We start from the raw sequence: 144179 nt of genomic DNA on the forward strand, positions 1-144179 counted from the left end.
CGGGTCGGTCCGCCGGCCCTGTCTGCACCTCGCCGGACCCTTGTCTGTCACGGCGACGCTGCAGCCTGCCACTGTGGAATGCCGCCTTTTATCCCGGCCCTGTTGACACACGGCCGGGGGAGCAGGGCCGATGGTGTCGCCTCATTTACCGCCTTCGCTCCATCTCTTTAACACTCCAGTCTCCTCCTCCAGAAGCTGCAGACCGTCCTGTAGCTTAAATCACACGAAACACTAAAATCAAAGGGGGTCACATGTGATTCCTCAAGACACGTTCAATCAACAGCCACCCTGAAAAGATACGAGGTCAACAGTTCTGGTGTGAAGTGATGAGACGTTACAAGAGTTTTCCATTTGCAAACACTGCATCACTGTTTCTTACAATCAGCGGTTTATATTGAGCAGATGAACTAAAGGTGACTCTGGATGGAAGATGACGCCAGTGCATGAAGAATTTTTAACAGATTTTAACTTAAGTGACTGAGGGATTCAGTGCGTACTTGCAGAAAACAAGCGTTAACAGTCGCTATTGTTATTGTTAACCATGTCTAAAAGTTTCAGGGTTTCTCTCTAAGCTTGGACCAAAGGATGTTGAAGTTATCTTGAACATCCTCTTCCTAATCATGCCAACGAGTAATGTTCATCAGTACTTACTTGAGCACATTCAGGGTACTAAACTGAGTCAAAAACATGATGAAGTGGCAAAAATATGTAAATGAACCCCTTGAAAATGACTGGTTTTCTGCGTGAATTGATCATAAAATGTCATCTGATCTGCATCAAAGTCAAACTTACACACAAATATAACGTTCTTAACCTAATATCACACAGATAATTACAATATTTCATGTTTTTATTCAACACCGCTATTAAACACTCACAGATCTGTCAGTGAAACAAAGTGAATCACTGGATTTAGTAATTGGTTGAAGCTCCTTTTGCAGCAATAACCTCATCCAAGTGTTTACAGTAGCTGCTGATCAGACCTGCACAACATTTAGGATGATTAGAACAGTTAAGAACATTGTTTTTGTGTGTACACTGGAAAAAATCAAAATCTTACCAAGTGTATTTTTCTCATTTCTAGTCAAAATATCTCATCACACTTAAAATAAGACATAATCACCTAAAGAGTAACTTTTCAGTGAGATATAAGAACTTATTTTTAGACAATATATCTGGAAAATCCTATTTCAAGTAATCTTATCAAGATAATTTTCATTTGTTCCATTGGCAGATTTTTTGGCTTAATTCAAGCAAAATCTTGAATTAGGGTTAGACCGTCGTGAGACAGGTTAGTTTCACCCCTCTGATGATGTGTTGTTGTAATAGGTGTGGAATGGGCAAGTACAATACAGATGAGTCTATTACAGGCTTTAGGCAACCCCTAATTCATGCCAATGGAACAAGTGAAAATTATCTTGGTAAGATTTCTTAAAATAACATTTTCAAAGTCCTTTGTATCTGACTTACAAGTTACTCTTTAGGTGATTATGTCTTATTTTAAGTGTGATGAGATATTTTGACTAGAAATGAGGAAAAATACACTTGGTAAGATTGAGATTTTTGCAGTGTATTTGTGACATAGATGCAGATCAAATCTCAGTTTATGACCAAATGGTGCAGAAAACTGAATTTTCAAGGGGTTCACATACTGTTTCTTGCCACTATAGAACAGCAAAACAAGATTGAAAGATTGTCATTTCACTAGATGCATAGAACAGAGAATTGAGATACTGTTTCTCACCTTGTTCAATGTCATACATTTAAAGAGGTGAAAAATAGAATAAGAATAATCGGTATAAAGATTAAAGTATAACAGGATATAAAGAATAATTTTTGCATACCTTCCATGAAGTAGAGGAGAAATAAGCATGATATAAAAATAAAAGAAATGATGGATATATATCTAAACATTTCTTTCAATAACAGAGTAAAAAGAAATGCATAATTATGATAATGCTATAATAGTACAGGGTGGGGAAGCAAAATTTACAATATTTTGAGGCAGGGATTGAAAGACAGTGTATGACCAATTAGTTTATTGAAAGTCATGAGAATTTATTTGCCACAAGAAAATGTACATAATAGAAAATGTTTTTATTCTGTGTCCTCCTTCTTTCTCAATAACTGCCTTCACACGCTTCCTGAAACTTGCGCAAGTGTTCCTCAAATATTCGGGTGACAACTTCTCCCATTCTTCTTTAATAGTATCTTCCAGACTTTCTCGTAATACTTTTGCTCATAGTCATTCTCTTCTTTACATTATAAACAGTCTTTATGGACACTCCAACTATTTTTGAAATCTCCTTTGGTGTGACGAGTGCATTCAGCAAATCACACACTCTTCGACGTTTGCTTTCCTGATTACTCATATGGGCAAAAGTTTCTGAGAAGATATGGATAATAGTGTTAGGTATGATTATGACATCAATATATGTTTGGTTTCAAAACAACTGACGTAGTGCCTGCTGAGAAAAAACAACTAAATGGTCATTGTAAATTTTGCTTCCCCACCCTGTAGTTGTAATAGAAACACTAAATGCATAGATAAATAAATAGACACAATATAAAGTGTATATATCAGTCTGTTTACAGTAGGAGCAGTAGTGCAATACTGTAATGTTTATGAAGTGAGAAGGTGCATGACTAATTCCAGTTTTCATAGTGAACTTACATTGTGCTCATAATACCTGTATCTTCTATACTTTAGCTAATGACAGTTTCCAGTGCACAACTGATGTTTACAGTGAATTAATGTAATTATTCTGCTAAGTCCTGTAACAAACAAGGGATCTTTGTGTTTTGACAATGGAAGTAAGTTTATTTCCACTGTCAAAACACAAAGATCCCACGACTGATGCAAAAAAAAAAAAAGTCGGAAAATGTCTTTTCAGGTTTTGCGGTCCAGAGGTGCAGATCCTCACTTTCCGTACTCTTTCTTTGTAGCAGTTTTCCTTGTGGGCAACAGGTGTGAGAGGGACATTCACCTCACAGTCTGTCTGTGTTGTACTGATTTAGTGACAACATCTGCCTCACAGCAGCGTGGACTCGGTCAGCAGCTGTCAGAGCTGATGGATGGCAGGCTTTGGTCGGCCGGAGCGTGGCGGCCCGACACCAGGCCTTGGCAAATAATGAAAAAAAGTGGGATTTTCTGTGGGGTGTGAGTGTAAATCAAACTGGCACACAGCAGGTTGAGTGTCTGAGCTGGAGAAGAAGGGGGGGAAGGATGAGGGTGGGGTGTTTATGGTGGAGCCGGTCCTGTCCGGTACCATCTGACATGATCCAAACAGATGACAGGTGGACGCACACACACTTTGCTGAGTCGCTGTTGTGGCTTGTTAAAGGCTTAGCTGCACTTCCTGACCCCGCAACACTTCGAATCGGGATAAATCATTCCGGTCTTTCACAGCCATCACATTATATCTGCCTGTGAGGTCTGACCCGGATCCAGCATGCACTGCAGCCAATCAGCATTCCATCTGATCTTCAGTGGCTTTTACTATGAGGAAACTACAGGTTTAACAGATCTGTTAGTGACGGACCGGTTCATACACACACTGATGTTCAGATTCAGAAAATCTATTATAGAAGGAAGATTCAGATCCTTTAAGTACAAGTAGTAATAACACAAAATGTGGATTCTATTCTATTCTGTTGTATTCTATTCTGTTCTGTTCTATTCTACTATTCTATTCAATTCTATTCTGTTCTATTCTATTCTACTATACTACTATACTCTTCTGTTCTATTCTATTCTACTATTTTATTCTATTCTGTTCTATTCTACTCTTCTGTTCTATTCTGTTCTATTCTATTCTTCTATTCTATTCTACTCTTCTGTTCTATTATGTTCTATTCTATTCTGTTCTATTCTACTCTTCTGTTCTATTCTACTATACTCTTCTGGTCTATTCTATTCTGTTCTATTCTGTTCTACTCTTCTGCTCTATTCTATCCTACTCTATTCTATTCTACTCTTCTGTTCTATTCTGTTCTGATCTATTCTATTCTACTCTACTCTTCTGTTCTATTCTATTCTATACTGTTCTGTTCTATTCTGTTCTACTCTTCTGTTCTATTCTATCCTACTCTATTCTATTCTGTTCTATTCTATTCTTCTGTTCTATTCTGTTCTATTCTACTCTATTCTGTTCTCTTCTCTACTCTTCTCTACTTTATACTCTTCTCTTCTCTTCTCTTCTCTACTCTACTCTACTCTACTCTACTCTACTCTACTCTACACCACTACAAGGTAAAGTTCCGCATTCAAAACCCTCTAAATATCACCATCTAAATCAGGGGTGTCAAACTCATTTTAGTTCAGGGGCCACATTCAGCCCAATATGACCCAAAGTGGGCCAGACCAGTAAAATAACAGTGAAAAAAATAAAATTACATTATAATAATGTTTTAGTCTACAAAGCTTCATTAAAAATGTGAATAACATTCATTCATTTTCTGAACCCACTTTATCCTCACTAGGCTCACGGGGGTCACTGGAGCCTATCCCAGCTACTTATGGGTGAAGGCGGGGTACACCCTGGACATGTCACCAGTTCATCACAGGGCTGAACATATAGAGACAAACAATCACTCTCACATTCACACCTATGGGCAATTTAGATTAACCGATTAACCTATCAGTGCATGTGTTTGGATGGTGGGAGGAAGCTGAAGTACCCGGAGAGAACCCACGCAGACACAGGGAGAACATGCAAACTCCACACAGAAAGGTCCCACCTCCATCGACTGGTGTTGGAATCGAAGTGCACTTTTAACAATATTATCCATCAATCAAATTTTATTTATATAGCACCAAATCATGACAAAAGTTATCTCATGACACTTTACATATCGAGCCGGTCGAAACCAGACTCTCAAGCCAATTTACAGAAACCCAACAGAACCCAACAGAATCCTCCAGGAGCAAACACTATGTCTCTGTTTATCATTTACACATGTAAATTACAACTTACAGACCATAGTGGATCTACAAATACACAAAACATTTACTAACAGGCAGAATACTGGTAAAATTGCCCTAGCTTCTCTTAAGACATTCCAGTTCATATTTGTACAGATTATTCCTTTTTTTTGAAAGGATAGTTTCTAAATGTAAACATTTTAATGTAATTTTACTTTTTTATACCAAAACAAAGATAAACATTTGAAATTGTAGTTATTTATAGGTTATTATGTTAGTATTTTACTGGTCTGATCCACTTTAGCTCAAATTGGTCTGTATGTGGAACCAGAACTAAAATGATTTTGTCGTCACTGTAATTTTTGCATTTCACATATTCATCCCATGGGTGGGATTGGATCCTTTGGTGGGCCTGGTTTGACCCACGGGCTGTATGTTTGACACCTGTGGTCTAAATGGTCATTGTGCAGTAAAATAATCTCCAGTGTTTTATTATTGGATACGTTTTCAGTTCATTTTACTGCTGCATTCATGTGTATGTTATGTTTTATTATGGTACATGTTTAATATTCTATAAGATCATCATATGTTTATCACGCTGTTTTATAAGAACTATGCATCCGTGAAAAAAGGCCTTTTTTCATCTTTGAAATGATTCATTTAGATCAGTGAGGTTAAAAACACCTCATTCTGTAGCCTTCATGACCAATAATTATTTTTGAAGTGACTTCTAAATGAATTTTTCCTCTATATTTAACCTTTTCTAAGTGATTTATCACCATTTGTTATAATGCTCCCCTCTGCATTTTGCATTTTTCATTGAACATCTGGCATTTCCCTATATTCAATTTACTGATTCAAAGATTAGTGTCTCAAAACAGAGGTCAGCTGAGGAAAAAGTGAGGTTTTTCAGCAAAGTATATCATTAATTGAACTGAAAAACGAGCATCTACAACCACTGTCAACACTAGAGTTTCCATGTTCACTACGGCATCTCTGAACATCCAAAAAAGACTAATCTGATGTTACTGAAAGGCTGAGAAACTGCATTTTACCCTGATTATGTAAATGTATCAATAGGATTTGTGGTTCTAAAGTCATTAACATTTTAGGTCAGTGCTTTGGGATGTAAAGATTTTTGAGGGTTAGTTTATGACAAACATTCAGAATAGGCATGAAAAACTGATCTGAAAAGCAACTAAAGCTACAAACAAATATAATGGAGTAAAAAAAAAACTCTGAGGTGTATTAGAATAGAAGTATAAAGGTGCAAGAATGTACATACACCTCTAAAAATATACAAGTATATAGACTTCCCCGCTGGCTCTGCATCAAACTTTCATCTCCCCAGTAGACGTTATTATTATAAGGACATGATGACAACACATGCATTTACATGTGGTCTATTTAAGAACCTGATGTTTACATGGGTCATTAGAAACCTGTTTACATTACAGTCACAGAATCCAGCTCTTTCTTATTTCTCAGCCAGTCTGTTTTGAAACCTGAATCAGGTGTTTACATGTCCCCGTATCCTGGATTCTATTGAACTACTCCGAAGAGCATATCCAGCTTTCTCAAAACCAGGGGAAAATATTTACACAAGCATGCAGCAAACTCCAAAACCCAATCATAACAACAATACCCGTGCACATGGAGAAGTGATTTTTGTCGGCGCTGACACTGTGTGTATGTGTGTGTGTGTGTGTGTGTGGGAGCTCAACTGTTTGTCAACCAAGCAGAAAGATATTTATTAAAGGGACTTTCACTGTTTGGGACTGAACTTAAATCCAGCTGCACACAGACATGACACATATTAGACTTTAACGCTGCAAAAATCAAAATCTTACCAAGTGTATTTTTCTTATTTCTAGTCAAAATATCTCATCACACTTAAAATAAGACTTAATCATCTAAAGCAGGGGTGTCAAACTCATTTTAGTTCAGGGGCCACATTCAGCTAAATTTGATCTGAAGTGGGCCGAACCAGTAAAATAATAACATAATAATATATAAATAATGTCAACTCCAAACTTCTCTCTGTGTTTTAGAGCGAAAAAAGTCAATTTACGTTATGAAAAGGTTTATATCTGCAAACTATCCTTTCAAAACGTGTGAGAAGCATGAACAAACTGAAAAAATAAGTGTAATTTTAACAGTGTTCTGCCTCAGTTTATCATTTACACATGTACATTTTAACTTATAGATCACAGTGGATCTACAAACACACAAAACATTTAATAACAGACAAAAGCCTGTTAAAATTGTACTTACTTCTCCTAAGATATTTCAGCTTGTTCATATTTATTCAGGTTATTCATATTTTTTTGTGAAATTATACTTTGTAAATACATGAAATACATTTACAAAAAGAAAAATTTGGAGTTGTCATTATTTATATGTTATTATGATTTTATTTTACTGGTCCTGCCCGCTTGAGATTGAATTGGTCTGAATGTGGAACCTGAACTGAAAGGATTGTTAATTTCTTAGCGTAATTTTTGCATTTCACATATTCATCCCAAGGGCCCGATTGAACCCTTTGGCGGGCCAGATTTGGCCCCCGGGCCGCATGTTTGACACCTGTGATCTAAAGAGTAACTTTTCAGTGAGATATAAGAACTTTTTTTTAGACAACAGATCTTGAAAATCTTATTTCAAGAAATCTTACCGAGATAATTTTCACTTGTTCCATTGAATTAAGCAAAAAAAATATATCTTCCAATGAAACAAGTGAAAATTATCTTGGTAAGATTTCTTGAAATAAGATTTTCAAGATTTGTTGTCAAAAAATAAGCTCTTATATCTCACTGAAAGTTACTCTTTAGGTGATTATGTCTTATTTTAAGTGTGATGAGATATTTTGACCAGAAATGACAAAAATACACTTTGTAAGATTTAGATTTTTGCAGTGTGTTTGTAACATAGATGCAGATCAAATCATGATTTATGACCAAATTGTGCAGAAAACTGAATTTTCAAAGGGTTTACATACTTTTTCATGCCACTACAGAACAGCAAAACAATTCAAAACTGAAAGATTCTTTATTGTTAGTTCACTATATGCATACAGAGCATACAGAACATACAGAGAATTGAGATACTGTTTCTCACCTTGTTCAATGTACATTTAAATTCATTTAATAAAAGGTTAAAAAAACAGAATAAATGGTGTAACGAATAAACTATAACAGGATATAGGGTCATTTTTGTATACCTTCCATGAAGTAGAGGATAAATAAAAATGACAAAAATAAAAAGAAATGATGGTTATATATCTATAAACTTCATTTCTTTCAATAACATAAATAGTAAAAAGAATAATAATGATAATGCAATAATAGTAGATGTAATTGAAACACTAAATAGACACAGAATATAGTGTACATATCAGTCTATTTACAATTAAGATTTTGATTTTTGCAGCGAACGCAGAAGGTGCACTAGATATTGTTCGTAAATTATGTTAAATACTCATGAGAAAACCATCTGACACCATAGTCACAGAAAAAATTATTAGATCACCCCATGTTTTCTTCAATTTCTTCTTCATTTTAATGCCTGGTATAACTAAAGGTACATTTGTTTGGACAAATATAATGATATCAACAAAAATAGCTCATAGGAGTTTAATTTCAGAGCTGATATCTATCAATTTTCCATGTTTTCTTGATAATAACCAAAATCACTTCAGTTTATTTGTTCATTGTCCTGACAAAAACAATGCTTTTAGACATTCCATGTTTTCTTTTCTGCCTGTTTTAGTCACATGATACACACAGAAGTTAGTACTTGATTGCATAACCATTGTTTCTGATGACTTTTGATGGTCTAATCATTTTTCAGCAACTGTATTTCTTAAAAAATAAGCAAAAACAAAACCCACTGTTATTATTTAAGGTGAGTTATGGTTCAGTCTGGATTGATTATCTGTCAAACATCACATGCTGCTCAGATCATTTACAGTTTAATGTGCCTAAAAAAACCAAAAACATTACAAATCCTGGAAAACGGAAAAAAAAAAAAAATCTACTTATGTAAAAGCACTCAAATATTAGAAGCAAAATGCAGATGTTGTCTTTTTTGGTAAATGTCCTGATTTGATTAGACGCTTAGATCTGTCATATTTGTATGAACAGTGAAGCATCAGTATTGTAGCAGCGTGTTATTGTTGTTTCTACTCAATGTGGACCAAGTTTAAACCAATTTATGTCCAGTTTTATATACAGATACACCAGATAAATACACATATTTTCAGTTTTTGTACTTTTTATCTGATCATTGATCATTAATCATTTTTGGTGAGATATTGGATGATTTGGACATGTATAGACATGAAAATTATGTCATTTTTTAAATGAAAGTGACTGAATTTTTCATCTTTTTGCAACATGCTGTGTTTCAAAAGGTTGTTGTATCATCATGTGGCAAATCTTCATCCATGAAGCAAACATAGACAAATAAAAGGACAATATTGGTGCAATGTAGGCTATATAAGTACAGTTTCTGAATAAAAAAGTAATATGTTAAGACTAAAATTACAAATATGTATGGGTTATATATTTTAATATGTTGACTCATGATTTGTAATGAATATAAAGCATGTTTACTTGGAAAGATGTATTAATATTTACCTGATATGACCTCATCTGGGTTGTTTTGTCATCCATTCACCTCTTGACATCCAGGACTAAGCATCTGTTTTTATAGTTTAGTCGAATTAAAGCCCTCTATCTCACTCCAGCTTCTCTGTAACTGATACATGTCCTTACAGTTACCGTATTCTTCCTGTCTAGCCTTGAAATTCTGTGGAAGCATGTTTTTATCTGAAAGTGACTGAATCTTTCATCTTTTTGCAACGTGCTGTGTTTCAGAAGGTTGTTGTATCATCATGTGCCTCTTCATCCATGAAGCAAACATAGATGAATAAAAGCATAATATCGGTGCAATGTAGGCTACGTAAGTACAGTTTCTGAATAAAGTAATATGTTAAGACTAAAAATGCTAATATGTATGGATTATATATTTAAATATGTTGAATCACGATTTGTAATGAATATAAAGCATGTTTACTTGGTGAGATATATTAACCCTTTCATGCATAGTGGTCATTACAGTGGACATCTATTTTACAGCTGTCCTTTTGTATATTCATGGGTTTGGTTGTTTTAGTTGCATGTTAGCCAATACAGTGGACGCTTATGCATCACCCAATTCACTTTAATTCACACCATTACTGTAACTTTGCTGTTCTGGATAAACCTGATCTGCAGGGGGTTTTTTTTGTTGTTTTTTTGCATATTATCTCCATGAAGTTAGTAATAACTAGTATCAGTATGTGTTAAAATGGGAGAAAACATCAGATTAGCTGAATGAAAACTTCTTTATTTCATAGTTTTCACATAGTCTATCACTTTCTGACGATCTTTGCGTCAAAAATTAAACGCTTGGTGTCCAGCTGAGTGGACCTTTCTGTAATTCCAGGAAAAATAGGTTCATAAAAAATTTCAATCACTTTGTTTTTTTCATGCCAAAAGAGGAATAAAAATACTCCAGCACAAATCTTGACTGAGGTTCTCATAATTCACAGGTGTCAAACATGTGGCCCGGGGGCCAAATCCGACCCGCCAAAGGGTCCAGTCCGGCCCTTGGGATGAATTTGTGAAATGCAAAAAATAATAATATATAAATAATGACAACTCAAAATTTTTCTCTTTGTAAATGTAAATATTTTCATGTATTTACACTAAAACAAAGTATAATTTTGCAAAAAATGTGAATACCATAAACAAATATAAACAACCTGAAATGTCTTAAGAGAAGTAAGTACAATTTTAACAAGATTCTGCCTGTTATTAAATGTTTTGTGTATTTGTAGATCCACTGTGATCTGAAAGTTCTAATGTACATGTGTAAATGATAAACTGAGGCAGAATATTAATAAAATTACACTTATTTTTTCAGTTTGTTCATGTTATTCACATCTTTTAAAAGGATAGTTTGTAGATATAAACCTTTTCATAATGTAAATTTACTTTTTTCGCTCTTAAACATAGAGAAAAGTTCGGAGTCGACATTATTTGCATATTATTATGTTATTATTTTACTAGTTTGGCCCACTTCAAATCAAATTTAGCTGAATGTGGCCCCTGAACTAAAATGAGTTTGACACCCCTGTCATAATTCATGCATGAAAGGGTTAATATTTACCTGATATTACCTCATCTGGGTTGTTTTGTTACCCATTCACCTCTTTACATCCAGGACTAAGCGTCTGTTTTTATAGTTTAGTCAAATTAAAGCCCTCTCTCTCACTCCAGCTTCTCTGTAACTGATACATGTCCTTACAGTTACCGTATTCTCCCTGTCTAGCCTTGAAATTCTGTGGAAGCATGACAACAGCATCTGAAATATCGCTCTGACAGGCGTTAGGACCCTGCGTCACGGCGCACCAGGGGCCAATGGGCCATTAGCCGTTGCAGCGCTGTCCCAATGGGCACAGCGAGCACTCCTATTTACAATAAATCGTCACGTTACGTGGAATTGAAGGGGTCCCCCTCTCCGAAAAGTGATGACCACAACCTCAGTTTGAAGCGGGCGGAGGGGGGAGCACGTGGTAACATTAGTCCCTTTATAAATCTCCTCCAAGCGGCCACTGCTGTCCGCTTGGCACGCGTAAAAGACGAGCCGTTCCCCAACTAGATGGGGTGAGGGAAGACGCGTAAAAGCAGAAGCGCTCCGAACTCTGTCGCACCAAGAGAAAACTCCCGAGTTGTTTTTCACCGAGTGGCTTTCAAGGGATTTTTTTTTTTATCGTGAAAGCCAGACGTGTAGATTTTTGTTTTCTCCTCAGCTTTTAAACTGGAAAAGATCCGCACCTTGCGTTATTCCCGCTGAAAGTTAGGACCGCGTTTGGCTCCTGCTGATTTTTTTTCTTCTTGTTTTTTTTTTTTTAACAAACAGCGTTTGTTTGGAGAATAAAACGCTATGAATCTCTCATCAAGACACTGAGGTTTCACATTCTTCAGACCTCAAAGCCTGGAAGCGGGTGAAGCGCGGTTGAAGCATTTGGAGAAGCTGCGAGCCAAAGCGCTCTGATGCGGTGGAGGTGTGCTCAGTCCCGCAGGCTATACGGCTGTGCGTCCCGCTGACGATAACCCCCCTCCCCCCCACCTCAGCTGTGTTTCTACCCTCCTGTTTTCATCCAGATCTTTTCAGATCCATTTGATGGCCACACGTCCAGCTTTGGCAACATTCAGCTGCACCTTTACGCACTCTCGGTGTGCGTTCGCCGTCAGCAGGGAATAGAGCCCTGTAACCTTCTGACTGACTGAATAACGGATTTCTTGAAAGTATCGAGACAGTTGAATGGATATTCAGATACACTTTAATGAAACTGGGGAATTGGAACCAAACTTTCAAGAAATAACTTTCCGGGACCACTTGGCTCGGGTGCGTAAATGCTTCCCAGTTTTCAACCGCTTTGATTTTTGCCCAAGAAATGCGTCTACCTGGTGAGATTTAAATCACTTTGGTAAACTGTTTTGTCAGTCTGATTTTTTTTTTTTTTAAATCAACATTTAGAGACTCCGTTGGAAAAGATGAACCTGTGTATCGTCAGTCTTCTCCTCACTTTGGATTTAGCCACCGTGGCGCTCAGTTTGTCCACATGCAGCACGCTGGACATGGATCAGTTCAAAAAGAAGCGCATAGAGGCTATCCGAGGGCAAATCCTGAGCAAACTGAAGCTCACCAGCCCTCCGGAGGACTTCCCCGAACCCGAGGAGGTGTCCCGGGACATTGTCGCCATTTATAACAGCACCCGGGACCTGCTGCTGGAGAAGGCGAACGAACGGGCAGCGACGTGCGAACGGCAGCGGAGCGAGGAGGAGTATTACGCCAAAGAGGTGCACAAGATCGACATGCAGCCCTTCTACCCTTCAGAGAGTAAGTGTTTCTGCGTTTGTGTGTGTGTGTGTGTGTGTGTGTGTGTGTGTGTGTGTGTGTGTGTGTGTGTGTGTGTGTGCAGGGCCCTAAGTGCCACCCCCTCCTCTCCATGGATGATACTTGAGTGTGAAGTTTTAAAGGCTTGAATACACACAGCTCCAAATAGCATTTTTGGGTGATCACGTGTGTTTGTGATTGTTTTGGAAATTCCATCCCATCATGCTCTGCTGGATGAGTGAAGGGGAAAACAGACCCGAAAGACTGAGCTGCGGATTATCAACAACTGTGAAGCCTGAGCTCAGTTTTTTTTTTTTTTTTGTTCTCCCTTCTTTCTTAGTAGTGCAGGGTCATCATCACTGTCACAAACCAAAACCTGACTCATAATATGTTTTCTTTTGCCGTCACACATGTTCAGTAAAGTTCATTTTTACCATCAACTCTATACTCCAATTCTGCTCTAGTACCTTGACCACCGTTCCTTCAGTTCCCTCATGGGGACCTAATGCGTAACCCCATAACGCAGGTCATTACGTCTGAGGGTTAAGAGCTGTTTTATGATGAGGGGTAGAGGAAGTTTTTGGAAATTCACATCATTTTACATGAAGTTCATTAACCCTCTGGTATCCCGTCCAGCACGGCCCTTACTCAGCACCAAGTGTGTCTTTTTGGCACACTTGTGGAATAATGTTAAAAAAAATTCATACAGTTTGTTTTTAATTCTTTTACACATTTTTTTATTTCATCAACTTGAGCCGTAAATAAAAACACCAAATACTCAATAACTGTCATATTTTTTAACCCTTTAAATGCTGCGTTTGTAATGTAAACAAACCATTTTTTTGGATTCAAAAAACACACAAAAAAATTTTTTTTCAATACACTATATAAATTACATATTATTTGATTTTTGCAGCCTGGCATATGTCAATGATTAACTCCAGCATTGGTTAATTTGCATTATTAGTTTTGGCACTAGGTCAAATGTACAAAAATACTTGCATCTGTCACCAAGTGTGCCAAAATTGCACACCTATAAATCAAACTATTAAATATTATATATCGATTTATTTTTCTTCTCTAATTTGATTTTATTTTTGTAAATTAACATCAGCCCTAATCATCATACATGTCAAATAATCATTCATTTTAGATTTTTTTAACCCTTTAAACGATCTTTTTTCATCATGATGTCACTACATTTTTTGATGCACAAACACAAAATATGCTTGTTTGGTTTTTTTTCAAAATACTACATAAAAAGTGGATTACATATTATTTGATTTTTGCAGCCTGGCATATGTCAATGATTAACTCCAACATCGGTTAATTTGCATCATTAGTTTTGGCGCCAGGTCAAATGTACAAAAATACTAGCATCTGTCACCAAGTGTGCCAAAACTGCACACCTATAAATCAAACTATTAAATATTATATATTGATTTATTTTTCTGCTCTAATTTGATTTTATTTTTGTAAATCAAGGTCAGCCCTAATCATACATATCAAATAATCATTCATTTTAGATTTTTTTTTTAACCCTTTAAATGATCTTTTTTTCACCATGATGTCACTACATTTTTTGATGCAAAAAACACAAAATATGTTTTTTGTTTTTTTTTTTCAAAATCCTACATAAAACTTGGATTACATATTATTTGATTTTTGCAGCCTGGCATATGTCAATGATTAACAGCAACATCAACAACGTTAATAAGTTAATTTAGACCCTCACCTCTCAAATGAAGCCCAGATATCAGTAAAAGCAGGATTTATGCCTTAATGGCTTTCGGATCAAAAACAGTGGTTATAATGGAAGAAATAGTGCATTTTAGGTACACTTGGGAGACAGATGCTAGTCTTGTAATTGTCTCTTGTTTACAATGTGCAAATTTTAGTTGGTGGCCAGAATTTTAAAGATCATGCACAAATGAACAACTTTTGAATTCTAACCTTATTTAAATTGTGAAAAATAATATGAAGTTTTAGCAAAGTGTGCCTAAAAAGCGCACCCGGATACTGGAGGGTTAAATGCATCCAGTGAATCTTGGACATCATTTGCATCTCTTATGATAACTCTTAATTAAGGATAGGGCTCCAGATTGTGCAGTCTATCAGAATCCTACGCCTCCAAGCTTATGGACCAACTTCAATCATGATATAAGACATTAAAACTTTGCATGGAATGATAATTTGATTATTCCCTAAAAAGTGAAATTCACTATTTGTGTAGTGTGTTGTTGAATGTATCTGCTGACTACTAGATGCTTCCTGCTTCACTTTCAGCTTCAGGTTTCCACATCACACTAGACTAGATCAAATGGCTCCAAAATTTTTGTGATTTCTGAAATCCTCCTGGTAGCTCCACCCCTCAAATTTAGAGAAAGTTCTTCCTTCTGCAGATGAATGTGAGAAAACCCTCCTAGGGGCAAAGTCTGTGATCACGTCATTCTGCACAGTGAAAGTTAAATATTACAGAGGGTGAACATTGGAGAGTACCATGTTAGTATGTCATTAAATGTTGTAAAAGAGAGATGTTAAACTGTCAACGAGAAGGTTTCACAGTGAAGAGGAAGATTTGGTCCAAACTGTGGGAAGTTGATAATAGTGCAATTTATGTGGACAAATGAGCAGAATCAATAGTCACTTTTACACAGAGATCCCAGAAAAAAGGTGACACGGTGATCCCACCTTTTTCCACCACTGACCATTTTCCCAGACTGATCTCATGAAATCGTGTTGTATGTCACGCCAGTTCTTATTGCATTAACCATGTTATATGTATGCATTTTCATTGTTTTTCATGTTATTCAATGCCATTTGATCACATGTCAATTACGTCAAGATACCCTAACCCTAAACTTAACCCCTACCCGCTAATCACGTGGCATGAACATATACGCGGAAAGCTTATAATGCGTACAGATAACACTCCAATTAAAAGTGGTGTTTTATCTGTATGCAGTTCATCGTATTACGTTGGATTTCCACAGCCAAGCCAAAGGAGTAACAGAGGTGAGACAGGCTGGACTTTTACACAGCGGACCTGCATTCCGGAATCAAAGGGGCGGTGACGGAACACAGCATATAGTGTGACGTATAACTTGTAGGTCAGAAACACCCAGAGCATAGCGGTGTTGCTAACCTCTCCAGAGTTCCACAAATGTTAGCATGGATAGAGTCCTCCCCTCAAAGTGACAACAGCTCGCGGATATCAGCGTCTCCCCAGTTCGACATCTCTGTGGTCGCGTTGATATATTTATTTACTGTACACAGTCAACGCTCATTTTTAAATCCCCCTGACGTGGGGGTCGCACATGCAGCACACCAGGGGTGTCAAACATGCAGCCCAGGGGCCAAATCCGGCCCACCAAAGGTTCCAGTCCAGCCTGCAGGATAAATTTGCTAAGCGCAAAAATTACACTTAAGATATTAACATTTAAGGATGTCGACCTTGTTTTAGTTCAGGTTCCACATACAGGACATTGTGATCGCAACTAAAATAATAGCATAATAACCTATAAATAACACTGGTCAACAACAAATTTATTGTTTAAGTTTTTTGAGCTGATTTAGGATCATTTTGGTGTGCTGAATCCAAAAATCACATTCATTTTGCTCAATCAGGTCAACTTTCTGAACTATGCTACATATTGGCTTTTTAACATTTTTGCTTACATTTATGGGCATTTTCACATCATATGATACAAAATTCTTTCATATTTCTTGCAATAAACAAGTTCTTAAGGTTTTACTTTTGCCAATTTATGATTAATGTATTTTTTAATATTACAGGTGAATGAAATGGCTTCGACCAGAAGATCTTGCAAAAATAAGCCTGACGTATTCTGCTACATCTGCGGTGAATACACCATTGTACCTAACAGGAATCCTGTTAGAAAATGATTTTTTTTTTCTTAAAACCTATTTTGGGTGAGAACTGTATAAAAAATCAACTGATAAAGTCACAAAAATGTAATCAATTTTGTGAGAAGATCAAATTTTTCAAAATCAAATTAGCAAAAAAACCTGACCTGATTGAGAAAAACAGATGTCATTTTTGGATTTAGCGGTGCAAAATGGTCCTAATTCAGTTGAAAAAACCTAGACAACTTGCAAAAAACATTTTTTTGTAACCCAGTGTAATGACTCCAAATGTTCTTAGTTTAATGTGATAAACATAATATTACATTACACCTATAAATTATGATAACTCCAAATTTTTCTCTTAGTTTTAGTGTAAAAACTTACATCAAATTATGAAAATATTAACTTTTACAAACTATCCTTTAATGATAAAATGTGAAAAACCTGAACTTTTGAAAGAGGAATTTTAACATTATTCTTCCTGTTATTAAATATTTTGTCCCTTTGTAGATCCAATCTGTAATATGCATGTATAAATGGTAAATTGAGGTGTAATATTGTTAAAATTACACTTATTTTTCCTCAAGAAATGTAAGTTTTTTTTAGGTTATTCATATCATTTTTGTTTGGATAGTTTGTAAATGTACATATTTTCATAATTTAATTTTGTTTGCAGTAAAACAAAAAGAAAAATTTGGAGTTGTCATTTACAGGTTATTATGCTACTGTTTTACTGGTCCAGCTCACTTGAGGTCAGTTTGGGCTTAATGTGGCCCCTGAACTAAAATGAGTTTGACACCCCTGCAGTACGCCATCAAAACGTCTCACCTTTGTTGCAGAACGAGAGGTGTTCCTTTTACATAGCATTCCGGAATCATGATCCCACCTTTATCATGGCTCTGTTACTTCCTCCAGAGGCATTACAGAGCCATGACTGAGGTGGGACCAAATGATCCACCATTTCATTTACACAGATGTCGTGATAAATTATTCCCGTAACAGAATTGCTGCGTAAAAGGGGCTTGTGATAGAAGTGATATCAGGGTACCAGGGCTGCATTTATCTCAGGTTTTAGGCCCTTTGTTAACACCCCCCCCATGCATCTACTCCATCTACTATTTCCATTATCATAAACAGGGTTCGTGCTTGAAATTCTTGAAAATACTTGAATTTCAATGTTGCGTTTTCAAGATCTGAAAGTGCTTGAATTTGAGTTTCAGTGCTTGTAATTTTAACCCCATGATGTGATTTATTTATTTTTAAAATTAACTCTGCAAGGTTAGATGGCAAGCCAAAGCTACTTACGTAGAGGTGATCCATTTTAAAAAATACAACATTATGTCAGAAAAGACAATTACCAGGTGTACTCAGGTTGACTCCAGGTTAATGTTTTATCTTAATCTTTGTCTTGGTGCAAGTGTGCCTGAAAAACACCAAGTGGCTTCCCTTTTTTTGGGGATTAAACTTTGTGTTCTCCTTTAATTTCTAAACTTTTTTGCTATTATGGAACATCATTTTAGTTGTTTATAGCATAATAAAATATGCATCATTGTGATAAAAAGTGGAAAAATAATCATAAGTACAGTATATGTTTTCCAGTAGATATGTATTTTATCCCAGTGATAAGGTGCTTTGCTGGAAAAATTTGAAAATGACCCTTAAAAGTGCTTGAAAAGTGCTTAAATTTGATCTTTGAAAATGTGTACGAACCCTACATATATTCTTTCCCTAAAACCTTTGATCCCTGTTTTTTCTTTTTATTTATTTCATTCATGTTTCCTTCAGGAATGTGCCCCATGGGATAAATATACAGAACACAAAAGGCATCAGATAGGATTAAAAAGACTCCTCCTCTTTGTCTTGTCAAAGATTCTTCAGTATTTAGTGTTATGCTTCAGCATCCTTGACTAACAAATCATTTCACTCCCTCTTAACTCCCCTTGTTCATATATTGAACATCATAGGTCATGACTGAAAACACCAGGTCCAACATTTCCCCAACACAACTGACAACTTTCATTAAACTCCCATTGCCTTTGAAGAGCATCCACATGTTTTGCAGCAGAGTTTCTGTTATAAATTAAAAGCTCTGAGGTGAATCTGATATAACACTGATGACACTATTAGAGTTATTTTTTCCAACATTCAACGTCAACTCTCCTGAACTTCAGGAGACATCATACAGCTGTTTTCTCAGGACAAGTTCTATTAGCAACGATGACTAAATGGCTATTCATGTGTAACATTGTTGGAGGAACTCTTTAATTATTCATATTACATTTTCTCTTTCTGAATACTTACAGTGATTCCTGGAACACTTTTCTGTAGCACAAATGTTTTAGTTTTCTTCCGAGGCCGGAAAAATAAATAACGTTTTTTTTCCCTCCTCATATTTTTTCTGATTGCTTGTCTTTGAAACTGTAGACTTCTTAAAAATACAAAATCTTACATCAAACCAGAAAAAACTTTATTCATCTTTCGCAGAAGCAAACAGTTCTTGCAGAATTCATCAGGATGTTTTGAAGTTTGTGTTTTTGCACAAACAGGCCATCAAACCAACTAAACACTGATAGGACAAATGGAAAACACTTGTGGATTTGTTTTTCCGTGTTTTTTCCCTGTGTTTTGTTGTACATGTAGTTCATATTCATACACACCTTTGGTATGTGTGAAGTATGGATGTATCTTCTGAGTATAACACATCAGTACAAATAAGTAAGAACACTTGGAATGGGAAAAAACTAGAAAAAATAGCCAAAACCTTTCGCTGCATTCACAATTTTGCAGGAAGTGTTTATTAAACTGCAAAGTGTGAAGATGAAAATGCACCTTATGTAAATATAATGACTCAAGTATCAATGGTTTCTGAGATAATAGTGTTTAAGCATTGAAATAACTGTATTATTCGGAATACACCATTATACCAGTGTTTCCCAAACTTAGGGTCGGGATCATAAATGGGTTGTGGATTCATTTTTATCGAGTCACCAGTTGATGGAGTTAAATACATGACAATCCTATGATATGGTATGTCACATCAGTTCTTATGGCATTTGTTGCGCCATTAAGTATGCATTTACATTCTTTCGCATGCTATTCAAATGCCATTAGATCGCGTGTCAATTTACACAAAGATCTTGGTTCACATAACCCTAACCCTAACTAGGGCTGAACGATATGGACAAAATTTCATATCTCCACATTCATGCCAGATATCTCGATATCGATACAATACGATATGACTACTGGTTCGATGAAAACCAAGCATTTTTCAGAAAAACATAAACATCATAATACAAAAGAATGTGGAAAGTGAGGTTTTATTTATAAGAACTCACTGCCAGTCATCAACATTAACATAAAGTACAAATAAATGAAATTTGTTGTGACTTCCAGAGCTGTACATGCAGGGCGAGTGGGGGGGAAATCTATATCGTTTATATCGTTGCTTTTTCGATATTAATATCTTGAATGTTCATATCTAGATATCGAGACGATAATGATACATCTTTCAAACCTAACCCTAACCCTAACCCTAGCCCTCAGTGTGTGGTATTTGACGCGGGGTGAATATACACACAGAAAGCTTATAATGCGTACAGATAACAGCAATTAAAAGTAGCCTGTATATTTACATGAGTCATGATATTATGTTGTAGCTGTTATTATTTTTTATAGCTGTGATTGGGATTTCAACATCCTGTCCCTGAGTTAATCGTTTATCCTTGATCAGGCAAGAAAAGGCATCTATTCAAGACTGTTTTGGCAGTAAAAGCAGGGTTCCTGTGGGGTTTTAAGAAGTCTTAAAAGTCTTGAATTTACAAATCTGCATTTAGTACCTTAAAAAAACTCTTTACATTTGAAAAAATCTAAATCTTACCAAGTGTATTTTTCTCATTTCTCGTCAAATATTTCCTCACACTTAAAATAGACATACTCACAATATTATATTCAAGATTTTTTTTTTTTTTTTGCTTAATTCAAGCAAAAAAATCTGCCCAATGGCAACAAGTGAAACATTATCTTCATAAGATTTCTTGAAATAAGATTTTCAAGATCTATTGGTCTAAAAATAAGTTCTTATATCTCACTGAAAAGTCACTCTTTAGGTGATTAGGTCTTGTTTTAAGTGTGATGAGATATTTTGAATAGAAACGAGAAAAATACACTTGGTAAGATTGAGATTTATTGCAGTGTAAAATGTGTTAAAGTTGATATGGTAGGTCATAAGTTATGTTCCCATACACTTATTGGCTGTATTGTGTTTAAATGTGTCCAAGCTGCAAAGAAAGTAACGTTAATGTTAGCCTACTCATTTTCACCCAATGATTTATATTGAAATTAGGAACTAGTTGTCGCTAACTTTGCAGCCTCTGGTGACTCGGGATAGTGGGAATCGAGGCGTAAATTCTAAATTCAAGGTGTCACAAATTTTTGCCAGTGAATAGGCTGTGAAATGGGCTTTAAATTCCATTCTAAGTAGTCTTAAAAAGGTCTTAAATTTAACTTGTAGAAACCTGTAGGAACCCTGTGAAAGTCAATTAAAGTATAGAATTCCACCAGATTATATTATGTACATACTTTTGTTTACCTGTGTGTGTCCTTGTGCAACATATGTAGAAGTTAAGTCAGGCATGTCCAAAGTCCGGCCCGGGGGCCAATCACGGCCCGCGGTCAGATTTTATACGGCCCACAGCTTCGGTTTTATAATGTATTATTTATGGCCCGCTTGGACTGTTGATCTGAGTACATGAATCATAAAAGGTTCAAAATGCAGTTTCTCCTTTCACCTCATGGTGGCAGCACCACTCTAACTCTATCTGGCTCTGTGACTTTGCCATGAACCATTTTCGCTGATTTCTAACCATGGCGCCTGTAAATAAAAAAAACAAACGGAAGTTGACAGTGAGGGCCGCCGCTTCCAGGAGAGATGGGAATTACAAACTTTTTTCACTGAAAATCGAGGTGATTGTGTTTGCCTAATTTGTCAAGAGACTGTTGTCTTGTTTAAGGAATTCAATGTAAAGACACACTAGCAGACAAAACATGCTAACGCATACGACAAGCTAGCAGGGAGTGAGCGTTCTGAAAAAGTGAAGCAAATTCAAGCTGCTTTAAACTCACAACAGTGACTCTTCATGTGAACCTGTGAGTTCAGTGAATTCACCACCAAGGCAGGCTACCAAGTTGCCAGGTTAGTTGCCTATAATTGCTGGTGTTATGTACTTGTAGATGTGACACAAATATTACTTTCTGAATGATTTTGTGAAAGACAAGAGTAAAAGTCATATGTTTTCATCTTAAACGTTTACAGACTTTACATTACTGAGTAATATATGAGTAATGATTACTGATTTAAGTCATGTTTAAAATGAATGTGGGGTTAAGATTTTTATCAACTTCTTGGACGTTTAAGATACTCCACACGGTTTGTTCTATGTTATCTGACTCCAGATGTGAAAGGAAAGCAGAAATGTTTTTTTTTTAATTTGTTCACACCTGAGTGGCTTAGATTTGGTTACATTGCCATTTAAAAAAAATGATATATTGACAATGAAATAAAGTTGTTTTTAAAATTATCGCTTTTATATGTAATTTTTACTGTTTAAAAAACGTCCGAAGGGACCACTGGCCCCTGTCAATCTCCACATTATCAGATCTGGCCCTCTTTAAAAAAAGTTTGGACACCCCTGAGTTAAGTCCTACTGAGACGTCTTCCCCAGGAGCAGCTACTGAACTGTACAATACTGATTTCTGTATTTTTGAGAGAAAAAGGCTGTTGGCAGGTTCCTCTGAGGCAGGTAAACAGCCATTTATTGCTTCAGATGTTCACACACACACACACACACACACACACACACACAACATCCACTACTTTGTTGAAAGCGATTGTTCACAACACACACACAGCTACATGCCAAACATTTCACCCACCACTGGGGGACACATAATGACATACAGGGGTTGGACAAAATAATGGAAACACCTTCACCTCAAGATGATAATGCCCCAATCCATACAGCTAGAATTGTTAAAGAATGGCATGAGGAACATTCTAATGAAGTTGAGCATCTCGTATGGCCGGCACAGTCCCCAGACCTCAACATTATTGAGCATTTATGGTCAGTTTTAGAGATTCAAGTAAGAAATCGATTTCCACCGCCATCATCTCTAAAAGAGTTGGAGGGTATTCTAACTGAAGAATGGCTTAAAATTCCTTTGGAAACAATTCACAAGTTGTATGAATCAATACCTCGGAGAATTGAGGCTGTAATTGCCGCAAAAGGTGGACCTACACCATATTAAATTATATTTTGTTGATTTTTTAAGGTGTTTCCATTATTTTGTCCAACCCCTGTAGGTGATACTTACCTGCCTTTATATCCAGACCCTCAAAACAAACTAGTAGTGATGGATTCAGATGATGTGTTGATGGTTTATGTGCAGTGTGTCTAAATATAGAGCTAAAGGTTAACTTACTTTATTAATCCCATAGGGATATTTGGTCTCTGTATTTTACCCATTTTAAAACATACTGCACCGAGCATTAGCATTAGAACATTAAGAGCAGTGAGCTGCCGTTGCAGGTCATCACGCACCAACTCCAGAAAAGAATTAACGTACATTTTGGATGGCTGGGAAACCCTAGGACCCCCAGATGGTGGTCTGACCATCTGGTCTGACTGTAGAATCAAGCACAAAACCTTCTAGATGTGAGACAGAAATGCTAACCACCACCCAAATTTGGTAGGTTTTGCATGATGTGATAAGAGATGCATAATGTTGTGTTGGTTTGGGGTAAGGTCTTGTGGTTAGCATGTTACAGAAAGACTAAGTGAGATGAAAAACAAGAGCGTCCTGGTCAAGATTAATAGCAACACATTTAACAAAGTGTCAGAAATAGTTGTGGTGAAGCATACACTAACATTAAATGAAAAGACAATCATAGCTAGTCCTAATTTTGTGTCAGTTCCCAAATGAATTTTTCTCTCTATTTAACATTTCTTAAGTGATTTATCACCAATTATCATAATATTATCCTATACAGGGTGGGGAAGCAAAATTTACAATGAACATTTAGTTGTTTTTTCTCAGCAGGCACTACGTCAATTGTTTTGAAACCAAACATATATTGATGTCATAATCATACCTAACACTATTATCCATACCTTTTCAGAAACTTTTGCCCATATGAGTAATCAGGAAAGCAAACGTCAAAGAGTGTGTGATTTGCTGAATGCACTCGTCACACCAAAGGAGATTTCAAAAATAATTGGAGTGTCCATAAAGACTGTTTATAATGTAAAGAAGAGAATGACTATGAGCAAAACTATTACGAGAAAGTCTGGAAGATACTATTAAAGAAGAATGGGAGAAGCTGTCACCCGAATATTTGAGGAACACTTGCGCAAGTTTCAGGAAGCGTGTGAAGGCAGTTATTGAGAAAGAAGGAGGACACATAGAATAAAAACATTTTCTATTATGTCAATTTTCTTGTGGCAAATAAATTCTCATGACTTTCAATAAACTAATTGGTCATACACTGTCTTTCAATCCCTGCCTCAAAATATTGTAAATTTTGCTTCCCCACCCTGTATATTTTTCACTTTTCACTGTAAATCATGTATTTTCCTTTATTTAATCTCCTATACTTAATTTAGATGCTCATGAAAACTCAGAGGAAATTCAAAGGTTATTATATCAAAACAGAGAAAAATGAAGGAAAAGTAACTTTTTCCACAAAATATATCATTAACTGAACATAAAAACAAGTGTGTCCATCCACTGTCATTGATCCAACTCCATGGGTTTTACTGGTGAATCAATGTTGTAGACCAGGGGTTCCCACACTTATAAATTTGCAACCCCCAAAATACTGGTGCCAGAGACTGGTGACCCCCACGATCCCCAAGTGACCAAAACATTAAAAAAAATGTGTGCACAGGACTCACGCAATGATACTGTGGCATATTTGCCACATTGCATTGTGAGTACTGGACATTTTACTGATTGTATCCTATTTTATGTGGGAGGGTTCAAGGGGGGTTTTGTGTTAATTTTTATTTAGGTCAATGTGTCTGTTTTACAATGTTTATTGGCCTTTTTATGCTTATTTTTTATTTTTATTAATGTGACACCATAAGTCAAACCTGTAGGCCGAACAATGCCTACTTATTTGTTGCTTTAAAGTTGTTGATCCAGTGCTGGTGCTAAAACCTCTGCCCTGTCAAAGTAAACATTCCCACTTTGGTACTTGAAACTCATACATCTAATGTCTCCTTTCAAATTGACAGAGCAACAAATATACCTTTAATTTGTTGCACTTAGTTCAGGGGTCATTTCAAGAGGTTTCTGAAAATTAACTCACGCCCCCCTATTGGTGTCCCGTGGCCTTCTGGAGGGTTGCAACCCCTACTTTGGAAACCCTTTTGTAGAAGATGAAAGTGTTTCCACGTTCACTACGGAGCCTCTGAACGTCCAAACGGGTCATATCTGATGACCATGAAAAGATGATAAACTGTATTTTACACCAATTATTTACATGGATTGATAGAATTAGTGGATCAACAGGTATTAAACGTTAAACAAACTGTTTGGGTTTTTATTGGTTAAATACAAAGAGGTTGTTCATGTTTGTATGTTAATAAATGAGGCCAAAAAATTAGCCTGAATGTTTTCCTTCCATGTCAGTTAAAATCACTTGCAGTCCTTGGGTTTCAGGTCAGTACATTTTTAAGCCTTATTTCCTACTTCAGTACTGCAGACAGTAGAAGCCTGTAACTACCTGTACTTTTCTGGCAGATGCAGAAAATAGGTAAAATGTCTAATAATTTCAAAGATATATGCCTTAAAAGGTGTTTCACCTGTGAGTTTGCCCTCCACTACTCAACCTTTACTCTATAAGGAATAGTATAAAATAATGCTCAGCTTCAGGGATTTCCCCACCTTCTCACAGATGCGTGCACCTCGATGTGACATGAATGATGTCTTCTGATCTGCTGCAGACATTTGTTCCATTTAAGTTGTAATCTGAACAATATGGAGTCTTTAACTTTTGCAGGGGATGCCATGTTTATGTAAAAATCCTTCACCCCTTTGACTGAATCCACCAGCTACAGTTTTGCTGTTCTGCAGCTGACCCTGACCTTTGACCCCCTTTGGAGAGAAGATGAATTTCTCCGTCGGCAGATCAAAAGAGCATCACAGAAACGGCATGGCTGTATAAACAAAATAATCATATTAAATGAAACGGCAGAGCCATTAACCCCAATATGGTTTTCTCTTCACATCAGAAATGTGAGTACATGAAGTGAAGAAAAAATAAATTAGCGTGACGTTTTGTATGCCCCGAGGTGTATTTTGCATTAAATGTTATCCTTGGCCCTCCCTCTTGTGTAAATACTACCTTAAATATGAATAGATCGGGCCTGATGCCAAGTGCAGTCAGGAAAGCATTTACAGGGTATAAATAATACTGAGTCAACAGACGGGGAGGAAAAACGGCCAGAATTGATTCCCATTCATGTGAACTGGTGACACTGGCCAGGTCCTCCTCACATCTGGAGACAGATGCTGACAGCAGAAAGATCAAGCAGTTAACCCTTCAAGCTGATAGGCCTTATTTATTTAGTCTCCTCCACTTGAAATGTGCATGAGGTGGTGTGAAAGAGAATATCACACACACACACACACACACACACACATACCCACACAGGGGTATCGGCCTTATTTGGTTTGGCGCCAGGAAGTCCTTGGAGGCAGCAATGTGGGGCACTGGAAGCCTTGCAGAAATGCCCTGCAGGAGTGGGGCTAGGAGGTGTGTGGAGGTGTATTATTGGGATGGGGTGGGGTGTGTGTGTGGGGAAACCGTTGGAGACACTGTCACCGCTCCCTCAGACGTCTGTTTAAACCCACTTGGCTGTGAGGCGTTGTGCGTATACCCGGCCTGCCACTCTGCTCTGCCACTCGCTCCATGGAAAATTCCAGTGGAGACACACTGTTGCAAAGCTCTGGACGAGATTTGGAAGGAAGACGCCCCCGCCAACCCCTCCCCCCATAATGCTCTGACAACCACCACCATAAACCCCCTCCTATTACTTTCCATCCCTTCCCTTGTATTAGAATTTATCTGAAGCAACCTATAGTTTGCTAATAACATGTTAGATCTCTTACTACATACTGAGACCACAACTTTAAGGGAAATTCCACCAGTTTTACACAGAAAGGTCACTTTAGACTTGCATGATACTAGTTTTTTCCAGTCCTGGGGGAGCTTTGCATGGAACGCCATTTACGCAAATAACGTCGTAGATGAAGACAATCAGGGATCGTAGCCCGTCGTCCCCTTAGATCATATCCACCACACTGAATAATCCTGCTATGTGGACCGCACTAAAAAAAAACAGTTCATGCATCATAAGAGGAAATTTCCAACATTCATGTTTTTATAATCACTTGTTTTGAAAATGGAGTTGATGTGATTTCACTGTTGATTCTGTCAGTGTTATTATCAAATTCAGTAAAAACAGGTTAGTCCTGCATACTCAGATCTGCACACTTTATTAGCACTCTGCCAGTGCTATAGCTACAACCACACCCTCCACTATTACTACTACTACTACTACTACTACTACTATTATCATTATTATTATTATTATTATTATTATTTTATATTGTGTTTTGCACTTCTTTTTTGCACTATCCTAATACGTGCATGCCTTGACAAGTGAATTTCCCTGTTGTTGGATCAGTAAAGTCTAATATGATCTAATCTAATCTAATCTAGTCTGATCTAGTCTGATCTAATCTAATATGATCTAATATAGTCTAGTCTGAACTAATCTAATCTAATATGATCTAATCTAGTCTCATCTAATCTAATCTAATATGATCTAATCTAGTCTGATCAAATCTGATATGATCTAATCTAATCTAGTCTGATCTAATCTAATCTAATATGATCTAATCTAATCTAGTCTGATCGAATTAAATCTAATCTAATATGATGTAATCTAATCTAATCTGATCTAATCTAATATGACCTAATCTGATCTAGTCTAGTCTGATCTAATCTAATATGATCTAATCTAGTCTAGTCTGATCTAATCTAATATGATCTAATCTAATCTAGTCTAGTCTGATCTAATCTAATATGATCTGATCTAATCTAGTCTGATCGAATTGAATCTAATCTAATATGGTCTAATCTAATCTAGTCTGATCTAATCTAATCTAATATGATCTAATCTAATCTAGTCTGATCTAGTCTGATCTAATCTAATCTAATCTAGTCTGATATAATCTAATCTAGTCTGATCTAATCTAATCTAATCTAATATGATCTAATCTAGTCTGATCTAGTCTGATCTAATATAATCTAATCTAGTCTGATATAATCTAATCTAGTCTGATCTAATCTAATCTAATCTAAGATATTATTCTGGAATGGGGGTCAAAATTCTCTAGGTTGAATCCCACATGTGTTGGGCAGCACTGAGTGTAGGGGACCTCAACTTCCATCTTTGCAGAAATCTGTTGAGAGAGAAGTTGTTTTGGTGGAACTTGAACACATGAGTTAGAACTGTATTAACATAACTATTTCCTGCAAAGAAAGTGATACATAAAAGAATGCGTTGCCATTTTCAGCAGGTAGTTGCAGCTCGGGGGTTACTGGGAGACAGATAGACAGAGACAGATGCAGAGTAAGAAGTTTAATAATCCTGTCACTTCACCTTTATTCCACCAGATAGAACAAGCATCAAATGTGGTGATTCACAGGTGAAAATACAGTATGTTCTCAGAAAAGATATCAATCATGTTCTTATATGTTGCATGTATGGGAGAAATATGCCCCCAAACATCCACTAATGACCAAAAACATTGACTGATGTAAACTGTTTAATACCTGTTAATCCACTAATTCTGTCAATACATGTAAATAATTGGTGTAAAATACATTTTGTCATCTTTTCATGGTTATCAGATATGACCCATTTGGACGTTCACAGGCTTCATAGTGAACGTGTAAACACCATCATCTCCTACAACATTGATTCACCAGTAAAACCCATGGAGTTCGATCAATGACAGAGGATGGACACACTTGTTTTATGTTCAGTTAATGATAGATTTGACTGGAAAAGTCACTTTGTCTTCAGTTTCCTCTGTTTCTGATATAGTAATCTTTGAATTTGCTCTTAGCATTTATGAACATCTATATGATCAGTAAATGAAATATAGGAAAATACCTGACTTTCACTTAAAAATACAAGATACAGAGGATAATATTATAATAAATGGTGATAAGTCACTTAAGAAAGGCTAAATAAACAGGAAAAGTACAGAGGCAAAACCTATGGTACTTTTTTGATTACAGTTTTTAGTCTAAAAGATGGAAATATGGTTCTACTGATACACACTGATTTTAACAATTACAAAAATGAGGTTTCACTTCTTATCAGTATGGACTGTTTACAGTAGAAAAGAGTATAGACACAGAGCGAAAAAGAAAAAGATGAAACAGTGGTGTTTTCTGAGAGCTGCTTTCTTTTCTATCTATTATGATAGAAAAGTAGTTCTGTCGTGGTGTAATTTTATAGCAACGTAACAATATTTGACCCTCAGTTCTGTGCAGTCGAAGTCATTTCTTTGAGACTTGAAGACTCCTGATTTCTACAAAGTTCTAGTACGAATGCGCTGTAGATTTTGATTCACAGACACAGACAAAACTGATTACATCATCACAGAGGGTATGTGTGGACACACCAGGAAACAAAATCATTTAATTTAGTACCGGATAGAGGGGTAACATATAATAATAATGAATATATCTATAAACCAACATGATATTTACATTTGGTGCCATGTTTATGGAATGACTTCTCATGTCATCTCACGATAATCAATAAACAAATCATCGCATTTGTGATTTAATGGAAAAACCGACATTAAAGACATTTAGTAAATATTGGTAAAGTTTTGCAGAAATGTCCAATGGAAAAACCCCTATGACAATAAATTTCTATTCTATTCTATTCTATTCTATTCTATTCTATTCTATTCTATTCTAGTCTACTCTAGTCTATTCTATTCTACAGGGAGCTACTGTATCTACACTGGAAAGGAAATGAAGTATATGTAAGGGAGAGTTGTAGGTTAGAAGAATGTATTTTAAAGTTTCAGTAAAAATGATGCATGTTGAAAGTGAATGGGATACAACGCATGATAAAATTAACTGCTCCCGTTAATGTGAACCATAGCTCAGTTTGATATTTTGGCTTGTGAGCAGTGAGCAACAGCCAAAAATTATGTCATAGACTTCTTCTATTAACACTCCTATTCAACAAGAATGGGACAACACATAGGGTAAAAGAGGTGTTTGTAAGTTAAGACATTAAAAATGTGTAGAAGATATACCTGCTAACACATCTGTAAGATTTTCCTCGTACAAATGATGTTTCCCAGCCTTTTGACTTTTGCAATATAACCTCTAGTGATCTCATAGTGATGTTGCAGAGGTTATCTCAGTTTGGAAATTTCAACAGCGTTTGCATTCACCAAGCAGAAAAGAGCTGATAAAAAGAGGAGTAGTCACTGGATTTTGGGAAGTGAAGGCTTTGGTATTTTTTGACCTTGAATTATCTTTAAAAGTGTAGCAAAGCTGTGGACTGAAGGAGGATTTGTACAGAATGTGACAAAACATACCACACTAATTGTTTCCAATCATCTCTTGATCTGAACATCTCTTGGTCTTGAACTCATACAGACCCACTGGTACTTTTGTGGCAGTTCTCAAGTGAATTTTTCTCTATATTTGATCTTTTTTTAACCCTTTATATTATAGCACAGGTGTCAAACATACGGCCCGGGGGCCAAAACCAGCCCGCCAAAGGGTCCAATCCGGCCCATGGGATGAATTTGTGAAATACAAAAATAACACTCAAGATATTAACAGTCAGACATTTGATTTTAGGGGCCATGTAAAGTCCTGCTTAAGTCTAAATTGGGTCAAATCAGTAAAATACTGTCATAATTACCTACAAATAATGACCACTCCAAATGTTTCCTCTTTGTTTTAGTTTAAAAAAAAAAAAAAAAAAGTGAAATTACATGAAAATGTGTATCTAGCCTTTCACAAAAAATATGAAAAACTAGAATTGTCGTAAGAGAAGTGCCTGTTACTAAGTGTTTTATGTATTTGCAGATCCATTGTGATCTGTAAGTTGTGATGCACATTTGTAAATAATAAGCAGAGGCAGAATATAGTTAAAATGGCACTCATTTTTCTTTATAAATGTCATTTTTTTCATGGTTGTCCATGTTATTCATGTTTTTGAAAGGATAGTTTATAGGTATAAATGTTTCCATAATGTCATTTTACTTTTTTCACTATAAAACACATTGAAAAGTTTAGAGTTGGCGTTATTTTTATATTATTATGGTATTAGTTTACTGGTCCGGCCCACTTCAGATCAAATTGGGAGGATGTGGCCCCTGAACTAAAATGAGTTTGACGGCCCTACTTTATAGGGCACTCATAGAAATACTCTGAAATTCAACATTTCAACCTTAGTGTGTTATTGGAGGACATAACAAGACTTTATTACTTTTGTGAATTAAAAAAAAAAAAAAAAAAAAAAAAAAATATATATATATATATATATAGATATATAGATATATATAGATAGATATAGATATAGATATAGATATAGATATATATTGTTATGTAAAAAAAATCCAGGTCAGTGAAGTTACCATATTTGGTTCTTTACCCATAAGTGGCAAAAAAACAACAACAAAAAAAAAAAAACAAGTACATATATATATATATATATATATATATATATATATATATATATATATATATATATATATAAAAACAAAACAAAACAATAAAAACACATGTAAGATGAAAGGAACATGTATTTTAGAACACTAGACCAATATAAATGCTGATCCAGACCCCTGTCCACATCCACATTATCCCTTTGAACATCATTCCTTACATTAGTACCATTACTTCATGGTACCTAACAAAGCAGGTCCACTCACTGTTCATGCAGAGGTGGACCTAACAGACCCTGTAGACCACATTGGACCTGAGATTGTTGCCTGCTACTTTCACTGTCTTGTAATGTATGTGGAAATGACCAAAAATAGTCACTTGCTGGATAAAGGGTTACGTAATTTGTCACTATTTATTGTAATATTATCCTTTTATTTTGAGTTTTTTTCAGTTTAAATCATCTATTTTCCTCTATTTAATTCACTGATCAGGTAGATATTCATAAAAGCTCACAGTAAATTTAAAGGTTATTATATTGAAACAGAAAACTGAAGAAAAAATGTTTTTTTTTGTAAAATATGTCATTAACTAAGCATAATCCAAGTGTCTTCATCCACTGTCATTGATCCAACTCCATGGGTTTTACTGGTGAATTAATGTTGTAGAAGATGACGGTGGTTCCATGTTCACTACGGAGCCTCTGAACGTCCAAATGGGTCATATCTGATGACCATGAAAAGATGACAAACTGTATTTTACACCAATTATTTACATGTATTGATAGGATTAGTGGATCAGCAGGTATTAAACAGTTTAGATCAGTAAATGGTTTTGGTTGCCAGTGGCTGTTTGGGTTTTTATGGGTTCAACATTAAGTGTATAATTGTGTTTTCTATTCTTAGTGTCCTGACTAATTATTCACCAGCTCAGCGGCCGTTTGCATCGCTTGAATCACCTTCATTTTTTCCACACTGAACATCTGCTGTTTTCACAAAACACTAATCATTAAGACAAGTGCACATTCTCAAGACATTCCAGGTCTTTTGACACAGTGGATCTTTTGATACAATGTGTGTAAAATTACAGACAGATACCATATACTTACATGTTTTTTTATGTCATGCTTTGCTTCCTGTTCTCTTTTCTTCTAATTCTCTGCATCTGTTGGCTGTTCTTTCTTGGATGATGGTTTGCCAGAGTTTGCTGTCCTTCAGTTCAGTTGCCAAATTGTTGATGCTGATACAGTTCTTCATGTTTTCTTTAACCTTCAAAGACCAGCAACCAAAAGCATTTACTGATGTAAAATGTTTTAATAACTTTTGAACCATTAAATCTTGTCAGTACAGTTCAATAATGTGTTTGGTTTCTGTTTTTATCTGCTGTATGTAAAGTAGTCTTTGAGTACCACAAAAAGCACTATAAAAATAAAATGTATAATTATTATTAAATGTATTAAGTAAAATGCTGATTCTCAGCTTTTCATCATCATCAGATATGATCATCAGACGTTCAGCAGCTCTGTAGTGAACATGGAAACACCATGATGTTCTGTAAAATGAAGTCACCATGTAGTTTGACTAATGACTGTGGTTGCAGACGATTGTTTTTATCTTAAGTTATTGATATATTTTGGTGAAAAAGTCACTTTTTCTTCAGTTTTCTCTGTTTTGATGTAATAACCTTCGAATTTACTCATGAACATCTGCGTGATCACTGAATTATATGTAGTAAAATATCTGATGTTCACTGAAAAACACGCAAAATGTGAGGAAAAATTCATTTGGAAGTCGGCACAAAAGTAGTTATAGAAGTAGAAAGCTCTGTATTAGTTGGTTCTTGATGACCTAATAGGCTTCAGTGACTGTTGTTTTTGCCAGCGTTTCTCAACCTTTTTTGAACAAACGCCCACTAATGCCATCATGAGCCTCCTGCCCCACCATCCCTGAAAAATTTTTGTATGGGGGGGCAATATTCTAGAAGTAGCATAAACTTGTATGTGGAGGACATGGTGGGTTATATAGGTCTGTAGATAAAACCCCCCTCAACTCATCACTTCCCACCCAAAAACATGGAGGTGGGGGGATTGTACCTCCATTACACGACGGACCTCAATTCATAAGTCGGGGGGTGTGGAGTATGTGCCTCTGCTATACGTTGGCGCTTACACAAGGTTTGCCCCCATTGACAAACACTGTAATAGTCCAACTGCTTGCATTTCAACATGGGGGGGGGGGGGCGGGATCTGCTGCATCTCCTTTGAACTAATGAAAAAAAAAAAAAATCCTCCTCCTGTCCTGTGCTCACGTCCCCCTGGGAGAGTGCTGCATTAGAATTTTCACAACTTGTTACCTTAATGCAGACAAAGCCTTACGCCCCCCCTGGGATCTGTGGTGTCCCTCTGAGGGAGGCGCGCCCCCCAGGTTAAGAACCACTGGTTTTAGTCCCTTTCAGCCAAAGTTGGTTCCTCATCTTTGCAGTTGTAATGGAAGATGTTTCAATGACAACATGAATTCAGCTTTTAAACTGTTTTCAGATGACATATAGATGTTGTCCTGGTGTCTGACACGTATAGGAACACTGGGATCACCACTGGTTTGTACAGAAACAGTTCTTATTTCTATGTATAGCTGAGTTTTGTGCCTGATCAGTAAGAAAACCATTTATGTGATGACAGCCTGCTATACATATACCATGTGTTATCAATCCTTATCATTTTATAATACTTTTCTTTGGGAGTATCCCACACTGTCCACATGTATAAACATCATCACTCTGTAAGTCTAGGTGCTTAAATGTAGGCAGCTGGACTGGTTAGAGTTTCTTAAGGATGTTTAATCCCTCATCTTAAAGGCTTCTTCAGTTCTGACTGGAACAAACATCCAGGTATTTAACCTCTATTACAGTTGTTCATATTTCAGAAGTGAAACATCTTCAGGAAACTCTTACTCAGGGTTATCATATTCATTTTAGTTCAGAGGCCACATTCAGAACAATATGACCTGAAGTGGGCCTGACCAGTAAAATAATAACAGCAGAAAAAAGTAAAATTACATTATAATAATGTTTACGTCTACAAAGTTTCATTAAAAATGTGAATAACATGAACAACCTGAAATGTCTTAAGAAATAAAAGTTGCAATTTTAACAATATTATGTCTCTGTTTATCATTTACACATGTATATTACAACTTACAGATCACAGTGGATCTACAAATGCACAAAACATTTACTAACAGGCAGAATACTGGTAGAATGGCACTGACTTCTCGCAAGACATTTCAGTTCATATTTGTTCAGATTATTCACATTTTTTATGAAAGGATTGTTTCTGAATGGTAACATTTTCATGAAATGTTACTTTTTTTTATACTAAAACAAAGAACATTTGAAATTGTCATTATTTAGAGGTTATTATGATAGTATTATACTGGTCTGATCCACTTTAGATCAAATTGGTCTGTATGTGGAACCAGAACTAAAAGGATTTTGACATCCTTGATTGTTACTGTCTTCAGTGTAATATTTGCCTTTCACATATTCATCCCATGGGTCAGATTGGATCCTTTGATGGGCTGGTTTTGGACTGCAGGCCGTATGTTTGACACCTGTGGTCTAAATTGTCATATTGTGCAGTAAAATAATACTGTATATGTTTTCAATTAATTTCACTGCTGCATTCGTGTGTATGTTACATTTTATTATGGTACATGTTTAATATTCTATAAGATCATTATATGTTTGTGATCACGCTGTTTTATGAGAACTATGCATCCCTGAAAAAAGGCCTGTTTCCAGTTTAATTGTGTAATTTTTGCATTTCACATATTCATCCCACGGGCCACATTGGATCCTTTGGTGGGCCCGGTTTTGGCCCGTGGGCCGTATGTTTGACACCGTACTAGTCCATGATGGGGATGACAGATCCTCAAAGCCTTCATCCTGTGAACAGCGGCTGTAAACTCCTCTGTCTTACAGTGGGCTCTGGTTGACTCAGTGTTTGCCTGTTTGCTGAGTGGACACAAATGCCTGTGTGTTGTGGCCTGTGAACCCCTGGGCTTATTGTGTGTGTCTGTGGTGCTGTTGAGCTTGTGTACACACAACAAACAGTAAAAAGCAAGACACACATTTGTGGATGAGCACTGTGAGACAAAGAGAAATGTTCACATGTTATTCTGTAATTTCACACTAGAATAAAGTAGCAAACAGGAAATATATATTGAAATAAAATGTTCAGATTTGTAAACTCTGAGTTTGGTGAATGTAAATGAATTACTTCAACATTTAACTCATAAAGACCCAAACCTCCACTGGCAAATAAAAGAAAATGTTTAATACCTTCTGATCTATTCTATTTAATTCTATCAATATATGTAAATAATTGGTGTAAAATACAGTTTGTCATCTTTTCATGGTCATCAGATATGGCCCATTTGGACATTCAGAGGCTCTGTAGTGAACGTGGAAACACCGTCATCTTCTACAACACTGATTCACCAGTAAAAACCACAGAGTTTGATAAATGGCCGTGGTTGGAGACACTTGTTTTTATGTTCAGTTACTGTTACTGTTGCAGAAAAAGTCACTTTTCCCCCGTTTTTTTTTTCTGTTTTGATATAATAACCTTTGAATTAGCTCTGAGTTTTCATGAACATCTAAATTAATATAGTAAAATGAGACTTAGAGCCTTAGACTTAGACTTTGTCTGTCATTCCAGATTTTACATCAAAAATGAAATTTCAATGCGGTTGGCTTAGCAGGCAGCAGCAATAAATATAAACAGGCACGATATTTACAGGATACTACATACAAAATAGAATAAATATGCATATAAAAACTATACAATATAGAAAATAGAATAAATATGCATATAAAAAGAACTATGTGAGTATAAAAACTATGATTCTCTGATAAAAAAAAAATTTAAAAAAATACATAATTTACTGTGAAAATTCCAAAATATGAGCGATAATATTATAATAAATGATGATAAATCACTTAATAAAGAGAGAGAAATTCATTTGGAAACTGCCACAAAAGTAGAAATGGGTCTTTATGGATTAATTTCACAGTGATGTAGCACATCTATGATGATGTTTATCAGTACCTTTGTCCCGTCACAGACCTGATACCTGGATATGCCTTAAGAGGATTGATTGATTGATTGATTGGTTGGTTGATTCAACTTTATTGTCATTGCACATGTCACAAGTACAAAGTAACGAAATGCAGTTTGCATCTTACCAGAAGTGCTTAAGGAGTGATTAAATATTATATGTTACAAATTAAAATAGCATGTATCGTATTTTACATATTATACAGATATAGTGCCCCATGACTCCCCAACCCACCCTACACACATACACCCACATACCCACCAACCACTTTCTCTGTGGATATGTATTCTGTGTATAAATATACATTCTATATATATATTCTGTACATATATATTCTGTATATACTGTAATCATCCCATTTGCACTACTGTACATAATAGACATTCTGGACCTCCCTCTGTACAAGAGCTATGAGCAGCTGAATGAGAAGCTCATGTTTGCTAAAGAGGATGCTAAATTGTGTGTTATATTGGATTAAACAAGTTACAAACTAAAAGAGTTGCACAAACGGCTCTGGTCATCTTTGTGAATTGGAACAGAAGGATATTGCACATGATGATTATGATAAGACAAGTATGATCGTATGGGTGGGATATGAGGATGATTAACAAAACCGGTGCTATGTGTGATGTGAAAATTGCATTAAAAAAAAAAAAAGCATAGAATAAATGGCAATTAGTCATGTAGAAAAAATTACATTTAGAGAAATTCATTTTAAGGTTAGTCAAAATAAGTGAGGGTCTTTAAGGGTTAAAGTGTGATAAAAAGTCATTGCAGAGTCTAATCCATCTTATCCATGATGACATTTCCCTCTCCCTGTGTGCTGTCCTTATCCTATTTCCATATATTATCCCTCTCTTTGTCATCATTCACTTCAGTTACACTATCTGACCTGTGAAAGAAAGCCATACGACTCATGAAATGACACTGTTTTCCTCCTCTAAGCATCATTGCCATTTCTGGATATGTTAATGTACCTTTTCTTTGTCATGGGAGATTCCAAGAAGGACACCGCTTACATATATTTCCATGTCTTTGTCTCGCTGGACCCACTCCATTTCTGCTCTGTTCCTCTCTTTTGTTGCAGACATATGTTTTCCGAAGGTTACGCCACATTTTCTTCACCGCTTCATCTAATATCATACCAAACAATCCGAATGGAAAATGCATCCAAGAAGGGATGCAAACCCTGTGCGTGGACAAAAGACCCATCTGTAATCAATGTTACAGTCACAAAGCCACATGAACACAAACACACGCCTTCAATTTCTCAGTTGTTTTAACAGACTTCCACAACAAACTTAAAATGTTCATCTGACCTGTATGAGAGGGAAGTGTACAGGCTCTCAATGCATGTTTAGAAATTTATTTTCTGAAGTATCATACACAGTAAAGATGAGGAAAGAGTGATAGTCAACACAAATCCAGGCTCAGAGAGATTAACCCTTTATAGGGCACTCATTGAAATACTGTGAAATTCAAATTTTCAACCATAGTGTGTTACTGAGCATTGTCATGTACCTCCTCTTGTCATAAAACGTCCAAACACCACTTGCTAAAAAGTAAATATATGCAATAAAACAACAGTTATATGATCATAAACCAACAAAAATCACTCATATTCACTATTTGCAGCTACAAAATGTCTATTAAATCTCTCTGAATCACAGTATAATGTTATAAAAACCAACATGCTTCTGGACCTCACTGAGGCATGGGATTGACCCCATATTTAATGTTTGAAGAAATTACCAAAAATAGTCACTTGCCCGATAAAGGGTTAATATTATTATTATTTTTTTAATTTAACCTTTATTTAACCAGGAAATGTCCCATTGAGATTAAGAACCTCTTTTACAAGGGTGTCCTGGCCAAGATAGGCAGCAGCAATGCAACACATAGTTATAAGAATACATACAACATACACACACACTCGACAAAAACAGATGATTGAACTTAAGGCATGACAATCAGAACAGAATATCCTATTATTTGAGGTAGAATCACAATCTACAATCGGAATCCCAATTTTCTTACCTCTTCTCATCTTAATGAAAAATTGCATGTTACTTTGCACATTCTAGTTTATTTTTAATTTAATATTTTATTTATTTTTTTAACTGTTTGATCCTGTTTGTCCAGATTTTCTACATTTTTTTTTTTATTATTATTATTTTATGGTATGGTGTGTTTGCTCTTTTTGTATTGTTATTCTGTCTGTATGTCCATCCGTTCGTCCGTCTATCTATCTATCTATCTATCTATCTATCTATCTATCTATCTATCTATCTATCTATCTATCTATCTATCTATCTATCTATCTATCTATCTATACCTCTCTCTCTCTCTCTCTCTCTCTCTCTCTCTCTCTCTCTCTCTCTCAGTACTGTCAGTATCTAGATAAAGTAAACACAAGTCCACATTTTACCAGCTACAGTGTTTCCGTTACTTTTCTTGGAGCTGTGATAGTTTCCTCTCATGTTGTGACAGCGTTACTTCCGTTTTCTACCATGTTGTTTTCTCCACATATCCAGATGGAAAACAACTATATAAATCAGATTAATAGATATACATGCATGAAGACATAGGAGTATTGGGGAGGACTCTAGCTATAAATCTGTTTCTCATAATTTGATCAAGTGTGCCACATTACGCTGTTTATACGATCACTTGAATAATCTGATAACTTCAAAAATCTGATAATATTACTGTACATGTAAATGAGCTCATTGATAACTGTGCCATTAAGATGATAAAAGTTATGTCTTTTAGTACTTTTTCACCTCCATCATGAAGAACGAGGTGAAAAAGGCCAAGGTAACAAGGTATATCATGTATCACAATAGATGCAGTCCACTGAGCCATGTCACAAAACTAGATGATAGTTTATTGTCTTTGCTGCAAATTGCAATCTTCTTTGTGCATAAAATGATCATATGTGTAAATGATGACACAACTGGATGTAAAAAATTGTTCACATCTTGCATTTTGTTGACTAGCGTTCATCTTTGTTCCTCCGACCTTGGTTCTCTATTTGCACTGGTTACATAAAGTGTCATTTATAATAAGAGCAACAGTTTAGATTTATACTGTAACAGTTGATTTTCCGATGACAATTTGTTCATTCTTAACCCATAAAGATCCAAACAGCCACTGATGACCAAAACCATCTACTGATCTAAACAGTTTAATACCTGTTGATCCATTAATCCTATCAATACATGTAAATAATTGGAGTAAAATGCAGTTTTTCATCTTTTCATGGTCATCAGATATGACCCATGTGGATGTTCAGAAGCTCCCTAGTTACTGTGGAAACACCATCATCTTCTACAGCATTGATTCACCAGTAAAATCCATGGAGTTGGATCAATGACAGTGGATGGACACACTTTTTTTATGTTCACTTAATGGTAGATTTCACAGAAGAAGTCAGTTTTCTCTGTTTTCAATATAATAACCATCAACTTTAATCTGAGCTTTTATGAACACCTGCATGATCAGTGAATTAAATATAGAAAAATACATGATGTTCACTGAAAAAACTCAGAATATGGAGGATATTGTCATAATAAATGATGATAAATCACTTGAGAAAAGTTAAATATAGAGAAAAAAAAAATTTGGAATGGCCATAAAAATAACACTGGGTCTTTATGGGTTAAGCGAGATGAACCAAAATATGGTCACATATTCCCTCTGACAATATTCAGCCTGAGATTTCTAACGATTGATGTATCTGTTACTGTCTTCTTTTTCTCACACATGGACTTGAGTGAAAACAACACAGTGTTTGCCTTCAGCGTGCAGAGTACATACCTGACAGAAAGTGAAAAAATGCAGAAAATCAAAGACAGTCTGAAGCTTAATAATGGGTGAAAGTTTCATAGATGGTGTGTAAACATGACTGACACAATGTGAGGTCTTTTCTGTGTCTTTCTCTACCTTTTTCTTGAGTATTTGTTCTTTGTTTGCCTTTTTATATTAACTCTGTATCTGTTTTTACCCTGTTTGTTATGTGTTTGTCCCTTGGCTGCTTATTGTAAAGCGTCTTTGAGTACTTAGAAAAGAGCTGTATAAAACTGATGTATTATTATTATTATTATTATTATTATTATTATTATTATTATTATTAATTTATTTTTGAACCCTCACCAGTTTCAGAGTTTGTGCGCAACAGCCTTCACCGTATATTCCCATAACTGTTAAAATACAGCAGCAGTTGGAGATGAGCAGTGTTTTCCAAATATTGTGGAAAACTATGAAAGCTCCTGATAAAGGTGATCTGTTCCTGAAGGCACCACGGCTGCACAGACCGCCTCCTGTTTCCATCAGTCGGTGATAAAAGGCGGTCTTTCAGGGTGAATGTTTGTCTTTAATGATATGTGGCATCTGATTTACTTTACTTTGGAAGTGCCCTGGAAACACACACACGGCAGAAATCCCACATCAGTGTATGCAACACTGACACCGAGTGCCCACTGCTGTAAATCCGCTGTCAAAACATTAACAAGCCTGGCGAACTTTTCAAACAGCATTTAAAGAAAGGCTGTTTGTTACAAGGAGTGAACATGGTGAGCTGAAGATTTGCTGCTTATTTACAGTGAAAATGTGGCCCACATGCACTCATGCACTGTTTTTATTTAGTGTGCTGCATTCAAAGGCACTAATTAGCTCCCCATCAGGTAACAATTCCCTACATCACACTTTAAATCTGTTTTACATGCAGCATTGGTTCTGGCAAAGTCACATGAAAAACACTAATTCATGTGGTTACTAACATTCTGATTTCCAGCCCAAGTTTAGTGAAAAGAGTAACACTTGAAAGAATCATGATAACAACATAATAAGACATGTTGTCCAATCAGGTGTGAGCGCTGTGATGTGGCATTCCTGTGGTGTGTGAAATGGGTGTAACATAGAAAGTGTTGTTGAAGTTTCAGGGCCAGATCAGCGTCTAATCAGGCCTTTAAAGAGTCTGCAGGAAGGATGTGTCACTTTTTAATAGGAAGCAGAGCAGCTGAAAGGAGCAGCCTAGTTAAACAGAAACTTAATGGCATGTGTTTGCAAGTGTGCACACTACAACGGTCGACCCCCTCCAGGGACTTGGGGATTCAGATGAGTACAGATCCATATTATCTGTACTTTCAAAACAGGGCTCATTACATGAGCTTGATGCGTTTGAGATGAATAATCAATTATTTTCACTTTGTATCATCCAAACCGATTTCAACGGTTTTCAATGAATGAATAGTAACACAGAAAGGATACTCCTTTGGTGCATCCATTGGTGCAAATGAAGCACGACAAGCAGAACGAGACAAAAGACGTAACAAAACAGAGTGATGAGTTCCGTTCTTTGACACAGTTTTGCAAATTGGAGTAGACGTGTATGTTGACTATTTTCACTGTATTGTTTTTTTGTTTTTTTTTTATTTGATTTGATGTTACAATGGTTTAATAGTCTTCACATGCATGACCTGAGGGAAACTTAGACTGAAACAGCTTGTAGAAATGTCCTCCAGAGGCTGACCTTTTACTTTTCTTGCTTCAAATACATTTCAGAGTCTGTAATAGTGCAGGAAAGAGTTTTTATTTTGGCAATAGCTACTGCTACAGTACTGTGGCATGAAATATAGGTTTGTCTATTGCCACAGAGCCAATCAAATGTTAGCATTTGTACTAGAGCCAATCATGGATACTGTTACATGAACTCATTAACCTCTTGTTGCCACAGTACTGTGGTGATATATGGCGTATACTTCATTCTTTTGTGCATTTTGCTACCACAGTACTGTGGCGAGTGATGAAAGAAATGACAAATTAGTGATAGTATATGGTATAGAATAGGAATTATTGTTCTAAATATTCTATATGTTGTTGTTTTATGGTGTTCTTTGCTCTGTACAGTCAGTGAGATTGAGGCTAAAGAAGGTGGGTGGAGCTACATGTTAGATGCGGCAGTGTGCTGAGTTACTTCTCAGTTCTGTGTCAGTTAAGTGTATTGAGTGCTGTGGTCTGAATTCTGCACTCTGAACATTGTCCCAGTGGTTGATTTATATCATTGTTGGATTTACCTACCGGCACCGTCACCCCTGTTTGAAAATCTGCAGAAATAAATGTTGCTTTGACAGGGAATTGAACCCATGTTGCAGTACAAAGCATTACCGTTTGAGCTAAATCTCTGCTGTCTTTAGGGCCAACCTATTTGCAATCTGATTGCCTTGGTACTTTTTGGGATGTAATATTTCAGGATGTGACAAGTCCCCAGTCTACACATGATATAACGAGGGTGCTGATTGGGTCTGTGGTAATAGCCAAACCAGTATTTATGCCACAGTACTGTGTCACTTCGATTTTTTTTTTTTTTACTCTGGTATCAGACGTGCAATTTTAAAAAATATTTTACCTCAGCATATCATTTATTTACACACGCATTTTACACAACTTACAGATCACAGTGGATCCATGAAGACAGAAAACATTTACAGGCAGAATATTGTTAAAATTGTAGTAGTAGTAATAGTGTTTAAATGGAGACAATTTAAAGTACTCATTAAAGGATCAGCCCATAAGTGTTCAGGGCAAACCCACTTTCAGTAACTGACATGTGAAGGAACTGTAATAAAAGTAACATTATTAAATAGGAGGGACATTTTAAGTGACATTCTGAAATTTAATAAGACTTTGGAAAAAGTACAAAGACATGGGGATATACAATTATCCATGTGTTTTCATATACTTATTTATTTCAAAAAGTCCTTGATTTATTTAATTCTGAACACTCCGGAGTTCCATAAACACAGCTCTTTGTTCGTTTGGATTGCTAACACTTGTGTTTGTGTGTTGTGGAGAGGCCAGCGTGCAGGTTGTTGAGCCTGTGTGTGATGGATCGTGTTTAGTTAATCTCAGTGAAACCTCTGGCCTATCTCCCCTGCACTTCTCTAAATAAACCCAGTCGTGTGGCCGCTGTTGGTTTGTGAAGGGAGGCTTGTAAAAACAGCCAAACACAAACACACATGGAGATCAGACACTGTTCAGAGCTGCAAGGAGCTGCAGACCTGACCGACACACCAGGACTTAACCCATAAGGACCCAGTGTTACTTTTGTGTCAGTTCCCAAATGAATTTTTCTCTATATTTAACTTTCCTTAAATGACTTGACACCATTTATTGTAATATTGTCTTGTGTATTTTGTTTTTTTTTCAGTGACAATCAGGTATTTTCCTACATTTAATTTACTGATCATGTCAGTGTTCATAAAAGCTGAGAGTAAAGTTGAGGATTATTATATAAAAAAACGAGAAAACTGAAGTAAATTTATCATTAACTAAAAATATACCAAGTGTGTCCATTCACTGTTTTTGATCCAACTCCATGGGTTTTACTGGTGGATCAATGTTGTAGAAGATGACGGTGTTTCCACGTTCACCACAGAGCCTCTGAACGTCCAAATGGGTCATATCTGATGACCATGACAAGATGACAAACTTTATTTTACACCAATTATTTACATGTATTAATAGGATTAGTGGATGAACAGGTATTAAACAGTTTACATCAGTATATGGTTTTGGTCACCAGTGGATGTTTGGGTCTTTATGGGTTAAAAGAACATTATTGATTATGTACATTTGATCATTTGACTGATCCTTTTTGCTGTTTATTTGGTAATTTTGACCCAGACTGAAAAATGTAAAAGTCATTTTATTTTCAAACCTGTTACTGAATTATTCCTTGATAACCTGTCGTTGCTATTGACTTTACTGACCATATAGTTATGCTTTTACTCATATTGTCTCTAAAATGACACATATATTAATAATAAAGGGCTTAAATGATGACTTAAACAAATATTATGGACATCCATATTGTTGTTTTGTTGTTTATTCACTCTTTTGTAGACTAGTGCATCTTTTTACCTCACTTTTTCAGAGGAACAAAGCCCCACATTTAGAGCTGACTTGCAAAATATGCAGAAATGTGGAGTAAAAGTAATGATTATTTGTTTCAGGTAAAAGCAGTTGCACTTGACAGTTTTACTTATAGCTTATGAAAATATTAGTGTTCACCTAGAAATAAGTACAGTAAATAAAACTTGATGCTTGTACATTTTTCTAGATAATCTTTTAAAAGACATTATTGCCTACACTACAATATTTTATCCATCCATCCATCCATTATCTTCCGCTTATCCGGGGCCGGGTCGCGGGGGTAACAGTCTAAGCAGGGATGCCCAGACTTCCCTCTCCCCAGACACCTCCTCCAGCTCTTCTGGGGGGACCCCGAGGCGTTCCCAGGCCAGCCGAGAGACATAGTCTCTCCAGCGTGTCCTGGGTCTTCCCCGAGGTCTCCTCCCGGTGGGACATGCCCGGAACACCTCCCCAGGGAGGCGTCCAGGAGGCATCCGAAACAGATGCCCGAGCCACCTCAGCTGGCCCCTCTCGACGCAGAGGAGCAGCGGCTCTACTCTGAGCTCCTCCCTGGTGACTGAGCTTCTCACCCTATCCCTAAGGGTGCGCCCAGCCACCCTGCGGAGGAAACTCATTTCGACCGCTTGTATCTGGGATCTTGTCCTTTCGGTCATGACCCAAAGCTCATGACCATAGGTGAGGGTAGGAATGTAGATTGACCGGTAAATCGAGAGCTTCTAGAGAGATATCGAGAGATATTTTATGTGTATTTTAATTTCTTGCCAACAGTAGGTAGTCTATGTGCTTGAAGTTGAATGGAAACACTATATTTATCATTTTTATCTCTGACTAATTGAGAAATATATAAAAATCCACCCATTATTCCTGCTCATATAAATTTCTCTTAGTCTCGCTTGATCCCAAATGAATCCATGACCCACAATATTCCCAAAAACCTCTACTCTACATCCTTAAAGACTTCCACTCTACAAGTATGTACATTCTCACCTTCCAAAAATTACTATAAATCATCTGACACCCGTTTCAGGACATGTTTTGTTTTTTTTTTCCTCTGTTCATTGAACTATATTTCTGAAATATTTTCCTGCTTACACATAAACACAAATGAGTCAACATAGTATTTGGACTGGTCCTGAAACAGTTAAAGCTGTAGAACATTAAAAAGAAGCATGAAAGCCAGCACAGCAAGGCTTAAATTAGAGTAATAGCATTCTTTTTCTAGTTTTTTTTTTTTTTTTTTTCTCAGGAGTCTAGCAGTAGAATTTGGTTTCAGTCGTGTGTGGATGTGTTAATGAAGACCAGTCAAAAACGTATTACTAAAATAAATGCATGATTCTGCAGTAATGGCTGATCCCTGCCAGTATTTCTGGGATGGAAAATGCTGTTTGGCCCTTGTGTTGATTTCTGATTTATGTTTAAGAGTTAAAAATATCTGCTGTATTAACATCTTGTGGTAGTACCATAAAAATATAGCAGACAACAGCGCACTTCTGGACTTATGTGTGAGTGTGAATAAGTCGCTGACTGCATGGACAGGTTTTCCAAAGAGAACTGGGAATTTTGATGTATGCCATGATAATACTTATTTAAGATTTGAAGTTATGAGATCATTGAAAGTGACATAATCATCCATCTCACGTTCTTTGATCAGTTGTTTTAAAGTACTAAGTCCACGTCAACAGAAACCACTACTTATGGAGTGAAGTGCGCAAAACCCAGAGGTGTCGTTCGGTTGAGGGATAGCCTGCATATGCACAAACAGATGGCAATTTTATTTAACCTATAAAGGCCCAAACATCCACTGGTGACCAAAACCAACTACTGATGTAAAATGTTTAATACCTGCTGATCCACTAATCCAATCAATACATGTAAGTAATTGGTGTAAAATGCAGTTTGTCATCATTTCATGGTTCATTTGGGCGTTCAGAGGCTCCATTGTTACCTTGGAAACACCGTCATCTTCTACAACATTGTTTCACCAGTAAAACCCGTGGAGTTGGATCAATGACAGTGGATGGACACACTTGATTAATGATAAATTTGATGAAAAAGTCACTTTTTTTTTTCCTGTTTTCCCTGTTTTTCATTTAATAACCTTTGAATTTACTCTGAGCTTTTATGAACAGGGAATTAAATACAGGAAAATACATGATTTATACTGAAAAAACTCAAACTAAAGAGGATGATATTACAATAAAGGGTGATAAATCACTCAAGAAAGGTTAAATATAGAAGAAAAAATTATTTGGGAACTCCCGCAAAAGTAGCACTGGGTCTTTATGGGTTAAAGTCTTTAAGAACTGATTGGGGTCCACAACTGAGATGGTAAAGAACTAAAAACAGCAGATTAAACTTACAAATTTACACTTGAAAACAATCTGTTTGATACAAAATCAGAAGTGATCCTGATATCCTGAATAAAAGCGATGCACATCCCAAGGCACTGGAATGATTTCTTATTGTTTGTTGATGAGACACACTAACAATTTTCGTTACGTTTCCAATGCAAAAGGTTTTACCTGCAACGATCTTGTGTCAGGTTCATGCTGACTATTTTCTCAGTGGGAATAGCCTATACTGTATATTATTAGCTGCAGAGTTACAGTTTCATCCTCATTCATCATCCCTTATGATATATACACTGTTCGGGGAAAAAAGTGTTTTATACTGAAAAGATCACCACTTGGCTTGAAAGAAATGCAAACAGGAAATACAGGGTGGGGAAGCAAAATTTACAATGAACATTTACTTGTTTTTTCTCAGCAGCAATTGTTTTGAAACCAAACATATATTTTTGTCATAATCATACCTAACACTATTATCCATACCTTTTCAGAAACTTTTGCCCATATGAGTAATCAGGAAAGCAAACGTCAGAGAGTGTGTGATTTGCTGAATGCACTCGTCACACCAAAGGAGATTTCAAAAATAGTTGGAGTGTCCATAAAGACTGTTTATAATGGAAAGAAGAGAATGACTATGAGCAAAACTATTACGAGAAAGTCTGGAAGATACTATTAAAGAAGAATGGGAGAAGTTGTTACCCGAATATTTGAGGAACACTTGCGCAACTTTCAGGAAGCGTGTGAAGGCAGTTATAGAGAAAGAAGGAGGACACATAGAATAAAAACATTTTCTATTATGTACATTTTCTTGTGGCAAATAAATTCTCATGACTTTCAATAAACTAATTGGTCATACACTGTCTTTCAATCCCTGCCTCAAAATATTGTAAATTTTGCTTCCCCACCCTGTATGGTTACATTCAGACTGCAGACAAATGTGGCCTATATCAGATTTTTTTGCTCATATTGTGACCTTTATCCAATCTGTTAAAGACAGTTTGAACAGCACAAATCTGACCCAGGCCACTTTCATATGTGGTCCTAAATCCGATACATAGCTGATATTTTGCAATGCGACTTCAGTTTGAATGGCTAGGTCGCATTTATACAACATTTACGTCATTTAAATGTGACAAACATCACAATTCTACATCCCAGTTAGAGGAGCGGCATAAAAAACACATACTTCCGTAAACATAGTGCATGTCTGTGTGGTATTACGTCAGGACCTCTTTTGCGCATGCAGGTCACTTAAGGGGCGCACTCAGTTCATACACAAAACTGATAGAAGTTGCATGTAATGTGTAATATGAACAAGCACAGAAAAAGCTGATTTCACCAAAAAATCCGAATTGTGCATTAAGACCTGCTGTCTGAATGTAGCCTGTGTTGCTCACTTTTACACACTTCTTATCAAGATGTTACCTATTGTAACATTTCCACATATGTGACCAATCACTGTGTGAATGGGTCATGTTTGCAGTTTGTTTTTTGAAAGAAAGCTACTAAAGTAACTGCCTGTCGAATTAAAACTACAATCCATAACACCTTCCCCCAGACCTTTCTATGACACTCTGAAACTGACAGTCTGACAGTTGCACCCCCCACCATGCAGTGTTGTTGAGCTGCGTGGAGGTGAGTGGGTTTAAACTACTCTCTCAACACTTATTTCACTCTTTGCTTGACTCTAGCCCCCTTCCCACCACATGAACTAAACCCAGAAACTCAAGACCCTTGGAGGAACCTCTATCGCAGGGATAATGGTCTAAAATAAGTTTTGTGGACTTTATTTTACCCCCAGAAAGTCCCGTCTTGGCCAGTAATACTTTCTGATAGTTCAAGAACGTTGGCAGAAGGATAATGAAACAGTAAACATTTCTGATTGGTAACAGCATGTTGTATTAGCCACCATTTTTAAAGACCTCTAGTTGTATGTGTAGTTTTTTATGGTGCATTGACCATAAAAAAAAAAGCATGTGACGGATGATGAAATCCAGATCTTACTGAGCATTTATGCTATGGATATGTGCAAAATGACAATAGTTTATAACGTCTAGGCCTTTGCAGAAACCTTTTAGGTGAAATTGCAGTTATAAAAGTTATGGGCACTACACTTGGGAAGGGCTAGATATGAAAATATATGTAATATAGATGATGATAAACCGACATTCAGCAGAATAACCCTTGCTCTGTTGTAGAGGTTTTGAAGGTTATTACCTCCGCCAAGGAGGTTATGTTTTTGCCAGGGTTTGTTTGTCTGTCTGTCTGTTTGTCTGTCTGTTAGTGTGCAACATAACTCAAAAAGTTATGGACAGATTTTGATGAAATTTTCAGGGTTTGTTGGAAATGGGATAAGGAAGAAATGATTAAATTTTGGTGGTGATCGGGGGAGGGGGGGCCCACGGGGGGGGCCACTGATCAGCCTTGGCGGAGGTCTGCGCTCTCCGAGTGCTTCTAGTTAATAAATAGATGGAAAAAAATTTGGGATAATTCTTATAAATGGAGACGTTAGACAGCAATGAAACACAACCATGTATGAAGAGCTGTGGAAACAAATTTTAGACAAAGCAACACTGTGATCTAGACCAGTGGGTCAGTTTCATGGTCAAACCACTCAATTCCGCACTCTTACATCCTTCTCACTTTTAATAGTGTTTTTAATATTTGCATTACAGTATTGGATGTAATCACACATGAAGTTACATTTTCTTTTGTAGATTTTTTGAAAATGTGGTCAAAAATTGGATAGAAACCTATTGTCAGCACCAGTTCTTTTCAAACATAACCTGGACTTAAACTTGTCAACACCACAATTTTGCTGTTGAAAGGTGGCATCAAATGCTGTTAGATGTTTCGAGCACAGTTCAAAAGCAGGCTTAGGCCTCCAGAACTCCATTCATAACAGAAACGTCTGGTACACAACCAAGGTTCTATGTGTTATTCCAACTTGTTCTTTTTTCATCTTCTGTCCTAATTCCATCATATCTTAGCAGACTGGAACTGAGCGTACTGTGCTCCTTAGGCGTTGAAACACTGTGTTTTCTTCAGCTTATGTCATTGTCACTATGATGGATTTTGTAGTTTTCAGATTAGTAATAGAACTCGCAGTCGCTGTGTTATTGCTGCGTTGCTGCAAACAGACTGCATGGTAACTGACCATCATTTTTCATTTCTGCAAAGTGCCAGCCTTCAGCTGCGACGGCAGCGGCCCAACGCTGTTGTTTTTGTCTCAGATTCTTAATCAGGATTCTCCACATTCAGCCGCAATCCTCTTTTCTGTGATGGAGCGATCAGAGAGAGAGAGAAGGCAGCTGCAGGGAGAACTGAAAAGTTTAAGACCTCTGGGTATTTGCCTGAGTGACGGACCGCACCACAGGGTTGTTGTTGAGAGCCCGCTTTCTGTTCACTTACGCAAGACCTGGACGCTGCTGCCATTTGAACTACTCAGCCGCTGTGGCCAAGCGGTATTGCGTAACAGAAGGGAGAAAAAGAGAGCGACTGAACGAGAGAGTTAAAAGAATAACAAGTTCTCCTCCTGCACTTTCTGTATTGTTTACAGCAACGGCACAAGTCCTGTGTAAGATGATAGTCTTAACAGGAGTGCAGGAGGAAGGGGAGGAGGATGTTTGGTGCTCTGGCGGGTTCACTTGCTGGATGGGAGTTTGGACAGTGTTTCTGGCTGCACCGGTGCTCAGCCTGGGGTTATGCAACAGCTCTGGTCGAGCAGAGCCGGCCGGAGCTGTGGTCACGACGGTGTGTGTCATTCACTGAGTAATGAGGCAAGGTTTGTCTGCGCCGCTGCCACTCTGCATGTGCACACACCATTCATGTGGTTGAGGCACAGTGTGTGTGTGTCTGCTGTGCTTATAATTGCCTTGTTGCCATACAGCAACAGTGGAAGTGAGCCATCCCAGCAGGCATTTGACAGCCTTCATCATGCAGGAGGTGGCCAAGTTAAACGTCAGCCCAAGTGAGGACCAAATTTTCACACTGTGCTTTTATGGTGCAGTCATATCCATACTAAAAAAGACAATTCTGAATATAGAATATGAGAAGTAAAGCTGCTGAATTTAGAAAAATCCTGCAAAGATTGTTATAGGTAGACTTAAGAGTTAATCTGCAATCATCATAATTATCAAAAATCATTTTGTGAATATTGAGACAGATATATAATTTTGCAAAACGGTGTTGCAAATTCATCAGCCAAATCTTATTTTATTTATTCTACAGGAAATACTTTCAAATTATGTGCATTTATTGTATTTTTTCATCAACCCCAAGACAGTGGAGGTGAAAGTCTTGTGGTTTTCATGGCATTTGTAAAACTGTTTGAAAAATTCAAATCCACAAAACACAATATTATCAGTTTTCCCAGAAACTTTTTTTCTTGGTAGTAGTGGTTCCAATGAAAATATTTTCAGTGTTACTGGAGAGACACAGACTGCTGGTGAGTTCCTTAGTAGCAGGTCTTAATTCTGTATTCTATCAACAGAATTACACCGTTAAACAAGATAAAATAATGATCAAAATCAAAACTACGAATGAGTACTGAAACTGTCAAATTGTGCATACAATATTTTAGTGCATGTGTATGAAAATGTATTAAATATTCTTTTTAAACTTTATCATTGTAGAGTGAATCCCATCGAGGTGACGTGGTATTTTAAAGGTCCACTGATTTGACTGAAGTACTTTCCCATAGTATTATCTGCTGCAGGGGTTCCCAAACTTTTAAACTCGCAACCCCCAAAATAACAGTGCCAGAGACTGGTGACCCCCACTATCACCAAAGTGACTGAAACATTAAAAAAATGTGTGCACAGCAGTCATGTAATGATACTGTGGCATATTTGCTGCATTGCATTGTGGGTACTTGACATTCTACTCATTGTGTTCTGTTTTATGTGCAAGGGTTTGGGCGGGGGGGGGTATGTTAATGTTTATTTAGGTTAATGTGTCTTTTTTACATCATTTATTGGCCTTTGTATGTTTATTTATATTTTTATTAATGTGACAAACCTGTAGGCCGAACAATGCTTTACCTTTTTGTCGCTATTGAGCTCATGCCATATCAAATAAACCTTTGCTCTTTCAAAGTAAAAGCAGTTTTATGCACCTTAAAACTCACAATATTAATATCCTTCCTTCAAAGTACAGATGCAATAATACTGCCCTCTGTCAGTCATAAACACCTCAGGGAGCACATCAAAAGTTTTCTGAAAATTGTCTTGCGATCCTCCGCTGGTACCCCACCACCACTTTGGGAAACCCTGATCTACTGTACATAGTGCTCAGCAGGTCCCATTTTGGTGAAGCAAACAGGAGTAACACAACGCAAATGCTTTTATTTCTTTGTAGTGTATTTATTGTTTGCATCACTCAGGAGCAGCACCCCTAATTGTGTTGCCTTATCTTGCAAAATGCAATGAAAATAAAGGCATTCGATTCAGTTCAGTGAATTGGCTTCTATCTATAATGTCAGGTTGACGCTAAAGACCCTTCAAATCGGATTTCATTGGCCGGACAGCGATGCATCTGTAGAATCTTGCTTGGATTTGCATTTAAAACCACCTGCAAATATGGTTTAGAACATATTTGCATAAATCACACTTGTGGTTTTTTTTTGCAGTCCAACCTTTCTAAAATCAATTTGGATATTCCAAAAACCAGATTTGAGCTGGCAGTCTGAAGGCCTCAGAGGCCTTTTGTGTTGCAATTCCTGCAGTGGTCATATTACAACAATTTAGAATACTGTTATAGAACATAGACACCATGATGCGGTTGAAGAATTTGCTGCATGTGTGCCCTTTTAAATCAGGTTTCAGAGTTGGTGCAGGTTGTAATATGAGTGACTTCCTAAATGTCTTTCTATAGCTGGTAGCCAAATGTCTGAACCCTGTACCTCCATCATATCTTATGCTTCGTGTGTGTCCATAGAAGATGTGAATAGCTGTGCTTCTGCCTCGGTGTCAAACGGTCCATACAGACCATGTGTCTTTGTGCTCACACGTGGGTCTACATTGTGTATGTGTGTTTATCTGTTGCTGGGAATTGGGCCTGTGGAGACTGACAGGCCATGGTGGATGGGCCTTCAAAGCACTGAGTATTTTTAGTTCCCAGGGATTATGTGCAGAGTTGTTTTCAATTTGCTATTGGCAGGTGAGCGGCTGGGCGGAGGCGTCTGCAGGGAACCAGACAGGCGGGAGCTCACATTCCCTCACTGTAGATCCTTTTCTTTTCCTCTCTTTCCTCTCAGACTTATTCTCAGACTTGTCTTTTATTCTTTTCACTCCAGACACCTCCCTCCCTTTTGCATGTCCCCCCCATCCTCTCGCTGTTTCCTTCATTTCCTTCTTGGCTGTTGTATGTCTGTGTGCTCCTATCTTTTTCACTCTTAATATTTATTTCATTCCTCCTCTGGTTTGTCACCATCACTCTCTCAATTTGTTCGGTTTCTTTTCCCATAAATCACCTCCAATAGCTGGAAAGTTATCTTGATTGAAATATTCCCATTAGTCCAATATTCAGATTGCATTTGATGATTTTTATCTTCTCATTAGTGCAGCTGTTTTGTGTACATTTCCTCATGCCAGGAGAGAGGTTCATGACCATCACTTAAAAATTGTCTTCATGGTGTAAATAGAATATAGTTTCTAATCTCTCTTTCCTCTACAAATATTGGAAATAGACTTTTTGGCAAGTCTATTAAAACTCCTCTATTGACACAGTTCCTGTCACAAATCCTCTTGCACCATCTTTGAGTTAATGTTGGCATCAGTAGAGTTTCATTCCTGATTTTATTCATACTTGCTTAGCTGTACACACACACACACACACATTTATATCTTTCCCCGGGGTTACCCCAGGGCTTTGTATCAGGACCATTTTTTTTTTTTTTTTTCTCATTTTACATCCTGCCATTTAACCCTCAAAGAACTAAAGAGCCGCTGGCAACCAAAACTATGTAGTGATACTGATACTCATACTCTACTAATCCCTTTTCAACTTCTTCTTGGCATCAGATATGACCCATTTGGACATTTAAAGGTTCCCTAGTGAACATGGAAACACCATCATCTTCTGCAACATTGATTCACCAGTAAAACCCATGTAGTTTGACAAATGGCATTGGTTGCTGATTGTTTTTATTATGTTCAATTAAAGATATATTTTATAGAAAATGTCACTTTTTCTTGTCTTTATATAACACCAAATTTTAAAATAGGATGGATAATACCATAATAAATGGTGATAAATCACATAGGAGAAGTTAAATGTATACAAATAAAAGTCATTTGTAAGTCACCATAAAAATAGTCCTTGGTCTTTAAGAGTTAACAGTAATGTCAAGATTTATTTGTATGCTGATGATACTGAGATTTATATACCTAACCTGTCTCACAGCTAGCGACCATGGTATCAACCATAGTCTGTATATGAGAAGTGGATGGCATTACCTTCATGTCTCCCATTGATTTTTGGACTGCTGTTTTGAAGCCCAGAGTTTTATTACAGCTGAAAGTGACAACAACAATGAGCAAGCTGTCAATTGTCAAAGTCGGACACAGCAAACATTGAAGTTTTCTATTCACCCTAAGAAGATGGATGACGACAACACTTTTTAGAAGATACAAATATAATAGGCCAGAATCGATCCTGGATAAATGATTGAAAAATTTGCTTAATTATTTCACTTTATGTTAGGCCTTATTGGAGGCAACAACTAGTGGCCGTCAGTGCTCTTACACTTCTGAGCCATCGTCCTTGCCCCTTGGTATCAACTTAGTAACTATGAGACTGTCGTACTGCTGTAAACATGCGCATGAGCCCTTTGAAAAGCAAATTTATTATGACCCATAGTTGCAATCAGTTATTTAGCAGCATCTAGTGGACAAAGTGGCCATATAGTGGATGAATCTGATTAAACTTATGGTTCTTGTTTTAAAATGCCAAAAGATTGTGATCCGGTTTGCAAAAGCTTGCTTCAACTTTAAGGAGATGTGTGTATTGGTGTTAACACTTCCACAACTATTTTGAAGCAAGACTGAAAAAAAGAGTATTTAGTTGTATGCATAAACAATAACAAACATAAAATAAGTACCAGATATTTATTTGGATGAGACATAAGTTTATTTAGCAACTTAAATAAAATGGAATGAATGATGTATTATGTTTACAATGGATCTTATATTTATGGGGTTTTTTTGTATTGAAGTAACATTGAGTCTCTTGCAAGTTTTTTATTTATTAATTTTTAAAAAATATATATTTCACATATCTTCTATGTTATTACTTTCTTTGCTTTTGTAAATTACAATAAACCAGTTAGTAATTTTACACTCATCTTACTTCCTAAAATTAGTCAGCCTTCTCTCTTGTCCTTCTCTTCCCCTGTGCATGTCTTACAGAAGTGAGAAATAAAAAGTAGGTCAAATAGTTTTCCCTCAAGTCAGTCCGAGCGTTTCAGCCCCGCAGAGCAATATTTAGTCCTTGTTTCCATTCTCAAATGGTAAATGTGATTCCGATGTAGTAAACAGTTGCATCCGGTAATAAATCTGAGCTTTGGGGGAATTTGAATAAACAAAAACACTCAGTGCACCGTGCTTATGAAGGAAAAGAATACCTTCTGGAAAATATATCCTGCTCAATGTTATTAATGATACATGTTTTGCTGTAAAAGACTCCACAGTAAGTGAAGTGTTTAAAATATTGCACCAAACACCTAATAATATCACCATATGTGTGTGCGGAGAAAGAGATGATAATGATGATGATGTTGCTGCCAGAAGCCACTACCAGCGCTGAAGAGACACATGTGCACATGTGGATTTCTTCATGCCAGTACATCTGCAAAAGCAGTCACAGCTGAATTCCTAACAGCTCCAGATCACAGTGTAATTATTTCATAGCAAATGTTTTCATTTATGTATTCCCACACTTTCAATCTGTTATTGTTCTGCACATGGTTAGAGCTGAATAATGTGGCTGTCACCTGTTCTGGTCATGAAAGAGAACTGAGAGTTGGAAAATGAAATTAGAAATGGCAAAAAAAAAAAAAAAAAAGAAAGAAAGAAAAAACCCTTTGATGAACTAGAAAGAGCTGAGTATTGGGGCTGCTGAAATCCTCCAAAAGCAACTCCAAATGAAACAGTTTTAGCTCAAATTGTTTCTTCCTGCCTTGGAAGTCAGATGTTTGCCCACTGCAGGTGTCCAGCTCAGCTTCAGCCAAGACTATAATGACCCTTTCATGTTGCAAACTCCAACTCCCTGACAGTGCGTAAAGTAGCCCCGTAAAGCTGAGGTCGGCCACAGCTGAATCATTACATCTTTTCCTCAGTAACTGTGGGGTCGTTTTTGTGGAAAGACAGCAAAAGAGTTTGGTCAGCTGCAACCAGTAACCAGCACATCCATCCACAACTCAGGAAGTGTAGCTGTGGTCAGCTGAGGTCAGGAGGAGGCTGGGAGGGGCCGGCCTGCAGCTCTCCGAGAATCTGTAGTAGCTTTCATTACTTTATGACCCTATTTTTACAAACCAGCTGCATTAGATCATTTCTGGATAATAATCTTAAGATGAAAAGTGTTTATCCACAACTGGCAGAAGTTAAATACAGTTTAGTCGATCATTTTTATTTTTTGAGCTTCAGTTTCCCCTTCTGTTGTATGGGCTTAGCTGCAGCAACTAAACTCTTTCTAAGCCAAAATACTGTTAAATCAATGTGGGGAGCATCAAAACTAATGCAATGACTTGTCCCTTGTGAAGCTCTTTAGTACGTTTTAATGTGTTTATTTTTTGTGGTAGCTTATCCAGTTTTTGTACACACAGTAGACGTTCCAATAATGGACCCAAATGACACAAAATCCAGTTTTATAATATATTCTCATCTATCTATCTATCTATCTATCTATCTATCTATCTATCTATCTATCTATCTATCTATCTATCTATCTATCTATCTATCTATCTATCCATCCATCCATCCATCCATCCATCCATCCATCCATCCATCCATCCATCCATCCATCCATCCATCCATCCATCCATCCATCCATCTATCTATCTATCTATCTATCTATCTATCTATCTATCTATCTATCTATCTATCTATCTGTCTCATTGAAAACTGGTAATAAAATCCATATTCCTATGACAAATTTATTGGAACAAATGATACATGATCTTCATTACATGGGAAAATGAAAGTCAATTTTCATATTTCAACATAAGCACCGGCGGCATCTAACAGTTTCCTCAAATGGCCAGGGATGGACTGAAGAACCTTCTGAAGGACGTCCTCTGGGATATGATTGAGAACCTCCTGAATCTGTGAATAAGAAATAAGAAAATAAGAAATCCTCATTAGTGTTGTCTGTTTAAAAAAATGTTTTTGTCATGACTTCAGTGATTCTATAAGCAATTTGTAATGCCTAGTTACTTTTCACCCACGCTATACATATATATATATAAATATATATATATATATATATATATATATATATATATATATATATATATATATATATATAAATATAAATATAAATATATATATATATATATATATATATATAGATAGATATATATATATATATATAGATATAGATATAGATATATATATGTACAGGAAGACCCTTTGAGAGCTTGGTTAATACTAGGAGCTCTGACAGCACCTATTAGAGCAAAAAAATGTATTTGAGAAAATATAAATGCTAGGTGAATTTAGTCAATAAAAAGCAATAATCAATTGATTATTGGGGCTTGGATCAATGTCATCTGTTAAAACGCATTGAAAGCTGCAGTATTTGATCATTTTTTGCATCACTGGGCAAAACTTTAACAATATTTTGATGTGTGTGTATTGTAATACAAGTCATCTGAGAGGAAACAAGAATTTAACATGTCTCTTTGGGCCTTATGTTGGCAAATCTTAAGTGAATTCAGGCAAAAATGTAATAATAATACATCACACTTATATTGCGCTTTTTTGGACACTCAAAGACACTTCACAAACAAACAAAACAAAAAAGAACAGAGAGAAAAAAAGAGCCTCAAGAAAAGGCAAGTTTGAACAAGTGAGTTTTGAGTAGTGATTTGAAGTTTTGTATTGAGTCTGAGTTCCTGATGTTTTGTGGGAGTGAGTTCTATTGGGTGGGGGCGGCTACAGCGAACGCTCAGTAATGTTATTGATAGTTGTAATTTCAGATTGATGATCAGATTCAGTCAAATGTGACGCCACTGCTCTATTCCATTGCTCCACAGTGGTGTCAAACACTGTTATGTCCTCTCTCTTTATATTTTGTCTTTGAATTTGGACACAGAGGGGCGTTTTCCACCTGATTTCAGCTCGTGCAGCTTTACCTCTCAGAGGGCCAGTACATCAGACATGTAAACACACTATCAATAGACAGACAGGTGACAGATTAAAGGGAAAAACCTGATGGGAACAGTCTCATCTATAGGACACAAGGGCTCACTGAAAGGTTATGTGAATCATATGCTAAGGTCTTCACAGTCACCAGATGTGAACGTTGTTTTACGTCATATGGGAGAAATTTGGACGGACATGTTGGACAGCGCTCCGCACCTGCATCATCAAAACCCTGAGTTTTCTTAGAATAATGTCCATCCTTGCAGTAATAGTTCATAGACTGCAGGAACATAGGTTTTGGTTAAACTTTGGGTGGTGACTCATTCTGCATTAAACAGCTGATTTAGTCCATTCTGGTGAACCTACAACACATACTCCCCATAAAAGATTAAAACAATGGTCAAACCTGTTATGACTGTTGAAGCTGTTCTGGATGAGTTCTTTGGGTGTTGTCTTTGACCTTCATTTTCAAGGTCAAACCAGGGTCGACATGACAAATTTAGCATTCTTGGCAGCAGTGTTAACATGATTACTCTTCACCATATTGCCTGATCTCCTTTATATTTGGAATTTTGGTGCAACTTATGAAACTTTTGTCGAAGTTCTTTGACCGTCAACCTTGACCTTCATTTTCAAGATCGGGGTTGACGTGTCAAAGCTGGATGGCAGTGGTGACCTACATTTTTCAGGTCTTTTGGGGTCAGCACATGGTCATGGGGGCACATAGAACAGTATATACATATGTGTGTGACTATCAGAGAGGCAATCTAACTGAAGCAACTGAAGAATGATACAATTCATATGTTTATCATTTGATTTAATGTCATCTGTTTCACAAATACAATGTTCTGGAACAATTTCACCTACTTCAAAGGTGCGTGGAGAAGAAGCTAGGTAATCAGACAATCCCTTGGTACAACTTTCAGTGATTATTCCCACTACAGTGGATTATACTGAGCCATGAGAACACGTCTTTATCAAATTAAAAATCAGTGGCTATCTCTGGCCAATTAATGCAAAGTTCCCTTTAAGCTGTGTGGAATAAGTAACTTAAATAAATGAGAAGGGTAATATGCAGCTTGGACAAAACACAGTCCCCATCTGGATTTAACAAAGAAAATACCTAGTAATTACTGCAGTGACTGATGTATTTCAGCTGCAACAAGTTCTTCTAATCTACCTGATGCAGTGAGTAGCTTCTCATTTCACTGAAACAACCATCCGTTTGCTAGAGAGCATAAAGATTGGACAATGCCAGGATTCATCAGGCTCACTGGGATTTTTATGGGTTCAGGGAGCATGAGATATCAGTTTCACACATGGATTGAACCCCATTGAGAATCTTAAGGAAGTGCTGGAGAAGACTTTACGCAGTGGTCCAACTTTCCTATCATCAATGCAAGATGTTGGTGAAAAATTGATGCAACCCAAGGTGAATGTGTCCTAATCAAAGCTAAAGTATTCCAATGAAATCATGCATGAGAAAGTCAGAGACTGTCTATATTAGTGTGTCTGAACAATGACATAAAAACTCTGCTCAATGGCTACGACAAGTCATGCTGCGTTCAGATGCTCCTTGTAACTAGAAAAGCACTCGGAGAGCGCAGACCTCCCCCAAGGCTGATCCCCCACCCCCCCACCCCGATCACCACCAAAATTTAATCATTTGTTCCTTGTGTCAGTATAAACATTTCCTGAAAATTTCATCCAAATCCATCAGGGTTTGTCTGTCTGTTTGTTTGTCTGTTAGCAAGATAACTCAAAAAGTTATGGATGGATTTTCATGAAATTTTCAGGAAATGTTGATACTGGCACAAGGAACAAATGATTAAATTTTGGTGGTGATCGGGGGGGGGGCTGATCTACCTTGGCAGAGGTCTGAGTGATTTTCTTGTTTTTTTACAATATCCTCTGTATTTTGCATTTTCGGGTGTAAATCATGTATTTTCTTATATGTAATTCACAGATCATGTAGATGTTCATGGAAACTCAGAGTAAATTCAAAATTAACTAGAAAAGCACTCGGAGAGCGCAGACCCCTGCCAAGGCAGATCAGTCCCCCCCCCCATCACCATCAAAATTTAATCATTTGTTCCTTGTGCCAGTATCAACATCCTACCAGTGTAGTACGTAACTTGGGAGTCATGATTGATAATCAGTTGACCTTCACAGATCACGTTGCCTCTGTCACCCGATCATGCCGTTTCACTCTGTTCAACCTAAGAAAGATCAGGCCATACCTAACCGAACAGGCCACCCAGCTCCTGGTGCAGACTATGGTTATCTCCCGTCTTGACTACTGCAATGCTCTTCTAACGGGCCTCCCAGCTTGTGTTGTCAAACCACTACAGATGGTCCAGAATGCAGCAGCGCGTCTGGTCTTCAGTCAGCCTAAAAGGGCACATGTCACCCCCTTACTCATTGAGTTACACTGGCTACCCATAGCTGCCCGCATCAAATTCAAATCTTTAATCCTAGCCTACAAAATTCTCCGTGGGTCTGCTCCTGTCTACTTAGGTGCACTAATAAAAGCTTATGTCGCCCCACGACCACTCCGCTCGTCTGGGGAACCTAGTCTGGTGGTCCCCAGACCTTGTACAAGACAATCCAGGCTCTTTTCATGGGTCGTTCCACGTTGGTGGAACGCTCTACCAAGTGCTACAAGAACAGAGTCATCCCTGCCTATCTTCAAGAAGCTCCTGAAGACCCAGCTCTTCCGAGAGCACCTCCTATCCTAGCACTTTCAAACATTCCATTTTAAATATTCTAATAAGGTTTTTCCCAGGACAACCACAGATTCTTTCATGATTATCTCTGGACCTGCTGCGGTGGTCCGGCCTCTTCCCTGCCCTCATCATCACCACTCACTTATCCTCAACCGCCTCTATGTGTCTCCCCCTACTCCCCCCTTCTCCCCCTCTCCCCCAGTCTCTATCTCTATCGCTCTCTCTTTTTCCCCTTCTCTACTCTCTCTCTTTAACCCCAACTGGTCAAGGCAGACGGCCATCCTCCAGGAGTCTGGGTCTGCTCCAGGTTTCTGCCTGTTAAAGGGAAGTTTTCCTCGCCACTGTCACCAGTCACAAGTGTTTGCTCCTGGAGGATTCTGTTGGGTTTCTGTAAATTGACTTAGAGTCTGGTTTTGACCAACTCTATATATAAAATGTCAAGAGATAACTTTTTTTGTGATCTGGCGCTATATAAATAAAATTTGATTGATTGAGTGATTTAATTAGTTTTCCCCTGTAAGTCGCTTTGGAAAAAAGCGTCTGCCAAATGCGTAAACATAAACATAAACATCAACATTTCCTGAAATTTTCATCCAAATCTGTCTGTAACTTTTTGAGTTATCTTGCACACGGACAGACAGACAGACAAACAAACCAACACTGGCAAAAACATAACCTCCTTGGCAGAGGTAATTATATCAAAACGGACAAAACTAGAAAAGCACTTGATACTTGTGCCAGTATTAACATTTCCTGAAAATTTCATCCAAATCTATCCATAACTTTTTGAGTTATCTTGCTAACAGACAAACAAACAAACAGACAAACCCCGATGAAAACATTACCTCCGCCGTTCCTTGGCGGAGGTAATTATCTGCCCCTTATCAATAGTTTAGAACCAGTGGATGCTACATGGATGCAGATTGGTTCAAAAGGCCCCGGTTACTAAAATGGGTCTGGGTTTGTATGGACTTTCTATCCAGAAAGATGAAATATTGCACTGTCATTCAGATTACTGGAAATAATCATAGGTTTTACTCTCACTAATATCACCTCGCCATGTGCAGTGTAGCCTAATGTAGTTTTCAAGCTGAACTTCGTATGGAAAAGATGTAGTAATGACAGATTAGCCAGACGTCCAGCGCTCCGAGTGGTACTAACTCTGTCATTGGAGAGCCAGTGAAGCCAGTGGTTTCTGCTGACAAAGCCACCAGTCAAAGAGTTCGCAGACCAGGGGAGGAAAGAGCAGCCAAGCACAGCACTCGCAGCCCTCTCCCCTCAGGAAGGAAACCTGCGTTTGATGGATCCTCACATTGGCTTCCTCCAACAACTATGAACCCCCAGGTCCTTCGGTCAGGAAGGCGCTCGCAGTTTTATTATTTAAAATAGATTGGTTACTGACAGATGGGCCTCGCTTTGCTTCCGCCTGACTATTTAAACAGCTCATGGGGGATTTCTGTCTATTATCGTACTGTGTCAATGTGCAATGTGATTCCGAAGTACAGAACTCTACTGGACTGTTTCTTTGCCAAGGATTTCATAAAGTGTTTATGGTGGATCAGGGTTACTGTAGTTAACGAAAAGTACAACTAAACCTCGCAATTAAGAAAATATTGTGGGAACTGAAATAAAAGGGGAAAAAATGATGGACAATGTAGTATAAACTGGGATGTGAATGAAAGGTCGTTTGAAAATTATTTTAGGTAGAATCCAAATCCACGACTTGAATGACTGAATGAATTTTTCTGTAGATGAGCTACAACAAAACCCTTACACATATTACCTGTTTCCCCCTGGCTTTCTGTAGCGCTCAGACTGTGGTGCAGTGGCTTTTACTCATAGGTTTTTGACATTTGACTGTAAAGCTCTGCATTTCTGCACCACTTTGAACCTATATTTGGATAATATCATTCAGCATTTTGACAATACCTACTTATTGTTGAAGTAATCACAGTAAAGTCCACATGTTCCAAACTATACATAGATCTGATGTGTTGTCATTAATTGCCTACATGAACTAAAAATATTTTATTCTATATTTTTACACTGCTGCTTAACCCAGAGTAGGTGCACATCTGAGTTTGGTGAGTCAAGTTTTCAATTCATCATTTTTTATTTTATTTATTTAACCTTTATTTAACCAGGTAAGTTAGTTGAAAACAGATTCTCATTTACAATAATAACCTGGCCAATAGGCAGCATACAAACAGAATAAATAACAGCACAGGTTACATGTACAACAAACAAACAAACAGGATGGACAGCAGAACCGATCACATTTACAACAAATCACACAATGTCATAACAAATAGAAAGGCTGAAAATCATTATTTCTTGTGCAGAAACAAACCAAGATGTTGCACAAACTTAGTCAGACTGAAATAAATTTGCTAGTTTAGCAAAATCAATGTTTCAAGCACCCCATACAGCTGTGTTAAATACAGTAATGACACTGGTAACAAGATTATTTAATATTACTGTTGTAGGAAAGTTTTCACAGCACATTGTTTATTTGAATGAATGAATTTTTTTTTTTTTATTTCGGTTATATACAACAAAACACATACATATAAAGAACATACAGTTAACTCATTTGGTAACCAAAAAAGGAAAAAAACTGAAGCCAGAGGCTTATTTATGCTTCTCCTACTCCAGTCTTTTGAATTACCTGAAGTTGCAGCGAATAAAACATTAACACAAATTCAGTTTCTTAAGTCACTTTGAGATTATTTTACTTTCATAGCTCTTGAGAATTTGCCACAATTCCTCTGAAAATAAGATTGTATGGCAAATGAAGATCACAGTGCACAAGAACAAAAAGGTGTTTGCATTATATTGGACTTTTAAGAAACAATTTTATATATATTTATGTCTTTGTGTTAGGGTTAGAGTTTAATGCAGCCTTTTTCACCTTGTGTAAGTTAAGGTTTTACTTAATTCTTGAAAAGACTGAACAAAAACTAGTCAGTGCATTAAACTAAACTTACTTGTAGACTTGTGAAACTAAAGAAGACCATACCGACATAAAGCCAAATTAAAAGACTAAATGAAATAAGTTGAAAATTTCATCCGATAAATAGATGCATTGAGAAAGTAGCCAACATCCATGAGAGGAAAGTAAGAGAGAATCTGACAAACATTCAGAATGAGATTTGCTGTCGGACAAACTAACAATTGAGTCTGAATGTTTTCGTCAGGTCTATTTGAGGTTTCAGTGTCATGACATCAACCCACATTTTATTCAATTGCAGTGTGATTACTTATCTGAATTTGTTGGCTGATGTTGAACTAAATGACGGCCAGCAGAAGGTCACATTTCAGCGTCTTCTGGCACACGCTGCATTGTGTCGCTTATTGCATTAATATGCGACAAGATCTCCATTCACGGCCAAGACAAGACTCATGAAATTCACGGATGATGGAATTTAGCTTTTCTGCCACAGAAATAATACAGCTCTGTTCAATGTCAATAAACATCCAAGTATATAAATCATACTACACGTGTCCCCTTTATTTAGGACGTGTGTCAGGTTTTAACAACTTTAATGGGGGCGTCTTTTATGATGAAGACATGTGGGATATGTTGATATTATTGAGTGAGCATATAGTATATATTTAACTCAGCTGGGGTTTTTACTGGCTCTTCTACGGTTTAGGTCAGCGCTGAAAGCCGTACACAAACCAACAAAGCCAATATTTTGTAAGATCAGAATAGAGATGCATGGTGAAAGAAAAGCTTACATTTCCAGATGGTCAGAGGAAGAAACTTAAAACTTTAAATGTTGTGAAAGACTTGGATAGCAACCAAATGAGCAGATATCACAATGCTGACCTTTCAAGAAGGTGGTTGATGGGATGTGCATTCAAACAAGTCGACCACCGGTTAACAAATGTGAAACTTTGTGATGTACAGAGGTCAACACAAGTCGCTTTTCCATTGGACATCTGCGCAAAACTTTACCGATATTTATTAAATGTCGAAAAAACAGAAGTGTGTAATGTTGTTTTTCCATTAAATCACAAATGCGACGATTTGTTTATTTATTATTGCGATATGACACAAGAAGTCATTCCATAAACATGGCGACAAACGTAAATATCGTGTTGATTTACAGATATATTCGATATATTCAGTATTATTATATATTACCCCTCTATCTCGTACTAAATTAAAAAATGATTCAGTTTCCTGGTGTGTCCACACATACCGCGCCATGTTTCTTTTAAAACTCTTCTTCTTCTTCTTCTTCTTCTTCTTGGGGCAGCTGCAGCTCAGTTGGTAGAGCGGGTCGTCCAATGACCGAAGGGTCGGTGGTTCGAATCCCGGCTCCAACTGTCCACATGTCGAAGTGTCCTTGGGCAAGACACTGAACCCTAAATTGCTCCCAGTAGGGCCAGGCAGCGCCTTGCATGGCAGCAGTCGCCCGCTGGTGTATGAATGTCTGTGTGAATGGGTGAATGTGAGGAATTGTAAAGCGCTTTGGGCACCGTGAAGGTGTAGAAAATGTGCTAGATAAGTTCAGTCCATTTACCATTACTCAATTTCGTTTGATGTACTTTGTACAGTCAAATGACAATAAAGAGCAATTCTTCTTCGCTTATTGTAACATCCGTCAACATCTTTTTTTTTTCTTTTTTTTTTAATTCACGTGACTCTAGTTGTGGAAAAAGGTCTTTCTATTGCAGTTTTGTGCTATTTGCACTACACCTGAAAAACCACCTCTTGCCAAGGCAAAAACTTTTAATCGAAAAACGAGAGTTTTGGTAAAATTATTTTTCCATTAGGTACATTTTTATGCGCAAGTTATAGTCGCGCAATTTGAGGGTCAATGGAAAAGCGACTATAGACAGACAAATAATTTTTTGACCTTGCATGAATTATGGGATCAGTTCCAACTATGATATTCACTCTTGTTTTAATATGGCCACAAATGTATTAGCTAAATAATACTTTTTCGGCTGTTTTCTTAGAATAAGGTGTAATTGCATGTGATGACATAATACACATGAGACAGGAGATGCAGTTCACATGAGAATCAGTGCACACTAAACTAGATAATATTATAACAACCTCACAGCTGTATGACTTGCCAAATTATCTTTTAAAATGCAAGTAAGAATCCATAGTCACAGGGTGGCCATTTTCCTCCACATACATACCTAGTATATATGTGGGGCGGCTGTGGTTCAGTAGGTAGATGATCGAAGAGTTGGCGGTTGGAATCCTGCCTCTGACTGTCCATGTGTCGAAGCATCCTTGGGCAAGATACTTAACCCTAAATTGCTCCCAGTAGCTTCCTTAAGTGCTTTGGGTACCATAAAAGCACTCTACAAGTACCAAAAAGGATAATGTTACACTGCCGGGTTCACGTTGTATAAATGAAAACTGAAAAACTAGTATCATTTCAGTGCTTCCCTCTTGATCAGCAGCTCAACACACAATATAGAGTGAAAATCTGGATGGATATCAAACCTTATTTGGTCAGGTTTTCTGTTTATATGACTTGACTTAAACACAGTATGAGTAGTATCTTCTGATAGTAGCATTCTGTTAGCCTCATAACTGCCTGAGTTTGGGGGGGTTTTTTTGTTTTGTTTTGTTTTTTTATTTTTTCAGAGCAAAATCCAAAAGCAGTGTTAGGAGAGTAAAGTTAATTTGGCCAAAGATACGACTAGCAATTATACTATGGTAAATGGACTGCACTTATATAGCACATTCTGTTGGGTTTCTGTAAATTGGCTTAGAGTCTGGTTTTGACCAACTCTTTATATAAAGTGTCATGAGATAACTTTTTTGTTGTGATCTGGCGCTAGATAAATAAAATTTGATCGATTTAGTGATTTGATTGGTTTTCCCCTGTAAGTCACTTTGGAAAAAAGCATCTGCCAAATGCGTAAACACATTTTATACACCTTCTTGGTGCCCAAAGCGCTTTACAAAGCCTCACATTCACCCATTCACACACACACTCATACACCAATAGGCTATGAGGCTAATGATTCACACTTGGTTGAAAATGCCCATGATGTGAGTATATCTATATTTGTGAGTCTATAGCATGATGCAATTGGGAATATTATTGGAATATTAATTTAAATTAGCCATGTAAAGGGTTGAGCAGGAATATTGTCTCTTTGGGAAATATGGGCAAAAAGTGGAATGTGTTATGCATGTAAACTGTGGTCATTGTGGCTTTGAGACATATTCTGGGATGCTTTGTTATACTGTTTGGCTCATCTCCTGCTTGTTGCTTCACCTGTTGAACAGCCCCTCAACTTCTGATTCCAGATGGAAGTCTGCAGGTCTGATTAAAGCTCTTGTTAAAAACATTAAAAAATTCCTGCATCCCACAAGTATTTTTTCCAAAGAAACAGGATCAGGATTCGGAGAGAACTCCAGGCTATCAGCCCCCGGGTATTGGCTGATAATATTCAACAGTCTTTTCCCTCTGTATTCTCTTCACTAGGCTTTTGTCCACTTCATGCATGCTTCACTGCTTTGCTTTTTGCTTTGTGTGTGAGGTCATGGCAGTGATGAGTAATGACTGATTAGAGGAATCAAAGACTCGGTGGGTGACGGTGGTTCATGTAACGTCACCATGTCGCTGTATATGTGTCATGTGACATCACTTGCTTTTGCTGAGTCCTGTCAAAGTGATGGAGCGATGAACACACACACATACACAAACACACACAGACCACAGTGGCGCCAGTTGTGGTGGATCATTTTCATGTCAACTTTGGATAAATCAGTGGTAATGCAGGCTGACTCTGCTGTATACCACCGCCTGCAGACACTCATGCACTGATTTGCTCACAACCCACACCCTCAAACAACCCACTCACTTTCCCTGTGGATCTCATCTTACTAGAACTCCCGGGGGTATTTCAACTGGCGGGCCACTTACTGCCCCGTCTCTGATGATTTGGCTGTTTGCAGAGTGTTATTTATGGATGTGTGATGACTACAGTACAGCAGGGAAATCCACATCCAACAATAGCTCAACAGATCAAGCTCACATGGTGGGTTTCCATCCACAAGTGTCGCAAATTTTAACAGCATTTTCAGAAAGGAAAATGCAACTACTATTAAGTGTTGATTGTTCATACTGTTTTACTCTCTGAGTGACTGATTTAAGAGGGTTTTTGTAAAAAAAAATCTTGTAATTTACATTAACACTGTGTCATACTTTTCCACTTGCTTCTTAGAATTTAATAGAATAGATAGAATAGAATGATTTATTGTCATTGCATTGTACAATACAATGAAATTTAAAAGCTCTTCACTAGTCACTTACTCCCACACACTCACACACTTACACACCCACACCCACACAGGCAGATATCAAATAAATAATTGTAGTTTTGTCAGTTTAATTGTAACTTAATTTTAAATGAACACATTTTTGTAATACTAGGTGATTTCATGCATAGAACGTGTTTGAACCACACGAATGTCATTAATTCATCCCAATGTCATTGGAGTTTTTAAAAGCCTTTGTCCAGCATTTGTTTCTGCAGGAATTCTTACATGGTGGCGTTTCATTGCTGTTTTCCTCTAATATCAGATTTATGTTTGTTTCTTGTATTTAATCCCTGAACATTGCATTTCTTTATTAATTTACACATGCAGACATTGATAATTGAGTGCATCTATGAAACTGGTCCCTTAAAACAGGACAGAGGGGCTAAAAAATTAAGATGTAGACTAATGTTATGAAGCAAGTTTGGAAGCACTGTGGGTTTATTTTAAGAATAAATACTTACTGAGATAAAAGAGAAACTATTTTTCAGAAAAAAAACACATTTTTATATTATTCTTTACTCAAAAATCTGCATGTAACGTGGTAAAAAGGACGCGAAAATTGCACACTACTATTTTTTTTCGTATCTTTTTATTCTCTCACAGGTACATTTTGGGAATTTAACTAATTATGCAAGGTAGAGTGTTTCACATTCGGGATTTGCATGTGTTTAACTGGGCAGGTTCCGCATGTAATACAAGTGGACACGACGGGTTACTTACAAAACTGGAAATGAGACTGAGATTCATGAAAAACCCACATGTCTGGATTAGAAAAACCACTAGGATCAACAAATTTAACACAGTTTCTTTATTTATAGCTGTATATAAGATGATTTACAGCCATGTTTTCCAGATCAAATGCACTGACACCTAGGTAGTTTTTCCTGTCCTAATTTTAGTCCTATTTTTGGCCCCAATATTTAATTAAAAATGCATTAGTTTTGGGATGGCTCAGAGCATTTATCTTTCATTTTTTATATTTACTTTTTTGCATTTATCCGAGGTCATCATTAGGTACATCCTGGGAGAAAATATGTCTAAATTTCTCTTTTATTATTGGGTCTAAAAAAGCTGGCAAAGTGCAAGGTACAAAAATGAACCCAGATTCATAGAAGCACCCAATTATTAGCAAAATCTGTTTCCATTATTCACTTATTTACATTTACCTTCTGTCAAAACACCACTTTTTCCACTTCTTCATGCATTAAAATGCAAATTAATACGGCTTGATGGAAAAATATCTGTTTTCCTTTTATTATAATTTTATGGCCTCTGTTCACTTAGAGCTTTAAAATGCGATCCAATATTTTGGTCAAAACAGTAACGTGGCTTTAGAGAGTAAAATGAAACAATAGAGCAAATTCATGTCTGTGATGTTAGTCAAACTGAAAGACCATTATAAACATTTAACCCGACTTAACTTCACTAAAGCACACACAGTGTCTTCTTTCTTCACTGCTCAAAGTTAAAGGATGTACTTACGTCTGATAGTACTTCTGCTGCTTTTCTGTCAGTATACAAGTCCTAGCTCTGCATCATAGAGCTATTTGCTCTGTTTAAGGAGCCCATAAATTTAGTTAAGTTTGGCTATTAGTGGAAATAGAGGATGGGAACCATCAAACATCAGACATAAATGTCAAATGACTTGGCTTTGAAAAGACGAAAATTGAAAATGCAGATCAGACATTCACTAAAAAGATGAATCTAATGAATTAATGTACAAATCCTTCTTTTAGTGAAGTGATTTGTCATTTATTTTCCAGATCAAGTCACTCTGTAAGAGATGAGGCAAAATGTTTGTTGTTAACAGAGAAAAATAGTTTGTTGATTTATGGAACGAAAAAGATTTACAAAGTTATTAAGTCTCAGGCAATTACATCTCGTGCTATTAAATTTATTCTTAAATACCATATACAAATTATTTATGTGGTGTATTTTTGTACCAGATTTTGTCATTTTATGAATTTTGCTGATGGCATTGAAATAAAGAGACTGACATTGCATCTGTATGAGCCCATAATACAAGAAAAATAAGAAGTTCAGGTAGAAATATGTAAACTACAGTGTAGAACCATATGTCAAGTACATTATGAACTGTCCATTTTCCCTAGAGATCAGCAGGATTAATGCCACTCCAGAGGAAGATAGACTTTATTGTGAGAGCGAGGTGAAAGTGAAATTGAGGTTCATTTTTTGATTTATTTTGTTTTACTTCTCCATTTAAGAGAACCTGAGGGATGTGCTTTTTGGTCAAATCTCCTCCGTTTATTTCTTTTGGCTGGTCGATCATCATAAAGGGAACATTTGTGGCAGATTTTATTTGCCAGGTTTGGTAGGTGATAGTCATGCCCACTTTATACAGCAATTAGCCAGGTGTGGAAGTGACAAAGTTGGAAATCTGTCTTAAACTTAACTGTTCTCTCGTTTTTTATTTTTTATTTTTTTCTCGGAACAGCCAGATGCTACCGAGAAGCTGCTAACCTTCCAAAATCATTTTATTTTTTGCTACAGTATATAGGTTTCAGGAAAAGATTTGTAGTGTTCCATATTGTTGTCATAAAGAAATGCTGAAAAATGTATTTATTCATTTCCCACAATATCAACCCTCAAAGAAGAGGATGTGAGTCCAACCAAAGTACTGGACGTGGTTTGTGTGCAGCAGCTGCGTATGTAGATTGTGTGTGAATGTGAGTCCGCTGTCCACGGCATATGTCAGCGTGGCTGTAGCCCTCTTCTGAACCTCTGCTCAATGCAGCCAGTGTTGAGTCCAAAGCACAGCGGACTCATTCATGAGGCTCTGCAGCGGTTTGTGTAAACACTCCGCCTTCAGCTCGGTCGCCCGGGAGCTGGAAGTGTGACTTTCTCTGTTGACGGATGGGAAGGAAACGAGCAAGAGCATCGTTAGTCTTGGCTCTTCTGCAACTTCTGCTCGCACTGCCCTCGAGTTAATGTTGGCTACCGATCACCACCGGAAGGAGCAGAGGGATTAAACATGCTGATGTGTGCTTGTGTGGTGTTTGATCAAAAGAATTCACGACAGCCTTTGTATCTCCGTGTGCTGCTGCGAAGAACAGACTGTGCTACTTTTACTGGATCGTGTTGAACTCTTGGGGGTTTTATTTGGAGAAGTTCAGGTTTAGCACAGGGAGTAACAGGTCAGATTAATAGGTTCATACAATTGTAATCTGTTACATTTACAGTTCCTGAGAAAGTGTTGGCGTTAGTAAGGGCTTACATCCAAACACATTATCTTTTGGAATATATTGTTGCGTTTTTCTTTTGCTTTGCATATTTTTTTTCCATGCAGGAATGTCTTTTTTTAATCTGGAAAACAGCAAAGTGAGGTTTAGACTACCTATTTTTTGAGTGTTTTTCATTTCTTTTCTTTATTTTCCTGTTTAAAACATTTTTTTAGTGACTTAGATTTAATAAATACTGACATTGCTTATTGCATTTTAACTCATCATAATCTATAACCTGTTAAATTCCAAAAGTAATGTGTTTTTAATGTTAAAAACTAGTTGGTAACTACACTAGACAATGCACTTCATTTTCTTGGCTCTAACATTTAAGCTTTAAATGCAATAAGAAGGTCGACACAGGAATTTAAGCTCATGTTACAGAGAATGATGGTTCAGTATATTGCTGTTTTTTCCACTATTACTTGAAGAGATCTTTTTACAGATATTACAACCAGTGCTGTTGTCATCTTTCATAAAATGAAGCAACACTTTGGACCACTTCTCCCTCTCCACCATCATTCCTCTTTGTTGACAGTTTCCAGCAGCGTAGATACGAGATTGATGTCATTGTTTTGCAATACACGACTGTCAAAAAAAAAGAAAACATTATCTGGAGCTTTACATTTCTAGTCCACTATATCTCAAAAGCCAATATTGTACTTTTTATGGCACAACATTTGTCTGACAGATTTATTTTCTTTCACAGTTTTTTCCCACACAGTGAAAGCCATGTATTTCCTGTGATTTTGAGTGTTTGTGATAAACTGATCTCAGTGTGAGATCGACTGGTGGATTTCTGCACCATTTGCACTGATGTGGATATTATAGTAGTCTGTTGTGGTGAAGACAGATCAATTTGTCAATCTACATCCCCTACCTTCTTCTATGGTCATGAACTGTGAGTGTGACTGAAAGAACTAGATTGCAGATACAAGCAGCAGAAAAGAGTTTCCTTTGTTAAGTTGCCTCCAGGACGCCCCCTCGGTTAAGTGTTTTGGGCATGCCCAGAAGGGATGAGACCCCAGGGAAGACCTAGGACAGACGGACAGATGGACGGATGTATTTTTATTACCTCCACCAAGAAGGTTATGTTTTTGCCGGCGTTGGTTTGTCTGTCTGTCTGTCCGTGCGCAAGATAACTCAAAAAGTTATGGACGGATTTGGATGAAATTTTCAGAAAATGTTGATACTGGCACAAGGAACAAATGATTAAATTTTGGTGGTGATCGGTGGGGGAGGGATCTGTGCTTTCTGAGTGCTTTTCTAGAAAAGACAGCGCAGACCTTCGCCAGGGCAGATCAGTGGGCCCCCATTGCCCCCCCATCCCCCACCAGCCCCGATCACCACCAAAATTTAATCATTTGTTCCTTGTGCCAGCATCAACATTTTCTGAAATGTTCATCCAAATCCGGGGCACTGATCTGCCTTGGCGGAGATCTGCGCTCTCCGAGTGCTTCTAGTTTTATTTGCAAAAAGTGACATGTACACTCATTTACACAACCAACATTTCACACAGCAATAGCGGACAACACATAACATGTAACATATACAAAGATTATTGGACATATGATGACATAGAAAATACAGAGATTTTACAAAGACAGCTACATTTATGACAAAGACAAGGCGGATGTATTTTTTTAGATTTCATCTATAAATAAAATGACAAAAGACTTAGCAAAATGGCTCCAAAACATTGCAAAAAAACCCCAAAAGCATATATGGATGGATGGATATAGGTCATGAATCATTACATTTTTAAAGAGACGTAGCCCCTGTAGGACAACGGTGCTACAAAGCATGATGTTCTTCTAGAATATGATGCATTACTTGAGATTAAACCTAATACCAGGAAAGTATTTTAAACTTAAATGTACAGCAGTAAAATGGATCCAAAAGCATCGTAAACTAGTGGTGCCAGGCACATCAAACCCCGCCCCTCGCACCATATTGTAGTTTATTTTAGCATCGATCCAGCTGATGTCATCATGTCCATGTGCATGTAAATGGGGAAAAAATATTTTAAAAATTCATGAAAAATTTGAACTTTGACCTACTTTTCCCAAAATTTAATCACATCTATTCGGGGTCACTGGCAATCTTTAAACCCAATGTGGTATGAATTCAACCAATAGTTTTGCTGCTAAAGTGTTAACAAACAAACAAAGAAATAAACCAAAAGCAATACCCCTTGCCTCTGCTTCAGGGGGCGGGATAGTAATAGTAAAACAGTAATACTTTTATGTAAGTGAAAAGGCTGAATATGCACCTTTGGTTCTGCCTCATTTAAAGAGATGTATTAGAACCTTGGCCAAGCTACCATCAAACTTACACCAGGGGAAGAAGATGGGATGGTGGCACCAGTTTGCTGATTAGGAAACTCAGCTGTAGCACATTAAACAGCTTAAAAGACACATGTTGACATCAGTCGACTCAGATACCAAATACTGCTTTGCTAATCAATACCACCACCAAGATAAGATAAGATAAGATAAGATAAGATATGCCTTTATTTGTCCCACAAGGGGAAATTTCAGGTTACAGCAGCGAAACACAAAAGCACACAAGAAAAGCGCACATGAGCAGAAAAAGGGCAAAATCAAAGAATAAAGACAAATCGGAAAAGCTATATATACTATTTACAGTTGTGCGTATGTATTGATCATGCTACAGGTTGAACAGGGATACGATTTATTGCACAACAATAGTAAAAGTGTAGAACTCATTAACAGGTGTTTTTGTCTAACAGAAGAATGTACTTAGAAATTGCAGAAGTTCATATGATTTGGGGGCGGCTGTGGCTCAGGTGGTAGAGCGGGTTGTCCAGTAACCGAAGGGTTGGTGGTTCGAATCCCGCTCTGTCCTAGTCAGTCCGTTGTGTCCTTGGGCAAGACACTTCACCCTCCCTGCCCTCAGTACCACTCACACTGGTGTATGAATGTTTGGTGGTGGTCAGAGGGGCAGTAGGTGCAGCCTGTCCCAGGGCAGCTGTGGCCACAAATGTAGTTTACCACCACCAGAGTGTGAATGTGAGAGCGAATGAATAATGGGTTAATAATGTAAAGCGCTTTGGGTGTCTAGAAAGGCGCTATATGAATCCAATCCATTATTATTAAGATGTTATCATCTCCTGAGCAGAAAAGTATTAAAATCACATCAAAGTCATCATAAGTGAGATACAGAATTTAAGAGCCAAATATGGGATTAAAATTTATCCAGGATGTTGGTCTTATTTATGCTGATTCTGGTAAAACTAAATATTACACAGACAGGTTTTGAGGACATATAGAGGCGTAGACACAGTGTAGACAGCATGTTGAAGCAGAACACTAGTAGAGGTATTTCATCGGAGGCTGTGAAAATCCTGAGACCTGACTGGACAAATAGACCCAGTCTGAATCAGACACAGTAAATCCTTCTGCTGCTTTCAGTCCTCAGGATTCCTGCTGTCAGGTCTGTCACATACATGTAATTAGGTCTCTGATTTGGCACATTCACAACCAGTCAGCAGGAGCATTCTGGATAGTGCTGCATTTATATTCCTCCTGAAGACTGTACTGGTTTCCAGTGATTACAAAACATGCCCAGGTGTCTGCTGTAGGTAGGTCCCTCAACATGAGCAACTGTTAATGGCAGTTCAGTAGCAATTAATTTCCATAAATCTTCCTAGAATTAATTGTGTTGGAGCATTGTTATAATTTTAGTAAATATAATAATTAGGGTTATGAAAACCACCAACAGATCAATGCTATGTATCCACTGACTGAATTAGTCACTGAAAAAAGTATAAAAGTCATTGTTTCCACATATTTATAGTATGGTATCATCAAGTTTCGTCTTCAAACTAAAATGCACGGACGATTATTCTGACAGTCAGTTAAAATCACACTGTGTTTTATAATCATCACATCGGATCAGCTGATAGTTTACATTCATTTTTCATTCATTCATTTATTTGTTTTGAGCAGAAGAAAAAAATAAACATTTTTTGTGTACAAGGAACTAATATTTGAGCAAACACATTCATAAATAAAGGTAATCAAGACAAAATAGAAATTGTTATTTACACTAGTAATAACAAATTAAATTCAATATGTATCGCTTAAAAAGGAGTGGGAAAAAGAAAACTTATTGAATCGCACCCTCATCTCACATTTATACAACATAACACATTCATTTTTCGTCCTTAATGATATAGTAACATCTGTTTAGAGTCATAATAGTGTAAATATAAATAACCGATAGAAAACAGATTAGGAAAACTGATCTATATTACACTTAGTAACTATCTATCATTATTAGAAGTGTTGGCTTAGCTCTGTTTTTAGACAGAAAACAGACAGTAAAATCACAAATCACAAAACAACAACTGTGTTTGTAGCTTTTGTCACTTTGTTACTTTCTTTGACTCTAATAGTTGTTTCTTAGTCATTCTCATCACCATGGGAGACCAGCAAAGTGACTCACTACTCCCTCTAGTGGCCACAGAAAATCCCTGGCCCATCGCTGTAAATAAATTCCTACAATCTAATCCACACACTGCAAAAATGGGGTGTCTGAAAACAAGATAAAAACACAAAATCTGAGGAAAAAGGTACTCAAAACAAGTGAGATATCTGTCCATGCAGCAAGATAATTTCACTTGACAAGATTTCTTGAATTAAGATTGCTAAATCTAGAAATAAGCATGTCTACAGATGTATGAACAGTGCTACTTTTATGGCAGTTTCACTATATTTAACTTTTCTTTTGTAATTTATCACCATTTATTACGACATTATCCTCTGTATTTTGAGTTTTTTTCAGTGAACATCAGTTATTTTTCTATATTTAATTCACTGATCATGTGGATGTTCATCAAAGCTCAGATTAAAATTGAGGGTTATTACATCAAAATCAGAGAAAACTGAAGAAAAAGTGACTTTTTTCAAAATATATCATTAACAACATAATCCAAGTGTCTCCATCCACTGTCATTGATCCAACTCCATGGGTTTTACTGGTGAATCAAATGTTGTAGAAGATGATGGTGTTTACACGTTCACTACAGAGCCTCTAAACATCCAAATTGGGTCATATTTGATGACCATGAAAAGATGACAAACTGCATTTTACACCAATTATTTTCACGAATCGATATGATTAGTGGATCAACAGGTATTAGACATTTTACATTAGTAGATGGTTTTGGTCGTCGGTGGCTGTTTGGGTCTTTATGGGTTAAAATAAGAAATGAATTATCTAACACTCCTAAATCTAAGGTTGTTTTTTTAATCTTGGTAAGAAGCAAATAATTTGCAGTGTCGGCATCTTGTTTTTTTTAACACTCGAATGTTAGTATTATGTAATTTTTAAAATATTGGAACGTAGAAATATGACATATATCCCCTTTAAGAAGCTCATGTTCAATCATAATGTACAAACTGAAAATCCTAGACGTCTTCTCTGCGTCTGTCTCTGTAAGCTGGTCCCAGTCCATCTGTCTCACTGGTTACTGTGGCTGTATACTCTCTCTAAACAAACCACAGTGTGTTGCTAATCCCAGGCTTCTGCCTTACGTTACAGACATCAATTTAAGACCTCCGGGCCTCCTAATTCACTGTGCTGTGGGACGCTGTCAAACACTCCTCCACCGCACACATGGTTTCCAGTATGATGTTGTGTGTGTGTGTGTGTGTTCCCCAGCATCTGTCAGACATGGCAACACATATGGCTGTCAGTGCAGTGTGTGTGTGTGTGTGTGTGTGTGTGTGTGTGTGTGTGTCACCCTGGTCCCGTGTAAGCGTCTGTCAAACACTTCCACACACATGGTTCTCAGTAGTATATGAGGGGATTGTGCTGCTGCTGCTACTGTGTGTGGATGTTGTGATGGAGTGAGTGTCAGGGAGACGCCGATTTGGCTTCTGAGGCTCTGATAATCCTAATGATCTCCTAATGTGTAAAGGTTATCTAACTGGAGGCTTCAAAACACAAATGTCCAACAACTTCAAGTAAGACGTGTGAACTGCAAAATGGAAAAAGTAGGATTAAGTGTTTATGGATGTTTGCCCACTGAGAACAAAAGGCAGATTGTGGATGCTGCTACACACATGTTGATCAGACTCTGATTTATTTCATTTGTGTCCCCTTTTTAATGTCTTTATTAACCTCCTAAGACCCAGGAAATGTGAGCAAAGTACAAGCTTTTTTTCTTTTTTATTAAATAAGTGCCTATATTGGAAACATCATGATGCAACAGTTTTTTCAGATGCAGTTTTTAACATTTTTATGGAATGTCCTTTGTGGTGGACAGTTTTCTTTTCTTTCTTTTTTTTTCTGTATAAAGTTGTGAATCTCTTGTCCACAAATGTGGACAGAAAACCCATAGCTGGGTCTTAGGAGGTTAAACCAAAATAAGGCTTCAAGATCAAACCAAAACAATGACAGTGTATAGTGATAATTATATATATATAACAATATATATATATATATATATATATATATATATATATATATATATATATATATATATATATATATTTTTTTTTTTTTTTTTTTTTTTTTTCAAATTCAGTAGTTAATTTAAAATATCTACATGTAAAAACCTTTTTTTACATTTTGAATCATGGATTTATGATGAATTAGAATCAGTTTATTTGCCATTTGCAGAATAACTGCTTTGGAAACAAGTTGCAAGAGCTCTCCATAAAGATACATTAATGACCGTAACGAGATAAAAGGTAAAAAAAACAATAAAAAATTACATAAATAAGAGTAATAATATAATAAGACAATAATAATAATATACAATAATAATATAATAATAAGACAGGTGCCCCCATAGATCAATCGACACTCACTTGAACAAAGTGCATGAATATAAAATGCGTTATTTATGCACAAATACAAAAATAAAATATACACCATACATTGTTAAGTATGTGATATGGAGTTATTAAGGCTACACACACCACTGGGAAAGAAACTACTGGCAGACTGAGAGGTAGAACATTTGATGGAATGTCTGCCGGATGAAAGAACAACAAAAAAATAATAATGATTGTTTTCCAGTTTTATTTAGAACTATCATGTGAATTTTTATTTGAGTGTGTAATAGAATGTCAAATATTTGTGCATGAAATATAATATTTGTGTGTTTTTGCCATTTGCTGCATCATGTGCAAAATCCTCTTGCGACATCGGAGTATGGAGATTGTTTTGAACACTTAAAGTTTCATCCATAGACTCCTTTTGTAATAGAGGACATGACTTTTGCATCAGTGGTTAAAGAGTTATATGCATTTATATAGGATATCCCATTAAATTCCATTAAATAGATATATGTATTTAAGGACAATGCACATCAGCAATTTGCTATTTTATCCAAATTGCCAGATGTCGATGAAGACACAAAAACAGCAAAACAATATCTAAGGTTATCACAGACAAATAAAAGCATTTATAATCTTTCATTTATAGAAAACTTAAAAAGAAAAACAAAGGGGTAAAAAATATAGGAAATTGCTGAAGTATAAAATGATAAAACACAGTTATGTATGCGTTTAAAATAGTACGTAAAAGGTAAAAGCAAAGTAAGAGCTTAAAAGAATGAAACAGGCAGTGAGACAATGTAAACACTTAATATAAGACAATATAATATAAACAGGGTTAAATGAAATCAGCAGAGGTGTTGGGAAAATAGGACAATGCAAGAAATTTACAGAAAACAGTATTTTACAAAGTTTAAGTGGACAAGCTCTATGTGAAATAAGACAACGCAAACAGCTGATGAAAGGTACAGTGTTACCAAATCGTTAACACATGCAGCAAAGCACAGACCCAGACTTTCAGCAACAAGCACTGAAGTTTTAATAAAACAGCACCAAACCCAACCAACTGACTGTGACACCACCGGATTTTCCCTCTCATTATAAGGCTTAAACGCAGCACCCAAATCATTTCTGGGCGCCACCTAAACCAAAATAATGGAAAAGTCAATGTGTGGAGCATCAACATAAACTAAAATGACTTTTCCAAGACCTGATGGTTGTAGTTTGCCCCCAGTTTTTAAGCTTTTTGGGTGTTGTTTAAGCTTTTTGGAATTAATGATAATTTTGAAATTCTGTTTTTTAATATGGTCGAAAATATGAAACAGCACCTAAACCCTGGAAAACCTGCAATAAGCCTTATGGAAGCTACGAATTCCCACTGCGATTTGTGCTCACAGTGGCCTTAGATGAATCTTTAATCCTCCAATGAGAACACGGCCTCAGGTCACCTGATCCACTAAAGTTGTCATATCCACATTTTCATTTACAGGTCAAGTCAAGCGCCTGTTGACTTTGAATCAAAAAATTAGAATTGAGATAATGATTTCAAACTTTTTGTAGTTCAATAGTATAAGATCTTAAGTTTCTAAATCCATTAAAATTTTTGCCAAAAAAGGATTTTCAAGAAAATTACGAAACTTTTTATACAAACTAAATTCAGTCCCTCGGAAAGTTCTCTAAGCATGAATAATAGCATAACTTATCACTGCTATAATTTGAAATCTCAATCATATATTTCTGTTTTCAATATAGTTTTATGACCTTTTACACACCCTTTTATCATTGTACAAATCATTTTGTCTGAAAAATTGGTGTGAATTGCTTTTTTAAGCATTTTAATATCAGACGGTGCTGGTTATGTAGGGAATTTCACTTTTCTCAAAAAACATGTTTTTTTTTTAATTACTCATTAATCAAATGAGCTAAACCAATGGAAATTTCTGAAAGAAAGCATTTAACCCTCTGCTTAAGCATGGCTTCATTGGAATTTAACATTATTTTGTCACTAATCTAAAAAAAAGATTTATTTATTTTCCCTACATAACCAAAAATAGGTCTCGACATGAAATAGCTAGCTTGTGAAAGATTTTTTTTCTTTCACTTTCTATAGATTTAACTTTTAAAAACAACACAGTTGTTTTGCCAACCCACTGCAAAAATTTAAATCTTAGTCAATCTCTTGTCCAAATATCTCATCACACTTAAAATAAGACATAATCACCTCAAGAGTAACTTTTCAGTGAGATATAAGAGCTTATTTTTAGACAATAGATCTTGAAAATCTTATTTCAAGAAATCTTACAAGATAAATAGAACTTTACTGCTGCATTTTTGATTCCTTAAAACAGTGGTTCCCAGCCTTTTTTGGTTCGTGACCCCATTTTAACATCACAAATTTCTATTGACCCCAGACACTGAAAACAGAGACAATATTTTTTGCTAAAATGAATTTGTTTTTGATCATGTACCATAATAGTTTGCTATACTATGTTGCAAATAAACATTAATTTTAGATGACATTTAGTCTATATAATGTATATTATTATGGACAGAGGCAGAAAAGCCAGGTGTAGATTACTGCACAAAGTGAGAATTTTATTTTCCTTGGTCAGGATATGTACAGTCAGTCCAGCTTGGATTTACAAGGCTGACAATTAATACTGAACAAACAAGAACTCAAACTATGAATTATGAAAGAGCTGCAGCATCTGAAACCGACCACAATGAACATTTGACAGATAAACAGTACCACAGTGCTTCAGTTTCAGCTTCACAGTTTGTCATGTCTTTTATGGATTGTGATTGTCTCTCTCAACTCACCATGTATTTTTTATTAGTTAGTTTTTAATTCTTTTTTTTTTATTAATTACTAGAAATTTCAGGTGACCCCATTTGAATTCCAGGTGACCCCATGTGGGGTCCCGAGCCCAAGGTTGAAAAACACTGCCTTAAGGTCTCACAGTCTTGCTGGGTTTTTTTGTTTTTCATTTGAGCAGTTAAATTATGGGTGAAAAGTGCGTTTGAACATGTACTGAGTAAAATATTACTGAAAATTGATTAGTAATACCTTCACAGCAAAAAGTAATCTGTTACTGTAACGCATTACTTTTGTAACTCATTACTCCCAACCCTTTAAAAACACAGACTGAAATTGATGTCAGTCTATTAAAAAAAAAAATGAAGGCAAATCATTATATTTTCTAAGAAGTCGTCTTTATTTCCCAAATACACAATCATCAGTCACTGTGAACTTCTGACCTTTTTAGAGCTCATATCAGCGAGGTTACGCTACATCACACCAACCGTCCTCTCTGCGTTTCTTTTCTCTCAGATGTCATCTCTCATACCCACTTCAACCCTTACTTCAGACGGTTGACATTCGACGTGTCCTCCATGGAGAAGAACGCCTCCAACCTGGTAAAGGCTGAGCTCAGGATCTTCCGTCTTCAAAACCCCGGAGCCCGAGTATCTGAACAGCGCATAGAGCTCTATCAGGTACTCACACCGTTTCCTCATACATTGTTGTCTACTTTTACACTTTTCACTGAAACTATACGTTAAATAGGGTTGTGTGAAATTGAAGGAAATATGCCTTTGTGGAAAAGCACAAAGGCATATTGTTGTATTTGTATAGAGGGACACAAGTAGCAACCCATTTAATTGATTGTTAGTACCATTTATAGTATCTAATATCACCCTATTGCCCCAAAAGCAACATTAAGTGCATCCATACTTGTTCTATAACTAGTGTATAAACGTGTGAATGTTAAAGCTCCATTATTTATAAATTCTTTGCTTATATCTTAAACACATTTCATTAAAAGTGGTTCCAGTGTTGAGTTTTTGATAAAAAGCCAAATGTTCAAGATGTTAACTGTGACTCTAAACGTATATATTGAAAAGCTTAAAATTCACTTGTGAGGAAAATACACATTTGGAAACAATTTCACGTCTCCTCCATACCATAGCATCCTGGGTATTAAAGTTAATCAGGCCGTGATACCATAAACACATGTGGTTGTTGTTGTTGTCATGTGTGAGCATCTTCAAATGTTGGAGTTTTTATGATGAGGAGAAACAACAGAAAACTGGGAAATGAATCTGAGTAGTAGTAGCAGTATTTACAGAACCAACTCTATCTATATCTATAAAATAAACCATTGTACAAGTAAAACTATAGATACTTGTAGTGACATCAGCCTGAGGCAGCATGATCACTTTAAGGAGGTGATTATTGTTACTAAACTTTTAAGATAAGATATATTTTATTGATCCCCGAAGGGGGAATTCAAATGTATGGCACGACAAGACATTCATCCATCCACCCATTTTCTTCCTCTTATCCGGGGCCGAGTCGTGGAGGCAACAGTCTAAGCAGGGATGCCCAGACTTCCATCTCCCCACACACCTCCTCTAGCTCTTCCGGGGGGACCCCAAGACGTTTATTTATCCCTATACAAATAAACATTAATTGCACTACTTAAATTCGATTTGCACTGCTTAAATTCTATTTTTTACAAATATTCTTAATTTGCGATACTTTTTATTTATTTATTTTTTTTAATTCAAATTTTTATTCAGAACAGTCTGATAAGATATTATACAGGACATAATTGGTACAAAGTACACTGTTCTCTTTTTTTTTTTTTTTTTTTAGAAAAAATATGTATCTATAATGCTCAGTGAAAGGAAGAAAAAGCAAGAAAAAAAATTAAAAAAGGAGTGATATAAATAATGTAAATAAGTGAGTAAATGGATAATATACTCAGTGCCAATGAAAACGCGACACTTGAATGTGTTTTATTGTTCCTGAGCTGCATCAATATGTTTAAGTTTCACCTGTATAAAATAATCCCAGACAATTTCTTAACAACCTGAGACGGGTTGAGCTATTGTCACGCTTGAATGAACTTGTCTGCATTCATAAGACTTGTTTTTCTCATTGCTCAGCAATGAACTGCTCAACTTAAGGAACTGTGGTTAGTTAAGGAGTGGTCATGTTCTGTATATAAAGGCAAACTGAAAAGCACCAAAATCATTTGCAATAACTCAGCGATGCCTAGACTGACACGTGACCAAAGATGCCATGCTATGGGGCTCCTGGAGGCCGGAATCTCTGCTCGGCAGGTGGCGCGCCGTTTTGGATGCAATGTGTCCACCATAGTGAGGATGCAACAGAGGCATGAAGAAACTGGCTCAGCTGCAGACAGACCTCGCCCTGGACGAGCACGTGTGACCACGCCACAGCAGGACCGCTACACTGAGCTGCAGCACCTCCGGGACCGCTTTGTGACTTTTGGTTTTGGGGGTCCTTGAGTTTCTTTCTTTATCCTTATTTTTTGTCAACAAATTTGGATGTGATTTTTTTATTTTTACTGTATAGAAATGGTCTATGATTAATTCCAAAGAGCTTATGGAATAAAAATCCTCATCGATTTAAAAAAATATCAGAATCTTCAAGTGTTGTGTTTTCATTGGCACTGAGTATAATAATGATATTAACAAGCTTGTACACATAGCCAACCACATTTCAGAAAATTATGCATAAATACACATATATGTATACACACATAGTGGTATTTATAATCATAATGTAAAGGGAAAAAAATTATACAAAAGAATTTTTAAAAGTTTTTAAAAATTTTAAGAGCCTAACAGTGCACATGTGCATTTAGTATTTGAATATTCAAGTATAAAAATTAGCTATGAATATATAATTTTTATTTTTTTAATGTAAATAACTGTGCCTTTTAACTAATATTTGTTGTTTGTCTTCTAAATTCTTGCGCTGAGCCTGAAAGCTGGACTTCCAATTTCGTTGTACTTGGTTCAGTGACAGTAAAGAGATTCTGATTCTGATTCTGATTCTGATTCAGATTCAGATTAAATAAATAAACTTCATCTTTGGTTAAAGTCAGTTAAACCTTTGTTGTCAAACCGTAGAAAGGTCAGATCATAAATAGAGATGTGTAACAGATGTTGCAGGAGATCATCAAGAACGGAGAAGAAGAAGAGCAGATAGCAGCTGAAGCGTACGCGTTAACATATGTGTATTGATTACAGGCGTGTGTATGTGAGCGCGGTGAAGAATCCAGGCTGGTGATTTAACTGTCCTTCAGTCCGTCTGCACCAGCCAGTTCCCATGCTATGTTTACATCCAGGCAGGAGCTGACAGCTGAGCTAAACACGGCTCCAAACACCCAGATTTACTCACGCAAACACAGCGCTTGTAAATGTGTGAGGGAGGAAGGGACGGACCGGTACAAAGAGCGAGAGCTGATAACATCCACCTCATGCACATCCATCACACACACATACACACCAACTCACCTTTATACATAGCACATCTTAACACCTCATCTGGAAATATTTGACAACATTTCAACCCGTGAGGCTTGAGTTTTGATTTTGCTGTGATAAATGTTTCTATAGATCATATACAGAAATTACTCCTGAGGCCTAAACCTGAATTGCGCCGCGTTTTCTCGTCTCTCAACACCTTTGCGAACTCCAAACACACTATTTTTCACATATTTTTCCATGAGCTCGACCATCGTTAGTTGCTGGAATGAGTTTAGTCGACTCGAACGACAGTAAAATGTAAATATCTGTCTTATACTTTTGGAATTCAACATGTAAGAAGTAGCAGGTAAACTTTTGTGATGGTGGACAACGCTCCTTATGTGGGGAAACACGTTATTCTGTAATTTGCAGAAAGACCTGAGCTTTTAATTTATGTCAATTTTCAAAAAGTCGGAATAGTATTGTTAGTTTATGTGATGGCTCCTAAATTTGCGCTGAAATATATAGAGAAATGGTGCCTGTTTTTGTCCTTGAGGTTTTATATCATATAAAGACAAAGACAAAAAGATCATAAATCAATATTTTGCTTGAATGCTAATCACAATTTTCTCAAGTTATAACCAAACTATAAATTTTTTTTCTTTTCTTCTAGTTTTTCTCTGGTTTCTGCAGGCTGAAGCTGTGTGTGATGGCTTTTTCTTGTACACACAGTTGCAGTGTTCAATTAATTGCATGAATTGTGGCCTAATTTGTCCAGTTAGAGGTTTATAATAAATAAAAAATGTTTTTATACTAACTTAACAGTCAAAGAAATAAACAGCAAACAGCAACCAAAAACATCTACTGATTTAAAATGTGTAATAACTTTTGAAACACTAGTACCATTAATGTTATCAATACATTGAAATGTTTCAGGTAAAATGCAGCTTCTCACCTTTTCAGTGGCATCAGGTGTGTCTGTTTTTGGACATGGAAACACTGTCATCTTCTGCAACATGGATTCACTCATAAAACCCATGTAGTTAAACAAATGGCAGTAGTTGTAGATGTTTCCAAGTCTAAATTTTAGATATTTGTACTTTACATGAGTGTTTCTGATTTATTCAGCTTCAAACTTCTGCTCCATTACATCTGACAGGCAAGTGTTGTGCTTTTCCTTTCCTTTCCTTTCCTTTCCTTTCCTTTCCTTTCCTTTCCTTTCCTTTCCTTTCCTTTCCTTTCCTTTCCTTTCCTTTCCTTTTCACCCCCTAAATGTCATTATGATGAATGGAGAATAAGTGTTTTCCATTTATCACAGTGTTTTACATTGAACACATCAGTGTTCAACTGGTTCTTATAAATGTCTATTCATATGATGGTTTGTGTGTGTCATTTGAAAACAAAATGCCATTTTGAGAAGAAATAACATTGTTTTGAATGTACAGGGTGGGGAAGCAAAATTTACAATATTTTGAGGCAGGGATTGAAAGACAGTGTATGACCAATTAGTTTATTGAAAGTCATGACAATTTATTTGCCACAAGAAAATTGACATAATAGAAAATGTTTTTATTCTATGTGTCCTCCTTCTTTCTCAATAACTACCTTCACACGCTTCCTGAAACTTGCACAAGTGTTCCTCAAATATTCAGGTGACAACTTCTCCCATTCTTCTTTAATAGTATCTTCCAGACTTTCTCATAATAGTTTTGCTCATAGTCATTCTCTTCTTTACATTATAAACAGTCTTTATGGACACTCCAACTATTTTTGAAATCTCCTTTGGTGTGACGAGTGCATTCAGCAAATCACACACTGTTTGACGTTTGCTTTCCTGATTACTCATATGGGCAAAAGTTTCTGAAAAAGTATGGATAATAGTGTTAGGTGTGATTAGGACATCAATATGTGTTTGGTTTCAAAACAATTGACGTAGTGCCTGCTGAGAAAAAACAACTAAATGTTCATTGTAAATTTTGCTTCCCCACCCTGTAAAGTTTCATTTTGTAGGAGAATTGAGTAGTTTTGCCCATTGTGTGTGTGTTTTTACCTCCACCAAGAGGTATTGTGATCACTTTGCTTTGTGTGCGTGCATGCGTGTTTGTTTGTTTGTTTGTTTGTTTGTTAGCAAGATAACTAAAAAAGTTATGGACGGATTTACATGAAATTTTCAGGTAATGTTGATACTGGCACAAGGAAGAAAAGAAATGATTACATTTTGGTGGTGATTTTGGGGGGGGGGGGCAGATCTGTCTTGGCAGAGGTCTGCGCTCTCTGAGTGCTTTTCTTGTTTGATTTGTGTGTAGAGTTTTGAGAGTATGAGGCCTGCTTTCAGAAAATGTGTGTAAACAATCGAGAAAAACTGTAATACAGAAAGGGGGCAAATGTAGTCGCTTTTCCATTGGACATCTGCGCAAAACTTTACTGATATTTACCTCTGCCAAGGAACGACAGAGGTTATGTTTTCATCGGGGTTTGTTTGTTTGTTTGTTTGTTGGTTAGTTAGCAAGATAACTAAAAAAGTTATGGACGGATTTTGATGAAATTTTCAGGAAATGTTGATACTGGCATAAGGAACAAATTATTAAATTCTGATGGTGATCGGGGCGGGGGTGATCTGCCTTGGCGGAGGTCTGCGCTCTCCGAGTGCTTTTCTAGTTACTAAATGTCGAAAAATAGGAAGTGCGTAATGTCGGTTTTTCCATTAAATCACAAATACGATGATTTGTTTATTTATTATCGCGAGATGACACGAGAAGTCATTCCATAAACATGGTGATGAACGTAAATATGGTGTTGATTTACAGATATATTCATTATTATTATATATTACCACTCTATCTCATACTAAATTTAAAAATGATTGGGTTTCCTGGTGTGTCCACACATACCACGACATTTTTCTTCTTTTTCTTCGCTTGTTGTAACGTACGTCAACATCCATTTTTTTAAATTCACCTGACTCTTGTTGCGAAAAAGGTCTTCCATTGCAGTTTTGTGTGATATACCATTTGCACTACCCCCAAAAAACCTCCTCTTGTCAGCGCAAAAACTTTTAATTGCAAAATGAGACTTTTGGCGAAATTGTCGTTTTTCCATTAGGTAAATTTTTTGTTTTATTTGCACAATTTGAGGGTCAATGGAAAAGCGACTAATGTTTTAACTGTATAATCTGTAGCTTTCTAGTCTGCAGCCTTTTTGTCCTTCTCCTCACCTTTCAACATAAAAATAAGCATATGATTCACATCATTTTTATGCTCCTAAATCCTTCAGCCGGTACTTATGACCTGCATAGAGGCGTCACATCTGCATTTATATGTTTCTTCACTCATTATTCAGGGATTTCCTGTTATTGCTCAACAGTCTGAAGGTCTTTTAAAGTCCACAAGGTTAAAAAATGGTCGAACGGCACGCATTGTCAGTACGGTCATTGCAGTGAGTTGCAAACTCTTTTCCTGTCTATCTCCCAACGCACCGGTGCGGTTGAACTTTTAATCTGGAGCTTCTCAGTTCAGTTCTTTTCTTTATATACCGTTTGAGTCTCCTATGTCAAGGGTTCCCACAGCACCCTAACAGGAGATCTCAGTAAAAGCAGCAGGAATAGTGTTTTACACATTAGACAGCGATGAGCCAACATAAACACATGGTTATGAAGGACAGCAGAAATAGCAGAGGTCTGTCCGGCATCTGGTTCCGTTCTTACTGCTCCTCCCAGACCTGGCCAATCAATCAGAGAAAAAAGAGCAGCCTGCTTCCACCAGCACTTCTCCAAGGCTGCTGCTGCTGCTGCTGCTGCTGCCGCTTCTGCTTGTTTCTCTGTTGATATATGCCATATTATGTTTGGACTACTGTGCTAAGTTGTTGGATAGAATGGAAATATCACCAGAAACCTGTGTCTGATGTAAAATATACTTAACGCATCATTAGACTTATCAAATGAAATCCAGAATGTCTGATGGAATGGATGTATTATCAAATGTAAGGTCCAGCGTACCCTCATGTGTTTTCCATTTAGGTAGAACCAGAATCACCAGATGGAAAACGCTGAAGTATCATACCAGAGATTAGAGTTTGTGAGTCATAACCAAGTGAACAAACAGGCATAATTGTGTAATCTCAGAAAATATGTAGAATTTTTTTGACACCACTTAGAAATTTGTCCACACTGTGACTCTGACAGTGGTTCCCACACTTTTTAAGCAAACCCAAATTTGCAATAAAAGACCACCAATTTTCATAATATCTCCTTTTTAACATTGTTCAACGTAAAAAAAAACACACACACACAACTGATTTGACTATTCCTTATTACAATCTTATCATACATCATTTTCACTTTGTTACATCTTTTACATCTTTGTTTTTCATTTTGCTTTTCATTTTTTCCTTCATTTTTCATCTTAATATGTCTTTCAGGTCATTTCATTGTGTCATGTCTTTTGCATATTTTTCATCCCTTCACATCCACCATAGTTTTGCATTTTTGTCATTTTCTTCTTTTTATGTTGTTAACATGTTGCAACTTTTACTTTATTTCTATCCTGTTGCAACTTTTACATCATTTTTTGACATCTTTTACATTGATTTCACCTTGTGCTTAATATGTTAAATGAAATCTGAATAAGTCTTCAAAGAGTTATGATACATAAGTGTTTTTATAATTATTATTTTGGTTGTGGTGGAGGGCTTCTTTTTTAAGATTAAGATCCTTTATTGTCAGTATACAACCTCTGCTTTTAACCCATCTCTAGAACATGCAGGAACACAACACACAAACTAGGATCAGTGGGCTTGCCATAGCAGGCGCCCGGGGAGTGAACAGGGGGTTAAGTGCCTTGCTCAAGGGCACATCAGCCAACAGCTTTTCCTGCCAGTTTGTGGAATCAAACCAGCGAACCTTCAGTCACGACTCCAGCTGACTCTCCAGCCCTCTAGGCCACGGCTGCCCCCTCATATATTAACAACATCCAGATTAACTGACTAATGAATTTAAACTGCTTTGATTATAATGCCTATCATTACAGTTTACCAAATCAGACTGTAAATATTAGTTATTAGAATATGACAATATAATAGTGCGATATTCTGAATAACAATGGAGCTTTAGAAGTTGTTTGAGGTTAAGGAGAGCCAGTTTGTAGCTCAGAGACATACAGTACAGGCCAAAAGTTTGGACACACCTTCTCATTCTTCGCATTTTCTTTATTTTCATGACTATTTACATTGTAGATTCTCACTGAAGGCATCAAAACTATGAATGAACACATGTGGAATTATGTACTTAACAAAAAAGTGTGAAATAACTGAAAACATCTCTTATATTCTAGTTTCTTCAAAGTAGCCACCCTTAGCTCTGATGACTGCCTTGCACACCCTTGGCATTCTCTTGATGAGCATCAAGAGGTAGTCACCTGAAATGGTTTCCACTTCATAGCTGTGCCTTGTCAGGGTTACTTAGTGGAATTTCTTGCCTTATTGATGGGGTTGGGACCATCAGTTGTGTTGTGCAGAAGTCAGGTTGATGCACAGCTGACAGCCCTATTGGACAACTGTTAGAATGCATATTATGGCGAGAACCAATCAGCTAAGTAAAGACAAACGAGTGGCCATCATTACTTTAAGAAATGAAGGTCAGTCAGTCTAGAAAATTTCAAAAACTTTGAATGTGTCCCCAAGTGCAGTCGCAAAAACCATCAAGCGCTCCAACGAAACTGGCTCACATGAGGACCGCCCCAGGAAAGGAAGACCAAGAGTCACCTCTGATGCTGAAGATAAGTTCATCTGAGTCACCAGCCTCAGAAATCGCAAATTAACAGCAGCTCAGATTAGAGACCAGATGAATACCACACAGAGCTCTAGCAGCAGACACATCTCTACAACAACTGTTAAGAGGAGACTGCGTGAATCAGGCCTTCATGGTCAAATAGCTGCTAGGAAACCACTGCTCAGGAGAGGCAACAAACAGAAGAGATTTATTTGGGCCAAGAAACCCAAGGAATGGACATTAGACCAGTGGAAATCTGTGCTTTGGTCTGATGAGTCCAAATTTGAGATCTTTGGATCCAACCGCAGTGTCTTTGTGCGACGCAGAAAAGGTGAACGGGTGGATGCTACATGCCTGGTTCCCACCGTGAAGCATGGAGGGGGAGGTGTGGGGGTGTGGGGGTGCTTTGCTGGTGACGCTGTTGGGGATTTATTCAAGATTGAAGGCAACCTGAATCAGCATGGCTACCACAGCATCCTGAAGTGACATGCCATTCCATCCGGTTTGCGTTTAGTTGGACCATCATTTATGTTTCAACAGGACAATGACCCCAAACACACCTCCAGGCTGTGTGAGGGATATTTGACCAAGAAGGAGAGTGATGGAGTGCTGCGCCAGATGGCCTGGCCTCCACAGTCACCGGACCTGAACCCGATCAAGATGGTTTGGGGTGAGTTGGACCGCAGAGTGAAGGCAAAAGGGCCAACAAGTGCTAAGCATCTCTGGGAACTTCTTCAAGACTGTTAGGAAACCATTTCAGGTGACTACCTCTTGAAGCTCATCAAGAGAATGGCAAGAGTGTGCAAAACAGTCATCAGAGCTAAGGGTGGCTACTTTGAAGAAACTACAATATAAGAGATGTTTTCAGTTATTTCACACTTTTTTGTTAAGTACATAATTCCACATGTGTTCATTCATACTTTTGATGCCTTCAGTGAGAATCTACAATGTAAATAGTCATGAAAATAAAGAAAATGCAAAGAAGGAGAAGGTGTGTCCAAACTTTTGGCCTGTACTGTATGTATATTTACTGGTAGAAAGAAAACACGGGTAAAGACAGATGCAAAAAGCAGATGTAAACTGGTCAGTGATAATTAACACATCAGTAAATGCTGATATATATAAATATATAAAAGAGGTGTATGATCACAGTATATATTTGTTTATGAAGCCCTCTGTTTCTGTTTTGCTTTAACCTAAAGAGCTGCTGCTTCAATACATTCAGTACAAAGTATAGTTGTTATTAAATGTTAATTTGTTTGCATAAAAAAATCAATACAGTGAAATAAAGAGACTAAGTAAGCATCTGTGTGCATGTAAAAACAACACTTTAACCTCCTTGTTAATCTCTAATTTAAAGGGTTCATATTTTATTAGTCTTTGGTTCATTTATTTGTGTATTTAGACCCTAATAGTTCATAAAGTTTGAATTTAAACCCTCCAGGTGCTGCAAAGCTATCTTTATATTCATTTAGGCAAAAATCAAGTAGATTTCTACAACCTGTTTTAATTCCTGCTTAATGTGTTACATCAATAACTAGTTACGTCACGACACTTGCACATGACGAACATTTCTCGTACGCCATAATTGTTTGTCAGCAGCAACGGTTGTAGTCCATACTGAAAATATGTCCAAATTTCGAGCTGATTATCTAAAATGTTCAGTTGTTGGTTAAACGGGACAGAGCAGCACAGCCAACAACCTGGAGGGGGCGGGGCATCAAGTGGCTCATGTGCATTTAAAGGGCCAGCGCTTAAAACGACCTTTCTGGCGTCATTGCTCACAAATAGGGTTGAAGATGAACCTGTGGAGTTGAATTAATGAAGAATTCAGACTCAAGCAGAGCATTTACAGTTTATGTAGACCACAGGGAAATGTTTAAAATGTATAATTTTATTTTAAAAAAGCAAAATATCCCTCCTTTAAAGCAGCAAAGTCCTAAAAGTCATATGATACCAATATCTGCATTCCACTGTTTTAAAAATAATTATGTAAAATGGTGTGAAGACCTTTTTTATTGGCTTTCGTCCACAGATTTTAGGACACAAAGACCTGACATCCCCAACGCAACGATACATCGACAGCAAAGTGGTGCGAACACAAACAGAAGGGGAGTGGCTTTCCTTCGATGTGACAGAGGCAGTGAGTGAATGGCTGAACCACAGAGGTAAGGGCCATTTTATCCCATAATGCACTTCAGCATCTTTTTACTCTCTCTGCATCTCACTCATGTCCTTGTTGTGAAATCTCTCTTGTCTCCGCAGACAGAAATAGTGGATTTAAGATCAGCCTGCACTGCCCCTGCTGCACATTCGTACCGTCCAACAACTACATTATTCCCAACAAGAGTGAGGAGCTGGAGGCACGGTTTGCAGGTTATTAAAGTCAAAATCATACATGCGAAAAAGTTGTAACTGTCTAAATATACTTACAGGCTGTCTGTCACTGCTGGAGCTACATTTTCTAATTGCTCGTTCTTTTTTTTTTACTAATACTCAGTAGTAAATCTTTACATCAGAGAAGCCTTGGAGACAGTTTTTTTTTCTGAAATCCCCAGACCATGAATCCTAATATTTATTTTGGGGATGTTAAGCATTTCCAAAGAGAATAAAACATAAAATATCTCCACAGCTTTTTGATGGATTGCCTTGACATTTGCTTCAGACAATCATGTTCCCTATAATATATTGCGATCCCATTGGAGATCTGAATTTTTCATCAAGCAGCATGATCATGTCAGAAGTACAGCCTGTCGCAGTTTAATTCATGATTGAGTGCCTGAAAACATTTCCATTTGCTTCAAGTTTACAGAGTGGAGACAAATTAAAGGAAAAGCCAGCATAAAGTGTCTTAGTATGGTATTGTTCCACCGCATGCCTCCAGAATAGTTCCAGCACGCCTTGGCGTTGCGTGTTCATGTCTGTAAACTCGACTTGCTGTACTGTGACCCTAGTCTGGATGACAGGAAGTAGTCTGATGGACCAAGTCCGCCATGGAGTCCGGTATTCTCTTTGGTTCAGAATCAGAGTACTATATTAATCCTAGGGAGAAATTACTGGGTGTTACAGTCGCTCTATTTAAGTGTAATTAAGTAGCAAGAAAGAAATGATCAATGCAACAGAAAAAGATAAGGAAAAATATATACATATATAAAGCTCTAAATATTATTTTTTTCATTTATTTATTTGCACATCACAAACAACACGGAAAAAAATAATTTAAAAAACAATTTCATGCAAGTTCCCAGAATCAGAAGCAGACATGGAGAAGCTGCGTTCAGCTTCTATGTTCCACATGTCTGGAACAAACTCCAAGAAAACCTCAGATCAGCTGAAACACTGAGTTTATTTAAATCCAGGTTAAAGACCCACCTGTTCTCAGCTGCATTTGAATAGAGTTTGTATTCATCAGTTCAGATCTGCACTGTTCTTTTAAGCGAAAAGTTTTTATCTGTTTTATCTGCTTGTCTGTTTTATCTCTTTATCTGTTTTATCTATTTATCTGATTTTTGTTTGTTTGTTTGTTTTTGTTTTTCTCATGCCTATACTTTTTATTGCTTCTGCTGTAATGCTTTTAATGTTTTATGTAAAGCACTCTGAATTGTCTTGTACATGAAATATGCTATTGTGCAGGAGAGGATAGAAGCCAACAAAAGGCTTCTATAAATACCTCCCCAAAAATAAACAATATGCAGAAAAAAACAAACAAACAATATAACTGAAATAATAATCAAAAGTAAAAAAAAAAAATACAAACACAAATCAAATGTTATAAAGCCTTACATTTTTTCATAAATTACAGTACATGTCAGATGATTTTTAAATAATGATAAAGAATATGTTGATCAAAGTTCAGGGCGTAGATTGTTCCAAAGATCTATGAATAAATGAGACAATTAGGAGTACAACTCTATGTTACTAAACATGTATCGTCATCTCTTCGTCACGTCTCCAGGTATCGACGACAGCTTCATTCACGGCGGCGATCTGAAGGTTTTTAAGAAACGGCGGCACAGCACTCGGGCTCCACACCTCCTCCTCATGCTGCTGCCTTCATACCGGCTGGAGTCCCAGTCTCAGTCTCAACACAAGAACCATCGATCCAAGAGAGCCCTGGACGCTGCCTACTGCTCCAGGTACAATCCAACGCTTCAGACACGACCAAACCCTGATACTCTGACCACACGCTCATATTAACCTTCAGTGAGACTAATAATGAGATTTACCATATTGCTTTTTCCAACTATAATGCAAAATCCTATTTTTTGCATTTAATCAACAAGTGATGGAACAACACAGGGTCATAATCTATGTCTATAGGCTTCAAATTCATCATGATAAACTAAACTAATGAAATTGATGGTCATGATATAGTTGGAAAAAAGAACCAGGGGATAATTAATTCACAGGATAAATATTCAGAATATCATTGGTGGCATGTAGAAAAAAAAAGACATCACTAAGCAGTGGTTAAAAAAGGATGCATCAAAAATGGACGACTGGATTGAAGTTATAGGTGACGTCTATAGGATCGAGAAGTTGACTTTTTCTGTCAGAACCAATTCAGACAAATTCAATTATTGGAAAAACTGGGTTGATTTGGTAACATCTTTAAGAGCTGATTTTACTTGATAAGAGTAACATGCATATAGACCCATGTAAACCCTTGGTTCATGTTACACACTTTAAATGTTTGGTGTTAATCTTATACAGTCAAAAACTGTTTCTGGAAGGAAAGAATGGAATGGGAAAAATACTTGTTATTTCCCATTAACTCTATTTTAGATTACTGTGTATATTTTTGCTATTTCTGTCATAGCTCCCCTTTATGAGTATGTTTTTGTTTTTTGTTTGTTTTTCTTTACGTATATAGAAGTTATATACATGATGTAAAATGCTGATAAGATAAAGCTGCCTGAAAAAAATAAAAAGATCATTAAAAAAAAAAAAAAAAAAGAAGACAATGATGGTCATGAAATGTGTTGTGCAGGCTTGGTTCTGGAAGCGGATCAAAATCTTACCACACAATCCTGGAACAACTTTGCGAGTCAAAGTAATATACTACTTTGATTACATAAACATACAACAAATGTGTGTCATGTGTACAGCACATGGTACTACTATGATTAAAGCCTTCATTGAGATAAAGGAAGAACAGAAGAAACCTCAGCCATAAGTCACACAAGGATGGTGTTTTAAAGGAGCCTTCAGGAGTTACTAATATAGTTCTACATATCCACATTGAACTGCATTGATCGTGTGTTAATAATATTCAGAACACCAGACTTACTTTCCTACGGTGATAAGAACTGAATAAAAAAAAAAAAAGAAATACATTTAGATGTTGTGGAAAAAGAAGAAACGTCCCACTTTTAACCTCAGGCTCAAGGACGTGGCTGATATCTGTCGTCTTACCAGTGAAATAACCCCAAGTGTATTCTCATTTCAGGCACCTTTCGTCATATTTTCATTATTTTCCATCACAACTTTCAACCTATAATATGATTATTATCAGAATGGAAAGGACGGCAGGAGCTAAGAGGCCTTTTTTGTGTATTTGAGCTTTTGTGTGTTTTTTAATCACCATTTCACATCATGTATATGTGCAATCACTATGTAAATAAGTAAATATCTTTAAATTTTATACTTAAACTTTTATAGTTTAAGAACTTTTATTTCTACCTGCCTTTCTTTTGCACTGGTGTGTTGCATATTGCTGCTATAAACTGTTAAATGTCCCCATGGTGAGATCAATAAAGTCTTATCTTATTTTATCTGATCTTATCTTATCTTATCTTATCTTATCTTATCTTATTTGTATTTTACAGCTGTCAAAAAAAAGAACCCTCTGGTTAATTTGATCTTGTCCCTTATTTTTTATTAGATTAGATTAGATGAGATTAGATTAGATTATTTTAGATTGGATTAGATTAGATTAGAGTAGATTATTTTAGATTAGATTATTTGAGATTAGAGTATATTATTTTAGATTAGATTATTTTAGATTGGATTAGATTAGATTATTTTAGATTCGAGTAGATGATTTTAGATTAGATTAGATTATTTTAGATTGGATTAGATTAGATTATTTTAGATTAGAGTAGATTATTTTAGATTAGATTATTTTAGATTGGATTAGATTAGATGATTTTAGATTAGAGTAGATGATTTTAGATGATTTTAGATCAGATTAGATTATTTTAGATTAGATTATTTTAGATTATATTAGATTATTTTAGATTAGATCAGTTAGATTGGATTAGATTGGATTAGATTAGATTATGATTCCACAATGGGGAAATTCAATGGTCAAGGCAGCAACTGAATATAGTACAAGAAAAAGTGTACATGCATAAAGACAGTGCAAAAAAAAAGATAGTGCAAGAAAATAAACAATATAAAATGAAAAATAATAGTGTTAGAAAAACTACATAGACTATGCACATTGTTGTTGTACTCATATGGATAATCGGTAAAAAATGGGAAAGAGAACACTAAAAGAAATATATTACTTCCATGGCTGCCTTAGCAGTCATATGTATGTAGTTATAGCTGTATTTTTACATTGTTGATATTGATATTTCATTAACTTCAATTAGGTGAATGACCTGGGATGTTCTGGAACTTTGCCAAATACCAGTCAATACACCTGAGGTTTATGTGAAGTGATTAAATCCTTAATTGAAATTCAATTTAGTCTGACTTGATGAAGTGTATAGCCCAACCCATCAACCAAAACCATCTACTGACGTAAACTGTTTAACACCTGTTGATTCACTAATCCTACCAATGCATGTGAATAATTTGTGTAAAATGCAGTTTGTTGTCTTTTCATGGTCGTCAGATATGACCCATTTGGACGTTCAGAGGGTCCGTAGTTACCATGGAAACACTGCCATCTTCTACAACAGGGGTGTCAAACTCATTTTAGTTCAGGGGCCAGATTCAGCCAAATTTCATCTGCAGTGGGCCGAACCAGTAAAATAATAACATAATAATATATAAATAATGTCAACTCCAAACTTTTCTCTCTGTTTTAGAGTGAAAAAAGTTAATTTACATTATGAACAGGTTTACATCCACAAACTATCCTTTCAAAAGATGTGAATAACATGAACAAATTGAAAAAACAGTATAATTTTAACAATATTATGCCTCAGTTTATCATTTACACATGTACATTGTCATATACAATCATAAGTGTTTGCTCCTGGAGGATTCTGTTGGGTTTCTGTAAATTGGCTTAAAATTTGATTTGATTTGATTTGATTGGATCTGTCTCTTCTTTATGTGAAGCACTTTGTAACATGTTGTTTTAAAAAGTGCTATATAAATAAAACTTTACTTACTTACTTACTTACATTATAACTTACAGATCACAGTGGGTCTACAAATACACACAAAACATTAAGTAACGGGTAGAATGGTGTTAAAATTGTACTTACTTCTCTTAAGACATTCCAGGTTATTCACATTTTTTGCAAAATTATACTTTGTTTTTAGTGTAAATACATGAAAATATTTAAATTTACAAAGAGAAACGTTTGAAGTTGTTTTTTATATGTCATTATGATAGTATTTTACTGGTCCTGCCCACTTGAGATTGAATTGGTCTGAATGTGGAACCTGAACTAAAAGGATTGTTAATATTTCAGTGTAGTTTTCTCACAAATTCATCCCAAGGGCCGGACTGGACCCTTTGGCGGGCCGGATTTGGTCCCCGGGCCACATGCTTGACACCTGTATTCTACAATATTGATTCACCAGTAAAACCCATGGAGTTGGATCAGTGACAGTGGATGGAGACACTTGTTTTTACATTTTGTTAGTGATATCTTTGCTGAAAAAGTAAATTTTTCTGCATTTTTTTCAGTTTTTGACATAATATCTCTCAACTTTAATCTGAGCTTTTATGGACATCTTCATGATCAGTGAATTAAATATAGGAAAAATGCATGATTTTCACTGAAAAACATGCAAAACACAGCATTTAATATTGTATAAATGGTGATAAATCACTTAAGAAAGGTTAAATGTAGAGAAAAATTCATTTGGGAACTGACACAAAAGTAGCATTGGGTCTTTATGGGTTAATCGAGAGCTAATGAAACAGAGGTCACTGATGAACCGGTCTTTTGTTTGCTCATTTTTCTTCCTCTTCATTTTTTGCACGACCTGTAGAAATGTTCAGGACAACTGCTGCTTACGGTCGCTCTACATCGATTTCAAGAAGGACCTCGGCTGGCGATGGATTCATGAACCGAAGGGATACGAGGCCAATTTCTGTGCCGGGGCCTGTCCATATCTGTGGAGCGCTGACACGCAGCATTCGAAGGTAATGAATACATCCACTGCGTTACTGGAAACCCATTTTAGGATTGGGTTTAGAGTAAGGAAAATGATTTTTATTACTGACCTCTTGTCCCAAGCAGCTTTTTTGTTTGTTTAAAGCCCCTTTAATTTCATTGCGCCATAAAAAGTGTATGTTTTCTTGGTCCAGGTTACCATCAATGGTATCCTGGACCTTTCATACTCAGCCATCTGCAACATGAAGGTCTCCAGGATTCCCTCAGTCAGCAAAGAATTTCCATTGGTTCCTACTTTGAAGTGGTAAACCCTTAAGCTTGATATTATTAAGGGTGAAAAAAACCAATTGCACTAAATCCCACCAAAATAATCATCAAAGAAGGAAGGGGCAAGAATATTAAAGTTGTCATGATGCATTTTTTACCGCTTCAAATATTTATTTTTCAGGATTTATTTGCTACAAATTGAGAAACTTTCGATCTTTTCATTCACTATCCCCATATTCAACCAGATGCTTAACCCATAAAGACCTAAACAGCCACCACTGACCAAAAGCATCTACTCATCTATAATATTTAATACCTGTTGATCCACTAATTTTATCAATATGTGTAAATAATTGTACAGTTTGTCATCTTTTCATGGTCATCAGATATGACCCATTTAGACGTTCTGAGGCTCCGGAGTAAACGTGGAAACACCGTCATCTTCTACAACATTGATTCACCAGTAAAACCCATGGAGTTGGATCAATGACAGTGGATGGAGATGCTTGTTTTTATGTACAGTTAATGATATATTTTGATGGAAAAAGTCACTTTTTTCCAGTTTTCTGTATTTCTGACGTAATAACCCTCAACTTTAGTCTGAGCTTTTATGAACATCAACATGATCAGTGAATTAAATGTAGAAAAATGCATGATTTACACAGAAAAAAATGCAAAATACAGAGGGAAATATTATAATAAAAGGTGATAAATTACTTAAGAAAGGTTAAATATAGAGAAAATTTCATTTTTGAAACTGATACAAAAGTGGCACTGGGTCTTAATGGGTTAAACCTAACCTTAGCTTAGGGTTAGTCGTCTTAAGGTCTCATATAATCATGCAGATCATAGTTTGGTTGAGCCACGATCTTAATTTTGAAATATATTGAGTTGAAGGCTTGATTTGCAATAGCCAAGAGAACATGAAAAATAGTGATGACAAACATAATTGAGTCTGAAAACAATAGAAAACCTAGAAAGTACAAGTAAATGTTAATACACTCACAACATGGGTAATCAGTGGTAATAAAAGTAAAACAAATACAATGAGCTAAACCACAGTTATTGGTAAAATATAATGATATTAAATAATAATAATAAAAATAACAATAATAATAATAATTATAATAATAATAATAATAATAATAATAATAATAATAATAATAATAATAATAATAATAGTCATCATCATCACAATTATCTTTATTTTTATAGCGCTTTTAAGTGCAACGTCACCAAACAGTATTGAACAAAGCATAGATAAAAAATTGAGAAAACTGCCATAAAAGATCAATTATACTGGAAAATATAGAATTACAGTACAAATAGCCAACTTAGACAACAATTAAAAGAAAGTAAAACAAACAAAAAAAAAAAAATCAGTAAACCACTGTTTGTTTTTTGTTTTTTTCTGGGCTATTCAGATATACAGTCGCAGAAAAAAAATTATTAGACCTAGAAAGTACAACTGAATGTTATTACACTCACAATATGGGTAATCAGTGGTAATAAAAGCAAAACAAATACAATGAGTTAAACCACAGTTATTGGTAAAATATAATGATATTAAATATTGCCCTAAGGATACACATGGTGCAATCTTCAGCCTTTTCTGCAGCTGTTCCATGTTGTTGCTGCACAGTGAGCAAAACTAGTGAATGTAATGAAATCATTTGAGTGGCTTTATATACATAAATGTATGAAAATAAAGTCACGGAAAAAATTATTAGACCATCAAAAATCATCAAAAACAATGGTTATGCAATCGAGTACTAACTCCTGTGTGTGTCATGTGACTAAAACAGACAGAACATGGAATGTCTAAAAGCACTGTTTTTGTCAGTACAATGCCATAGATATTGATGTAAGAACTGAAGTGATTTTGGTTATTATCAAGAAAAGCATGGAAAATGGATAGATATCAGCTCTGAAATTAAACTAATATGAGCTATTTTTGTTGTTATCATTATATTTGTACAAACAAACGAACCTTTAGTTGTACCAGGCATTAAAATGAACAAGAAAACAAGGGCAGTCTAATAATTTTTCCACGATCGTATATGCATTTCTCTCTCTCTCTCTCTCTCTCTCTCTCTCTCTCTCTCTCTCTCTTTCTCTTCCAATTATAGTGTGATGGTATTAGAAGACATGGTAAAAATCAAAAGATGGAAAAGAGGGGGAAAAGAGAGGACATGTTTACTTTCCTTTTTTTTAATGAATTTGATCAGTTCAGTTACTTCAGTGACTTCATATCACTGCTTGTTTACTCTGTCCAATATGAATGCAGTCATTTTTAATTTGTTTTTTTTTCCCTCCTTTCTGTAATTCTATGTAAAATTCCATGTAATTTTATTCTTCTTCTTATTTTTAAACATACACATAGTTGATAAGGTCAAATTACACTGGTCTACAATTGTTTTTTTTTTGTATTATTATTATCTCCATCAAACATTAAATGTGCTAAATGTTACACATTTTAATAAGATTAATTGGAAAATAAATGACAAAATGATGATGTTTTCACAGTGTATGATAAAGTGTTAGTCCACATACATATTGGTTTATCATTTATACAATAGATTTATAAATCTTCCATTAGATAGAACCTATAAAGTGTGTATTGTATTGTGCAGACAGTGTTTTGAAGTAGGTCTAATATTTCTTTGGAGTAAAAATCCATTCTCTCATTAATTCTCAAATTTCACATTTTAATCCCAGACTGTATCTTGGAAACTTCAGCCAACCAGAATTTTTGACTTGATTTTACTTTATTAGTGTCTCACACGTGATAAAATTTCACTACTTTTATTCTGGAAGCATTTTACTTGTACATCAGTGTAATGCTATATCTTTGTTATTAACAATAACTTAAATAATAATTAAATAACCTTTGTGTTCCCAGGTATTAGGCCTTTATAACACCATCAACCCTGAAGCATCAGCATCCCCCTGCTGCGTCTCCCAGGACCTGGAGCCCCTCACCATCCTCTACTATATTGGCAAGACCCCCAAAATAGAGCAGCTCTCCAATATGAAGGTCAAGTCCTGCAAGTGCAGCTAGAAGCCCTGACAAGCCAGCACAAACATCTGTCCTTCCTGCACACAAACACGCACACACATACACACAAACATGCACACACATACACACACACACACACACACACACATACACACACACATTACAAATACACAACAAGCATACAGTGGACTCGGGCATCAGAGGAACTGCAACTGTGCTATCTCTTTCATGCACTATTTTACTCACAGCAATGTTTCCACACAGGTCAGGTGTGATCTGTCAGAAAATAGAGGTACAGAACAATTCAGTTTCAGTGCTAATTTAACTAACGCAACTCATACAAGAACAAACAGGACCAGTGTTGTCATGAAGCTACGTTTCTGACTTTGATACCAGTACTAGGAGTGTTTTATGCTTGGATCACAGGAGGGAGAGAATTCAATGTTTTATCTCTTCTGGATGATACTATATTAGGTAAAAAAAAAAAAAAAAACATCCAATATTGTAATTTATGTCACAGATCTTACTGACTTTAAGTGTTATTTCAATTGTACACTGAGGAACAGATTCCACATTATAGCGAAGGTTGCAATTTCCATGTATAATCCACAAACAGGTAACGATAAAACTCTGCAAGAAATAACATACAAATGTTTAAAGAGAGTCACAGTAAATTATATGACACGTTAAAGGTTCACTATGAGCCGTTGTTTTAGGTGAGTCTTAAAAGTGCCAGTGGACGGTTTTATTAAATTGAACATACTTTAACCAACAGCACAGTTTGTCCAGGTTATAGCCTGTAGATCTCATTTTGGGGTAAACATTTAGAATCCAGTTCTTTGGTGGAAAATACATGAAGCGTTGTATTAGTGATTTGAAAATTGCATCAGTCTGTGCAATTTTATTACAATAAATATGGGGTATTTTTAGGTGAAACTACAAGACCTGGAAGATCTCACCAGTTCTTTGGTTGTTATGTCTTTTTCCTTCACAGTTATAGTCATGGCTGAAAGCTTTGGCGGTGACAGAAGTTTTGTTTGTGCAAACTTTGCTCGTTCAGTGTTTTCCACATCTACATTTAAGAACAATTATACACAAAGACTTTGACTGGCTAATAAATCACATTAATGCAAAGTGCCTGTTCATGTCACTTTGTGTTAAATGTGTAAATGTAAATGATGCAAGTAGATATAATGTTAATTTGAGTCTGAAACATTACATGATTGATCATCATTTTTTAGCTACAAACTTCCTGATCATATAAACTGAACATAAATTAAGTTTGGTCCCTGGTCAGTTCTTTCCTTTCCTGTTTTTGATTTAACCCATAAAGACCCAAACATCCGCTAGTGATCAAAACCATCTACTGATCTAAACTGTTTAATACCTGTTGATCCATTAATCCTATTAATACATGTAAATAATTGGTGTAAAATACAGTTTATCATCTTTTCATGGTCATCAGATATGACCCATTTGGACGTTCAGAGGCTCCGTAGTGAACGTGGAAACACTGTCATCTTCTACAACATTAATTCACCAGTAAAACCCACGGCAATGGATGGACACACTTACTTTATGTTCAGTTAATGATATGTTTTACTGTAAAAGTCACTTTTTCTTCAGTTTTCTCTGTTTCTGATATAATAACCATCAACTTTAATCTGAATGTTTATGAACATCTACATGATCAGTAAATTAGATATAGGAAAATACTTAAAAATTCCAAATACAGAGGCAAATATTGTAATAAATGATGATAAATCCCTTAAGAAAGGTTAAATAGAGAGAAGAATTCATTTGGGAACTGACACAAAAGTAGCACTGGGTCTTTATGGGTTAAGTGTAAGTGCAAAACTATGAAAAATAAACAGATTAATGAGTAAAAAATGAAATGATGAATCTTTATTTACATTACTCCAAGGCAAGGGAAGTTTATTTGTGTAGCACTATTCATACACAGGGTTATTCAAAGTGTTTTACAAAGGAATAAAAAAAAACAAAAATCACAAGAAAAGCAATTAAGCAAGACATTGAAATTACATTAAAACCAAAAAAACGGGAAAAAAAAGACATTAAAATCATCAGAGATAAAATGTGATTTTAAAATGCAATCACAGAATACAGGAAAGACATTAATTCTACTAAAATCATGCATTAAAATGAACATCAAAATTAAAATAGAGTAAAGCAAGACATTTAAAGACAAGATTGAAAAGAGCAAATGTTGCAAATGAAATCAATCATTATCAATTCACATAGTAAACCACCGCAGCTGATTTGGTACAATGCTCCCAAACACAAAGCCACAACAGTATCACATTGTATTAATGGAGCACCACAGTAAATAGTCAACAGCTGATTCTCTCCATATATGACAGTGTAAGTGTGTATAAAGGTACATTTCCTCCTCAAGTGTCCAAGTTATGAATGCCTAGCAGTGGTGTTAAAGTCAGAAGGTGGTTTACCGTGACCACGCTGCACAGGATGCATATATGCTTCACACACACATCCACGTAAAGTGATATGGATATGGCTTTTGTACAGGTATGTCCTTTTTGTTTTTGCATTTTGAAGGCCCTGTCAACGTGTATCACCTCACACACTTGTTACACCGAGACACAAGATTAAGGCAAACACTGGAAGTATAAGTATTAAGTGTCTATATGTGAAATAAGTCCTGAAAATAACACAGCCCCGACCCCCCACCCCCTTGACACCTCCACCCCCCCTACCCCCGTGCACAGTTATCACAGTCACTTCACACCACGTCCTCATTTTATGTTCGTCCTTGTTTCGTATCCTTTGTAATCTTCTAAATGTATTCAGTGTTTTGCTATTTAAGATTTTAAGATGTTCACGGTTCTGGTTTCGCACCCCGCAAATTCTGAACCACTACAACCTGATGAAATATAACATCTACCCCTTTTTTTTTAGTTGGAAATGTTGAATAAATTGCTATAAATCCAATTAAATCAGTGGAGTTAACATGCCGGAAAGGAAGTCCTTAAAGGATAATTCTGGTTTATTTTAATCTGTTTCTGTTTTGGTCATTTCTGTCTGTAATAACGGAACGCAAAGGTACAAAAATGAACTTTTGGGCTCAATCCCATTTTTATTAATTCAAGAACATTCTGTGATCCATATCTATCACATTACCTCTTATATTTATTATCCTGTTAGACTTAATTTTTATTTGAGATTGTGTGAAAACATATCTTTTTTTTTTTTTTTTTTTACCAGAATTATCCTTTAAAGAAGGTTTACATGCTTCCATATTCAGAATAAACATAATAATCATTAAATGTCCCTTTTACTATTCACTGGCTGTGCTTAGTGTGTGCACTGACTCAGAAGGTGTGGTTAAATGGACTTAATGTCCCGATTCTGATTATTCTTTTTGATGTATCCCTGTAAATATCCTGAAACCTACTTATACTGTCAGGTACAAAATACAAAACCAGGATCGTGTTGCATGTTTACATCATATCCCAGTTTCTGATTATGTGTGCAGATCGAACTTTCACCCCAGTAACTCAACAGAAATACAAAAAAAAAAAAAAACCCAGCAGCAAAACATGTCGCTGTTTTATCTTGAAAAAACGAAATCCCTGCCAGTTTAGATGGAAAAAGCATCGAAATTCTGAATTATTCAAGTCTGGTCAATGGATCACAGGGAGTTTACAAACATGTACAGTAGAGGAACATGTTAAGTATTTTCTGTTGCTTTCAACTGCCATTGCTGGCAAAAGGATGATAAATGCAATCTGTTATATTGGCATTTAATAATATTTATCCCCAATAAGCCAAAGTGGTGCTTCATGGGGATTTACTTACAGCAAACTACACATTTTCACTCACATTTCATGTTTCATTTTGATGCTACGGATAGACATCCTTTTCTTCAACACATGGGCTATATTATAATGATAATAATAATAATAATAATAATAATCTTTATTTATATAGCGCTTTTAAGTGCAACGTTACCAAACAGTATTGAACAAAGTATAGATAAAAATTTGAGAAAACTGCCATAAAAGATCAATTATACTGGAAAATATAGAATTACAGCACAAATAGCCAACTTAGACAACAATTAAAAGAAAGTAAAACAAAAAAAAAAATCAGTAAAACCACTGTTTTTTTTTGTTTTTGTTTTTTTTTTCTGGGCTATTCAGATATGCATTCGCAGAAAAAAATTATTAGACTTAGAAAGTACAACTGAATGTTATTACACTCTCAACATGGGTAATCAGTGGTAATAAAAGCCAAACAAATACAATGAGCTAAACCACAGTTATTGGTAAAATATAATTATATTAAATATTGCCCTAAAGATACACATGGTGCAATATTCAGCCTTTTCTGCAGCTGTTCCATGTTGTTGCTGCACAGTGAGTAAAACTAGTGAATGTAATGAAATCATTTGAGTGGCTTTATATACATAAATGTATGAGAATAAAGTCGCGGGAAAAAATGATTAGACCATCAAAAGTCATCAAAAACAATGGTTATGCAATCAAGTACTAACTCCTGTGTGTAACATGTGACTAAAACAGACAGAAAAGAAAACATGGAATGTCTAAAAGCACTGTTTTTGTCAGTACAATGCCATAGATATTAATATAAGAACTAAAGTGATTTTGGTTATTATCAAGAAAAGCATGGAAAATGGATAGATATCAGCTCTGAAATTAAACTACTATGAGCTATTTTTGTTGTTATCATTATATTTGTCCAACCAAATGAACCTTTAGTTGTACCAGGCATTAAAATGAACAAGGAATTGAAGAGAACAAGGGTGGTTTAATTTTTTTTTTCGCGACTGTATCTGGGATATTCTGGGACTCATTAAGGGTTAGAGTTAAATGTAAAAGAAAATGTCATGTGTCTGTGTTAAACTTGGTCAGGGTTCAGTTGCAGCTAAAACTGGTAACATATAGAAAGATGGAAAATCATGCCACTGTGAGACGAAAATATTCACACTTTAATTAAACAGACTAATACTTATTTACGCTGTCAATTTCTGACGTGAGGATTTACACTGACTTATGTCTGGTTCCAAACACATCTCAACAATTTTATTTTATTTTATTTTTTTATTTAGTTTATTTCAAACATGCAACAAAACAAAATAATCTTACTTAGTCCTTAGAAATAATATAGGTAGTAAGAAGTCATGGACAAAAAACAACTTACACATATACATGACTTCATTTGCATATTCGAAAAGGAATGGGAGGAAGTATAACTTATTTAATCCCACCCTTTCTCCACACAACAGTCTATCTTTTAGCTTCCTATCAGCATCATATATGAAAAGTCAAGTCCCTTACATCTTTTGTAAGTAATTAACCTCACTTATCATCCTCACATACACATACATACTTACCCATACTGACATTGTAAATTATCACAACCAAGCAGCAGAATATGGTGACTCACATAAACAACACACACTAATCAATAACTGGCATGGTAGTAAAAAAAACAGATTACTCTATGTTTTGGGGGGGTTTTTGTTTGTTTTTTTCAGATATCTTTATTAATTTTCAAATTTTGAACATTAAGAAATATAAACAGACAAAGGACAGGAAATAGAGAAAAAAGAGGGGAAGAAACAAAACAAAAAAAACAAAACAACAAAAAAAAAAACCCTGGCTTGATCATATACACACATTCTTCTATGTTTCATGTAAACGGCATATTCTGACTCTGATCAAAACTGGGATACTGGTGCACACGACCACAGATTCAGAAGGAATTAAGTCTTAACAATTAAAAGCCCGAAAAAAGGTCAAAGAAATGATGTCATTCTGTCAAATCTGAGTCACGCCACAGATTCAGCGCAGCCACGACGACTGCAAAAGGATCCGAGAATGGAGATGTTGTGTTTTGGTGAAAAGTGAAGAGGAGGTTTGTGCTTGAGGAAGCGCCGTTAGCATTTATTAGCGTGTTGAAAGATTCCAGAAGGTGTTAATGAGCAGTAGATATGTCCTAAGAGGTGAAATATGGCAGAATCCAACAGTCAAAGTATTATATCTCTGTTTTGTAGCGTCATCAGTGTGTCGTCTCTGCCAAACATGAAGCTTTTATTTCACCCACAAACTTGTAAAGCTGTCTGTCATCTTATCTTTTTTGTCTCTTTAATACAAATTGCACTGATGCTGTTTTGATTTTACTTTTTTTTTTTTTTTCTTTAGTTAGCCAGAGCTCCCATTTCCTCCCCTACCCTTTCCCACTTTCTTTTTTTTTTTTTTTTTTATCACATGAGGAGTGTTGATATAGATGAACCTGACCCCAGCCCACCTCGGGCGTTCAGTGCCAGTGGACTTTACTGAAAAAGCAAGAAAAACAAAAGAGAGCTAGGCACCAACTTTGTCACGATAGAGCTGTTATTTTTTATGTTTATTTGTTGTTGTTTTGATAATGATGATGATGTTCTTGTGACCCCACTATGCTGTATTGTAACACAGTATTGTTGTGGTGCTCTAGTGGTAAATAAATTATTTAAGTTTTAAGGGATCCCGTTGTTCTCACGTCTTGTTCTTTCAGATGCTGATTTGTTTAGATGAAGTGATATTTAATCGGAGTGCCGCAGCGTGTCTTCCTGTTCTGTCAGGAAAGTCACATTCCTGTTACGCTCGCTGCCTTCTGACTGTGGAAAGCCACAAAGACAAACACCAGGCTCATGTTTCCATCCTTCTTGTAACGCGGTCTCACTTTATAACATGATATACGACCAAACAAACAACAGGGAAAGAAAATCAGAGTCTGACGCCACACATATATACAAGCAAAAACAATACAGAATGCACAGAAACATGTAAAGCACAAATATTTAATTAATAACAATCAGTATAGATCAGGAGTGTTGAACTCATTTTAGTTCAGGGGCTGCATACACTGAGAAAAATGTATTTTAACAACTTTTTATGGTGACCTTGAGTATCCTGAAAGGCGCATATAAATGAAAGGTATTATTATTATTTTTTTTTTTTTTTTTTAAGTCGTACATGCAATATTTGACTGCACCACCTTTGGTTATGATTACAGGAGACATTCACTGTGACATCGTTTTTGCTACATAATGCTTACGTACTGTCACAATACAGCACAACACTACACCAAACTGCTTTTTTTCCCTTTTTTTAATGTTTGGTTTCTGTTTTTATCTGCTGTATATAAAGTGTCTTTGAGTTCTATGAAAAGCGCTATACAAATAAAATATTTAATTATCATCATTTTTACATTTTTTTATTATTTTTATTTATGAATTTATTTTTTATATTTTTTATTTTTATATTTTTTATTTTTTATTTATTATTATTATTATTATTATCATTATTATTATTATTATTATTATTATTATTATTATTATTATTATTAAGGTTCATCAGGGTTTCTTATACTTTCTACAGATTTAACTTTTCAAATCAATAATTATGATATTCTATTGTCTTCATATGGATTTGGTATACATGAATATTACATTCTCTGGAAAATATTTCCTCTTAATTGAGATCAAAGGGTACTTATCACAGGATATTGATGCGACTCAACTTGAGCAGTCTGTCAGCTGGTATGAATGGGGTCACAGCAATGGAGCCACAGCTAAGTTATTCAAAACTGGAACAGTCTGAGAACTTCTCTCAGCTTTAGCCACCAGCATCCCTTACTTCAAGTATTTTACTGGTCCAACCCACTTGAGATTGAATTGGGCTGAATGTGGGCCCTGAACCCACATGATTTTGACATCCTCGGTTCTTAACTTCAGTGTAATTTTTGCATTACATTGCATTGCACAAATTCATTGCACAGGCCAGATTGGACCGTTTGGTGGGCCGTGGGCCATATGTTTGACACCCCTGCTTCATAGTATAAACCTCCTGACCTTCTAACGTCAGGTAAATCATGTCAGGGTGGGTTTAGGCCTCACTACATCCACTCTGCTGACACTGTAAAAGAGATGTGAAGGGTGGAGTAAGGAGAAAGGGGAGTGAAAGCAGTATTAACAGAGTGTGGGAGGTTTTTTTCTTCTTCTTCTTTTTGTCAGCTGTGGAATGAGGCTTTCCACCAGGCTCTGTACGAGGGATTAGGTCTGCGTGGTGGACCAGTGATAAATAAAGACCGTGTGGTCCTGTGCGGTTCCTATCCAGGGGAGAAGACCAGGGGAGAGCCTGGCACTGGCTTTAAGTCATAATCTGGACCTCCACGAAATCTAACTCAGCATCTCAGCTGGAAACTATTGAAGTGTGTCATCATCTGGGTCGTTGGTGATTATGCAAAGCAGAGCCAAGCTGCACAATCACACACACACACACACACACAACTGGTGATTTGGATTAGACAGGAACACAATATATCTGCTAATGTTTTGGACTCTTAAACTTTAAACTTTTAACCCATAATGTCAACACAGTAAAAGGAAGAACATACAGTACCTGAAGGATTAGACTTTATTTTTACCTTTAAAATTGAGAGAGCATTCACATTAAAAGCATCAGGACTTTGTAAATTACAGAACATCAGTCTGTTTTTGTAGACATCCTCAACCTGCACTTTAATGGAAACAGCAAAACATTGTAAAAATGTCTAAGTACGGCCAAAAAAAAATAAAGTTTTGTTGGAAAAGTACAAGTTAAATATAAATGTGTGCAATGGAAACAGATCCAGAGCATAAATTATGGTTACATGCAATTAAATGTTTGTCTGCATGTGTGGTCCGATGAAGAGACTGCAACGTGTACTGAATTAATACAAGAAACAAATAGAAATGTCATATTAAATGGGAAACATGAGGAGCTGCAGAGAGACGACGAACTATGAAAGAATTTGAAACAACACGATATGACAGTGGTTCACAAACCAAAATATCATTTCTATATCCTCCTGAGATCCAGTGAGTAAATATTTTCACCATTTTACATTAAATAATTTCCTCAATTGAAAACAGCATGCTATGTTTTTTTCAGATAGATTTCTTTTTTTTTTTTTTTTAATATGATGTCCTTTTCAGTGGACATTTTTTCTTTTCTTTACTTTTCTTTCTTTTTTTTTTAAGTAAAGCTGTGAGACTCTTGTCCCCTACAGAGGACAAAAATGCGTTGCTGGGTCTCAGGGGGATATCTATGCAGAAAAAATATGCACAAAAATATATCACGAATTTCCATAATTTCTACATTTTTACTGATTTTTTTCCACAAGTGAAACATCGGACAGTTGTATCATAATATAAATCACATAAAATGTCAAAAATCTGTTCTAATTCTGACAAGGGACAACATACAAAACAAACTAACAAACATGAAAAACTCTTTAAACACTAACATACAACCACAAATGAATTAACTTTCATTGTCAAAACATTGTGCCAGAAAGTGTGTTAAATTATGTTTTCATCTTCTAACATCTTTAACATGATTTTCATCTTGTTACAGCTTTCTTTTTTGGTCTATTTATACCATGTTTTTGTCAGTTCATATCATTAAAGTTGTTTGTTCAGCTTTGTCATGTTTGATTAAGACCGCTACTCCATATTCTTTTGGCTTTACTGAGGTCCACCTTCATAAGATCTTGTATTTTAACCTCCTAAGACCCAGGAAATGTCAGCAAAGTATAAGATTTATTTTTTTTTTTTTATTAAATAAGTGCCTATATTAGAAACATCATGATGCAACAGTTTTTTCAGATGCTGTTTTTAAAATTTTTATGGAATGTCCTTTGTGGTGGACAGTTTTCTTTTCTTTTTTTTTGTATAAAGTTGACAGAAAACTCGTAACCAGGTCTTAGGAGGTTAATAAGAAAAATGAATTTACATTTCAAATTGGTGTTTATGTATTTTATTCTGACAACTCTGTGACCAATTTTGTGTCTCAATTCCAAATTTGGTAAAAACAGCTAAAAGAGTCTGAAAACAGATCCAGGAGGAGGTGCAGAAGTCTTGTTTTCTCTCTGACCACTTGAATTATAATGTCCATAAAGGTAATTATGACATTAATAAAATAAATATCAATAACTGAAGCTTTAAAGTTGCACTAGTCAATATGTAAAAGTGTCACTGATTCACAAACTGCGACTTCAAAAAGCACAAATGGACAAAAAATGGAATAAATGGACTGATTATAGAACCCAGAATGGTGGAAGGATGCGTAGTGTACCCGAGTAAGGTTTGTTCGTTTGTTTGTTTGTTGTTTTTGGCGACTATGTGTTCATGTAATTTCAATAAAAGCTTAAATGAAAAAAATAAATAAAAGAAAGCGTCACTGATAGTTACAAAGCAGCAGAGAAAAACAGGGCATTCAGAAAGTGGACACCTCTGTTAGTCCTGTAATTCAACCAAAATCTGCATAAAAAGAAAAAAAATCCAGTATTCTTTTTTTTTCAAGCCCTATCCACCACATATTGTTAATTTTCTCACAGATCTGAACTACAGAACTACACATGTACCTCAATACATGGTTGATCTTAAAACCAACTCCTTATTTCAGTAGATGAGAGAGGTGTGTTTTTTAGGTTTTACACCACTAAGAAGTAAAAAATCTAGTACAATACAATACAATAAATCCAATTAATAACATGTCCTATTTGGCTTATAACATCAAACAAAATCAAAAATGTGATTATTGCTTTTATCGAAACTAAAAATGGCAACAACATTCTAGAATTGTGAGGTTTATCAGGTTTTATAATATTTTAAAGCATCTGATACTGGATTGATGATATATTCTTAGTGGCCTGTCCAATAATAGTGTCTTTAATAATTATGTGTTTTTTAAGTAAATTTAACCCTTTCATAAATTAATTATGAAAACCTTAGTTGAGATTTTTTTCCTGAGTGTTTTTATTCCTCTTTAGGCATGAAAAAACAATGCAACTGATTTTTTTTTATTAAACCTTTTTTTTTTTTTTTTAATGAAGGTAGATTTGTTTCTTTATTGCTTTAACAAAAAAAAAAAATTCAATAAAAAAAGTGTTTGAGTGAAAAAAAATTGCATTTGAACACTTTTTTTTCCTTGATTGAAGTGAATTTTTTTTTTTAATGAATTTTTTTTTTTGGTTAAAGCAATAAAGAAACAAATCTAACTTCATAATTTTTTTTGTGCAGTTCCAAAAATGTCCACTCCACTGGACACCATGTGTTTAATTTTTGAATATCAGAAAGTGATATATAAAATCAAAACATTTTTAATGCAGCTAATCTGATGTTTTGTTTTTTTATCATATTCACAATTTTTATTAGCAATTGATTTCTACTCAAACATGTTACTGCAGATCAGGTTTATCAAAAACAGCAAAGTTATAGTAATGGTATGAATGAAGTGTATGGGATGGTGCATAAGCGTCCACTGTGTTGGCTGATATGGAACTAAAACAACAAAACCCATGAAAATACAAGAGAACAGATGTAGAATAACTGTCCACTGCAGTGACCGATATGCATGAAAGGGTTAACATTAGAGTTAAAGTTGCCAGTTGTATTACAGATATTTTATGTGTTTGTTTGTTTGTTTGTTTTTATTACTGTGGTCGAATGTTGAATCAGGTCACATTTCTAACTTTACACCAAACTTCATGAGGACTGATGTAGTTTCTGACAAAGTAATCGACTCCAGTTTTAAGTCAGTCAAGGCCACTTTAATTGCGGAAATCGGAGCACCCTAGGGAAACCCACACAAACACAGGGGGAACCCAAACCCAAAACCGAGGACGCTACTGCTGTGAGGCGACAGCGTTAACCACTGAGCCACCAAACAGCACGAGGACCACTGATGTGGGACTTTCCAAAGGGTTCTGGTGTCTTAAAAGCAGCTATGGCTTACAACTGTAAATGTTAAAACAGACCAGACGTACGGAAAAAGGCTGTGCCACCAAATTCTCTAAACTGCCTTAAAACAATATAGGTCCTCAAGAGGAAATGCAAAAATGATGACTAACTATTGAAATGACAACAAATTAGTGGAAATGTACCAGCTAATTCAACTTTACTTTTTCAACATCACCAGTGTTTGTAGTAATGCGTTACAAAAGTCATACATTACAGTAACAGATTACTTTTTGCTGTGACGCAGAAGTGTAAGGCATTACTAATCCATTGTCAATATTTTATTTGGTACATGTTCAATAGCGCTTGTGTTACAACACACTTTTCACCCATAATTTAACTGCTCAAATGAAAAAAAAAACAACAAAAACAGCAAGACCATGAGACCTCAAGGAATCAAAAATGCAGCGGGAAAATTCTATTTCTTGTTGGTGTTCTAGAACTTATTGATTCCCTGTCGGTTCCCATTGGATCAGGAAATAAACTATAGTACAAATGGCTTTGTTTACATTTACTCTTTATGTCAAATGTGCAGTAACATTTTGCATTAAATTCAAACAAACCTTATATAGGTCTGTCACTGCCTGCACTTTTTGTTGTTTTGTGGTTTTTGTTATCACTAGTTTTACTTACTTATTTACTTATTTTATCCCTTGTTTTATGTTTGGTGTACGGCACTTTGGCCAACTGTAAAGTTCTTAAAGTGCATTATAAATGAAGTTGGTATGGTATGGTATGGTATGGTATGGTATGGTATGGTATGGTATGGTATGGTATGGTAAGGTTTATAAAGCATTAGTTAAAGGAGTGTGAGAGCTACCTGCTGCAGCCTCTGAGCCTCATCATCATCTAAATGTAATTATAGGAAATGGAGATTATTCATAAACCAGTGAAACACAGTGAAACGGTAACATTAACAGTACTAATAGAACCCAGAGGAGTTTAATGTTAGTGGCTGCAGCAGAGGATGAATCAAAGACGGAACACTCATACAGTTTAATGTGATGCTGTGGTTACATGTTGGAGGTATTTCCCTCTTTGTTGTAATGGAAGCTCTAATGGCCCCAGTGTCGTGTTAACTGGTAAAATACAACCATACTTTAGAGCGCTTCTGAACCAAAATATAGAAATGATGCATTTGACGTGATGACGTTGTGGAATTGATGAGTGGAATCGTTAAGGAAACAGATTAACAGTTCCAAAGAATTGAACTTCCAGGAAACGGTTCTCGATTCCCATCCCTACACATGCATCAGCCTGTTAAAATATTAGCCTAAGTCTGGACCGCTTTCAGTTTGTTTCTCCATTAGCTGATGTGAAAAATAACTATGACAGGGCCAGATCATGCAGGATGTTGCGCAGAGCCTCAGTCTTCGCAGTTGTAGGACAGTCCTTGGACTCGGCAGCGGAGCACAGCGCAGATTTTTCGGGGTGAAAGGGCTGGCTGTCTCTGGGGAGAAAAGTGATTTGGAGATTTTGGTTACTCAGCTGCAGCTGGCGGCACACAAAAACACAAAATCAGAGAGAGGCACTCAAATCTGTGACATCAGCAGCGAGCAATGTGCTGGCTCCCATCAGCAGAGAGAAAAATCTGTGAGGCCGGGCTACTGACAGAAAGTACATGTCTAACCGCGTAAATGTGTGCAAACGAAGGAGTGTTTGTGTGTTTGGATGCTCGCAGCCAAGGCATTCCTCTGATGGTAATTTGACTGAATTCGATACCATCTTGGTCTGGTTCACCCTGCCCGCCCACCCCACCTCTGACTCCCCTCGGCCTGTGTCTCGTGTGGCGGCTGTAATAGCCCAGAAGACAGAGTGTTGTATTGCATCTGTAATTACACAGGAAGGCCAGTTCTCTTTGAGCTCTGGATTAGCATCTTTCCTTGTGTTTCACTCAAAAAAAAAGGGGTAGGAGGAGGAGAAGGGGTATGAAGGCAACCAGAAATATTGCTCGCAAGATCAGAATACACACAAAATGAGTACAATAACCCCCACTACCCCTCCCCCTGTCTTTCATCCCTCTGCTGCCGCTCTCTAAAGTTTGACAGGCGTCTTGGAGATATCACAATAGAGACAGAGGCAGGAAGGCCGCCCCAAAGTCCGGAAATTCAATCCCTCGGGTGCCAGTCTGCCTGCCTGCCTCTCCATCTGTCTGATGTTTAAGTTATTTCTTTATATTGAGATTTAGAGGATAAAGCTAGTGATTCTCTACACTTTTGTCACAACACTTCCTATAGAAAGACTAACACCAGCGACTAATGCGTCCGTTGTTATAGAGGGATATAAAAGGTGAGATTACAGACTGATTTATTTATTTATTTATTTGTAACCTTTATTTAACCAGGGAAAAAAACTCACTGAGATTAAAAATCTCTTCTTCAAAAGTGTCCTGGCCAAGACTGCAGCAGCAATTACACAAAATGGAAATCACAGTCATACATCCACACTAATATACTGTACATAAACACAATGAAACTCAGTAGTAAAAGCAAACTTAAAACTGATAAGAACATGCATATAAAACACAGGTGTCAAACATGTGGCCCAGGGGCCAAAACTGGCCCACCAAAGGGTCCAATCTGGCCCCCAGGATGAATTTATAAAGTGCAGAAATTACACTTAAGATATTCACATTCAAGGATGTTAAAATGATTGTAGTTCAATTCAACCTAAAGTGGGTCAGACCATTAAACTACTATCATAATAACCTATAAATAATGAAAACTGCAACAAAAAAACAAAAAAAAGGAAAATTACACAAAAATGTTTACATTTACAGACTAGCATTTTACAAGCAAAATATGAATAACCTGAACAAATATGAATAACCTCAAATATCTTAAGAGAAGTATGTGGAATTGTACCAATATTCTGCCTGTTACTAAATGTTTTGTGTATTTGTAGATCCACTGTGATCTGTAAGTTGTGATGCATATGTATAAATGATAAACTAAGGCATAATATTGTTAAAATTGCACTTATTTTTCTTAAGAATTTCCAGGTTCATATTTGTTCAAGTACACTTTGTAGATGTAAACATTTACATTACAGACTTGTGCTTTTTTCACTCAAAAACATAAAGAAAACTTTGAAGTTGACATTTTTTATAAGTTCTTATCCTATTATTTATATTATTTTCCTGGTCCGGCCCACTTTATATCATATTAGGCTGTATGTGGCCCCTGAACTAATATGAGTTTGACACCCCTGATATAAAACATCACCATTATTTTAAAAGGTACTAAAACTATGACAACAATGTTCCTTAAAAGCGTCTAAAGGCCGAACTCAATTCAATCAATTGGAAAAACATCTACATCCACATTTGTCCTTTTCCCATTGATTTAAAATGACTTTGAATGTTCTCCTTTTGAGATGTGAGAAGTAAGGAGGAAATAAACGAACTGTGAGGTAGGTTTAAATCTTCCAGATCAAAGGTCACGCACTTTAGTAGTGCCAGTCACTTCCTGTTTAACCCATAAAAACCCAGTGCTACTTTTGTGGCACTTACAACATCTTTTTTTCCTCTATATTTAACTTTTCTTAAGTGAGTGATCACCATTTATTCTACTATTATCACTGTATTTTGCGGTATTTCAGTTAAAATCTGGTATTTTCATATATTTACTTCACTGATCATGTAGATTTTCATAAAAGCTCAGGTTGAAGTTAAGGGTTAATATTACAGAAACAGAGATAACTGAAGAAAAAGTGATCTTTTCAGTAAAGATATCAGTGAATGAATATATATGAGTGTGTCCATCCACTGTCATTGATCCAGCTCCATGGGTTTTACTGGTGAATCAATGTTGTAGAAGATGATGGTGTTTCCATGTTCACTACGGAGCCTCTGAACATCCAAATGGGTCATGACCATGAACAGATGGCAAACTGCATTTTACACCAATTATTTACATGTATTGCTAGGATTAGTGGATCAACACCCTGAAGAAGGCGCATGCTGACACATGTTGGTGTGGTTTTAACTCCAGGCCCTATGACTTAATCTACAGGCCCGCATGAAATAAAGGCTTTTTAAATTTTCTAACCATGTGGCTGCCTGGATTTCTGTCTTTTTCCAATTATTTACATGTATTAATAGGATTAGTGGATCAGAAAATATCAAACATTTTAGATCAATAGATGCTTTTGGTTGCCAGCGGCTGTTTGGGTCTTTACAGATTAAGATGCCATCACACTCATCTTACTTAATTTTTTCCCAAAAATTTCACTTAACTGAGTAATTTTATTATAGAACACTTTTAATTCTAGATTAGGAGGATTTTATTTATAACATTTATAACCATCAAAAGCATTTCAACAAATATGGGTGCAAATGTTTTTTTTTATTTTCAATTTACTTTTGACTTTAGGAAAAGCCAAATTTTAGGCAATACATTTAGAGCTTTTTTATTGATCAAGGGGAGCCACATCCTTAAAACTTGATTTCCCAGAACATTTCTGAAGCTCAAAGAACAGTAAAGGTTCACAGCGACTGTATATTATTTTTTATTGTATGTATAAATCCACTCTTGTACAACATTAATGTCTATTTATCCATACAATTCACAAACACATACCTTCTTTTGACCATTTCAAACCATGTTAAATGACTCATGCTGCCCACACCCCCCCCCCTTCTATTACTGACCAAGTCACTGATGAGGGCTGCTGATTTTCACTGAAGTGAGTTATGGCTGTGAGAAACTGAAGTCCATTTGTTGAGTGCATGGTGGGGTCTGCTATAGAGTTTATATTCCCCATCTCCCACAGTGAGCCAGTGTGTAACAGGGAGACCCGTGTGGACGTGGTGTGGGTGGGCCATGGGAGAGAAGTTTCGCCCCGGGCTGAATATTATATACAGTGTATTTGTGTGTGTGAGCGTGAGGTCAGGGATGAGAACATGCAGATTGAGTAACCGCTATTCCATGTTGGTTCGGTGACCCCGTGCAACATTAGAGCTGTGCGTGTAAAATCTCACTTAGGATAATAACCAATAATAATTAAAAAGAAATCTGGGCTCAGATACAGCTGGAGATTCCCATTGGGTCACTGAGGTATATGAAGAAAGAGGAGTAATGGAGGGAGAAGTGTGTGTGTATGTGTGTGTGTGTGTGTAGGGGGGGTTCTACTCCGCACTGGGTACTCATACTATTACCTCTGATAATAGCGATCTGGTATTGTCATTATGGGGAGCCGGCCAACACATTCACAGCAAACCACTGTACGCTTTTAACTCTTAGTTTGCACCGAGCTGCGTTGAAAAACTCAAATGAGGAACACATTTCCATTCTGTGGTCAGACCACATCAGTGCACAGGTTCAAGCTGAGCCATGCAGGGTGTCTGCGCATGAAACGTACACATATACACATCAGATTACTCCACACTGAGTTAAGATCTGAAGATGATGCACGTTCGGAGTTTTATGTGTTACATATGCATTGCACGCTCTTGTAAATAACGCCAGTGAAATCCTCGTACTGTATCTCAATTTACTAGTGTTGATTTTAAAGGACTGAACTGATTAAACTTAGATCAGAGAGAAAGTAAATATTAAACCAAAAGCAGAAGTGAGCAAGAGAGAAAAGAGATAATATCAAAAGACTGGGCTAATAAAACTAGATGAAAGGTGCTGATAAATTATAACAGCAGAAATTAACAATAGATAGCTGTAAATTTGTTGTCATCCGTGGAGAATGTGTACAAATGTTCAGAGGTTACGTCCTGAACTTTCAATTCCCTGTAACTAAACTGCAATGGAATTATGTTTTTTATAGAAATGGAATGAATTTGGGACAAGATGATTTCTGATAGAATGATCCACTACTTTTGTAACATAGCCCAATAGGCTGGAGGGGAATGGGGTGGATAGTGTGTCTAAAAAATCCTGGACCTGATGTCGGGGAAAGACTGTAGTTTGGTTTAAACATTAATGAATGTATAGCAAGTCATCATCTTTGTGTTTTTTTGTTTTTGTTTTTTTTTTGTATTTAACCAAATCCTTAATAATGATAATGAGGGCTGGTGTTTACGGATAATGTTGTACTGATAAAAATGCTGTAATTATTGAAGAAAATTGTTGAACTCACTTGAACCTCTTGCCTCACGGTGAACAATTTCAAAGTGCCATCCACCATAAACCAACCATGTGTTTACAGACAGAGCCGGGAGGTAATTCGAGCATCTTCGGAATTTTGCCGCGACGTGCATTGTGGGAAGCGGAGGTTTGCACAGCCTCGCAGCAGCAGCAGCAGCACAACCATATGATATCATATGGCTGCAACAAACACGACGTGGAAACAGCTGAAATGCAGAAACACGTGGAGGGAAACAGAGCTCCAGCTGTTTCCACGTGGTGTTTCTTGCAGCTGCCTTTGCCAGGTGGCTGCGCGAACCTCCGCTTCCTACAATGCACTTCACAGCAAAATTCCGAAAATGCCCGAGTTACTTTCCGGCTCTGTTTGTAAACACATGGTTTGTTTATGATGGATGACACTTTGAAATTGTTCACCGTGAGGCAAGAGGTTCAGGTGAGTAATCACAGAAAGACTTACAGATTTGTGATACTTAGGCTATGACTGAGGTTTTACAGATTTGATGAAAAATTGGTGACAAAAGTCTCCCGCACCTTTAATGTCTGTTTTCAATGGTAACACTACAACGTACCAGATAGAAGTCAATGTAGCCCCAGAGATGTGTACACCTGATGACATGGGTGAGATAACATTAAGTAGTTTAAAAAAAAAAATCTAAAGTCTGTGGAGGTGCACAATAGTACAATGACAATGGTTTGTGTCCTGTTCTTTGTTGTGTTTATTTTTGCATTTTCTCTCCTGTGCCTTTTTATTTTACCAATTTCCCCATGTCTTTTTCATGCCTAAACTGTAACCAGGACCGTTTCAAGATATCTGGGGGCCCTAGGCAAGAAAGTAAAGTGAGGCCCCTAATACGCAAAGTGTGGTGGTTGAATCACTGAAGAAGAAAAATAAAATCCAGATGTGATTTCCTGTTTTCTGGTGCATTTAATGAGTCATTAATTACTCTGTATTACACAACACAGAGTATCCACTAGATTGTAGTAAAGGACACAGTGTCTTCAATTAGGCATTGTTGATGGGAATGACACAAATTGTCACTATCATTTGGCACTGACAGAAATTTAAGCAAAGTACCTAAAAAAGAAAAAAAAAAAAGGCACTTGGTGAGTAGGCTTACTTTTGTCCTTATTCTAGAAGTATATGATTAAAGTGCGGAGGATTTGATAGCAACTTTGCAGGAGAAGAACTTCACTTCCCGTAATGCACCAAAACGTAATGTCAGACCTCATCGGCAAAACTACCTGAGCACATGGTTCAAAGTGTTGTGATGTGTTGATGGGCAAGTGTGGGAAATATAGATAATTACAGAGTTTAAAATGTAGGATTGTAATTACATGGTTCACAGACATGGTTCACAGACACCGTCATTCATTTTTTTTGATGTTCTATTTGAATATTCTGAATATTTGACGATTTTGAAAAGTGTTGTAATTTCCTAATTATTATAATTGTTCCTGAACGCCTCATGTTTTGTTTACGTGTGCCTCCATGAACGTGAACAGAACTCAGTTCCGTCGTGAGGGCACAGAGCTGAAGTTAGGGACTGAACAAATGTTGGCTTGAAAATACAAACTTTTGCTGCAGTCCTACTCTAGTCCTCTTCTGTGCCTAAACCAGCTGCAACACAAGGAACGTACGTATTGATGAGACGGACAAACGCAATGGAAAAGGGACATTTTTCTCCTAATGGGATGGACAGATCACCAACGGAAATTGCTAGCTAACCGAAAATGTCCGTTGAACTGGATGGATTATTTGTCCAAACTGGATGGGATTCATAGGACCAGACGATTCTGTTTGGAATAAAGTTGTGTGGGTGACCGCAGCAGGAGGCAGACAACCGTCCAGAGTAAGTGAAAACACTTCAGTAGGCTTAGCTTTTGGCTTTTCAGGACAAAATACTTTTAATACTGTCGTACTTCGGTCCTCCACATCCAAATGATTTAGCTCCAAAGAAGTTTTGGAACGCTGTACAACAGTAGAAAAGGGCGATGGAGAAGTTGTGTTTATTCTCTCCTTAAATTCTTCACACAGAACACAGTTGTGTTGTGTGTATATGATTAGTTCTTGAACTGAATCCTCCCTCTCATGCTAACATCTATCTGTGTGTTCGGTCACTGATGTGAGGGCTTTTGTTCGCACACTTTCAAACATATCACACAGTTGTAGCCTATTTGAAGAAAACAATGGTTTACTTAATACTTACCGCTGTGTCGTTGGCGTTTTTCCTCTTCTTCTTTCTTTTTTGTCTTTTTGCAAACCCTGAAGGGTAGGAGCACTTCATCATTGATGTTCTTTTAAAATGGCCGCCGCCATGCTCAGTGTGGACAGACCGTTTGTTCCACTGACAGCAAGTGTGGGGTGTGAGCGGAGGTCACTTCTACATGACCCTCAGAGCCTTTGTCATTGCATAGGGGGAATCCCTCTAGTTTGGGGGGCCCCTGTCACAAAAGGGGGCCCTAGGCAGCTGCCTACCTTGCCTACGTCATCCCGATGGCTCTGACTGTAACCATGGCATTGTGTAGATATACTATATATATATATATATATATATATATATATATATATATATATATATATATATATATATATATATATATGTATATATATATGTATGTATATATGTATTTTTCGCCTACCCTTTGCATGCTCTATTGTTTATTGTTTATATGGTTTTCCATTAGCTTCCACTGTAGTGGTTGCTACTCTTCTGGGGGTCCATTAAGTGCAAGGGGTGCATGCTCTATGTGTGACTTTGCTTTGAGATGTGGATTACTGAGTGTTATTTGGTGACAAGTTGAGAGTGAGAATGTGTGTTTAACAATGTGTTGGTTTTCATGTTGCAGAAGTCAGATTCATGATCAATATTTTTGACAGATGGAAAATGTCTTTGGACGGTCGGCAAAAGCTTGAGTATCCAGAAACATTTTTTACATTTTTACATTTATGCAATTGGCAGACGCTTTTTTCCAAAGCAACTTACAGGAGAAAACCAATCAAATCACTCAATCAATCAAATTTCATTTATATAGCGCTAGATCACAACAAAAAGTTATGTCATGACACTTTATATATAGAGTTGGTCAAAACCAGACTCTAAGCCAATTTACAGAAACCCAACAGAATCCTCCAGGAGCAAACACTTGTGACTGGGGACAGTGGCGAGGAAAAACTTCCCTTTAACAGGCAGAAACCTCGAGCAGACCCAGACTCCTGGATGATGGCCGTCCACCTTGACCAGTTGGGGTTAAAGCGAGAGGGTAAAGAAAGAGAAAAAGAGAGAGCGATAGAGATAGAGACTGGGGGAGAGGGAGAGAAGGGGGAAGTAGGCGAAAACAACCCACACAGACACAAGGAGCTTAAAGATGTCTGTATACATTCTCATGTGCCCAGGTCATTATTCTTGGTAGTTTTTCTAGGTTCAACTGGACTAGTTTTCCTCTGTTTAAAAGAGCAAAACTAGTCCTGAGGAGGTTAAAGGTTAACTCACATTATTATCCCAACAGGGAAATTCAGTCTCTACATTTTAATCGTAATACACACAGCACTTGGTATTGGCCTTAACATTATCAATTAGCACTTAGCACTTTAGGAACTTTCTAGATGTGAGGCAGAGGTACTAACAACTGCACCGCCACAGTTAGTTGGTGTACGGTCCTGCTGCTGCTCCACATTGAAAGCAGGACACCTGATAAAGTCCAGGTACAATGTATAAGGTTTAGTCCAGGTGGCTGAAGATCCTCCAAGAAGATCTGGAAGACGCTGCTAAAACAGAAGACGCTGCTGGGTGTTTCTCTGTTTCTACCATAACTCTGAAATGGACTAAGAACATTTCATCCCATTCACTGTAATTCTCTCAATGAAAATAACTTGCCTCCTAAGGTCTTAAAACGTTCAACTCAAGACTATCTTGAAAATTAATCATGAAATGTATCACCTAGTGGCTGCTGGTGAGCAAAGGTTACATCATCCTACACACAGAAATTCCCCAAAAATAATAACAAAAACATTACAGAAATTATAGTTTTATTTTCTTCCCTTCACCTCCCGACCCTTTGAGGAGGTCCCAGTCCCCTCTCTGCCTGATGATGAAACGATACAATGTTTATCCTGAGACCAAAGTTGCTACACACATGCAAAACTGATCCAGAATCTATAAATAAACTGACTTTAACTGTTGTGTGATTTAAAAGATTCCCACAAAATGTTTTTACCAGTGGGAGAAGAAGTATTCAGAACTGCAATACTAAATATTATAAGTAAAAAGTCTGCTTTCAATTTCTGTATAGCTCTTTTTATTTTCTTTAAGTTTTCTTTGATTTGATTTTCGTGATTTATTCCAAACATGCAATGAAATTAACATATATGCACTTGCAAAACATACATAGTAATACTAATATCAAGAATCACAACAATCTTAGTCAGAAGAAAAGCACAATAATTCCATTTACATGCCCGAAAAAGGGTGGGAAGAAGTACAACATATTTAATCCCACCCCCTCTCCCTACAATATTATTAAGAATATATGTCCCTCTTCCTTTTACATTACTCTTCTAAATTTATATATATATATTCACACACAAACAAACACACATACACACACTCATTCATCCATATACACATATATACGTTTATACATACACACAACATACAAATACACTTGTAATCTTTTACCAATGCCTTTCTTAGTTGTGCTAGCGAATACATAAACAAATAATAACTAACTTTAACTTTATGACCAAGGTATATCTTAAAGCGTAATACCACCAACAGCCACTGGATGCTGCTCCAAATAGCCTTGGCTCCCATAGACTTACATTTAACTTCTCTCTAAAAATATGTAATACTTAACACGTCTCTGCTCCATTATACTAACAATACAATATATTACTGTGTTACAAAAATGCTTGATTAAATTTACAGTTTTACCATATCAGTCAGTTAGCATTTAGCATTAGCTCAAGCCTAAGCCCCTTTCCCTCCAGTAGCTCCACCTCTTTTGTCCAAATATGGTCATTTTCATCTTCAAAAAGCCATCATTGTGATACTCAAAATGCAAACTAAACTAAATCAAAATAAAACTAAGCAAATAGTTCAGATCCTTGTATTAGATTTACTACAGTGATTAATATGTTATAGCTACAAAAAGTTCTTTAACCCTAACTGATCTCATGAGGAGCTTCTCATTTCTTCAACAAACATCAGTTTTTAGGGAGTGTAAAGATTGGACTGTGTTTCAATGGAAAAGATCATGTGGTCTGATGAGTCCAGACTGACCCTGTTCCAGAGTAATGAATGAAGTGATTACCCATCATGCCGAGTGCAGACAGTGCAAGCCTATGGGAGCAGTGATGTGATCTGGGGCTGATTCAGTTGGTCAGGTCTAGATTCAGCAAAGTTATGTGTCCAAACTGACTACCGGAATATAGTAAATGACCAGGTCTGAACATCAGTTGAATTTTTCTTTGCTGATGATACAGGCATATTTGAACATGACAATACCAAGATTCATCAGGGTCAGATTTTGAGCATAAGACGTCATTTTCACCCATGGATTAGACATCACAGAGTCCAAGCCTGAATATTAAGTTTCACTGGGTTATGATGGAGATGTCTGACTCTCCATCATGTTCAAATATGAGATCTTGCTGAAAAATCAATTCAGCTCTGAACTGAAATAAATGTTGCAACATTTGTGACACTACATAAGCCTAACATAGAATCAACAATGCATCCATCCTGTAATTAAAGCTAAAGGTGGTCCAATTCACCCTATAATGCCAAACGTATCATATTTGATACATGAGTTTTGAAGCCCTCTACATGATCAATGTGATATTTTTTTTCTTGAAAAACCTGATGCATACAATTAGATACATGCAATACACAGATAATCCACCAGGAGGGAGGAATTCATTCACTAGAGGCCTTGCCAGTGACACTACAAGATCAAGTCGTTAATGAGGAAGGAGGCAGAACTTAGCCAATTTTGAAAACGAATTACCAATTTGTTAAACATGTTTGTGTTATGCTTTTATGCATCCAAAAATTATAATATTTGAACACTGAGATCCAATGTATCAAATATCCTCCCCAGACCCAGCAATGCAATTTTGTCCTCTGTAGGGGACAAGAATTTTACATCTTTATTTATATACTGTACATATATATATATATATATATATATATATATATATATATATATATATATATATATATATATATTAAAAAAAACAAAACAAAACAAACAAAAAAAAAAACACTGTCTACTGCAAAGGACATTCCATCCAAAAATTTAAGAAATCTCACTGAAAAAACTGTTGCATCATGTTGTTTCCAATCAAGACAATTATTTAATGTAAAAAAAAAAAAGCCAGAACCTTTCCTTTCCTGGTTCTCTAGAGGATATGATACAAAATTGAAACTCATACATGGAAATGGATTTTTGAAAAAAGTTGTTTTGGTTGTTCAGAAGGACCAATAAAGGCAAAGACTGGAATTTTCTGTCAATTATTTAATGGTTCAGGCTTTACAGGGTTAAGTATTATGTATATATTTGTCCGTTTTTTTGTTTTGTTTCTTGGCTTGGCTGTTTATGATAATTGCCTCTGAGATGAATTGGCTCAGACCACCTCAAGTTTCTACTCAGTACGCAGTTATATTCCACCGTCAGCTTGTATTTGGATTTAAAGCTTGTACATCATTTATGGAGAATTCCCATGATCCAACCCTTGACAAGGAGCGAATGATGGAGACACGGGGCTGAGGTATGAGTGTAGCAGGGTGAATGCAGTGTAAAGAGAGAAGCTCTGGAAAGACGGAGTGTGTTGGGGAATATGACATGGCTGAATGGAAACTCCATCAGGCTGCCGTGTCTCTCACGTGCTTCAACTTCACCAACACCGACTGTGGAATATACCAATGTGTGCCGATATCTCCAGGCTGTTTTGACTCTGCCAAGTGGGAAACCCTGGAAACAGCGCAGAAGCCTTTTCCACTGTGGAAAACCCTCATGTAAAAATAGTAAATGCTGGAAAAAAAAAAAACTCAAAATCTCTTGAATATTGGTGCAGGTATGGGCCTTTTTGCAACAATATTAGTAAAACTCCCTCCCTCCCGCCCTCACACTCACACACACTCTCATACTTCTTCCATCTTCTCCAAGTAAATGACTTTGCCAGTGTTTCTGGATCCCTGCTCAGACATCTGGGGCTGTAGTAGCTCAGGGCTCAGGCAGTCGGAGTCCTGTGCATAGTATTATGTTTTACACGGAGGACAGTGAGTACAGGCACATTACAGGACTGGAATTTCCCAGAGTTTTATGGATTTTTTTTTTCTGTGGCGGGGGGGTGGCATGAAAAGTTTTATATATGCTTGAAAGTGAACGAGATATTACAAAAGGAGAAAAATAGTCAAGAAGAGGGGGTGTAGCGTGATGAAATCTGAATTTTGTTGGAAAAAAAAGCTGTTTGTCTATGGCAATATATGTTTATTAAAAGGGTGTGAACTTCATAAAGTAAAATTCCTTTAAATAGAGAAGGACAAAAGGAGAATGTAAATGAATATTTTAAAATGACAGCACTGAAATAATGAACCACAACCTCAAACAAATTAGAAGACATGTAAAAATACGTAAATATTGTGTGTCAAATGCTGCCTACAAGAGATGCTGTGGTTTTTAGATTACATAAGTGATTAACAGAACTTCACACATCACAGGAAATTTCTCAACAGCTCTGTCAAACTTTAACAACTATTCACAAAAACAGTATAATAGATAATTTCATATTTGGGTTCATCTGTGCTCAAGCATCATCTCCGCCCTTGTTTATTAATATCTGTCTTTCGCTTCTTATTTCACTGTCTGACTTCTTCTGCATCTTGACTTTGAACCACTAAAGAAAAGAAAGTCCTACTTGAATATTAATTGTAGTTTTCCAAAAAATCAAATATTTAATAACAAAATACAAGTGATGCAAGGCAGAGCTACCGAGTATTTTAAAAAACTGTGTTCTTTTTGTTTCAGTTGGCTTTATTACAAGTTTGTTTGTGAATTTATTCAGATAGATTTATGGTTTATGAACAGAGGAGTTTGAGCTTTGATGGCATTGCCAGCAAATACATGCCTCATGATAAAGGATTTGACTCACAGAGAGATACTTAACCTGTTATATCGGTCAAACCCACAATGGGTCAGCTGTATTTATATGTATGTATTTAAAACACATAACAATATATGTATAATTTTCATAATAAAAATAGAGGAAGAGTGAAAACATGTTGAAATGTTGAAAAAAAGGTCAAAGAAAACAAAGACACCAAAACATGCATTTGATTTGATTTTGATCACATGAGAGACAGAAAACATGAAGACATCATGACAATTCATACCATATTTGTGTAAATCTAAGTCACCCACCTTTTTCTTTAGGTCTCATATTGAAACAAACGGTCTGTGATGCATCAGTACATCTTTAACATCACATCAAATTCAGACATGAAGATCAGTCAGTGACAGTGATCTTCAAGTGTAGTGTTGTGTTAAAAGTGCAGACTAAATTAACAGTTCCTAAACAGGAAGAGAATTTTTCATTGTAGAAATTGTAAGTCTTGGACTTTTTCTATTGTGAACTGTGAAAAACAAGGTAAACTAAGGCTACAAATGTAGTTTACCACCACCAGAGGGAGAATGTGAGAGCGAATGAATAATGGATCAATAATGTAAAACGCTTTGGGTGTCTAGAAAAGTGCTATATAAAATCTAATCTATTATTATTATTATTATTATTATTATTACATCCAACTGACTCTGTAAAGCCCTTTGAGATAACCTTGTTATATTGGGCTATACAAATAAAATTGAATTGAATTATTATTATTATTATTATTATTATTATTATTATTATTATTATTATTATTAAAAGAAAACAAAAAAAACTGGACAAAAACAGACATTTGATGCAACATTTTGATGATGAGAGAAACAGTAAACACACAGAGATTATAGCAATTCACACCATATTTGTGTAAATTTAAATCACTAACCTGTTTCTTTAGGTCTCATATTGAAACAAACTGTCTGTTGTCGCTTTTCCATTGACCCTCAAATTGCGCAAATATAACTTGCGCATAAAAATTTACCTAATGGAAAAATAACAATTTCGCCAAAAATCAAATTTTTCTATTAAAAGTTTTTGCACTGGCAAGAGGTGGTTTTTTCGGGCGTAGCGCAAATGGTATATCACGCAAAACTGCAATGGAAGACCTTTTTTTGCAACTAGAGTCAGTTGAATTAAAAAAACGGATGTTGATGGACGTTACAACAAGCAAAGAGAAAGAATAAACATTTGTGGACACACCAGGAAACCCAATCATTTTTTAATTTAGTACGAGATAGAGGGGTAATATATAATAATAATGAATATATCTGTAAATCAACACCATATTTACATTCATCACCATGTTTATGGAATGACTTCTCGTGTTATCTTGCGGTAATAAATAAACAAATCATCACATTTGTGATTTAATGGAAAAAATGACATTACGCACTTCTGTTTTTTTCGACATTTAGTAAATATTGGTAAAGTTTTGTGCATATGTCCAATGGAGAAGCGACTTGTGATGCATCAGTGCATCTTTAACATCACATCTTAGAAACTTCAGACATGAAGACCACTGCTCACAGGAGTAACAACCAATCAGATTCTGTCAGTGATCTCCAAGTGTAGGGTAGTGTAAAAAGTGCAAAGACTAAATTAACAGTTCCTAAACAGGAGGAGAATTTCTCATTGTGGAAATTGTCGATGTAAATTTAAACTCTTGGACCTTTCCTACTGTGAACTGTAACTGACTGTGTTTACATGCACACTGGTGTTCTGGTTGTGAGGCGTACCCCAGTTTTGGTCATATCCCATCTTTTCTCCTTGGCTTTTGAAACCATGTGAGATGTTTAAATGTATGATTTTTATTCAGTTGTTTTATTTTTTGGTAGTGGTTTATTGTTCTTATTTATTGTAGTTTTTAATTGTACAGCTTTTAATGTTTTTAATCTATTCTTGTATTTTATTATTTTATTTAGGTTTTATCTATTCTTCTGTATTTTTTTTTCTTTCTTTCTTTTTTTCTTTTATTTTTTACAGTTCTATGTCTTTTAATCTATTCTTGTATTTTACTCTGTTATTTTGATTTTAATTATTCTTCAGTACAGCACTTTGGTCCATTGCGGTTGTTTTAAAGTCCTTTACAAATAAAGTTGGTTTGGATTGGATTGGATATCATATTCAGAACATGACGTTTATATGATACGCAGAGAAATGCGGATCTCCATATCCCTGTTAACATGATAAATTGCTGCTCATTACCACTGCTGTTTGCACCTGTGATGTTTACAACATGTATTTAATCTTACATTCAGAAGCTGCTGCCACACTTTAAAGTCACTATGACTGCAGAAAACAAGGCCTAGTTTAGTTTTAGCAGATGTAACTGGAGTTCAGCAGAGTTCAGGGACTGGTTTTATTGTTAATCCACATAGTGATGTTTCTGTTGCACTGCTTAGTCTGTGGAATCCAACATCCTGTTGGTTGTGTTACTGAGGACAGTCAGAGATCTGATGCTTCTCTATGTGACCTCTCATTTTTATTTATTTATGTTTTTATCGCTGAAAGACAAAACTCTGGGTTCCTGACGCTCCGGAGGAGAGATGCTTTTGTTGCCACCACCATGTTTGTATTACTATTGCCTGCCTGTGCCTGTGCAGTAATTTGCAACTGTCAGTAACAGTGATAAGGTGTTTACATGTAACAGTATCGTGGATACTATCAGAGTATTCCAGATGGAGTATCCGGGTTCCTTGAAACTGGGATAAGGTCATATCCAGGACAATGAAATCGGGATATGGTGTTTATATGCGCAAACACAAAGATGGGATACTGATTTATATGTAAACACAAGAACTGTAATCACAAAATAATCGCAATATCTCCAACTATTCTTTCTCAGATGTTCATTTTACTTTAACATTATCGTGTTATCATCGTTCCCTTGCACAAAAATGCAATAATGTGGCAGTCTTTTTTATTTATCTTTTAGTATTTGCATATTCTGAAGATCATTTTAACCCATAAAGACCCAGAGCTATTTTTGTGGCAGTTCCTAAATAAATTTTTCTCATTATTTAATCTTAGTTAAATGATGTTACACCATTCATTGCAATATTACCCTGTTTAGTTTAAGTTTTTTCAGTGTAAAACATGTAATTTTCTATATTTAATCAACTGATCACAAGATGTTCATTAAAGCTCAGAGTAAATTCAAAGGTTATAATATCAGAAAGAGAGAAAACTGAAGAATTAAAAAAATACTTTTTCTTCAAAGATATCATTATCTGAATGTAAAACAAGTGTGTCCGTCCACTGTCATTGATCCAACTCCATGGGTTTTACTGGTGAATCAATGTTGTAGAAGATGACAGTGTTTCCACGGTAACTACAGAACCTCTGAACGTCCAAAAGGGTCATATCTGCTGACCATGAAAAGATGACAAACTATATTTTACACCAATTATTTACATGTATTGATAGGATTAGTGGACCAACAGGTATTAAACATTTTAGATCAGTAGATGGTATTGGTCGCCAGTGGCTGTCTGGGTTTTTATGGGTTAATTAAGCTCTTACACAACTCATTATGCATTATTTTTTTTAACACGTATCTTTATTGAGGTTTTCACACATTACATATATTTTCTGACAGAAAATGATAATATTGTGTGGGTCTCCCTTAAACATAAATGCCCAGAACACCCTCCCCCCTAAGACCACCTCTGAATTTTGAAACAGCTGTGAAAGTAAATAACATAAAATAATAATTGACTTGAATACTTCTCCACATCCATTTTTTTTTTATATATATATCTGATACATTATCAAACATCATTTAACAAAAAAGCAAAACAAACAAACTAAAAAAAAGTCAACATGCATTATTATTTTATGCTGCTGGGACCCAGGAAAGTGAAAATAGTAGCTTTTTTACATTCAACAATTGTCTTGATTGGAAACTGCATAATGCAATAATTTTTTTCAGATACATTTTCTGAATTATTTGTATTTATTTATTTATTTATTTTTTAATGGAATGCCCTTTGCATTGAACAGTTTTATTTTTTCTTTTTTTTTAAATAAAACTGTCAAACTGTTGTCCCCTACAGAGGACAAAAATGCATTGCTGGGTCTCAGGAGGATATTCTACATTATCATTATATAATACATCAGCAAAAGGTGACAGGCCTACCCAATGCTGGACTATGACAGTCTCTAAACTAGTTGTAATATCATTAATTTAATCTTAAACTACTATTTAAGCACAGAAACGTTCATCAAATGACTGCAAAAGCTTCTTTTTTTTTTTGACTGGATGAGGACCTCAGAAGTGCATTTATATTCATCTTATTGAAGTATGAGTACGTGAGTGCAGTCTTTAACTTAAGCTCATACTGGTAAAAGAGTCAGAAACTGAAGATGGGTCAGTGACTGTAGAAGCATACCTATCCACCGCCCCGACCACAATACTCTGACTTTCCACTGCACTGCCCCCTTCACATAATCCATCTGCGGTAGGAAAATGTATTACTATCAGTTTTTGAGGCATACATTTGCATCTTAAGACACCCTGCTCATTTGTGAGGTTTTACAAAGAAGGTCTGGTTTTCTGAGCAGAGCTGGAGGCAAACTGGAGGAAATGAACATGCATTTAGAGCTTCTAGGGTAAAGCTTCATGTTATATTACAATTAATACAGTTCGATCTTGGTATTAACCCATAAACACCCAAACATCCATGACTGTCCGGAACTATGAACGGATCTAAAATCTTTAATACCTGTTGATCCACTGATCCTATCAATACATGTAAATAATTGGTGTGAAATACAGTTTATCATCTTTTCATGGTCATCAGATACGACCCATTTGGACATTCAGTGGCTAAATAGTTATCGTGGAAACACCATTATCTTCTACAACACAAGTGTCAAACATGCGGCCCGGTGGCCAAATCCAGCCCACCAAAGGGTCCCTTGGGATAAATTTGTGAAATGCAAAAATTACACTAAGATATTAACAATCCTTTTAGTTCAGGTTCCACATTCAGACCAATTCAATCTCAAGTGGGTCAGACCAGTAAAATACTATCATAATAACATAAAAACAATGACAACTCCAAATGTTTCTCTATGTAAATGTAAATATTTTCATGTATTTACACTAAAACAAAGTATAATTTTGCACAAAAAAAAAAAAATGCGAATAACCTGAAATGTCTTAAGAGAAGCAAGTACAATTTTAACAATATTCTGCCTGTGACTCAATGTTTTGTGTGTTTGTAGATCCACTGTGATCTGTAAGTTATAATGTACATGTGTAAATTATAAACTGAGGCATAATATTGCTAAAATTACATTTACTTTTTCAGTTTGTTCATGTTATTCACATCTTTTAAAAGGATAGTTTGTAGATGTAAACCTGTTCATAATGTAAATTAACTTTTTTTTTGCTCTAAAACACAGAGAAAAGTTTGGAGTTGACATTATTTATATATTATTATGTTATTATTTTACTGGTCCGACCCACTTCAGATCAAATTTTGCTGAATCTGGCCCCTAAACTAAAATGAGTTTGACACCCCTGTTATACAACATTGATTCACCAGTAAAACCCATGGAGTTTCATAAATGACAGTGGATGAAGACACTTGGTTTATGTTCAGTTAATGATAAATTTTGCTGAAAAAGTCACTTAATCTTCCATTTTCTCTGTTTCTGACAATAACCTTTGAATTTACTCTGAGATTTTAGGAACATCTACATGATCAATAAATTAAATATAGAAAAATAGCTTATTTTTACTGAAGATTTGCAAAATAAAGAGGATGATATTACAATAAACAGTGATGGGTGATTCTATGAAACTGGTCCCTAAAAACAGGACATGGGAGCTAAAATTTCAGACTAGATGTAGACGAATGTTATGAAGCAAGTTTGGAAGCACTTTGGGTCTATTTTGAAAATAAAATTTACTGACATAAAAGAGAAACTATTTTTCAGATAAAGCACATTTTATATCATTTAAGTTATATTGTATACAAAAATCTGCATGTAACATGGTCAAAAAGACACAAAAGTTACGTGCTACTATTTTTTTGAATATCTTTTTATTCTCTCACAAGTACATTTTAGGAATTGAAGTAATTGTGCAAGGCAGGGTGTTTCACAAAAATGACTGCTGTTGCAAAATCATTCGCGATTTATATGCGTTTAACTGGGCAGGTTCTGCATGTAACACCAGTGGACACGATGGGTTACATACAAAACCCGGAATGAGACTGAGGATTCCTAAAAGAACGAGAGTATAATTGTTTTTGCGTTTATCTGAGGTCATCATTAGGTACATCCTGGAGGGAAATATGTCTAAATTTCTCTTTTATTATTGGGTCTAAAAAGCTGGTAAAGTGCCAGGTACCAAAATAAACCCCATTTCACAGAAGCACCCTGATAAATAATTTAAGAAACAGCAAATATAGAGAAAAATTCATTTGCGAACTGCCACAAAAGTCGCACTGGGTCTTTGTGGGTTAAATCTGAATTTTTTTGTGTCAAAAGTTTTCATGCACAGGCTTTTAACAGCAGAAGAGGAGTCCATGTGTATATATAAACACATTCTAGAGTCTGGGCCAAAACATTGTTGAATAATTCACTATTTTATCTATCACTGTGATGGAACTCTCATGACCCCTGACCAGGTCAACTCTTACTGGAAGGATTCAAAAGACACTCAGACATTTTACTAAGATTTATCATTAGCTTGATATCATATCTACACATCCCTATATCCCTCAGTGCACCAAATGGAAGAAGGAATGTTGATGATAAAAGGTCTTTTTCCCACAACCAGACCAGGGAGATGCTATTTACCTCCATGATGCTACAGACACAGACTTTGAGTCATTACATTCTTAAAATGTGAAACACTTCTAGTGATTTATCTCCGCTACCCCACCTAAAGAAGGATGAATTCACTCTCAAAAACCTCTATTATGGTGAAGTTATGGGTTACCCACAGACCTCAGAGCTCTACTTTTCATCTTATCTTCACAGGTGCTTTTTATGATTCCAATTTTTCTTGGCTTTGTCGATCAGTTTATTACCATCGCTGTTGTGAGGGTATTGTAGTCAGATCCCTCTATCTGTCTACATCTCTAACTAAAAATCTACAACACATTTCAACTTGGAAATCTTACGTAAGTGAGGTCTCTATCATATCTCAGACCTCCTCGAAGATGGGTCAGATCTGGATGCAGATGTGGATTCAAGACATTTTTTTTTTTTTAAGATAGTTGCTTAACCATTATATTAGGCTTGGGGATGTGATCTAATGTTGCAAAGGTCTGTCATATCTTATTTTGTCCTTCCCAATGTCTTCAAATCATTGTTTTGAAAGGTAATGGTGGTTTCAGCAGAGGGCCGCTGGTGTTCTGTAGGGATGAAAGGAGGACACGAAAGGGTGGCGCTGGTATTGGGACGGAGAGGTGTGACTGGAGCTGAGGTGTCGACGGTCGTGGAAGGCGGAACACGCGGTGCGAGGTCCTGCCAAATGCTACTTGTTGCTTTGGATGTTTTTTGTTCAAAGTGTTTTTATTACCTCCACCAAGGAGGTTATGTTTTTGTCGGCATTGGTTTGTCTGTTTGTCTGTGTGCAAGATAACTCAAAAAGTTATGGACGGATTTGGATGAAAATTTGAGGAAATGTTGATACTAGCACAAGGAACAAATTATTAAATTTTGGTGGTGACCGGGGGTGAGGGGGCCACTGATCTGCCTTGGCGGAGGTCTGTGCTCTCCGAGTGCTTCTAGTTACATATCGAGTCATTCAGAAAAACCTAATACAATGCTTTTCTAGAAAAGACAGCGCAGACCCCGCCAAGGCAGATCAGTGGCCCCCCACCCCCGATCACCACCAAAATTTAATCATTTGTTCCTTTTGCTAGAATCAACATTTCCTGAAATTTCCATCCAAATTCGGGGCACTGATCTGCCTTGGTGTAGGTCTGCACTCTCCGAGTGCTTCTAGTTACATATCAAGTCATTCAGAAAAGCCTAATACAGTCATTATTTTTTGTTTTTTATACCCAAACCCATGAACATTCCCACCCTGTTGCACCATATAAAAAGATAACAGATAACAATAATAAAAAAAGGTAAATAAATAAATTAAGGAACACAGATATTAGTTACAGACTTGTATTAATTAGACTACTGTGGAATAAGTGAGGGATCCACCACTTTTATGTGATTCAGAACAGGTTGCCAGGTACTGAAAAACTTATTAGCACATCCTCTTATAGAATATCTGATTTTTTTCAAAGTTAAATGATGTAAAAGATCCAGAAACCAAGATTTAAATGTTGGAGGTTGTTTAGATAGATAGATAGATAGATAGATAGATAGATAGACAGACAGACAGACAGACAGACAGACAGACAGACAGACAGACAGACAGACAGACAGACAGACAGATAGATACTTTATTGATCCTTTGCAGGAAATTGTTTGGTTACGACAGCAGTACAGAGCTGCATGTAACAGGCTGCCGCATCACCTGCACCATCTTAAAAAAAATAAAGAATTACAGTGAAGATAATGCAAGCATTTATCTTTCCATTTAAGTAGTATTTAGTCTATGAGCTAGAAGAGTGTTGAAGGTAATTAGATTTTTAGATTTTTGGTTAAAATGAAAAGAATGTTGCAGCTTTAATTTTAGTAGAGTTTGTCTGATCAACTATCAGTGGTCGACAATCAGGCTCTGACAGTTTCTGTTTGTCCAGGCAAAAGTTAAAAAAAAAAAAAAAAAAAAAAGCAAACGTTGATGGTAAAACTAATAGATATGTGTTGCTACTTGAATGTAGTAAAGAAGGAACCTTACTTTCATTGGACTGCGATTTAGGCACCGACCTGGTTAGCGCTGCAGTCTTTCCGATTAACCTCTATGACATGACACAGTGTAAGGAAACAATTACTCAGAAGAAAGGCTTTGTGCGGCAGCCGTTGATGAATGCTCTGCGCTTCAAATGTCAGACCTGCAGACCAACTCTGTGAGGATCTGTAGAACACGGCCCCCTCCTGTGCCCCATCCCATGCCCCGCCAGCCCCGGTGCCCCTCAGCCAGCGGGCAGAGATTAATGACACCTAATGACTCACGCCACACTCATGTGAGATGAATGGCCCTCAGTGACTTACACCGGCCTGCAAGATTAATAGCACTTAATGGTTTATAATGTTGGCCATAATCAAGCTGTCGGCCCCTGCTTGAAGAATAGCAGCTCCCTGTATCAGTCCTTACAACCACCACAACCCACCACCTCTGTCCCAATGGACCGTTTAGTGTTCCTTATGATCCACACCAGCTAATTTTAGGATTTTAAGGGTGTTTTCACACCTGCGCTTTGAGTCAGGTTAAAAAAAGACTCTGGTTTGTTCAACGGATTGGTGCGATCCATTAGAGCAGGTGTGAATGTGGTAGTTAAACACTGAACATCTTCATGAAGGTCTCCATAGTATGAAGGGAGTGAAATGATAATATAGCTGATTGAACTGGTGGTTGATGAATTACTAAACATTAATGCTACTCACATCCAGTTTGGTTTGGCTCCTTCTAAAATGTATTGCACCACAAATTACAGAATGCATTCATGAAATTTGCAGAATGCATACATAGAATTTGCACCATTTGACATAACAGAGTATCACCAGAAACAGAACCACATAACCAACACTTCAACATTTTGGGCATTTTCACCCCTAAAAGTGTGAAAAAGGGCAAGCCCAAGGTTCTTGTTTTGTTATAATGGATAAATTTAGTTAGGTTACACTCCACTATCATCATCATCATCTGCTACATTGTGCTTTATAGACAGGTGTACGTCTGACATTAGCATATTTTTTCCACCTTTTGTTCTTTTTTGTGAAGATAATTTTACTAAATTATTGTAGTTCATAGTAATACAACATGAATAGAAAGAGCCATGTTAGATCCAGACTTTGATCTGGCCAAGGTTTCACACTTGCACATTTGGTTTGGACTTTGTACCGTTTCAAGTTGTTCATTGGACTTGAACTGCTTGAATTTCAATACAATACTGGAAAAACTGGGGTGTTCTAAAACTTTTGACCAGTAGTGTATAAGGTCAAGACTTCTGACGAACATTTCTCCCAGTACCCCATAATTGTTTGTCCGCAGCAGCGATTGTAGTCAATACTGAAAATATGTCCAAACTTTGAGCCGATTACCTCAAATGTTCAGTTGTTGGTGGTATTAACGAACAGAAGTGGCTGAACGGGACAGAGCGCATGGTCAACAACCTGGAGGGGGTGGGGTATGAAGCGGCTCATTTGCATTTAAAGGGCCAGCGCTCAAAATGACTTTTCTGGTGTCATTACTCACAAATAGGGCTGAAAATGGACCTGTGGAGTTGAATTAATGAAGAATTCAGACCCAAGCATAGTATTTACAGTTTATGTAGACCACAGGGAAATGTTTTAAAATGCATAATTCCATTTAAAAAAAAGCTAAATGTCACTCCTTTATAGACTTTTTTTTTTTTTTTTTTTTTTTACAGTAGAAACATATTAATCATTGTATTAATTAGCTAATGGAATGATCTGATAATTTGCTTAGTATAATCCTTTTTTAATGCATGTGATGGTATGACTTCATATAACACTGCTACATGAAGTAGACTATTCCCAGGAGTTGCTCTGAATATACAAGGACACTTACAGTAAAGGTACAAGCTGTATGAGTATGCAAATACATAGCAATAACGTGAGGTCTGCTTTGCAAAACAGATAAGGAGCCAGATTTCCTTGACCTTGGTGTATCAAGTTAGATTAAAAACCCATAAACAAAGATGAAAAGAAAACTTTGTCTCTGTTTCCGTTGCCTTGTTTCAGAAAAGGCAGTTTGTACCTTCTCTATTTTCATGTAGCAAGAAAAGGTGAAAAAAATAGAACTGAGAAAACAATAATAAAAATGTACTATTCAGTTGTTCAACATGCAAATCGATTGTTCTGTGTAACTCCATCCTCTGTTTCGTGTGTGGACAGGTAGATCTTCACCGTGCAGATACACCTCCGTGTGTGAATAATGCAGACTTCTGACACTGTAGAAACTGAAATAAATACCAGGACTTTCAGATGCACTGCTTCCTTCCACATCTCTGTCCTCACAGTCCAAATATAAAGACTACATATAAAGATTGCTGACCCTGACACTGTTTTGTAACATCACGTTTAAGGAAACCAGAATTATGGCTGTCAATCACATATTTAACCCCTACCTGTCTGAAACCACCTGGGATCGGACTGAATCTGCATCACGGATGAGGTTTTCTACTGCTCTGTTACAGAGTTCACTGAGATTCTTCTTTCCGCATTTGAAATTACAATATGCTGAAAGGTGATTATGATCCCTGGTGACACCAAAAAATGACCAAACACTTACCTTTAGGAAACCTATTCCTTTTGAAATAGTAATCTGCTCACCACACACATAAAGTATAGTTGCTCCTACAGGGGTTGGACAAAATAATGGAAACACCTTAAAAAATCAACAAAATATAATTTAATATGGTGTAGGTCCGCCTTTTGCGGCAATTACAGCCTCAATTCTCTGAGGTATTGATTCATACAACTTGTGAATTGTTTCCAAAGGAATTTTAAGCCATTCTTCAGTGAGAATACCCTCCAACTCTTTTAGAGACGATGGCGGTGGAAATCGTCGTCTTACTTGAATCTCTAAAACTGACCATAAATGCTCAATAATGTTGAGGTCTGGGGACTGTGCCGGCCATACGAGATGCTCAACTTCATTAGAATGTTCCTTCTGCCATTCTTTAATAATTCTAGCTGTATGGATTGGGGCATTATCATCTTGAGGTGAAGGTGTTTCCATTATTTTGTCCAACCCCTGTATATTAAATTCAACTATTTAATTCCCCAAAATATATTAACACCTATTTAAGCATCATAACAACCAACCCAACAGCGCAAACCAATGCAAATACACCTCAGCCTTAATGATGACTTTTTCTTTCATATCTCATTTGTGTTGAGATAGTTTCTTCCCCCTGGCCATAAGATTGTTGAACAGCCAAGGAAAACAGCACTTGTTCCAAATCTGCTGCTGCCTCATTAGTGCAATAATTTGAAGCACTTTTATTGCACTATGCACTTTAGTTTTTAGTCTTTTAAATAGTTGTATACATATCTATATATAGATATACATTTTAAATGATTACAGTATTTTAGGCTACTTTATACTTCGTGAGGTGTGTTTTTATTTATTTTATTTGTAAACTGAAACTGTGGTGAGCAAAGCACCGATATTTTGTTTAATAAAGTACTGATGGTGCATTTATTGAATGACAATAAAGCAAGTCTGAAGTCTGAAGTCTCTTATTGATATATTGTAATGAAAAAAGTAAAATAAAGAAAAATAATGCACAGAAACACACACAAAAATGTCGGAGATAAACAGTACAATGTTGATTGACTAGGGCTATACTTTTTAATACAGGATTAGTACCATTTTTTATACTTTTAGCACAGATTTTATTATGTGCATTATGTATTTATGGATTTTTATACTGACTATTTCATTCTGTCATTCTGTGTGTGTGTGTGTTTTTTTTCCTTGCAATACCAATGCATCGTCATTTTGTTTTTACATTATGATGGAAATGTTTAAAAGAATCTGAATCTGAAAATCAGTAGTGTCCTGCATCTGCACAGATGTTTAACCTCCAGTTGCATTTAACAACAATACTTAAACCTAAAAGTTCAGTATTTTCTGTTTCAACTTGATATGGAACTCAGTGAGTTTCATTACAAAAAGTAACAAAGAAAAACATTGTTGGCCTGCTCTTCTATTATGATTATTGCACAGGTCTGGCAGAGGCCAAATGACAGCATTGCAGAAAGTATTTCTGCGTGAAATTTGCCTTAAATGAGATAAGTGCATCATTATGCAGATAAATAGCTGCTGCCAGAGCAGATGGAGGATTTGTGGAGCTGAGTGGATGTGTATCTTCCTGAGTGAACCCGGCGTAGCTGCTGTTTATTGTTTTAGGATCCTGATACTCATCTAAATGAGACAGATGAAAACTAAGATCATGCTCACATATGATACTGTCTTTGTAGCTCAGCCAACTCCTGCTGCACTTGATCTTGATCTGTGTGTTCTGTGCGTGCAACACTGCTGTATGCCTCTGTATGAAACGCTATATGACTTTCTCCCTGTCTCTCCGTGTGTGTGTGTGTTGTTTGGGCAGGGCGATGTTCGAGAGGCAGGAGTGTATTGAATAGCTCCCAGCTCTCCCGTGTGGAATGGACCCCCTTATTGAATGGAGCCTTGTCTCTCAGGCTAAGCGCTGGCCTTGATTTGGAGCCAGGAAACCCAACTGTCCCTGTCCATCAGTATGACAAGCTGAGCTGGGCATAAACCCAACGACCTGCAGAGGGGGGCACCGGAGCACAGGGTTAGGTCTGGGTTAGTTTGGGACTGCAAAGCTGGTATTTGGGGTTCTGTAGGCACATAATACAATTCATATGATGCAACACAGCAACGTACAGCAGTTTATTTATTTATTTATTTATTTGTTTACTTTAAAGTTTAATGGTGATTCTTTGAGGTCCACCTCTGGAACTGTTAAGAATTGTGCAAAAAAAAAAAAAAAGCTTTGCTATATGTTGACATTTTTCTTTATTTTTGTTATTGTTGTTTCTTTTTCTTTTTTTTACTTTTATTATTTATTATTAAAATTTTATTTATATATGTATGATTATTGTTATTGTTATTATTATGTATTTTATTGATCATTTTCTTATTGCCTTTTAATCTTCTAATTCTTCTTACAAATGCACACATGCACACATACATACATACATACATTACATTACATTACATTACATTACATTACATACATACATACATACATACATACATACAGTGCTGTTACTGGAACCTTAATATGCTGGAGGGCTCTGCCCAGGGATCAATTAATCTAATCTAATCTAATCTAATCTAATCTAATCTAATCTAATCTAATCTAATCTAATCTAATTTAATCTAAGAGACTATAGTATACACAGTAGGTTGAAAAGATATGAAGAGGTTTATTGGACCATTGACTGACCCTGCTGGAATAAGTCCATAGTAGCCGGAGTGTTATTATTCTCCTTCCTTCTACTATCTGCGTTACCATTTTTAAACTCCCTGACACTGTGTGAAATAACAACCTCCGAGCTGCAATTAGACACTGAAAATAGCAAGTTCTGACAAAGACATTTTCTCTTTATGCAGCGTTATCTTTCGTATGGTTTTAGTCATTTTAATCACTTGGTGTATTTCCTTATACACACATCTTATATCAAAACAACTTCTGTCATGACTATTTTGTGAAGTCATTGCCTCTGTATCCTGTGTTCATTGATAACATACTTCAGCCCCTATTCCAGAACAATAGTAGAGGATGCCAGACATATCAACAACCACAGCAAAGTTCTAATTAAGTGTGAAGATAGATCTGAACTACACATTAAATCATGCACGTGTTACACGTGTAATGTTTGTCAAGTCAAGAAAATTTGTGACACATCCAAGGTGTGGCCTGGATGTTGTCCATTGGTAGTTGGGGTCTTTTCCAGCACCCCCGTGACCCTCTCAAGAATGAAATGTTTTGGAAAATGAAGGAATGAAAGAAAAGTTTGTCCGTAAAACTGTAAAAATATGTACATATTAAGATTATTTAACCAAAAGACGCAAAAGTGATGTCTGCTGAAGATGTGTCTGTTGCTCAGGCATGACCAGACCTACAGTTAGTTCCATTTTTATTGTAAATTGTCAAAAGAAGAGATGAAATATACCAAAGCGATGGATCACAAACATATGCATACGTCTCTCTATACAAAAGTGAACCTGAACATAGTGTTATTTAGAGAGAGAGTTAGATAAACGTCCTAAATAAATGAATAATGGAACAGGAATCCCTTTTAAAACAGAGCTCATGTCACACCATGGACCTGGATACGAGTGTTTTAGAAGTACCAGACCTTAAGCACAAATATTCTCTTAAATTTTCTGAGCGATTGAATGAATATAAAAGTCACAATAAAAGTCTGTCTGGACATCTAAAAAAAACCCACAACACTCTCACATCAGGCAGCGTCGGTCCTGCTGTGTGTTCGGTTTGAACTGGATTCCAAACCAGCTATGAATGAGACCTGATCAGTCAGAACCAGATGAGATTCAGCAGAATTATTGATCAAACATCTGTTAGTTCGACCCTTTCTCTTTCTGCACTTCACATCTATGTATTTAAGCAAAAAAAAAGCCTGAAATTATATCTTAAAAATCACCCAATACTGTGATATTCCCAGCTCATATTTCAAATTTTATACTTAATAATAACTAATGAGGATGAAAGGCCATCATATTTCATGATTTCGAAACATTTTGGCAAATAAATCTGTAAATTCATAGTTTTAAAGATAGTCTATTAGAAGTATCTTTTAATAAATGAGCTTTTAATGTGTGGTGTATTCAATAAAAACAGAGAATGAGCAAATCTCGTCCAAAAAAGACAATTCAGTGAAATCTTAATGAATCCTAGATTTATGCACTTACACTTTATGCACAGATTTGTGTAGATGTAAGGCCTTAAACATTCTAAAGGGAAAATACACCTCGAACAGATAAAATCTGTGACCATCACAGATTTGTTTTCTTTCACAATATCCAGTATTATCAATATCCATCCATCAATATCCATCACCATGATTAATCTGATTAAAAATTTTAACTCGACCCATCTGCAGTGCAGAATGACTCTGAACGTCTCTGGCAACTCGTTTTGGGCAGTTTGTCCAAGTAGAGTTACCGTCGTGCATGTGCAAATGGGCAGTTGATCCGGTAGTGACAGGCAGCAGAACGAACCAATAAAGATGGACGACACTAAACAGCACGTTGGCCCTCTGGATGGAAAAAAAAAAAACAAAAATAAGATGGAACAGTTGTTTCATATTTTGTTTCAAGTTGTTTTGTTGAAACTGTTGAAGGTGTTTAATAAACACATTAAGTGCATATATATTCCCTTATTTCTTGAGTCTGTTTGCTCATGCAAAATGAAGCATGATTAA

At 36.4% G+C, this 144179-nt stretch overlaps 1 protein-coding gene across 2 annotated transcripts; it reads left to right on the forward strand.

The window, feature by feature from the left end:
- Positions 1-11489: 11489 nt before the first annotated feature.
- Positions 11490-102556, forward strand: tgfb2 (transforming growth factor, beta 2). Of its 2 annotated transcripts, none has more exons than XM_030157208.1 (8): positions 11490-12871; positions 81695-81858; positions 92445-92577; positions 92675-92785; positions 94365-94545; positions 98591-98744; positions 101885-102084; positions 102151-102556. In XM_030157208.1, exons 1-7 carry the CDS (start codon positions 12526-12528, stop codon positions 102041-102043), a joined length of 1248 nt encoding a protein of 415 aa, XP_030013068.1. In that variant the 5' UTR covers positions 11490-12525; the 3' UTR covers positions 102044-102084; positions 102151-102556. The 2 variants fall into 2 exon arrangements, with proteins under 2 accessions (XP_030013068.1, XP_030013069.1); XM_030157209.1 differs by having other exon boundaries at positions 11490-12376; positions 12509-12871; positions 101885-102556.
- The last annotated feature ends 41623 nt before the right edge of the window (positions 102557-144179 follow it).

The sequence above is a fragment of the Sphaeramia orbicularis genome, chromosome 16 (assembly GCF_902148855.1).
Source record: "Sphaeramia orbicularis chromosome 16, fSphaOr1.1, whole genome shotgun sequence".
Lineage (NCBI taxonomy): Eukaryota > Metazoa > Chordata > Actinopteri > Kurtiformes > Apogonidae > Sphaeramia > Sphaeramia orbicularis.

What these genes read in the sequence shown, in the direction of transcription:
- tgfb2 (XM_030157208.1), top strand. Translation starts at nt 12,526, where the DNA reads ATGAACCTGTGTATCGTCAGTCTTCTCCTCACTTTGGATTTAGCCACC. An exon ending in TGAATGGCTGAACCACAGAG is followed by an intron (nt 92,578 to 92,674) that starts GTAAGGGCCATT and finishes TTGTCTCCGCAG; the next exon opens with ACAGAAATAGTGGATTTAAG. An exon ending in GACGCTGCCTACTGCTCCAG is followed by an intron (nt 94,546 to 98,590) that starts GTACAATCCAAC and finishes CACGACCTGTAG; the next exon opens with AAATGTTCAGGACAACTGCT.